Raw genomic sequence first — 142,304 nt, 5'->3', positions numbered from 1 at the left:
ATTCACATAAAGTGGCGACTTTAATTATTGTATATAAAAGGCTGCACAAGATGTGAAAACAGCAAGAATACTTTATTTTTCAGAGTATATGACGTACCTCCCCCCCCCCCAAGAGTGTGAAAATCTGAGTGCGTCTTGTACACTTTTTTGGCTCTGACGCCCTGTCCCCATACATCCCGTTTTTCACAAAAATGGATGTGCAGAGGGTTTTGGAGGCATTTTATGCCCATTTCTGCCCCCCCCTCAACCCAGCAGCATTCTACAAGCCTCCCAAAGCTTATGCATGGCGTATGTGTCTGCAAAATTTAAAGCAGCAGTTTTGTTCATGAAATGCCTCAGTTTCCAAGAAAACAAGATTTACAGAAAAATAACAAGGAGTGAACCCTAAGATGAAGACTTTTTAAATTTCCCAACTAGCTGAAAATTGCAGGCACCAGTTTTAAATTTGCAGCACTAGGAGAATAAAAATCGGGGAGGGAAGGTGCTATATTTTTCGGAGTATAAGACGCACCGGAGTATAAGACGCAACAAGATTTTGAAGAAAGAGGCAAATTTTTAAAAAAGTTTTGGCACTCTGCAAACCTCCCAAAAATGGAAGGAATTAAAAAAAAGGGCATGGATAGCCTTTGGGAGGCTTGCAGAGTGCTCCTGGGGGGTGCCCCCGCAATGAGCAAAAAATGGCCCGTTTTTTTAAAAAAATGGCCTATTTTTGTAAAGAAAACAGAGCATGCATACATAGCCTTTAGGTGGCTTATAGAGTGCTCTTGGGGTGTGGGGGGTGGGGCAAAATTGAGCAAAAAAACAGCCAATTTTTCGCTCATTTCTGCCCTCCACAGCCCCCAGGAGCACTTTGCAAGCCTCCTAAAGGCTATGAACAGGGCGGGGTTTTGGGAGGCAAAAACTGCTGTACTCAGTGTATAAGATGCACTCAGATTTCCAGCCTCATACTCCAAAAATATGGTATATGTAGCAGCTGAATATGTTTCAGCCTAGCTGCTTCTCTGCTCTGCTTCTCCACTGTGGAGCAAACCACATAGCCCTACTTGCTCCCAGCCTGCTCCCAGCCTTGATCTTTCCTCAGTTCTAGCTACTGCGTGGACTCTAGAAAGAGAACAAGGCACAAGGTCAACCGCATGGCATACTCTGCCATACATCAACAACATTTCAGAATGCTGTAGAACGCAGCTTCCGAGATGCCCACTGTTTGCCCAGAGGCTACCGTACAAGGACAAATTATATGTTGTAAAGATTGCTTGGAGGTGGGAGATACTTCTAATGTAATCTACCAGATTCCCTGCATGGATTGCCCCTGTGACTATGTAGGACAGACAGGGAGAAAGCTGAACACCAAATTGTAAGAACACAAGCGAGTGGTCAGACGAGGAGACCCAAAATGATTGGTAGCTTCACCCTGCAATGATCAAGGGCAGAGATTAACTTTTGTCACTACTAAGGTTGTTGGTGAGCAAGCACAAAAACAGCCAGGGAAGTGATTGAAGCCTTTGAGAAAAGGGGTTATTTATCAGTCAACAGGACTGCTGATTTACCATCAGTCTATCAAGTACTTAGAAGGTAAAGGGCTGGGCAGCACAAGCAAAACGACAGCCAACTATTCAAAAACCAGCACAATCAACATCTAAAATGCCTACTTCCACACCAAATGGATTTCCAGAAGCAAAAAAAAAATGCAGAACCAGGAACACAACTCATGTGACTCTTAGGACACAGATAAACCTCCAAGGGCTTCAAGGACCCTCTAAAAGGGTGCAAATCCTTCCATTCCCCATCATCCTGTCAGAGCTAAAGAAGCTTCTTGAATGAGAAACGAAACATCTTCAATAAGAAAAAAAAACCCAAGAAAGTCCAGTTGCCTCCTGAAAAAACAACTTTGGGACAAACATGCCCTGGATGGCTGAGAATCTCTGCAGGCTGGGAAGGAGGATTTTAAGGGGATCGGTGGAGTCGATCCATGCACGGAGCAGAAAACCTTGCAAGCAAAAACCGGGAACTCCGAAGGGGAGAGGGCGCAGCTGGCAAAAGCCCCCCTCTTTGCTCCCTCCCCTGGGGATCCCCACTTCTCCTCCACCTGAGTCCCCCCCTCCCTCGGGGTCCACCTGCCCTCTTGCCAGCGTCTTTGCTCACCTGACGACCCTCCCCGCGGGAGGATCTTCGCAGTCCTGGCGTAGCAAACGGCGGGAGATGGGGGTGGGTGGGGGAAGAAGCGGGAAGGGACAGGAAACTAGGATCCCAACCCCCCTTTGCCCCTTTTGCTGCCTCCTCTCTAGGCGCAAAGAAAAAAAACTCTCTGCGTTTAACCCCTTCGCTGAAGGCCGGGCGGGGAGCGGGCGGGACCGAGCAATCCCAAAATCCCCAGCCCGGGTGAAGGCAGGATCGCCCGCGTCACCCAGAGGGAAAAGCCGAAGGCTCAAAGCAAGCACCGAGACGGAAAGGGGAAGTTGCATCTACTTATCTGCATCTACAGGGGGAAATTAGGAATTCAAAACTATTGAATATAGAATGGGATAAGGATAGAATAGGAATTAGATTAGGAATTGGGAATAGAATGGAATAGGAATTAGAAGGGCAATGAAGAGAAATAGGAATAGAAATAGAGAACTATAAATGAAATAAATAGAGTAGATAGGAATAAGAATAGAATGGAATAGGAATTAGAATAGGAACGAATAGAAATAAGAATAGAACTAGAGAACTAGAAATGAAATCAATAGAATAGAAGAATAGTGTAGAATCGAATAGGAATTACAATAGAATAGGTATGAATAGAAATAGGAATAGAAATAGAAAACTAGAAATGAAATGAATAGAATAGAAAAGCTGAGACTGTCCCACAAATGTGATAGGACTACAACACCCATCACCTCTTGGCCCTGCCATTGCTGACTGGAATGCTGGGATTCACTCAATATCTATACAGTATATCAGGAAGAGTCTGGGAGCAGCTTTTCTGTCTTACAAAGGAGGAAGTGACTGTCCATATATACTAAAAGAAAATGATAAACTTTCCAAAGAAACATTTCATGCGGTTGTAAGAGATATGCACTTGCACACATAATGCCACCATAATTGTTTGACACATTTTTCTTAAAGTAATAAAATGTTTAATGTAGTAAAATGTATGCAAGAGAAGCAAAAAATGGTCAGAAAAACAGAAAAGGAATTGGGAAAAGAAAAAAACCATATAATTTTGCTTTCTGCCCTTCTATCAAATAATTGTCATCACACATTCCTATTTGGGAACCAGAATAAAACATTTCTTGAAAACAGATCCTGGCTTGAAGTTCATTCCTGAGAGAATTCCAGATCGGCATTTCCCTTCTGCTCACTCAAAATAACATCATCTTATTTGCAAGAGTGGAGTCAGTTAGTCTTTGAAGTGTCTGAAGATTTACATACATGTTAACACACTAAAAGATCCCTTTATGGAAAGTGAAAATTATAAACAGCGGAGGGATTCAGAACAATTCTGTGACTGAGGCCAGACATGGAATACTGAAGTGTTAGTACAGCTTTATACAACTTTGGTGAGACCATACTTTGAATACTGTGTCCAGGTTTGGTCACATAATACAAAAAGATGTTGAGACTCTAGAACCGTGATGGTGAACCTATAGTACACGTGCCACACGGAGCTATTTGTTAGGGCACACAAGGCGTTGGCCTGTCAGCTCCAACGCGCATGCGAGCGCTGGCAAGCTGACTTCAGCTTTCATTTTTGTCCATTTTTTGCCTTCAGGAGGCTTCCCTGAAGCCTCTGGAGGAAGAAAAACAGCCCTATAGGAAACCCTGAAGTCCGTTCCTGAACTTCCAGTTTGCCCGTAGGGGTGGTTTTGCTCCCTCTGGAAACTTCTAGAGGGCGGGGGGGGGGAGGCTGCGCCAAAGTGGGGGAGAGGGCGGGGGTCGCACGCACATGTGTGGAGGGAGAGTCGTGCGTGCATGCAAGGGAGTCACACGCATACGATTATGGGTGTGGGCTCGCCCATGCATAACCCCCCTATGCCCCTCCTGCGTTTGGCACACAATGGCAAAAAGGTAAGCCATCGCTGGTCAAGAAAGAGTGCAGAGATGAGCAACAAAATTGATGAGGGCACTGGAAACGAAAACATATTCTGGTGGCCCTCCCCTGAAATTCTGCCCGGGCATTTCTATGATATATGATGATCATCCTAAAAGTCTTCTTTGCAGAATTGAGCTATTTCTCTACCAGTGAATGTCCATTAATTTCTGCTGATAGTGAGCTATGGGAAATTAGTCTTTATTAAATTTTCTTTTCTCCCTCATCTCACAACCATGCAAAGGTGGGTTGTGTGCTACAAGGACCTTTCTTTCTTTATTTCCCTGTCTGCGGTTCCGATTGCAGTTGCTTCGGATTAAAGCACCGTTTCTCATTCCTTGCAAAACTGGGGCAGGGCTGCCTCTCCTTGCAGCACCCTCGGTTGCAAAATATTCCCCTGATTTGGTTTATAAGTTCGCAGCAATGCGATCCAACAAATAGGAAAGTTTTAATACGATTTTCTGACTTTATTTGGTCTCTGCTGTCCCCACCCCCACCCCTCCCAAGGAGAGAGTGGGAAGAAGAGGAAGGAAGGACGGAGGGGGGAAGGAAAAGAAGAAGGGAGGGGGGGAGAAGATGGAAGGAGAAAAGATGGAAGGAAGGAGAAAGAATAGAAGGAGGAAGGAGAAAGATGGAAGAAAGGAAGAAAAAGAAGGGAGGGAGAAAAGAGGGAAGGAGGTAGGAAGAAAAGGGGAAGAGAGGGAAAGAGCAAAAAGACAAAGAGGATGAAGTTGATAGGCAAGAGGAAGGAGGAAGAAAGGAAGAAAGAAAAAGGGAGGGAGAGAGGAAAGAAGAAAAGATGGAACTAGAAGGGAAAGAAGGGGGAGGGAGGAAAGGGGAAGACAGGGAAAGAGCAGAAAGACAGAGAAGGTGAAGGTAGATAGGCAGAAGGAAGGGAAAATAGGAAGGAGGGAAGGTGAAAGGATGGAAGGAGGAAGGAACAGAAGAGGAAGAGAGAAATGGAAAGAGCAGAAAGACAGAGAAGGTAGATAGGCAAAAGAAAGGAAGCTGAAAGAATGGAAGGAGGAAGGAAGAGAAAAGGAGGAAGGGAGTGAGTGAGGAAAGAAGAGGGGATGGAAGGAGAAAGGAAGAGAGGGAAAGAGCAGAAGACGGATAAGGTGAAGGTAGATAAACAAGAGGAATGAAGGAAGTGAGGTGTCTCGAGGGGGAAAACATTTAGTGACCAAAGTTACAATGGCATTGAAAAAAGTGACTGATGACTATTTTTCACTTAGCGACCGTTGCGACCATTTTTCACACTTAGCGACCATTGCAGCATCCTCATGGTCACGTGATCAAAATTTTGTTTGGCAACAGATTCGTATTTATGATGGTTTCAGTGTCCTGGGGTGACCTTTTGACAAAATATAAAATTTTTAATCAAGCCCCCCCCACCCCCACCCCCGTCAATGGTGAACCTCTTTACCAATCTGGTCACCTTATACTAGACATACTCAATTCCAGCAACCGTGTTCTTCATGTTTTAGCCTCCAGCCCCCTAATCATCTTTGATGCTCTACTCTGCACTCTTTCTAGAGTCTCAACATATTTTTTACATCTCGGCAATCAAAATTGGATGCAGTATTCCAAGTGCGGCCTTACCAAGGCTCACTGGAGAAGCACATGCTCTTTTGTTTCTGGGGGCCGAGAGGGAAGGGGGCATTGTATTATAGCTTGAAATGTGTTACGGAAATGAACAAACCTTGAATTCTTTGGTAAACTCAGCATCTTAGCATTGCTATCATCCCTCCCGTCTTCAAACGATAACAAGAGGCACCTCCACACAAAAAAGATCACAGCAAGAGTTGCTAATAAATTTGAACATCCTGTGCTCAAAAGCCACAACCCCTTTTTCTCTAGAATATTATAACAGCTTTTCCATGTCATATTCAACCACCTTTACATAGGAAAATTTTGTGCTCTTCTCACTAGTCCAAACCTCCCTCATGTTCTCCGTTCTGTACGTCACTGTGCTGTGTTTCTGAATTCACTGTTCTCCTTGCACTCAATCTTTGTGCATGTTAGGAAAAGATGGAACTCCTCTCCCATCCCCTCATATTTGAGGAGCCACCATCATCACTAAGTGCTCCTATCTTTTTCCTTTGGAGGGAAAACTAATCAAGCAGAGAACCAGAACTTAGAACTAGGGAGAAGTTTCCTGACACTTGGAGCAATTAACCAGATAATTGAACTTGCCTTCAGAAGTTCTGGGTGCTCCATCAATGGAGATTTTTAAGAAGAGACTGGACAGTTACTTATCTGGAATGGTATAGGGCAGGGGTCCTCAAACTTTTAAAGAGGGAGGCAATTCACGGTCCGTCAGACTGGGGGACCAGCTGGGTGGGAATTGCTAGGTGGTCATCTGGGTAGGCGTGGCCAGGTGGTCATGTGGATGGGTGGGCGTGGCCAATTTAGCAGTCCATTTTGCCTTTGTCCTTGCTGTACTTGCCCTTCCCCTATTCATCCACCAGCCTTGGATCATATGGTTATAAAAAGCATTCTGAAAAGCTGTTTTTAAAGCATTTTTAAAAACTTTTAAAGCACTACTTTACAAGTTGACAGCTGCTTTTCAAACCAGCAGCAGCCCCTCCCCTACTCACCCAGTCTTGGATCACGTGGCTCAGGAGTGGCTTCCTGCCAGTTCTAACCTCTTCTATTGAAGAGGTTCCAGAAATCTACAGTGCCGTTTAGAACCGCTTCCAGCTCCCTTCCCCCCCCCCACGCCCGTCCGCACATCATCAAGTTGAAGAGCGAGAGGAGGAATTCTGGGAGTTGAAGTCCACATGTCTTAAAAGTCCACATGTCTTAAAGCTGTGAAGTTTGAACATCCCTGGGGTTTTTTTTTTCTAAAGGGTTAGGGGTGCAAGGGTCTTGTAACTTGACAGCTTTAAGACTTGCGTGCTTCAAATGCAAGAGTTCCTGAGCCAACATGTTGGTTGCTAAGCAAGAGCATTGTTAAGTGAGTTTCACCACATTTTACAAGTTGGCCACAGCCACCCAGTTTTATGACTTCCAAGCCACTCTCACTCAGTGACATGACCGGCAAGCCACTCGCACTCAGTCATATGGCCAGCAATCCACTGCCATTGGGTCACATGGCTGGCAAGCCACTCCCACAAAGCAGGCCACACCTGCAGAAGAGGTTCTAAAAAAATTTGAAACCCACCACTGACATGGCTGCGCTGGCGAGATCACTCCTCAGCCAGCTGGCCCTCCCCTCCACATTTTTTAAAAAAGACCTTCTGGCTGAAGAATTCTTCAGCTCAAAGGGAGAAAGACACATAGGTAGAAGGCTGAAACACTGCCTGGGCATTTCTATGATGATCAGTATGCAAAAAAACTATCCTAAAAGTCTTTTTTGCAGAATTGTGCTATTTCTCTACCAGTGAAGTTCCATTAATTTCTTCTGATAGTGAGCTATGGGAAATTAGCCTTTATTAAATTTTCTTTTCTCCCTCATCTCTAATACTGAAGCACATTTGAACAAGGCCAGAAATGAAAGAGTTAACTTCTCAGCCATATTTTTATAGGCAGCTCAGAAATGAAATTCAAGCCTTCCCTACAGTCATCACCGTCTGCTTCACGTGGATTTTCTTGTGTGCAGTAAGGGAGGAATTTTGTGTGAAGCACCGTCCACACTCTGGACATTTGAAAGGTTTCTCCCCAATGTGTAAACTTACATGATTGATAAGTTTAGACCTAGCACTAAAACTTTTCCCACAATCCGGACACTCATATGGTTTTTCCCCTGTGTGAATCCTCTGGTGGCAAACCAGATAGGAATTTCGACTGAATTTTTTCCCACAATCCAGACACTCATATGGTTTTTCCCCTGTGTGTGTCCTCTGATGTAGTACCAGATAGGAATTGTGGCTGAAACTTTTCCCACAATCCGGGCATTCATATGGTTTCTCTCCTGTGTGAGTACTCTGGTGTTTCATCAAGCTGGAATCATGACTGAAACTTTTCCCACAATCCGGGCATTCATATGGTTTCTCCCCCGTGTGAGTCCTCTGGTGTCCCACCAGGTGAGAAGTCCGACGGAAACATTTCCCGCAATCCAGGCACTCATACGGTTTCTCTCCTGTGTGAATCCTTTGATGTAGAACCAGCTCAGAATTCCAAGTGAAGTTTTTCCCGCAATCCGGGCACTCATATTTCTCCCGAGTGTGAGTCCGCTGGTGGCTCATCAGATTGGAATTCCTACTGAACCTTTTCCCACAATGCAGACACTCATATGGTTTCTCCCCAGTGTGAGTCCTCTGATGTACCACCAGGTCGGAATTCGAACAGAATTTTTTCCCACAATTAGGACATTCATATGGTTTCTCTCCTGTGTGTGTCCTCTGATGTACCACCAGATCAGAATTGTGACTGAAACTTTTCCCACAATCCGGGCACTCATATGGTTTCTCTCCTGTGTGTGTGTCCTCCGATGTACCACCAGATCGGAATTGTGACTGAAACTTTTCCCACAATCCAGGCACTCATATGGTTTCTCTCCTGTGTGTGTCCTCTGATGTACCACCAGATCGGAATTGTGACTGAAACTTTTCCCACAATCCGGGCACTCATATGGTTTCTCTCCTGTGTGTGTCCTCTGATGTACCACCAGATCGGAATTGTGACTGAAACTATTCCCACAATCGGGGCACTCGTATGGTTTCTCTCCTGTGTGAGTCGGCTGGTGTTTCATTAGGGCGGAATTCGAACAGAATTTTTTACCACAATTAGGACATTCATATGGTTTCTCTCCTGTGTGTGTCCGCTGATGTACCACCAGATCGGAATTGTGACTGAAACTTTTCCCACAATCCGGGCACTCATACGGTTTCTCCCCTATGTGAATCCTATGGTGCCTCACCAGATGGTAACTTTGACGGAATTTTTGCCCACAATGCAGACATTCATATGGTTTCTCTCCTGTATGAGTCCTCTGGTGTATCACCAGATAGTAATTTTGACTGAAACTTTTCCCACAATCTGGGCACTCATACGGTTTCTCCCCAGTGTGAATCCTATGGTGGCTCAACAGATGAGAATTTTGACTGAATCTTTTCCCACAATCCAGACACTCATATGGTTTCTCTCCTGTATGAGTCCTCTGGTGTATCACCAGATGAGAATTGCTACGGTAACTTTTCGCACAATACACACACTCATACGGTTTCTCCTCTGTGTGGGTCCTCTGGTGTATCCTTAGGGTGGCCTGCTTTCTGAAGCTTTTGCCACAGTGATGGCACTGGGCAGACTTTTCTCCAGTTTGGATCATCTCATGCATAATCAGCTTTGATCTAAAATTTTTGCAGGAGTGTTTCCATCACTTACATTTTTGGATTCTCAAGGTCCGAAATATTTGTGATCCCTTCTTCGATGGTGCTTTTATTCAAGCTACTCTTTCTTCCTTCACATGATGAGGCTTGTACGACTGTCTGCCCTATGGGCCTGTCCAAGTGACCTCTTCCATTCCGGATTTCCAGATTATTTGGGATTTGGAAATGATCCTGACCTTGACTTTTTCATGGAGTGTTTCAGAGAGTTTCACAGACTCAATTATTTCCAGCTGAAAATTCCTTTTTAATGGTGCTTCTGATTCTCCCTTGCTCAGGATGGTCTTCTGGACATCCCCTTCATCTAAAAGATTCACATAAAGTGGTGACTTTAATTATTGTATATAAAAGGCTGCACAAGATGTGAAAACAGCAAGAATACTCTATTTTTCAGAGTATATGATGTACCTCCCCCCCCAAGAGTGTGAAAATCTGAGTGCGTCTTATACACTTTTTTGGCTCTGACACCCTGTCCCCGTAAATCCCATTTTTCACAAAAATGGTTGTGCACTGGGTTTTGGAGGCATTTTTTGCCCATTCATGCCCCCACCCCCAGCACTCTACAAGCCTCCCAAAGCTTATGCATGCCCTATGTGTCTGCAAAATTTAAAGCAGCAGTTTTCTTCATGAAATGCCTCAGTTTCCAAGAAAACAAGATGTACAAAAAAATAACAAGGACTGAACCGTAAGATGAAGACTTTTTAAATTTCCCAACCAGCTGAAAATTTCAGGCATCAATTTTAAAATTGCAGCACTAGGAGAATAAAAATTGGGGAGGGAAGGTGCTGTATTTTTCGGAGTATAAGACGCACCAATATTTTGAAGAGGCAAATTAAAAAAAAAGACTTTGCACTTTGCAAACCTCCCAAAAACTGTCCTGTTCCCCCCCCCCCCAAAAGGGCATGGATAGCCTTTAGGAGGCTTGCAGAGTGCTCCTGGGGCCGGCGGAGTGGGGGGGGGGGCAAAAAAAAGGGGCAAAAAAAATGACCCATTTTTTACTCATTTCTGCCTTCCGCAGCCCCCAGGAGTAATTTGCAAGCCTCCTAAAGGTTATGCACAGCCATTTTGGTGAAGGCAGCAGGGTTTTGGGAGGCAGAAAATCCTGTGTTCACTGTATAAGATGCATCAAGATTTTTTGTCTCTTTTTTAAAAAATAAAGTTTTTTGTTTTTTATTCTCAATATATACAAGTGAAACTCGAAAAATTAGAATATCGTGCAAAAGTTCATTTGTAGGATTGTATGTAGAACAATATAGTACGCCTGAAAAGTATAAGCATGCATATGTACTCAGTACTTGGTTTGGGCCCCTTTTGCAGCAATTACTGCCTCAATGCGACGTGGCATGGAAGCTATCAGCCTGTGGCACTGCTGAGGTGTTGTGGAAGACCAGGATGCTTCAATAGCGGCCTTCAGCTCTTCCACACTGTTCGGTCTCATGTCTCTCATTTTTCTTTTGGCAATGCCCCATAGATTCTCTATGGAGTTCAGGTCAGACGAGTTTGCTGGCCAATCAAGCACAGTAATCCCACAGTGATTGAACCAGGTTTTGGTGCTTTTGGCAGTGGGGGCAGCAGGAAAATTAAGTCAGCATCCCCATAAAGCTCGTCTGCAGAAGGAACCAAGAAGTGCTCCAAAATCAGTGGTCCAAAGTCCTCTTTTCTGATGAGAGCAACTTTTGCATCACATTTGGAAACCAAGGACCCAGAGTATGGAGGAAGAATGGAGAGGCCAATCAAGCACAGTAATCCCACGGTCATTGAACCAGATTTTGGTGCTTTTGGCAAAAGTTGCTCTCATCAGAAAAGAGGACTTTGGACCACTGAGCAACAGGACTGTGGACCACTGTGCTTCATGAAGACCAGGGTCAACGCAGCCGTCTACCAGGAGATTTCGGAGCACTTCATGCTTCCTTCCTATGTCTAATAAACAAAAAACTGACCCATTTTTTACTCATTTCTGCCCTCCCCAGCACCCAGGAGCAATTTGCAAGCCTCTTAAAGGCTATGCATGGCCATTTTGGTGAAGGGAAGGGGTTTTGGGAAGCAAAAAATGCTGTATTCAGTGTATTAGATGCACTCAGATTTCCAGCCCCTTTTTTGATGGAAAAAGGTCTGTCTTATACTCCAAAAATATGATATATGTAGCAGCTGAATATGTTTCAGCCTAGCTGCTTCTCTGCTCTGCTTCTCCACTGTGGAGCAAACCACATAGCCCTTCTTGCTCCTAGCCTGCTCCCAGCCTTGGTCTCTGATCTTTCCCCAGTTCTAGCTACTGCGTGGACTCTAGAAAGAGAACAAGGCACGAGGCCAACCGCATGGCACACTCTGCCATACATCAACAACATTTCAGAATGCTGTAGAACGCAGCTTCCGAGGTGCCCACTGTTTGCCCAGAGGCTACCGTATGAGGACAAATTATACGTTGTAAAGATTGCTTGGAGGTGGGAGATACTTCTAATGTAATCTACCAAATCCCCTGCATGGATTGGCCCTGTGACTATGTAGGACAGACAGGGAGGAAGCTGAACATCAAATTGTAAGAACACAAGCGAGTGATCAGATGAGGAGACCCGAACTGATTGGTAGCTTCGCCCTGTAATGATCAAGGGCAGAGATTCACTTTTGTCACTACTAAGGTTGTTGGGTGAGCAGGCACAAAAACAGCCAGGGAAGTGATTGAAGCCTTTGAGAAAAGGGGCCTTTGTCAGTCAACATGAGTACTGATTTACCATCAGCCTATCAAGTACTTAGAAGGTAAAGGGCTGGGCAGCACAAGCAAAACGACAGCCAACTACTCAAAAACCAGCACAATCAGCATCTAAAATGCCAACTTCCACACCAAATGGATTTCCAGAAGCAAAAAAAATGCAGAAGCAGGAACACAACTCAGGTGACTCTTAGGATGCAGATAAACCTCCAAGGGCTTCAAGGACCCTCTAAAAGGGTGCAAATGATCTGCTGTCTGCAAGAAACATAAATCCTTCCATTCCCCATCATCCTGTCAGAGCTAAAGAAGCTTCTTGAATGAGAAACAAAACATCATCAATAAGGAAAAAAAAAACACCAAGAAAGTTCGGTTGACTCCTGAGAAAACCACCTTTGGAACAACCATGCCCTGGATGGCTGAGAATCTCTGCAGGCTGGGAGGGAGGATTTTAAGGGGATCGGTGGAGCCGATCAATGCACGGAGCAGAAAACCTTGCAAGCAAAAACGGGAGACTCCGAAGGGGAGAGGGCGCAGCTGGCAAAAGCCCCCCTCTTTGCTCCCTTCCCCAAGGAATCCCCCCTCCCCTTGCCTCACCTGGGGATTCCCCCTTCACCTGAGCCCCCCTTCCCTCCCTCGGGGTCCAGCTGCCCTCTTGCCAGCGTCTTTGCTCACCTTTGGGACAACTGTTGGAAGAAATGTCCTTCTGGGTTCTATTCCAAGTGGGGAAAAAGACACTGGAAACATGGAGGCTCCTTAGAAAGATGGTTTTAATGGTGGACAGGACCGCATGGCTTGAGGTCCTGGGAAAAATGGGTGATCACATGCTTCCAGGTGTTGGGTGAAGAAGAAGGGTCGAGGAAGGGGCTTGCAGGGCTTTTTATAATCTCTCCGGCCCCACCTATCTGCTTCCTGCTCCTGTGCAAGAAATGTATTCCGATTGGTTGTCAGACTCACATGGGGCCATGCAGGGGCAACTCTTTGGCTGAGTCCAGGTTTGGTTGAATTCTCAGATTCCATGCGGTCAGTTGAGTAAAGGGCCAATATTATCAGGCCTTAATCCCATCCCCCTGGAGCTGAAGCGGGGGAGAACTCTTTATTATGTAAAGGGCTAGAGCAGGCTTTAATGGCTCATGGACAAAGTGGGTGGGGGCAGGAAGCTGCAGGGAGAGTTACTTTATCTTTTTGAAACATGTTCCTTCCTTTTCACATCTAGAGAAATATTCTGCCTTTTCAATATTTCCTAGGTTATTTCATTTTTCTCGGAGTGGGCTTCCTACACAACCATGCCCTGGATGGCTGAGAATCTCTGCAGGCTGGGAGGGAGGATTTTAAGGGGATCGGTGGAGCCGATCCCAGAAGCAGCAACCAAGCAGCAGCACCGTGCACGGAGCAGAAAACCTTGCAAGCAAAAACCGGGGACTCCGAAGGGGAGAGGGCGCTGCTGGCAAAAGCCCCCCTCTTTGCTCCCTCCCCTTCCCTGGGGATCCCCCCGTCTTCTCCACCCGTCCCTCGCTCGGGGTCCAGCTGCCCTCTTGCCAGCGTCTTTGCTCACCTGGCGCCCCTCCCCGCGAGGGGATCTTCGCAGTCCTGGCGTAGCAAACGGCGGGAGACGGGGGTGGGTGGGGGAAGAGGCGGAAGGGGAAGGAAACTGGGATCCCAGCCCTCCTTTCCTGCCTCCTCTCTAGGCGCAAAGGAAAAAAGCTCTCTGCCTTTAACCCCTTCGCTGAAAGCCGGGCGGGGAGGGGGCGGGACCGAGCAATCCCAAAATCCCCAGCCCGGGTGAAGGCAGGATTGCCCGCGTCACCCAGAGGAAAAAGCCGAAGGCTCAAAGCAAGCACCGAGACGGAATGGGAAAATTGCATCTACTTATCTGCATCTACAGGGGGAAATTAGGAATTCAAAGCTATTGAATATAGAATGGGATAAGGATAGAATAGGAATTAGATTAGGAATAGGGAATAGAATGGAATAGGAATTAGAAGGGCAATGAAGAGAAATAGGAAGCTGAATAGAAACAAATCGGGCACTAGAGGCAGCTCCAGAGGATACCTTGAAAGAGCACAGCAATCCAGGGCTGTAAGGGACCTGGAGGTCATCTAGTCTAACCCCCTGCTCCAGCAGGACTTTGTTAAAGTGAGGTTCTGTCTTTTGACAACCCCCCCAGTCACATGACCCCACCACTACCACGAACCGGTAGGAAAAAGGTTTAGATTTCACCACTGGTTCATCCACAACGTGATCTCCTGGAGAGAAAAAAGTAATGGATAAGCTGACAAAATCAAATCAATATTTATTACTGTGAAAGATCAGCATACAGTTAAAAAGTAGAAAAAAGAATAATAGTCTAAAAATGATAATTATTTTTAAAATACATAGAAGAGAGAATACATATATAAAACAGAAGGTTACATGGAACTAAAAGGAAAGCGAGGGTAAGAAGGGGGAGGGCAGTGTTTCTCAACCTTGGCAACTTGGAAAATGGGTGGACTTCAACTCCCAGAATTCCCCAACCAGCATAGAGTATCATGTTGGAGCATTCACAACTTTTGGAGGTAAGCTGATTAATTGTTCTGTTGTGAAATTTCTCCTTAGTTCTAGGTTGCTTACCTCTTTGATTAGTTTCCATCCATTGCTTCTTTTCCTGCCTTCAGGTGCTTTGGAGAACAGCTTGACTCGCTCTTATTTGTGGCAGCCCCTGAGATATTGGAAGACTGCTGTCATGTCTCCCCTGGTCCGTCTTTTCATTGAACTACTAGACATACTCAATTCCAGCAACCGTGTTCTTCATGTTTTAGCCTCCAGCCCCCTAATCATCTTTGATGCTCTTCTCTGCACTCTTTCTAGAGTCTCAACATATTTTTTACATCATAGCAACCAAAACTGACTGCAATATTCCAAGAACTTAGCAATAGCAATAGCAATAGCAGTAGACTTATATACCGCTTCATAGGCCTTTCAGGCCTCTCTAAGCGGTTTACAGAGAGTCAGCATATTGCCCCCAACAATCTGGGTCCTCATTTTACCCACCTTGGAAGGATGGAAGGCTGAGTCAACCCTGAGCTGGTGAGATTTGAACCGCTGAACTGCTGATCTAGCAGTAGCCTGCAGTGCTGCATTTAACCACTGCGCCACCTTGGCTCTAGGACTGGGGAGAAGTTTCCTGACACTTGGAGCAATTAACCAGTGGAATCACTTGCATTCAGAAGTTCTGGGTGCTCCATCAATGGAGGTTTTTAAGAAGAGACTGGACAGTTACTTATCTGGAGTGGTATAGGGCAGGGGTCCTTAAACTTTTAAACAGGGGGCCAATTCAGGGTCCCTCAGACTGGGGGACCAGCTGGGTGGTCATGGGGATGGGTGGGCGTGGCCAATTTAGCAGTCCATTTTGCCTTTCTCCTTGCTGTACTTGCCCTTCCCCTATTCATCCACCAGCCCTGGATCATATGGCTATGAAAAACGTCCTGAAAAACTGTTTTTAAAGCATTTTTAAAGAATTTTAAAGTACTACAAGCTGATAGCTGCTTTTCAAGCCAGCAGCAGCCTCTCCCCTACTCGCCCACCGGCCTTGGATCATGTGGCTGCATTGGCAAGATCACCCCTCAGCCATCTGGCCCTCCCCTGCACTCTTTGGCCTCACTTTCAGCATCAGCGGTGTGATCAGAAGTGCAGCTCAACCGGCGAAAAAACTCACCAGACGTGCAGATGGAGTGGATGCTAGCTGGAAGATAAGGCCAACGAGGGGCGGGGATGAAACCCATCACTCCGCCGGTTGGATACTCTGCATCGGTGGGCCGTATCCTGCCTGCAGGCCGTAGTTTGAGGATCGATGGGACAAAGTCTTCCGTTTGAGCAGGGGGTTGGACTAGAAGATCTCCAAGATCCCTTCCAACATTATTCTGTAATGTACTTTTTCGGATCTCTAGCAGATTTTTGGAGCCTCGGAGAAACATTATGACTTCCACATTTTTTTTAAAAGACCTTCCAGCTGAAGAATTATTGGGCTCAAAGTGAGATAGACACATAGGTAGAAGGCTGAAACTCTGCCTGGGCATTTCTATGATTTACGAAGATCAGTATGCAAAAAAACCCATCCTAAAAGTATTTTTTGCAGAATTGCGCTATTTCTCTACCAGTGAATGTCCATTAATTTCTGCTGATAGTCAGCTATGGGAAATTAGACTTTATTAAATTTTCTTTTCTCCCTCATCTCTAATACTGAAGCACATTTGACTAACTGAACCAAGGACAGAAATTAAAGAGTTAACTTCTCAACCATATTTTTATAGGCAGCTCAGAAATTAAATTCAAGCCTTCCCTACAGTCATCACCGTCTGCTTCACGTGGATTTTCTTGTCTGCAGTAAGGGAGGAATTTTGCGTGAAGCACCGTCCACACTCTGGACATTTGAAAAGTTTCTCTCCTATGTGTAAACTTACATGATTGATAAGTTTAGACCTAGCACTAAAACTTTTCCCACAATCCGGACACTCATATGGTTTCTCCCCTGTGTGAGTCCTCTGATGCATCACTAGAAAGGAATTCTGACTGAATTTTTTCCCACAATTCAGAAATTCATATGGTTATTCTCCTGTGTGAGTCCTCTGGTGTTCCATCAAGCTGGAATCATGACTGAAACTTTTCCCACAATCCGGGCACTAATACGGTTTCTCCCCAGTGTGAATCCTATGGTGGCTCACCAGATGGGAATTGTTACTGAATTTTTCCCCACAATCCAGACACTCATATGGTTTTTCCCGTGTGTGTCCTCTGATGTATCACCAGATAGGAATTGTGACTGAAACTTTTCCCACAATCGGGGCACTCATACGGTTCCTGCCCAGTGTGAGTCCTATGGTGGCTCACCAGATGGTAATTTTGACTGAATTTTTTCCCACAATCCAGACGTTCATATGGTTTCTCTCCTGTGTGAGTCCTCTGGTGTACCACCAAATGGGAATTCTGACTGAATCTTTTCCCACAATCCAGACACTCATATGGTTTCTCCCCTGTGTGAGTCAGCTGGTGATTCATCAGGCCGGAGAATTGACTGAAACTTTTCCCACAATCCGGGCACTCATATGGTTTCTCTCCTGTGTGTGTCCTCTGATGTACCACCAGTTGGGAATTCCGACTGAATCTTTTCCCACAATTAAGACATTCATACGGTTTCTCTCCTGTGTGAGTCCTCTGATGCATCACCAGAGAGGAATTTTGACTGAATTTTTTCCCACACTCCAGACACTCATATGGTTTCTCCCCTGTGTGAGTCGGCTGGTGATTCATCAGGCCGGAGAATTGTCTGAAACTTTTCCCACAATCTGGGCACTCATATGGTTTCTCTCCTGTGTGTGTCCTCTGGTGGTTCACCAGTTGGGAATTCGTACGGAATCTTTTCCCACAATTAGGACATTCATACGGTTTCTCCCCAGTGTGAGTCCTCTGGTGGGTCACCAGATCGGAATTGTGACTGAAACTTTTCCCACAATCCGGGCACTCATATGGTTTCTCCCCAGTGTGAGTCCTCTGATGTACCACCAGGCCGGAATTCGAACAGAAACTTTTCCCACAATTAGGACATTTATACGGTTTCACCAAAGTGTGAGTCCTCTGGTGGCGCAGCAGAGAGGAATTTTGATTGAATTTTTTCCCACACTCCAGACATTCATATGGTTTCTCTCCTGTGTGACTACTCTGGTGGCTCACCAGTTGGGAATTCCTACTGAATCTTTTCCCACAATTAGGACATTCATACGGTTTCTCCCCAGTGTGAGTCCTACGGTGGCGCACCAGAGGGGAATTGTGACTGAATTTTTTCCCACAATCCAGACACTCATACGGTTTCTCCCCAGTGTGAGTCCTACGGTGGCGCACCAGCTCAGAATTCAAACAGAAACTTTTCCCACAATTAGGACATTCATACGGTTTCTCCCCAGTGTGAGTCCTCTGGTGGCGCACCAGAGTGGAATTGTGACTGAATCGTTTCCCACACTCCAGACATTCATATGGTTTCTCCCCAGTGTGAATCCTTTGGTGGCTCACCAGATGGGAATTATGACTGAATCTTTTCCCACAGTCTGGACACTCATATGGTTTCTCCCCTGTGTGAGTCGGCTGGTGATTCATCAGGCCGGAGAAATGACTGAAACTTTTCCCACAATCCGGGCACTCATACGGTTTCTGCCCAGTGTGAGTCCTATGGTGGCTCACCAGTTGGGAATTCGTACGGAATCTTTTCCCACAATTAGGACATTCATACGGTTTCTCTCCTGTGTGTGTCCTCTGGTGTACCACAAGGCTGGAATCATGACTGAAACTTTTCCCACAATCCAGACACTCATATGGTTTCTCCCCAGTGTGAGTCCGCTGGTGGCTCACCAGATTGGAAGTCTGACTGAACCTTTTCCCACAATCCAGACATTCATATGGTTGCTCCCCTGTGTGGGTCCTCAGGTGTATCCTTAGGTTGGCCTGCTTTCTGAAGCTTTTGCCACAGTGATGGCACTGTGCAGACTTTTCCCCAGTTTGGATCCTCTTATGCATAATCAGCTTTGATCTGAAATTTTTGCAGGGTGTTTCCATCCCTTACATTTTTGGATTCTCAAGGTCCGAAATATTTGTGATCCCTTCTTCGATGATGCTTTTATTCAAGCTACTCTTTCTTCCTTCACATGATGAGGCTTGCATGACTGTCCTCCCTATGGGCCTGTCCAAGTGACCTCTTCCATTCCGGATTTCCAGATGATTTGGGATTTGGAAATGATCCTGACCTTGACCTTTTCATGGAGTGTTTCAGTGAGTTTCACAGACTCAATTACCTCCAGGTGAAAATTCTCTTTCTGTTATTCTCTCTTTTGTCTCTGCCCTGTCTTGGGCAGGAGAAGAATTTTGTGGTTTTCCGGAGGAAGTGGGGGGAAAACTTTGATTGCTGGCCGGATTTGTTTTCCTTTTTAATGGTGCTTCTCATTCTCACTTGCTCAGGATGGTCTTCTGGACATCCTCTTCATCTAAAAGATTCACATAAAGTGGTGACTTTAATTATTGTATATGAAAGACCGCACAAGAGGTGAAAACAGCAAGAATACTCTATTTTTCAGAGTATATGACACACCTTCCCCTGCCCCACTCCAAGAGTGTAAAAATTTGGGTGCGCCTTATACACTTTTTTGGTTCTGATACCCTGTCCCCGTAAATCCCGTTTTTCACAAAAATGGTTGTGCAGAGGGTTTTGGAGGCATTTTTTGCCCATTCATGCCCCCCCCCCCCGCAGCATTCTACAAGCCTCCCAAAGCTTATGCATGCCCTATGTGTCTGCAAAATTTAAAGCAGCAGTTTTGTTCATGACATGCCTCAGTTTCCAAGAAAAGAAGATGTACAAAAAATAACAAGGAGTGAACCGTAAGATGAAGACATTTTAAATTTTCCAATCAGCTGAAAATTGCAGGAATCAATTTTAAAATTGCAGCACTAGGAGAATAAAAATTGGGGAGGGAAGGTACTGTATTTTTCGGAGTATAAGACGCACCAATATTTTGAAGAGGCAAATTTAAAAAAAAGACTTTGCACTTTGCAAACCTCCCCAAAACAGTCCCGTTTTTTTCCCTCCAAAAAAGGGCATGGATAGCCTTTAGGAGGCTTGCGGAGTGCTCCTGCGGGGTGCCCCCGCCAATGAGGGAAAAAATGGCCTGTTTTCCAAATAAAGAGCCTGTTTTTGTCAAAAAAAAGGGCATGCATAGCCTTTAGGAGGTTTATAGAGTGCTCCTGGGGCCGGGAGGGGGGGGGCAAATGGAGCAAAAAAATGACCCATATTTTTCTCATTTCTGCCTTCCGCAGCCCCCAGGAGTAATTTGCAAGCCTCCTAAAGGCTATGCACAGCCATTTTGGTGAAGGCAGCAGGGTTTTTTATTCTCAATATATACAGGTGAAACTCGAAAAATTAGAATATCGTGCAAAAGTTCATTTGTAGGATTGTATGTAGAACAATATACTACACCTGAAAAGTATAAGCATGCATATGTACTCAGTACTTGGTTTGGGCCCCTTTTGCAGCAATTACTGCCTCAATGCGACGTGGCATGGAAGCTATCAGCCTGTGGCACTGCTGAGGTGTTGTGGAAGACCAGGATGCTTCAATAGCAGCCTTCAGCTCTTCCACACTGTTCGGTCTCATGTCTCTCATCTTTCTTTTGGCAATGCCCCATAGATTCTCTATGGAGTTCAGGTCAGACGAGTTTGCTGGCCAATCAAGCACAGTAATCCCACAGTGATTGAACCAGGTTTTGGTGCTTTTGGCAGTGTGGGCAGCAGGAAAATTAAGTCAGCATCCCCATAAAGCTCGTCTGCAGAAGGAACCAAGAAGTGCTCCAAAATCAGTGGTCCAAAGTCCTCTTTTCTGATGAGAGCAACTTTTGCATCACATTTGGAAACCAAGGTCCCAGAGTATGGAGGAAGAATGGAGAGGCCAATCAAGCACAGTAATCCCACGGTCATTGAACCAGATTTTGGTGCTTTTGGCAAAAGTTGCTCTCATCAGGAAAGAGGACTTTGGACCACTGAGCAACAGGACTGTAGACCACTGTGCTTCATGAAGACCAGGGTCAACGCAGCCGTCTACCAGGAGATTTCGGAGCACTTCATGCTTCCTTCCTATGTCTAATAAACAAAAAACTGACCCATTTTTTACTCATTTCTGCCCTCTCCAGCACCCAGGAGAAATTTGCAAGCCTCTTAAAGGCTATGCATGGCCATTTTGGTGAAGGGAAGGGGTTTTGGGAAGCAAAAAATGCTGTATTCAGTGTATGAGATGCACTCAGATTTCCAGCCCCTTTTTTGATGGAAAAAGGTCTGTCTTATACTCCAAAAATATGATATATGTAGCAGCTGAATATGTTTCAGCCTAGCTGCTTCTCTGCTCTGCTTCTCCACTGTGGAGCAAACCACATAGCCCTTCTTGCTCCTAGCCTGCTCCCAGCCTTGGTCTCTGATCTTTCCCCAGTTCTAGCTACTGCGTGGACTCTAGAAAGAGAACAAGGCACGAGGCCAACCGCATGGCACACTCTGCCATACATCAACAACATTTCAGAATGCTGTAGAACGCAGCTTCCGAGGTGCCCACTGTTTGCCCAGAGGCTACCGTATGAGGACAAATTATACGTTGTAAAGATTGCTTGGAGGTGGGAGATACTTCTAATGTAATCTACCAGATCCCCTGCATGGATTGGCCCTGTGACTATGTAGGACAGACAGGGAGGAAGCTGAACATCAAATTGTAAGAACGCAAGCGAGTGATCAGATGAGGAGACCCGAACTGATTGGTAGCTTCGCCCTGTAATGATCAAGGGCAGAGATTCACTTTTGTCACTACTAAGGTTGTTGGGTGAGCAGGCACAAAAACAGCCAGGGAAGTGATTGAAGCCTTTGAGAAAAGGGGCCTTTGTCAGTCAACATGAGTACTGATTTACCATCAGTCTATCAAGTACTTAGAAGGTAAAGGGCTGGGCAGCACAAGCAAAACGACAGCCAACTACTCAAAAACCAGCACAATCAGCATCTAAAATGCCTACTTCCACACCAAATGGATTTCCAGAAGCAAAAAAAATGCAGAACCAGGAACACAACTCAGGTGACTCTTAGGATGCAGATAAACCTCCAAGGGCTTCAAGGACCCTCTAAAAGGGTGCAAATGACCTGCTGTCTGCAAGGAATATAAATCCTTCCATTCCCCATCATCCTGTCAGAGCTAAAGAAGCTTCTTGAATGAGAAACAAAACATCATCAATAAGGAAAAAAAACCCCAAGAAAGTGACTCCTGAGAAAACCACCTTTGGAACAACCATGCCCTGGATGGCTGAGAATCTCTGCAGGCTGGGAGGGAGGATTTTAAGGGGATCGGTGGAGCCGATCAATGCACGGAGCAGAAAACCTTGCAAGCAAAAACGGGAGACTCCGAAGGGGAGAGGGCGCAGCTGGCAAAAGCCCCCCTCTTTGCTCCCTTCCCCAAGGAATCCCCCCTCCCCTTCCCTCACCTGGGGATTCCCCCTTCTCCTTCACCTGAGCCCCCCTTCCCTCCCTCGGGGCCCAGCTGCCCTCTTGCCAGCGTCTTTGCTCACCTTTGGGAAAACTGTTGGAAGAAATGTCCTTCTGGGTTCAGTTCCAAGTGTGGAAAAAGATACTGGAAACATGGAGGCTCCTTAGAAAGATGGTTTTAATGGTGGACAGGACCGCATGGCTTGAGGTCCTGGGAAAAATGGGTGATCACATGCTTCCAGGTGTTGGGTGAAGAAGGGTCGAGGAAGGGGCTTGCAGGGCTTTTTATAATCTCTCCGGCCCCACCTATCTGCTTCCTATCCTGTGCAAGAAATGTATTCCGATTGGTTGTCAGACTCACATGGGGCCATGCAGGGGCAACTCTTTGGCTGAGTCCAGGTTTGGTTGAATTCTCAGATTCCATGCGGTCAGTTGAGTAAAGGGCCAATATTATCAGGCCTTAATCCCATCCCCCTGGAGCTGAAGGGGGGGAGAACTCTTTATTATGTAAAGGGCTAGAGCAGGCTTCAATGGCTCATGGACAAAGTGGGTGGGAGCAGGAAGCTGCAGGGAGAGTTACTTTATCTTTTTGAAACATGTTCCTTCCTTTTCACATCTAGAGAAATATTCTGCCTTTTCAATATTTCCTAGGTTATTTCATTTTTCTCGGAGTGGGCTTCCTACACAACCATGCCCTGGATGGCTGAGAATCTCTGCAGGCTGAGAGGGAGGATTTTAAGGGGATCGGTGGAGCCGATCCCAGAAGCAGCAACCAAGCAGCAGCACCGTGCACGGAGCAGAAAACCTTGCCAGCAAAAACCGGGGACTCCGAAGGGGAGAGGGCGCTGCTGGCAAAAGCCCCCCTCTTTGCTCCCTCCCCTTCCCTGGGGATCCCCCCGTCTTCTCCACCCGTCCCTCGCTCGGGGTCCAGCTGCCCTCTTTCCAGCGTCTTTGCTCACCTGGCGCCCCTCCCCGCGAGGGGATCTCCGCAGTCCTGGCGTAGCAAACGGCGGGAGACGGGGGTGGGTGGGGGAAGAGGCGGGAGGGGACAGGAAACTGGGATCCCAGCCCTCCTTTCCTGCCTCCTCTCTAGGCGCAAAGGAAAAAAGCTCTCTGCCTTTAACCCCTTCGCTGAAAGCCGGGCGGGGAGGGGGCGGGACCGAGCAATCCCAAAATCCCCAGCCCGGGTGAAGGCAGGATTGCCCGCGTCACCCAGAGGAAAAAGCCGAAGGCTCAAAGCAGGCACCGAGACGGAATGGGAAAATTGCATCTACTTATCTGCATCTACAGGGGGAAATTAGGAATTCAAAGCTATTGAATATAGAATGGGATAAAGATAGAATAGGAATTAGATTAGGAATTGGGAATAGAATGGAATAGGAATTAGAAGGGCAATGAAGAGAAATAGGAAGCTGAATAGAAACAAATCGGGCACTAGACGCAGCTCCAGAGGATACCTTGAAAGAGCACAGCAATCCAGGGCTGTAAGGGACCTGGAGGTCATCTAGTCTAACCCCTTGCTCCAGCAGGACTTTGTTAAAGTGAGTTTCTGTCTTTTGACAACCCCCCCAGTCACATGACCCCACCACTACCAAGAACCGGTAGGAAAAAGGTTTAGATTTCACCACTGGTTCATCCACAACGTGATCCCCTGGAGAGAAAAAAGTGATGGATAAGCTGACAAAATCAAATCAATATTTATTACTGTGAAAGATCAGCATACAGTTAAAAAGTAGAAAAAAGAATAGTCTAAAAACGATAATTAATTTTAAAATACGTAGAAGAGAGAATACATATATAAAACAGAAGGTTACATGGAACTAAAAGGAAAGCGAGGGTAAGAGGGGGGAGGGCAGTGTTTCTCAACCTTGGCAACTTGGAAAATGGGTGGACTTCAACTCCCAGAATTCCCCAGCCAGCATAGAGTATCATGTTGGAGCATTCACAACTTTTGGAGGTAAGCTGATTAATTGTTCTGTTGTGAAATTTCTCCTTAGTTCTAGGTTGCTTACCTCTTTGATTAGTTTCCATCCATTGCTTCTTTTCCTGCCTTCAGGTGCTTTGGAGAACAGCTTGACTCCCTCTTATTTGTGGCAGCCCCTGAGATATTGGAAGACTGCTGTCATGTCTCCCCTGGTCCGTCTTTTCATTGAACTACTAGACATACTCAATTCCAGCAACCGTGTTCTTCATGTTTTAGCCTCCAGCCCCCTAATCATCTTTGATGCTCTTCTCTGCACTCTTTCTAGAGTCTCAACATATTTTTTACATCATAGCAACCAAAACTGACTGCAATATTCCAAGAACTTAGCAATAGCAATAGCAATAGCAGTAGACTTATATACCGCTTCATAGGCCTTTCAGGCCTCTCTAAGCGGTTTACAGAGAGTCAGCATATTGCCCCCAACAATCTGGGTCCTCATTTTACCCACCTCGGAAGGATGGAAGGCTGAGTCAACCCTGAGCCGGTGAGATTTGAACCGCTGAACTGCTGATCTAGCAGTAGCCTGCAGTGCTGCATTTAACCACTGCGCCACCTTGGCTCTAGGACTGGGGAGAAGTTTCCTGACACTTGGAGCAATTAACCAGTGGAATCACTTGCATTCAGAAGTTCTGGGTGCTCCATCAATGGAGGTTTTTAAGAAGAGACTGGACAGTTACTTATCTGGAGTGGTATAGGGCAGGGGTCCTTAAACTTTTAAACAGGGGGCCAATTCACGGTCCCTCAGACTGGGGGACCAGCTGGGTGGTCATGGGGATGGGTGGGCGTGGCCAATTTAGCAGTCCATTTTGCCTTTGTCCTTGCTGTACTTGCCCTTCCCCTATTCATCCACCAGCCCTGGATTATATGGCTATGAAAAACGTCCTGAAAAACTGTTTTTAAAGCATTGTTAAAGAATTTTAAAGTACTACAAGCTGATAGCTGCTTTTCAAGCCAGCAGCAGCCTCTCCCCTACTCGCCCACCGGCCTTGGATCACGTGTGGCTGCATTGGTGAGATCACCCCTCAGCCATCTGGCCCTCCCCTGCACTCTTTGGCCTCACTTTCAGCATCAGCGGTGTGATCAGAAGTGCAGCTCAACCGGCGAAATAACTCACCAGACGTGCAGATGGAGTGGATGCTAGCTGGAAGATAAGGCCAACGAGGGGCGGGGATGAAACCCATCACTCCGCCGGTTGGATACTCTGAATCGGTGGGCCGTATCCTGCCTGCAGGCCGTAGTTTGAGGATCGCTGGGACAAAGTCTTCCGTTTGAGCAGGGGGTTGGACTAGAAGATCTCCAAGATCCCTTCCAACATTATTCTGTAATGTACTTTTTCGGATCTCTAGCAGATTTTTGGAGCCTCGGAGAAACATTATGACTTCCACATTTTTTTTAAAAGACCTTCTAGCTAAAGAATTATTGGGCTCAAAGTGAGAAAGACACATAGGTAGAAGGCTGAAACTCTGCCTGGGCATTTCTATGATTTACGAAGATCAGTATGCAAAAAAACCCATCCTAAAAGTATTTTTTGCAGAATTGCGCTATTTCTCTACCAGTGAATGTCCATTAATTTTTGCTGATAGTCAGCTATGGGAAATTAGACTTTATTAAATTTTCTTTTCTCCCTCATCTCTAATACTGAAGCACATTTGACTAACTGAACCAAGGACAGAAATTAAAGAGTTAACTTCTCAACCATATTTTTATAGGCAGCTCAGAAATGAAATTCAAGCCTTCCCTACAGTCATCACCGTCTGCTTCACGTGGATTTTCTTGTCTGCAGTAAGGGAGGAATTTTGCGTGAAGCACCGTCCACACTCTGGACATTTGAAAGGTTTCTCTCCTATGTGTAAACTTACATGATTGATAAGTTTAGACCTAGCACTAAAACTTTTCCCACAATCCGGACACTTATGGTTTCTCCCCTGTGTGAGTCCTCTGATGCATCACTAGAAAGGAATTCTGACTGAATTTTTTCCCACAATTCAGAAATTCATATGGTTTTTCTCCTGTGTGAGTCCTCTGGTGTTCCATCAAGCTGGAATCATGACTGAAACTTTTCCCACAATCCGGGCATTAATACGGTTTCTCCCCAGTGTGAATCCTATGGTGGCTCACCAGATGGGAATTGTTACTGAATTTTTCCCCACAATCCAGACACTCATATGGTTTTTCCCGTGTGTGTCCTCTGATGTATCACCAGATAGGAATTGTGACTGAAACTTTTCCCACAATCGGGGCACTCATACGGTTCCTGCCCAGTGTGAGTCCTATGGTGGCTCACCAGATGGTAATTTTGACTGAATTTTTCCCCACAATCCAGACGTTCATATGGTTTCTCTCCTGTGTGAGTCCTCTGGTGTACCACCAAATGGGAATTCTGACTGAATCTTTTCCCACAATCCAGACACTCATATGGTTTCTCCCCTGTGTGAGTCAGCTGGTGATTCATCAGGCCGGAGAATTGACTGAAACTTTTCCCACAATCCGGGCACTCATATGGTTTCTCTCCTGTGTGTGTCCTCTGGTGGTTCACCAGTTGGGAATTCGTACGGAATCTTTTCCCACAATTAAGACATTCATACGGTTTCTCTCCTGTGTGAGTCCTCTGATGCATCACCAGAGAGGAATTTTGACTGAATTTTTTCCCACACTCCAGACACTCATATGGTTTCTCCCCTGTGTGAGTCGGCTGGTGATTCATCAGGCCGGAGAATTGTCTGAAACTTTTCCCATAATCTGGGCACTCATATGGTTTCTCTCCTGTGTGTGTCCTCTGGTGGTTCACCAGTTGGGAATTCGTACGGAATCTTTTCCCACAATTAGGACATTCATACGGTTTCTCCCCAGTGTGAGTCCTCTGGTGGGTCACCAGATCGGAATTGTGACTGAAACTTTTCCCACAATCCGGGCACTCATATGGTTTCTCCCCAGTGTGAGTCCTCTGATGTACCACCAGGCCGGAATTCGAACAGAAACTTTTCCCACAATTAGGACATTCATACGGTTTCACCCCAGTGTGAGTCCTCTGGTGGCGCAGCAGAGAGGAATTTTGATTGAATTTTTTCCCACACTCCAGACATTCATATGGTTTCTCTCCTGTGTGACTACTCTGGTGGCTCACCAGTTGGGAATTCCTACTGAATCTTTTCCCACAATTAGGACATTCATACGGTTTCTCCCCAGTGTGAGTCCTACGGTGGCGCACCAGCTCAGAATTCAAACAGAAACTTTTCCCACAATTAGGACATTCATACGGTTTCTCCCCAGTGTGAGTCCTCTGGTGGCGCACCAGAGTGGAATTGTGACTGAATCGTTTCCCACACTCCAGACATTCATATGGTTTCTCCCCAGTGTGAATCCTTTGGTGGCTCACCAGATGGGAATTATGACTGAATCTTTTCCCACAATCCAGACACTCATATGGTTTCTCCCCTGTGTGAGTCGGCTGGTGATTCATCAGGCCGGAGAAATGACTGAAACTTTTCCCACAATCCGGACACTCATACGGTTTCTGCCCAGTGTGAGTCCTATGGTGGCTCACCAGTTGGGAATTCGTACGGAATCTTTTCCCACAATTAGGACATTCATACGGTTTCTCTCCTGTGTGTGTCCTCTGGTGTACCACCAGGCTGGAATCATGACTGAAACTTTTCCCACAATCCAGACACTCATATGGTTTCTCCCCAGTGTGAGTCCGCTGGTGGCTCACCAGATTGGAAGTCTGACTGAACCTTTTCCCACAATCCAGACATTCATATGGTTGCTCCCCTGTGTGGGTCCTCAGGTGTATCCTTAGGTTGGCCTGCTTTCTGAAGCTTTTGCCACAGTGATGGCACTGTGCAGACTTTTCCCCAGTTTGGATCATCTTCTGCATAATCAGCTTTGATCTGAAATTTTTGCAGGGTGTTTCCATCCCTTACATTTTTGGATTCTCAAGGTCCGAAATATTTGTGATCCCTTCTTCGATGATGCTTTTATTCAAGCTACTCTTTCTTCCTTCACATGATGAGGCTTGCATGACTGTCCTCCCTATGGGCCTGTCCAAGTGACCTCTTCCATTCCAGATTTCCAGATGATTTGGGATTTGGAAATGATCCTGACCTTGACCTTTTCATGGAGTGTTTCAGTGAGTTTCACAGACTCAATTACCTCCAGGTGAAAATTCTCTTTCTGTTATTCTCTCTTTTGTCTCTGCCCTGTCTTGGGCAGGAGAAGAATTTTGTGGTTTTCCGGAGGAAGTGGGGGGAAAACTTTGATTGCTGGCCGGATTTGTTTTCCTTTTTAATGGTGCTTCTCATTCTCACTTGCTCAGGATGGTCTTCTGGACATCCTCTTCATCTAAAAGATTCACATAAAGTGGTGACTTTAATTATTGTATATGAAAGACCGCACAAGAGGTGAAAACAGCAAGAATACTCTATTTTTCAGAGTATATGACACACGTTCCCCTGCCCCACTCCAAGAGTGTAAAAATTTGGGTGCGCCTTATACACTTTTTTGGTTCTGATACCCTGTCCCCGTAAATCCCGTTTTTCACAAAAATGGTTGTGCAGAGGGTTTTGGAGGCATTTTTTTCCCATTCATGCCCCCCCCCCCCCGCAGCATTCTACAAGCCTCCCAAAGCTTATGCATGCCCTATGTGTCTGCAAAATTTAAAGCAGCAGTTTTGTTCATGACATGCCTCAGTTTCCAAGAAAAGAAGATGTACAAAAAATAACAAGGAGTGAACCGTAAGATGAAGACATTTTAAATTTTCCAATCAGCTGAAAATTGCAGGAATCAATTTTAAAATTGCAGCACTAGGAGAATAAAAATTGGGGAGGGAAGGTACTGTATTTTTCGGAGTATAAGACGCACCAATATTTTGAAGAGGCAAATTTAAAAAAAAGACTTTGCACTTTGCAAACCTCCCCAAAACAGTCCCGTTTTTTCCCCTCCAAAAAAGGGCATGGATAGCCTTTAGGAGGCTTGCGGAGTGCTCCTGGGGGGTGCCCCCGCCAATGAGGGAAAAAATGGCCTGTTTTCCAAATAAAGAGCCTGTTTTTGTCAAAAAAAAGGGCATGCATAGCCTTTAGGAGGTTTATAGAGTGCTCCTGGGGCCGGGAGGGGGGGGGCAAATGGAGCAAAAAAATGACCCATATTTTTCTCATTTCTGCCTTCCGCAGCCCCCAGGAGTAATTTGCAAGCCTCCTAAAGGCTATGCACAGCCATTTTGGTGAAGGCAGCAGGGTTTTTTATTCTCAATATATACAGGTGAAACTCGAAAAATTAGAATATCGTGCAAAAGTTCATTTGTAGGATTGTATGTAGAACAATATACTACGCCTGAAAAGTATAAGCATGCATATGTACTCAGTACTTGGTTTGGGCCCCTTTTGCAGCAATTACTGCCTCAATGCGACGTGGCATGGAAGCTATCAGCCTGTGGCACTGCTGAGGTGTTGTGGAAGACCAGGATGCTTCAATAGCGGCCTTCAGCTCTTCCACACTGTTCGGTCTCATGTCTCTCATCTTTCTTTTGGCAATGCCCCATAGATTCTCTATGGAGTTCAGGTCAGACGAGTTTGCTGGCCAATCAAGCACAGTAATCCCACAGTCATTGAACCAGGTTTTGGTGCTTTTGGCAGTGTGGGCAGCAGGAAAATTAAGTCAGCATCCCCATAAAGCTCGTCTGCAGAAGGAACCAAGAAGTGCTCCAAAATCAGTGGTCCAAAGTCCTCTTTTCTGATGAGAGCAACTTTTGCATCACATTTGGAAACCAAGGACCCAGAGTATAGAGGAAGAATGGAGAGGCCAATCAAGCACAGTAATCCCACAGTCATTGAACCAGATTTTGGTGCTTTTGGCAAAAGTTGCTCTCATCAGAAAAGAGGACTTTGGACCACTGAGCAACAGGACTGTGGACCACTGTGCTTCATGAAGACCAGGGTCAACGCAGCCGTCTACCAGGAGATTTCGGAGCACTTCATGCTTCCTTCCTATGTCTAATGAAAAAAAAACTGACCCATTTTTTACTCATTTCTGCCCTCCCCAGCACCCAGGAGCAATTTGCAAGCCTCTTAAAGGCTATGCATGGCCATTTTGGTGAAGGGAAGGGGTTTTGGGAAGCAAAAAATGCTGTATTCAGTGTATGAGATGCACTCAGATTTCCAGCCCCTTTTTTGATGGAAAAAGGTCTGTCTTATACTCCAAAAATATGATATATGTAGCAGCTGAATATGTTTCAGCCTAGCTGCTTCTCTGCTCTGCTTCTCCACTGTGGAGCAAACCACATAGCCCTTCTTGCTCCTAGCCTGCTCCCAGCCTTGGTCTCTGATCTTTCCCCAGTTCTAGCTACTGCGTGGACTCTAGAAAGAGAACAAGGCACGAGGCCAACCGCATGGCACACTCTGCCATACATCAACAACATTTCAGAATGCTGTAGAACGCAGCTTCCGAGGTGCCCACTGTTTGCCCAGAGGCTACCGTATGAGGACAAATTATACGTTGTAAAGATTGCTTGGAGGTGGGAGATACTTCTAATGTAATCTACCAGATCCCCTGCATGGATTGGCCCTGTGACTATGTAGGACAGACAGGGAGGAAGCTGAACATCAAATTGTAAGAACGCAAGCGAGTGATCAGATGAGGAGACCCGAACTGATTGGTAGCTTCGCCCTGTAATGATCAAGGGCAGAGATTCACTTTTGTCACTACTAAGGTTGTTGGGTGAGCAGGCACAAAAACAGCCAGGGAAGTGATTGAAGCCTTTGAGAAAAGGGGCCTTTGTCAGTCAACATGAGTACTGATTTACCATCAGTCTATCAAGTACTTAGAAGGTAAAGGGCTGGGGCAGCACAAGCAAAACGACAGCCAACTACTCAAAAACCAGCACAATCAGCATCTAAAATGCCTACTTCCACACCAAATGGATTTCCAGAAGCAAAAAAAATGCAGAACCAGGAACACAACTCAGGTGACTCTTAGGATGCAGATAAACCTCCAAGGGCTTCAAGGACCCTCTAAAAGGGTGCAAATGATCTGCTGTCTGCAAGAAACATAAATCCTTCCATTCCCCATCATCCTGTCAGAGCTAATGAAGCTTCTTGAATGAGAAACAAAACGTCATCAATAAGGGGGAAAAAAAAACCAAGAAAGTTCGGTTGACTCCTGAAAAAACCACATTTGGAACAACCATGCCCTGGATGGCTGAGAATCTCTGCAGGCTGGGAGGGAGGATTTTAAGGGGATCGGTGGAGCCGATCAATGCACGGAGCAGAAAACCTTGCAAGCAAAAACGGGAGACTCCGAAGGGGAGAGGGCGCAGCTGGCAAAAGCCCCCCTCTTTGCTCCCTTCCCCAAGGAATCCCCCCTCCCCTTCCCTCACCTGGGGATTCCCCCTTCTCCTTCACCTGAGCCCCCCTTCCCTCCCTCGGGGTCCAGCTGCCCTCTTGCCAGCGTCTTTGCTCACCTTTGGGACAACTGTTGGAAGAAATGTCCTTCTGGGTTCGATTCCAAGTGGGGAAAAAGACACTGGAAACATGGAGGCTCCTTAGAAAGATGGTTTTAATGGTGGACAGGACCGCATGGCTTGAGGTCCTGGGAAAAATGGGTGATCACATGCTTCCAGGTGTTGGGTGAAGAAGAAGGGTCGAGGAAGGGGCTTGCAGGGCTTTTTATAATCTCTCCGGCCCCACCTATCTGCTTCCTATCCTGTGCAAGAAATGTATTCCGATTGGTTGTCAGACTCACATGGGGCCATGCAGGGGCAACTCTTTGGCTGAGTCCAGGTTTGGTTGAATTCTCAGATTCCATGCGGTCAGTTGAGTAAAGGGCCAATATTATCAGGCCTTAATCCCATCCCCCTGGAGCTGAAGGGGGGGAGAACTCTTTATTATGTAAAGGGCTAGCTCAGGCTTTAATGGCTCATGGACAAAGTGGGTGGGGGCAGGAAGCTGCAGGGAGAGTTACTTTATCTTTTTGAAACATGTTCCTTCCTTTTCACATCTAGAGAAGTATTCTGCCTTTTCAATATTTCCTAGGTTATTTCATTTTTCTCGGAGTGGGCTTCCTACACAACCATGCCCTGGATGGCTGAGAATCTCTGCAGGCTGGGAGGGAGGATTTTAAGGGGAACGGTGGAGCCGATCCCAGAAGCAGCAACCAAGCAGCAGCACCGTGCACGGAGCAGAAAACCTTGCAAGCAAAAACCGGGGACTCCGAAGGGGAGAGGGCGCTGCTGGCAAAAGGGGGGCTTTTGCTCCCTCCCCTTCCCTGGGGATCCCCCGTCTTCTCCACCCCTCCCTCGCTCGGGGTCCAGCTGCCCTCTTGCCAGCGTCTTTGTTCACCTGGCGCCCCTCCCCGCGAGGGGATCTCCGCAGTCCTGGCGTAGCAAACGGCGGGAGACGGGGGTGGGTGGGGGGAAGAGGCGGGAGGGGACAGGAAACTGGGATCCCAGCCCTCCTTTCCTGCCTCCTCTCTAGGCGCAAAGGAAAAAAGCTCTCTGCCTTTAACCCCTTCGCTGAAAGCCGGGCGGGGAGGGGGCGGGACCGAGCAATCCCAAAATCCCCAGCCCGGGTGAAGGCAGGATTGCCCGCGTCACCCAGAGGAAAAAGCCGAAGGCTCAAAGCAGGCACCGAGACGGAATGGGAAAATTGCATCTACTTATCTGCATCTACAGGGGGAAATTAGGAATTCAAAGCTATTGAATATAGAATGGGATAAGGATAGAATAGGAATTAGATTAGGAATTGGGAATAGAATGGAATAGGAATTAGAAGGGCAATGAAGAGAAATAGGAATAGAAATAGAGAACTAGAAATGAAATGAATAGTAGAGTAGATAGGAATAAGAACAGAATAGGAATTAGAATAGAATAGGATTTAGAATTGAATAGGAATTAGAATGGGAATGAATAGAAATATAGAAATGAATAGAATAGAAAAGATGAAACTGTCCCACAGATGTGATAGGACTACAACACCCATCACCTCTTGGCCCTGCCATTGCTGACTGGAATGCTGGGATTCACTCAATATCTATACAGTATATCAGGAAGAGTCTGGGAGCAGCTTTTCTGTCTTACAAAGGAGGAAGTGACTGTCCATATACACTAAAAGAAAATGATAAACTTTCCAAAGAAACATTTCATGCGGTTGTAAGAGATATGCACTTGCACACATAATGCCAAAAAACAGATTGAAAACAGATCCTGGCTTGAAGTTCATTCCTGAGAGAATTCCAGACCGGCATTTCTCTTCCGCTCACTCATCTTATTTACAAGAATGGAGTCAGTTAGTCTTTGAAGTGTCTGAAGATTTACATACATGTTAACACACTAAAAGATCCCTTTATGGAAAGTGAAAATTATAAACAGCGGAGGCCATAGAACGACGCCCAGGATTTGACCATATATAGACAGAATTTCCCTGAGCAGTAGATTAGCAATTGTAATTTGACAGGCTGTCTTAAATCACATGCTGATTGCTCCTGCTGCCTTTGTCCTATCTCAATAAAAGGGGCTCCCAGACCCCAATCTGGGTCGCCTCATCCCGAGAAAGCTCGTGTCCGTGTCTTTTCTCAACATTGGCCTCATGGGCGAACCACGGGTACATCACACAACTGTGGTGGCCCAAGCACTCTGCCAGCAAAAATGGGCTCCAGAGTTGCTTTTTTTGGCTGTGATGGCTCCTGCAACCCTCGGCCAGCGAAAACAGAGCTCAAGCCGCCCACAGTCCTTCACTGTTTCCAGGGCAGCCCCACGGGCAAGATCTAAACACCCCGCAGGCCAGATCTGGGCCTTGAGTTTGACACCCTTGATCTACAGAGATTCTCAGTCATCCAAGTCATGGTTGTCCCAAAGGTGCTTTTTCAAGAGGCAACTGGACTTTCTTGTCTTTCCTTTGCAGACATTTTGCTTTTCATCCAAGAAGCTTCAGAGATGAAGAAGCTTCTTGAATGAGAACAATTAATCAATGGAACAGTTTGCCTCCAGAAGCTATAGGTGTTCCATCACTTTCTTTTTGAGACACTTAGAGAATTCAGAGAGGAGATAAAGCAACTTATTACAGACTTTTGTGACAAGTTTGACACTAAGATTGCTAATACAAAGGAAGACATGATAGGACTTGTAACTGTATTGACAGAGTATGTTGCTGGAATGGAAGATAAGTTAGAGCTTCTGGAGGAAGCCAATACCAACTTGACATCCAAAATTGAAGTGATGCAACAAAAAGTTGAAAATACAGAAAAAAACAAATCGTTATGATAAATTATAAAAAGATGGAGTTTGCATTAATAATCAGGGGACTGCGTGAAAGGGAACAGGAGAACCTGAAACAGATTTTCTCAGAGGCCTTCGGTCGTCTGGTGGGAAGACCGGGAATCAACTTTGATTGGCAGATTGAAAAAATTTACGGCCATAATTCTTGGACGGCAAAACAGAGACAGCTCCCTCGAGATGTAATCATATATTTTGCTACAAGAGAGTCTAGAAATAGGATACTACAAAAGTCTTATAATACCAAGCTACAAATTGGCGGACAGGATTTGATTGTCTTCAAAGAAATACCACCCCAAATGTTAAGAGCCAGGAGAGATTACGCTTTTCTAGTGGAAGAACTCAGAAACCGTCAGATACAGTATAGATGGGATGTGCCATTTGGTATTATAATTACACTTGGTGAGCAAAAATATCGTCTCAACTCTGTATGGGAAGCCCGAGATTTCTATCATAAGACCCTGAAGGTGGATCATTCTGAATCATCTGGCTCCGGAGAAAGACAACGAGAAGGACAAGATAAACAACAAATTATACAACCACAAGATAGAAAGCATCATCTTTCCTTCCCGGTAGGGCAAGGGATCACAGAACAAGGACCTAGCGGTACGACTACCAGACGAATGGGGAAATAAGGCAGACTGCAACAACTTTAATAGTTATTGGCCATTGATTACATGGTCAATACTTTGTGACTTCTGTCATGCAAAAGAAAAATGACATAGTTGCATACTGAAGAAAAGATATTGACTTGATGGATAATTATGAACTTTTATATAAATTACTGATGATTTATTTTCTGGGGCGAAGAGGACGGAGATTGTGGTGGGGGTTCTTTTGGATCATGGCCCAGTTTGGATGGAGTTGGGAAGGGTAGTGTAGGTAAGAAGATCTTGGAGGTCGAATGGGAGCTATTTTGATATGAAAAGTATATTAATGATTGTAAAAATTGCTATCTGAATATCATGTTCGGAATATGAATAAGGGCATATTTAGGGAATTTCTAGGAGACCCAAGAAAAGCATATATGAGAGGAGTACTAATGAATATAGAAATATATATGTATGTATATATGTATGTGTGTATATATATATATATATATATATATATATATATATATATATATATATATATATATATGTATGTACGTACGTACGTACGTATATATATACATATATATGTGTGTGAAGGTGTGTGTGTGTGTGTGTGTGTGTGTGTGTGTATATATATATATATATATATATATATATATGGATACAAATAAAGGCAAAAAAAAAAAGAGTTGGAAGAGGAAATCAAAAGAAAAATTCAAAATGTATCTAAATTGTGTTATAGAGGAAGGAGGCACAAAGGGAACAAAATTAATGGGTTTGGAAATAGACAGAACAAAGCAAACTGTTTAAATTTGTGTAATGGTGAGAAGCTGAGTTTAATGTATACAAACAATGTAAACTGTTCATTATGGGACTAAGAAACTCCAGATAGTTTATGTTTAACATTAGTAATAACTTAAACTGTTCATAATTTGGGTAACAGTAAGAAGCTGAGCTCAATGTTGAGATATTTTAGACTGTGATTGTTAAAATGCTATACCTTGTACAGGCTCTGGGAAGTCGGGGGGAGGGAAGGGAGGTGGGGTTCTGGGGGAAGGGGGGAAATACAATATGTGTTAAATTCTAAAGTACATGATTGCACTTGTATACTGTGGCTTTTTAATGTTAGTGTTAAAACAGAACAAACCGAATATATTGGAAGGTAATAGAAGTATACCGAAGGGAGGAGCTGAGTGAAAGAAGGAGGGTGGAGAAGGGGAGAGAGAGGAGGAGAAGGAAAGGAGGGAATGGATTAAGAGAGGGAGTGATAGGGTTAGGGTTAGATAGAGGGGGAGGGGAAGTAGGTGTAGAGAGGTATGTGAGAAGGAAGAATGAAAGTTGGAGGGGGTTGAAAGAGGGTGTATGGTGGGTCAAGGTGGTATATTGGGCTTGTATTTTAGGGGGCATTTTCTATATAAGTGAGGGCTGTGTTTATTACTCAATGTTATATGCCCCGGTTATGCACAGTAGACATGTGATTGTATAGAATGAAATGGAAATTTAAAAAAATATTATGTGAAAAAAGTTACAAGACCCTTCCACCCCTAACCCTTTAGAAAAAAAAACCCCAGGGGTGTTCAAACTTGACAGCTTTAAGACTTGTGGACTTCAACTCCCAGAATTCCTCCTCTGGCTCTTCATCTTGATGATGTGCGGATGGGTGGTGGGGAGGGACCTGGAACCGGTTCTAAACGGGACTGTAGATTTGTGGAACCTCTTCAATAGAAGAGGTTAGAACTGGCAGGAACCCACCCCTGCACAGTAACCTCCCCTATCCTATCCGCTTCTCTCCCTCAGGCTCCTCACCAAACTCCCAGCCAGCATGCAGGATGAGTTGCATGCTGGCCACGCCCAAGTGGAAGTTTGAACAGAGATCTTTTCAGGTGGGGAGGGGGGAGTAGAAGTGATTAGCATCATAGCGTGTTAATAATAAAATAAGCAATACTAATGATCTGATGGTCATTTTGAAAAATCCAGCAACCCAGGCCACCAAACTACTATCGGTTCAGCCGAGTCATCCAAACATGTAGGAACCCACTACTGATGCAAGGGCAGCTCTGTAGGCTGTCCGGAGTCCCAAGCTTGGTTGAATCTTGCTAGGTGATGCAATCTCCCCAGGTGCCATGTGGTGAGTTCTGTTGGTAGATGGGTAGAGGGGTTTGTTTTTGCTCCCAGGAGGCTTCCCTGAGGCCTGCTAGGCCAAAAACAGGGGTGAGGCCTGCTAGGCCAAAAACAGGGGTGAGGCGAAAAAAAGAAAGAAAAAGGGAGAGGGAGGGAGAGAAAAAGGAGAAGGAGGAAGGACCACAAATCGGGCACTAGACGCAGCTCCAGAGGATACCTTGAAAGAGCACAGCAATCCAGGGCTGTAAGGGACCTGCAGGTCATCTAGTCCAACCCCCTGCTCCAGCAGGACATTGTTAAAGTGAGTTTCTGTCTTTTGACAACCCCCCCAGTCACATGACCCCACCACTACCAAGAACCGGTAGGAAAAAGGTTTAGATTTCACCACTGGTTCATCCACAACGTGATCTCCTGGAGAGAAAAAAGTAATGGATAAGCTGACAAAATCAAATCAATATTTATTACTGTCAAAGATCAGCATACAGTTAAAAAGTAGAAAAAAGAATAATAGTCTAAAAACGATAATTAATTTTAAAATACATAGAAGAGGGAATACATATATAAAACAGAAGGTTAAATGGAACTAAAAGGAAAGCGAGGGTAAGAAGGGGGAGGGCAGTGTTTCTCAACCTTGGCAACTTGGAAAATGGGTGGACTTCAACTCCCAGAATTCCCCAGCCAGCATAGAGTATCATGTTGGAGCATTCACAACTTTTAGAGGTAAGCTGATTAATTGTTCTGTCATGAAATTTCTCCTTAGTTCTAGGTTGCTTACCTCTTTGATTAGTTTCCATCCATTGCTTCTTTTCCTGCCTTCAGGTGCTTTGGAGAACAGCTTGACTCCCTCTTATTTGTGGCAGCCCCTGAGATATTGGAAGACTGCTGTCATGTCTCCCCTGGTCCGTCTTTTCATTGAACTACTAGACATACTCAATTCCAGCAACCGTGTTCTTCATGTTTTAGCCTCCAGCCCCCTAATCATCTTTGATGCTCTTCTCTGCACTCTTTCTAGAGTCTCAACATATTTTTTACATCATAGCAACCAAAACTGACTGCAATATTCCAAGAACTTAGGACTGGGGAGAAGTTTCCTGACACTTGGAGCAATTAACCAGTGGAATCACTTGCATTCAGAAGTTCTGGGTGCTCCATCAATGGAGGTTTTTAAGAAGAGACTGGACAGTTACTTATCTGGAGTGGTATAGGGCAGGGGTCCTTAAACTTTTAAACAGGGGGCGAAATTCAGGGTCCCTCAGACTGGGGGACCAGCTGGGTGGTCATGGGGATGGGTGGGCGTGGCCAATTTAGCAGTCCGTTTTGCCTTTGTCCTTGCTGTACTTGCCCTTCCCCTATTCATCCACCAGCCCTGGATCATATGGCTATGAAAAACGTCCTGAAAAACTGTTTTTAAAGCATTTTTAAAGAATTTTAAAGTACTACAAGCTGATAGCTGCTTTTCAAGCCAGCAGCAGCCTCTCCCCTACTCACCCACCGGCCTTGGATCACGTGTGGCTGCATTGGTGAGATCACCCCTCAGCCATCTGGCCCTCCCCTGCACTCTTTGGCCTCACTTTCAGCATCAGCGGTGTGATCAGAAGTGCAGCTCAACCGGCGAAATAACTCACCAGACGTGCAGATGGAGTGGATGCTAGCTGGAAGATAAGGCCAACGAGGGGCGGGGATGAAACCCATCACTCCGCAGGCTGGATACTCTGCATCGGTGGGCCGTATCCTGCCTGCAGGCCGTAGTTTGAGGATCGCTGGGACAAAGTCTTCCGATTGAGCAGGGGGTTGGACTAGAAGATCTCCAAGATCCCTTCCAACATTATTCTGTAATGTACTTTTTCGGATCTCTAGCAGATTTTTGGAGCCTCGGAGAAACATTATGACTTCCACATTTTTTTTAAAAGACCTTCTAGCTGAAGAATTATTGGGCTCAAAGTGAGAAAGACACATAGGTAGAAGGCTGAAACTCTGCCTGGGCATTTCTATGATTTACGAAGATCAGTATGCAAAAAAACCCATCCTAAAAGTATTTTTTGCAGAATTGCGCTATTTCTCTACCAGTGAATGTCCATTAATTTCTGCTGATAGTCAGCTATGGGAAATTAGACTTTATTAAATTTTCTTTTCTCCCTCATCTCTAATACTGAAGCACATTTGACTAACTGAACCAAGGACAGAAATTAAAGAGTTAACTTCTCAACCATATTTTTATAGGCAGCTCAGAAATTAAATTCAAGCCTTCCCTACAGTCATCACCGTCTGCTTCACGTGGATTTTCTTGTCTGCAGTAAGGGAGGAATTTTGCGTGAAGCACCGTCCACACTCTGGACATTTGAAAAGTTTCTCTCCTATGTGTAAACTTACATGATTGATAAGTTTAGACCTAGCACTAAAACTTTTCCCACAATCCGGACATTCATATGGTTTCTCCCCTGTGTGAGTCCTCTGATGCATCACTAGAAAGGAATTCTGACTGAATTTTTTCCCACAATTCAGAAATTCATATGGTTTTTCTCCTGTGTGAGTCCTCTGGTGTTCCATCAAGCTGGAATCATGACTGAAACTTTTCCCACAATCCGGGCACTAATACGGTTTCTCCCCAGTGTGAATCCTATGGTGGCTCACCAGATGGGAATTGTTACTGAATTTTTCCCCACAATCCAGACACTCATATGGTTTTTCCCGTGTGTGTCCTCTGATGTATCACCAGATAGGAATTGTGACTGAAACTTTTCCCACAATCGGGGCACTCATACGGTTCCTGCCCAGTGTGAGTCCTATGGTGGCTCACCAGATGGTAATTTTGACTGAATTTTTTCCCACAATCCAGACGTTCATATGGTTTCTCTCCTGTGTGAGTCCTCTGGTGTACCACCAAATGGGAATTCTGACTGAATCTTTTCCCACAATCCAGACACTCATATGGTTTCTCCCCTGTGTGAGTCGGCTGGTGATTCATCAAGCCGGAGAATTGACTGAAACTTTTCCCACAATCCGGGCACTCATATGGTTTCTCTCCTGTGTGTGTCCTCTGATGCATCACCAGAGAGGAATTTTGACTGAATTTTTTCCCACACTCCAGACACTCATATGGTTTCTCCCCTGTGTGAGTCGGCTGGTGATTCATCAGGCCAGAGAATTGACTGAAACTTTTCCCACAATCCGGGCACTCATATGGTTTCTCTCCTGTGTGTGTCCTCTGATGTACCACCAGTTGGGAATTCTGACTGAATCTTTTCCCACAATTAAGACATTCATACGGTTTCTCTCCTGTGTGAGTCCTCTGATGCATCACCAGATAGGAATTTTGACTGAATTTTTTCCCACACTCCAGACACTCATATGGTTTCTCTCCTGTGTGTGTCCTCTGGTGGCACACCAGTTGGGAATTCGTACGGAATCTTTTCCCACAATTAGGACATTCATACGGTTTCTCCCCAGTGTGAGTCCTCTGGTGGCTCACCAGATCGGAATTGTGACTGAAACTTTTCCCACAATCCGGGCACTCATATGGTTTCTCCCCAGTGTGAGTCCTCTGATGTACCACCAGGCCGGAATTCGAACAGAAACTTTTCCCACAATTAGGACATTCATACGGTTTCACCCCAGTGTGAGTCCTCTGGTGGCGCAGCAAATTGGAATTTTGATTGAATTTTTTCCCACACTCCAGACATTCATATGGTTTCTCTCCTGTGTGACTACTCTGGTGGCTCACCAGTTGGGAATTCCTACTGAATCTTTTCCCACAATTAGGACATTCATACGGTTTCTCCCCAGTGTGAGTCCTACGGTGGCGCACCAGAGGAGAATTGTGACTGCATTTTTTCCCACAATCCAGACACTCATACGGTTTCTCCCCAGTGTGAGTCCTACGGTGGCGCACCAGCTCAGAATTCAAACAGAAACTTTTCCCACAATTAGGACACTCATACGGTTTCACCCCAGTGTGAGTCCTCTGGTGGCGCAGCAGAGTGGAATTGTGACTGAATCGTTTCCCACACTCCAGACATTCATATGGTTTCTCTCCTGTGTGACTACTCTGGTGGCTCACCAGTTGGGAATTCCTACTGAATCTTTTCCCACAATTAGGACATTCATACGGTTTCACCCCAGTGTGAGTCCTCTGGTGGCGCAGCAGAGTGGAATTGTGACTGAATCGTTTCCCACACTCCAGACATTCATATGGTTTCTCCCCAGTGTGAATCCTTTGGTGGCTCACCAGATGGAAATTATGACTGAATCTTTTCCCACAATCCAGACACTCATACGGTTTCTGCCCAGTGTGAGTCCTATGGTGGCTCACCAGTTGGGAATTCGTACTGAATCTTTTCCCACAAACAGGACACCCATATGGTTTCTCACCAGTATGTGTTCTTTGGTGTATTACCAGATGGGAATTCCAACTGAAACTTTTCCCACAATCCAGACACTCATATGGTTTCTCCCCAGTGTGAGTCCGCTGGTGGCTCACCAGATTGGAAGTCTGACTGAACCTTTTACGACAATCCAGACATTCATATGGTTGCTCCCCTGTGTGGGTCCTCTGGTGCATCCTTAGGTTGGCCTGCTTTCTGAAGCTTTTGCCACAGTGATGGCACTGTGCAGACTTTTCCCCAGTTTAGATCATCTTCTGCATAATCAGCTTTGATCTGAAATTTTTGCAGGGGTGTTTCCATCCCTTACATTTTTGGATTCTCAAGGTCCGAAATGTTTGTGATCCCTTCTTCGATGATGCTTTTATTCAAGCTACTCTTTCTTCCTTCACATGATGAGGCTTGCATGACTGTCTGCCCTAAAAGATTCACATAAAGTGGTGACTTTAATTATTGTATATAAAAGGCTGCAAAAGAGGTGAAAACAGCAAGAATACTGTATTTTTCAGAGTATATGACACACCTTCCCCTGCCCCACTCCAAGAGTGTGAAAATCTGAGTGTGTCTTATACACTTTTTTGGCTCTGACACCCTGTCCCCGTAAATCCCGTTTTTCACAAAAATGGTTGTGCAGAGGGTTTTGGAGGCATTTTTTGCCCATTCATGCCCCCCCCCCCGCAGCATTCTACAAGCCTCCCAAAGCTTATGCATGCCCTATGTGTCTGCAAAATTTAAAGCAGCAGTTTTGTTCATGACATGCCTCAGTTTCCAAGAAAAGAAGATGTACAAAAAATAACAAGGATTGAACCGTAAGATGAAGACTTTTTAAATTTTCCAATCAGCTGAAAATTGCAGGAATCAATTTTAAAATTGCAGCACTAGGAGAATAAAAATTGGGGAGGGAAGGTACTGTATTTTTCAGAGTATAAGACGCACCAATATTTTGAAGAGGCAAATTTAAAAAAAAGACTTTGCACTTTGCAAACCTCCCCAAAACAGTCCCGTTTTTTTCCCTCCAAAAAAGGGCATGGATAGCCTTTAGGAGGCTTGCGGAGTGCTCCCGGGGGGTGCCCCCGCCAATGAGGGAAAAAATGGCCTGTTTTCCAAATAAAGAGCCTGTTTTTGTCAAAAAAAAGGGCATGCATAGCCTTTAGGAGGTTTATAGAGTGCTCCTGGGGCCGGGGGGGGGGGGGGCAAATGGAGCAAAAAAATGACCCATATTTTTCTCATTTCTGCCTTCCGCAGCCACCAGGAGTAATTTGCAAGCCTCCTAAAGGCTATGCACAGCCATTTTGGTGAAGGCAGCAGGGTTTTTTATTCTCAATATATACAGGTGAAACTCGAAAAATTAGAATATCGTGCAAAAGTTCATTTGTAGGATTGTATGTAGAACAATATAGTACGCCTGAAAAGTATAAGCATGCATATGTACTCAGTACTTGGTTTGGGCCCCTTTTGCAGCAATTACTGCCTCAATGCGACGTGGCATGGAAGCTATCAGCCTGTGGCACTGCTGAGGTGTTGTAGAAGACCAGGATGCTTCAATAGCGGCCTTCAGCTCTTCCACACTGTTCGGTCTCATGTCTCTCATCTTTCTTTTGGCAATGCCCCATAGATTCTCTATGGAGTTCAGGTCAGACGAGTTTGCTGGCCAATCAAGCACAGTAATCCCACAGTGATTGAACCAGGTTTTGGTGCTTTTGGCAGTGTGGGCAGCAGGAAAATTAAGTCAGCATCCCCATAAAGCTCGTCTGCAGAAGGAACCAAGAAGTGCTCCAAAATCAGTGGTCCAAAGTCCTCTTTTCTGATGAGAGCAACTTTTGCATCACATTTGGAAACCAAGGACCCAGAGTATGGAGGAAGAATGGAGAGGCCAATCAAGCACAGTAATCCCACGGTCATTGAACCAGATTTTGGTGCTTTTGGCAAAAGTTGCTCTCATCAGAAAAGAGGACTTTGGACCACTGAGCAACAGGACTGTGGACCACTGTGCTTCATGAAGACCAGGGTCAACGCAGCCGTCTACCAGGAGATTTCGGAGCACTTCATGCTTCCTTCCTATGTCTAATGGAAAAAAAACTGACCCATTTTTTACTCATTTCTGCCCTCCCCAGCACCCAGGAGCAATTTGCAAGCCTCTTAAAGGCTATGCATGGCCATTTTGGTGAAGGGAAGGGGTTTTGGGAAGCAAAAAATGCTGTATTCAGTGTATGAGATGCACTCAGATTTCCAGCCCCTTTTTTGATGGAAAAAGGTCTGTCTTATACTCCAAAAATATGATATATGTAGCAGCTGAATATGTTTCAGCCTAGCTGCTTCTCTGCTCTGCTTCTCCACTGTGGAGCAAACCACATAGCCCTTCTTGCTCCTAGCCTGCTCCCAGCCTTGGTCTCTGATCTTTCCCCAGTTCTAGCTACTGCGTGGACTCTAGAAAGAGAACAAGGCACGAGGCCAACCGCATGGCACACTCTGCCATACATCAACAACATTTCAGAATGCTGTAGAACGCAGCTTCCGAGGTGCCCACTGTTTGCCCAGAGGCTACCGTATGAGGACAAATTATACGTTGTAAAGATTGCTTGGAGGTGGGAGATACTTCTAATGTAATCTACCAGATCCCCTGCATGGATTGGCCCTGTGACTATGTAGGACAGACAGGGAGGAAGCTGAACATCAAATTGTAAGAACGCAAGCGAGTGATCAGATGAGGAGACCCGAACTGATTGGTAGCTTCGCCCTGTAATGATCAAGGGCAGAGATTCACTTTTGTCACTACTAAGGTTGTTGGGTGAGCAGGCACAAAAACAGCCAGGGAAGTGATTGAAGCCTTTGAGAAAAGGGGCCTTTGTCAGTCAACATGAGTACTGATTTACCATCAGTCTATCAAGAACTTAGAAGGTAAAGGGCTGGGCAGCACAAGCAAAACGACAGCCAACTACTCAAAAACCAGCACAATCAGCATCTAAAATGCCTACTTCCACACCAAATGGATTTCCAGAAGCAAAAAAAATGCAGAACCAGGAACACAACTCAGGTGACTCTTAGGATGCAGATAAACCTCCAAGGGCTTCAAGGACCCTCTAAAAGGGTGCAAATGATCTGCTGTCTGCAAGAAACATAAATCCTTCCATTCCCCATCATCCTGTCAGAGCTAATGAAGCTTCTTGAATGAGAAACAAAACGTCATCAATAAGGAAAAAAAAAAAAACCAAGAAAGTTCGGTTGACTCCTGAAAAAAACCACATTTGGAACAACCATGCCCTGGATGGCTGAGAATCTCTGCAGGCTGGGAGGGAGGATTTTAAGGGGATCGGTGGAGCCGATCAATGCACGGAGCAGAAAACCTTGCAAGCAAAAACGGGAGACTCCGAAGGGGAGAGGGCGCAGCTGGCAAAAGCCCCCCACTTTGCTCCCTTCCCCAAGGAATCCCCCTCCCCTTCCCTCATCTGGGGATTCCCCCTTCTCCTTCACCTGAGCCCCCCTTCCCTCCCTCGGGGTCCAGCTGCCCTCTTGCCAGCGTCTTTGCTCACCTTTGGGACAACTGTTGGAAGAAATGTCCTTCTGGGTTCAATTCCAAGTGGGGAAAAAGACACTGGAAACATGGAGGCTCCTTAGAAAGATGGTTTTAATGGTGGACAGGACCGCATGGCTTGAGGTCCTGGGAAAAATGGGTGATCACATGCTTCCAGGTGTTGGGTGAAGAAGAAGGGTCGAGGAAGGGGCTTGCAGGGCTTTTTATAATCTCTCCGGCCCCACCTATCTGCTTCCTGCTCCTGTGCAAGAAATGTATTCCGATTGGTTGTCAGACTCACATGGGGCCATGCAGGGGCAACTCTTTGGCTGAGTCCAGGTTTGGTTGAATTCTCAGATTCCATGCGGTCAGTTGAGTAAAGGGCCAATATTATCAGGCCTTAATCCCATCCCCCTGGAGCTGAAGGGGGGGAGAACTCTTTATTATGTAAAGGGCTAGCTCAGGCTTTAATGGCTCATGGACAAAGTGGGTGGGGGCAGGAAGCTGCAGGGAGAGTTACTTTATCTTTTTGAAACATGTTCCTTCCTTTTCACATCTAGAGAAATATTCTGCCTTTTCAATATTTCCTAGGTTATTTCATTTTTCTCGGAGTGGGCTTCCTACACAACCATGCCCTGGGTGGCTGAGAATCTCTGCAGGCTGGGAGGGAGGATTTTAAGGGGATCGGTGGAGCCGATCCCAGAAGCAGCAACCAAGCAGCAGCACCGTGCACGGAGCAGAAAACCTTGCAAGCAAAAACCGGGGACTCCGAAGGGGAGAGGGCGCTGCTGGCAAAAGCCCCCCTCTTTGCTCCCTCCCCTTCCCTGGGGATCCCCCCGTCTTCTCCACCCCTCCCTCGCTCGGGGTCCAGCTGCCCTCTTGCCAGCGTCTTTGCTCACCTGGCGCCCCTCCCCGCGAGGGGATCTCCGCAGTCCTGGCGTAGCAAACGGCGGGAGACGGGGGTGGGTGGGGGAAGAGGCGGGAGGGGACAGGAAACTGGGATCCCAGCCCTCCTTTCCTGCCTCCTCTCTAGGCGCAAAGGAAAAAAGCTCTCTGCCTTTAACCCCTTCGCTGAAAGCCGGGCAGGGAGCGGGCGGGACCGAGCAATCCCCAAATCCCCAGCCCGGGTGAAGGCAGGATTGCCCGCGTCACCCAGAGGGAAAAGCCGAAGGCTCAAAGCAAGCACCGAGACGGAAAGGGAAAGTTGCATCTACTTATCTGCATCTACAGGGGGAAATTAGGAATTCAAAACTATTTAATATATAATGGGATAAGGATAGAATAGGAATTAGATTAGGAATTGGGAATAGAATGGAATAGGAATTAGAAGGGCAATGAAGAGAAATAGGAATAGAAATAGAGAACTATAAATGAAATAAATAGAGTAGATAGGAATAAGAATAGAATGGAATAGGAATTAGAATAGGAACGAATAGAAATAAGAATAGAACTAGAGAACTAGAAATGAAATCAATAGAATAGAAGAATAGTGTAGAATCGAATAGGAATTACAATAGAATAGGAATGAATAGAAATAGGAATAGAAATAGAAAACTAGAAATGAAATGAATAGAATAGAAAAGCTGAGACTGTCCCACAAATGTGATAGGACTACAACACCCATCACCTCTTGGCCCTGCCATTGCTGACTGGAATGCTGGGATTCATTCAATATCTATACAGTATATCAGGAAGAGTCTGGGAGCAGCTTTTCTGTCTTACAAAGGAGGAAGTGACTGTCCATATACACTAAAAGAAAATGATAAACTTTCCAAAGAAACATTTCATGCGGTTGTAAGAGATATGCACTTGCACACATAATGGCAAAAAACAGATTGAAAACAGATCCTGGCTTGAAGTTCATTCCTGAGAGAATTCCAGACCGGCATTTCTCTTCCGCTCACTCATCTTATTTACAAGAGTGGAGTCAGTTAGTCTTTGAAGTATCTGAAGATTTACATACATGTTAACACACTAAAAGATCCCTTTATGGAAAGTGAAAATTATAAACAGCGGAGGGATTCGGAAAAATTCTGTGACTGAAGCCAGGCATGGAATATTGAAGTGTTAGTACAGCTTTATACAACTTTGGTGAGACCATACTTGGAATAGTGTGTCCAGGTTTGGTCACATAATACAAAAAGATGTTGAGACTCTAGAACCGTGATGGTGAACCTATAGTACACGTGCCACACGGAGCTTTTTTTAATTGCACGCAAGGCGTTGGCCTGTCAGCTCCATACGAGTGCTGGCCAGCTGACTTCAGCTTTCATTTTTGTCTGTTTTTTGCCTTCAGGAGGCTTCCTTGAAGCCTCAGGAGGGAGAAAAACGGCCCTATACGCAACCCAGAAGTCTGTTCCTGAACTTCGTTTGCCCGTAGGGCTGTTTTTCCCCCTCCAGAAGCCTCTAGAGGGCCTGGGGGGGGGGGAGAGAGGCTGCACCAAAGTGGGGGAGGGGGTCGCACACACATGGACGGGGGAGAGTCGTGTGCGGGGGGATTGGGGGCTCACACACTTAGAATTATTGGTGTGGGCAGCCCATGCATGGCCCCCCTATGCCCCCCCTGCTTTTTAGCACACAATGGCAAAAAGGTAAGCCATTGCTGCTCTAGAAAGAGCGCAGATATGAGCAACAAAATTGATGAGGCCACTGGAAACTAAAACATGATGAACGGTCGCAGGAACTGGATATGTCTAATGAAGAAAAGGACTAGGGGTGACATGAGAGCAGCCTTCCAAGAGGCTATCACGAAGAGGGAGTCAAGTTATTCTGAAGGCAGAGCAAGAAGTAATGGATGGAAATATCTATGGCGGGATGTCAAACTTGATTTCATTGAGGCCTGCATCAGGAATGTGTTTGACCTTTTTGGGGGGCATGTCCAGAGTGAGCATGGCCAGCTGAACATCACTCGTGTTGGGGGCAACTGTGTTGTAATATACCTCCTTGTGTAGGTGTGGCGGTCACCCATAGCCCAGTGCATAACAGGGCACGCACACAGCCACGCTGAACCACACAGGAAAAAACAAACTCCTAAAAGACATAACATCCTGATAGTTCACTCTAGATGTGCCTTACCCGACGCCCAGGATTTGACCATATATAGACAGAACTTCCCTGAGCAGTAGATTAGCAATTGTAATTTGACAGGCTGTCTTAAATCACATGCTGATTGCTCCTGCTGCCTTTGTCCTATCTCAATAAAAGGGGCTCCCAGACCCCAATCTGGGTCGCCTCATCCCGAGAAAGCTCGTGTCCGTGTCTTTTCTCAACATTGGCCTCATGGGCGAACCACGGGTACATCACACAACTGTGGTGGCCCAAGCACTCTGCCAGCAAAAACGGGCTCCAGAGTTGCTTTTTTTGGCTGTGATGGCTCCTGCAACCCTCGGCCAGCGAAAACAGAGCTCAAGCCGCCCACAGTCCTTCACTGTTTCCAGGGCAGCCCCACGGGCAAGATCTAAACACCCCGCAGGCCAGATCTGGGCCTTGAGTTTGACACCCTTGATCTACGTAGATTCTCAGTCATCCAAGTCATGGTTGTCCCAAAGGTGCTTTTTCAAGAGGCAACTGGACTTTCTTGTCTTTCCTTTGCAGACATTTTGCTTTTCATCCAAGAAGCTTCAGAGATGAAGAAGCTTCTTGAATGAGAACAATTAATCAATGGAACAGTTTGCCTCCAGAAGCTATAGGTGTTCCATCACTGGAGGTTTTTAAGAGGAGATTGGACAGCTATTTGTCTGGAATGGCATAGACTCGAAGCCTCCCTAGGTGCATTACAACTGTTATTCTGTTAATTTGGAGGAAACTGACAATCAGAAAGGGGGGGGGGAATATAATGCAACACTGAGAAGAAGCAGAATTGCCTGGATAGAAGTCTTAAAGAAAAACCATTCCACACAATATTTTATTCCAATAACTGAAGGGCTGTTTGGAGCGCAACAAACCTGGCTATTGTGCTTTTAAGTCTATGTGTTTATGTATCATTTTCTCCAACCGCATGTGGATTTTACTCCAATATCTTTTAGCTTCAGTACAAGTCCACCACATGTGGTAGTATGAGCCCGGCGTCTGATGACATTTCCAGCATTTTTCCGATTTGTTCTTAGACATTCTTGCTATTCTCGTTGGGGATAAGTGTCACCTGTAAAACATCTCATACAAATTCTCTTTATATGCAGTTGACATTGTCATTTTATAGTTTTGAGACCACAGTTTCTGCCATTTCTCTAGTTCAATCCCATGCCCAACATTTCCCCCCCAAGCTAACGTAGTTTCTTCAACTTGTTCTTCCAGTAGTTTCACCTCTAATAGGTAGCCATGAAGTTTTTTAATTACTTTTTCATCAGTACCTGTTAAAATTTTATCTAATTCGGTCATTTTATCATAAAAACCCTCCATTTTTCGATCTTCGTTGTATGGACTAATGATGATGTAATGAATAATTGATACATACATGAATTGAAATATTCAATAACTACTTGGATTAACCATGGAAAACTATTTCTGGAGTTGTACATTTCACACTATAAGTAATGTATAGTCTATGGATCATTAATATTCATGGTAACCTAAACACATAATGCTCAATGATAGTGATGTATTTAGCTATGTTTGATGGATAACCAGTGATCTTATTTCCAATTGTGAAAAACTGATGCACAAAAGCTTGTAACCAAACGACATGCTTGACGAAATTGAGGAAAGCTTTTTGTATGTGTTGTTTTGTTTTTGTTTGTTTTATAAAAAATTTTTTTTAAAAAACCTGGGTATTGTGCACACGTCTCTGTTCCCCCCAAATGCATTGCATGCAGCTATATTAGACCTTCCAGGTCTGTCACTTGATCTGATTTTTTTTTTTTTTTTTGGTGGTACTATCAGAGGTGATATTCAGCCAGTTTGGACTGGTTCACCCAAACCGGTAGGAGAAATCGCAGGTGGGCCCACCACCCACCCACCCTGGCTTTATGTCGTCCTATTAAGGGACAGTTTTGTGGCCAGAGGCATGCGTGTACAGTGTACACATTTGCACATTTGTGAACCAGTAGGGACGATAAGTGAAAACCACCCCTGGGAACTATCCTTGGTACTATCTGACTTTGGTTGTTTTCTTGCAAATGTTCCATTATCCAACCTGCTAGTACATCAGTGCTACAAGTGAGCATGACTTGCTCTGTATTCAAGCCCCTTAACCTGTCATTGTTGGTGTTAGCCAGTAATAGCAATAGCAATGGACTTATAGACTTATATACCGCTTCACAGTGCTTTTACAGCCCTCTCTAAGCGGTTTACAGAGTCAGCCTATTGCCCCCAACAATCTGGGTCCTCATTTTACCCACCTTGGAAGGATGGAAGGCTGAGTCAACCTTGAGCCACAAGAACCGAATTGCCAAACTGCCGGCAGCCGGTGATCAGTAGTAGCCTGCAGTACTACATTCTAACCACTGCGCCACCCGGTGCTTGGATCAGTAAACAGCAGCCTAATCTAAGAACCACCAAGAACACTCTCACCGCATTAACTTGTGTTATTTTATAGCACAGGTCATCCAACATCTGAGACATTTTAATACCTGGCAACATTGTATGTTGTAGCAGGGTCACTAGCTGAAAGCAACATGGAGGTGAAGAATTGCCCTACGTATTTATGCAACAAGGGTGAGATGAGACTACAGGTAGTACAAACCTCCCTGTAATAAAGGCACTAGAGAAGCATATATTGTGTTGTTTGTGTGTCACTGGGTTATTGCATTATAGTCTGACCTCTGAGCTGCGTTACAGACTTTGAAATCTTAATTTAAGGATCGCATATAAAATGGATGGACAACATGCCGGTTCCAGCGACCCAGGCCACCAAACTACTACCGGCTCAGCCAAGTCGGTCCAAACCGGTAGGAACCCACCACTGATGCAGGGACAGCTCTGTAGGCTGTCCGGAGTCCCAAGCTTGGTTGAATCTTGCTGGGTGATGCAACTATATGATTGGGCTTGATAAATCAACACAGCTTGAAAATTAATGAGTAGTTACAATTGGCCTCTCCTTTCCCCTTCTCTCCCTCAGGGGTGTCCCACAGAACAAGTGGCGGGTTTCAAATTTTTTTAGAATCTCTTCTGTAGGTGTGGCCTGCTTTGTGGGAGTGGCTTGCCAGACATGTGACTGGGTAGGAGTGGCTTGCCAGTCAGGTGACTGGGTGGGCGTAGCCAATTCATAAAATATGGTTATACTCACTTAACACCGCTCTTGCTTAGCAACCAAAATGTTGGCTCGGGAACTTTGGCACTGAAGCGCGCAAGTCTTAAAGCTGTCAAGTTACAAGACCCTTCCACCCCTTAACCCTTTAGAAAAAAAACCCCAGGGGTGTTCAAACTTGACAGCTTTAAGACTTGTGAACTTCAACTCCCAGAATTCCTCCTCTGGCTCTTCATCTTGATGATGTGCGGATGGGTGGTGGGGAGGGAGCTGGAACCGGTTCTAAACGGCACTGTAGATTTGTGGAACCTCTTCAATAGAAGAGGTTAGAACTGGCAGGAACCCACCCCTGCACAGAAACCTCCCCTATCCTATCCGCTTCTCTCCCTCAGGCTCCTCACCAAACTCCCAGCCAGCATGCAGGATGAGTTACATGCTAGCCACGTCCAAGTGGAAGTTTGAACAGAGATCTTTTCAGGTGGGGAGGGGGGAGTAGAAGTGATTAGCATCATAGCGTGTTAATAATAAAATAAGCAATACTAATGAGCTGATGGTCATTTTGAAAAATCCAGCGACCCAGGCCACCAAACTACTACCGGCTCAGCCGAGTCGGTCCAAACCGGTAGGAACCCACCACTGATGCAAGGGCAGCCCTGTAGGCTGTTCGAAGTCCCAAGCTTAGTTGAATCTTGCTAGGTGATGCAATGTCCTCAGGTGCCATGTGGTGAGTTCTGTTGGTAGATGGGTAGAGGGGTTTGTTTTTGCTCCCAGGAGGCTTCCCTGAGGCCTGCTAGGCCAAAAACAGGAGTGAGGGCGAAAAAAAGAAAGAAAAAGGGAGAGGGAGGGAGAGAAAAAGGAGAAGGAGGAAGGACCACAAATCGGGCACTAGACGCAGCTCCAGAGGATACCTTGAAAGAGCACAGCAATCCAGGGCTGTAAGGGACCTGGAGGTCATCTAGTCCAACCCTCTTCTCCAGCAGGACTTTGTTAAAGTGAGTTTCTGTCTTTTGACAACCCCCCCAGTCACATGACCCCACCACTACCAAGAACCGGTAGGAAAAAGGTTTAGATTTCACCACTGGTTCATCCACAACGTGATCTCCTGGAGAGAAAAAAGTAATGGATAAGCTGACAAAATCAAATCAATATTTATTACTGTGAAAGATCAGCATACAGTTAAAAAGTACAGAAAAGTAGAATAGTCTAAAAATGATAATTATTTTTAAAATACATAGAAGAGGGAATACATATATAAAACAGAAGGTTAAATGGAACTAAAAGGAAAGCGAGGGTAAGAAGGGGGAGGGCAGTGTTTCTCAACCTTGGCAACTTGGAAAATGGGTGGACTTCAACTCCCAGAATTCCCCAGCCAGCATAGAGTATCCTGTTGGAGCATTCACAACTTTTAGAGGTAAGCTGATTAATTGTTCTGTCATGAAATTTCTCCTTAGTTCTAGGTTGCTTACCTCTTTGATTAGTTTCCATCCATTGCTTCTTTTCCTGCCTTCAGGTGCTTTGGAGAACAGCTTGACTCGCTCTTCTTTGTGGCAGCCCCTGAGATATTGGAAGGCTGCTGTCATGTCTCCCCTGGTCCCTCTTTTCATTGAACTACTAGACATACTCAATTCCAGCAACTGTGTTCTTCATGTTTTAGCCTCCAGCCCCCTAATCATCCTTGATGCTCTTCTCTCCCGCCTTCAAACGATCATCCCTCCCGCCTTCAAACGATAACAAGAGGCACCTCCACACAAAAAAGATCACAGCAGGAGTTGCTAATAAATTTGAAGATCCTGTGCTCAAAAGCCACAACCCCTTTTTCTCTAGAATATTATAACAGCTTTTCCATGTCATATTCAACCACCTTTACATAGGAAATTTTCGTGCTCTTCTCACCAGTCGAAACCTCCCTCATATGTTCTCCGTTCTGTGTGTCACTGCGCTGTATTTCTGAATTCACTGTTCTCCTTGCACTCAATCTTTGTGCATGTTAGGAAAAGATGGAACTCTGGAATCCCCTTTACCTCTCCTCTCCCATCCCCTCATATTTGAGGAGCCACCATCATCACTAAGTGCTCCTATCTTTTTCCTTTGGAGGGAAAACTAATCAAGCAGAGAACCAGAACTTAGGACTGGGGAGAAGTTTCCTGACACTTGGAGCAATTAACCAGTGGAATCACTTGCATTCAGAAGTTCTGGGTGCTCCATCAATGGAGGCTTTTAAGAAGAGACTGGACAGTTACTTATCTGGAATGGTATAGGGCAGGGGTCCTCAAACTTTTAAACAGGGGGCCAATTGACGGTCCCTCAGACTGGGGGACCAGCTGGGTGGGCATGTGGCTGGGTAAGCATGGCCAATTTAGCAGTCCATTTTGCCTTTGTCCTTGCTGTACTTGCCCTTCCCCTATTCATCCACCAGCCCTGGATCATATGGCTATGAAAAACGTCCTGAAAAACTGTTTTTAAAGCATTTTTAAAGACTTTTAAAGTACTACAAGCTGATAGCTGCTTTTCAAACCAGCAGCAGCCTCTACCCAACTCACCCACCGGCCTTGGATCACCTGTGGCTGCATTGGTGAGATCACCCCTCAGCCAGCTGGCCCTCCCCTGCACCCTTTGGCCTCACTTTCAGCATCAGCGGTGTGATCAGAAGTGCAGCTCAACCGGCGAAATAACTCACCAGACGTGCAGATGGAGTGGATGCTAGCTGGAAGATAAGGCCAACGAGGGGCGGGGCTGAATCTCATCACTCTGCGGGCTGGATACTCTGCATCGGTGGGCCGTATCCTGCCTGCAGGCCGTAGTTTGAGGATCGATGGGACAAAGTCTTCCGTTTGAGCAGGGAGTTGGACTAGAAGATCTCCAAGATCCCTTCCAACATTATTCTGTAATGTACATTTTCGGATCTCTAGCAGATTTTTGGAGCCTCGGAGAAACATTATGACTCCCACATTTTTTTAAAAGACCTTCTGGCTGAAGAATTCTTGGGCTCAAAGTGAGAAAGACACATAGGTAGAAGGCTGAAACTCTGCCTGGGCATTTCTATGATGTACGAATATCAGAATGCAAAAAAAACCATCCTAAAAGTATTTTTTGCAGAATTGAGCTATTTCTCTACCAGTGAAGGTCCATTAATGTCTGCTGATAGTCAGCTATGGGAAATTAGCCTTTATTAAATTTTCTTTTCTCCCTCATTTCTAATACTGAAGCACAGTGGTCCCCAACCCCCGGTCCGCGGACCAATGCCGGGCCGTGGAGTACCTGGCACCGGGCCGCGCAGCGACCGGGGGCCATGATCGCTGCAGCGGCCGGGGGACATGATCGCTGCAGCGCAAAGGCTCCTGGGCCGTGCGCAAAAGCTCCTGGGCCGTGCGCAAAGGCTCCAGGGAAGAGAGCCCCGCGCAGGTACGCACGTGTGGCTCAAAGCTGTCGTCGCGAACAACGCCCCCCCACCCCTGCGCGCGCTCAGCGGGCCACGGTAAAATTATCAAAGGCTGACTGGTCCGCGGCGATAAAAAGGTTGGGGACCACTGCTGAAGCACATTTGACTAACTGAACAAGGCCAGAAATTAAAGAGTTAACTTCTCAGCCATATTGAAATTCAAGCCTTCCCTACAGTCATCACCGTCTGCTTCACGTGGATTTTCTTGTGTGCAGTAAGGGAGGAATTTTCTGTGAAGCACCGTCCACACTCTGGACATTTGAAAGGTTTCTCCCCAATGTGTAAACCTACATGATTGATAAGTTTAGACCTAGTACTAAAACCTTTCCCACAATCTGGACACTCATACGATATCTCCCCAGTGTGAATCCTCTGATGTATCACAAGATTGGAATTTCGACTGAATTTTTCCCCACAATCCAGACACTCATATGGTTTCTCTCCTGTGTGAATCCTATGGTGTAGCACCAGGTTGTAATAACGACTGAATCTTTTCCCACAATTCAGACACTCATATGGTTTTTCCCCCGTGTGAGTCCTCTGGTGTCTCACCAGGTGAGAATTCCGACGGTAACATTTCCTGCAATCCGGGCACTCATATGGTTTTTCCCCTGTGTGAGTCCTCTGGTGTCTCACCAGATGGGAATTGTAACTGTAACTTTTCCCACAATCCGGGCACTCATATGGTTTCTCCCCAGTGTGAGTCCGCTGGTGGCTCACCAGATTGGAATTCCTACTGAATCTTTTCCCACAATCCAGACACTCATATGGTTTCTCCCCTGTGTGAGTCCTCTGATGTACGACCAGGTCGGAATTCGAACAGAAACCTTTCCCACAATTAGGACACTCATACGGTTTCTCCCCTGTGTGGGTCCTCAGGTGTATACTTAGGTTGAACTTCTTTCTGAAGCTTTTGCCACAGTGATGGCACTGTGCAGACTTTTCTCCAGTTTGGATCCTCTCATGCATAATCAGCTTTGATCTGAAATTTTTGCAGGGTGTTTCCATCACTTACATTTTTGGATTCTCAAGGTCCGAAATATTTGTGATCCCTTCTTCGATGGTGTTTTTATTCAAGCTACTCTTTCTTCCTTCACATGATGAGGCTTGCATGACTGTCTGCCCTATGGGCCTATCCAAGTGACCTCTTCCATTCCGGATTTCCAGATGATTTGGGATTTGGAAATGATCCTGACCTTGACCTTTTCATGGAGTGTTTCAGTGAGTTTCACAGACTCAATTACCTCCAGGTGAAAATTCTCTTTCTGTTATTCTCTCTTTTGTCTCTGCCCTGTCTTGGGCAGGAGAAGAATTTTGTGGTTTTCCAGAGGAAGTGGGGGGAAAACTTTGATTGCTGGCCAGATTTGTTTTCCTTTTTAATGGTGCTTCTGATTCTCACTTGCTCAGGATGGTCTTCTGGACATCCTCTTCATCTAAAAGATTCACATAAAGTGGTGACTTTAATTATTGTATATAAAAGGCTGCACAAGAGGTGAAAACAGCAAGAATACTCTATTTTTCAGAGTATATGACACACCTTCCCCTGCCCCACTCCAAGAGTGTGAAAATCTGAGTGCGCCTTATACACTTTTTTGGCTCTGATACCCTGTCCCCGTAAATCCCGTTTTTCACAAAAAAGGATGTGCAGATGGTTTTGGAGGCATTTTTTGCCCATTCATGCCCCCCCAGCACTCTAAAAGCCTCCCAAAGCTTATGCATGCCCTATGTTTCTGCAAAATTTAAAGCAGCAGTTTTGTTCATGACATGCCTCAGTTTCCAAGAAAACAAGATGTACAAAAAATAACAAGGAGTGAACCGTAAGATGAAGACTTTTTAAATTTTCCAACCAGCTGAAAATTGCAGGAATCAATTTTAAAATTGCAGCACTAGGAGAATAAAAATTGGGGAGGGAAGGTGCTGTATTTTTCAGAGTATAAGACGCACCAATATTTTGAAGAGGCAAATTTAAAAAAAAGACTTTGCACTTTGCAAACCTCCCCAAAACAGTCCCGTTTTTTTCCCTCCAAAAAAGGGCATGGATAGCCTTTAGGAGGCTTGCGGAGTGCTCCTGGGGGGTGCCCCCGCCAATGAGGGGAAAAATGGCCTGTTTTCCAAATAAAGAGCCTGTTTTTGTCAAAAAAAGGGCATGCATAGCCTTTAGGAGGTTTATAGAGTGCTCCTGGGGCTGGGGGGGGGGGGGCAAATAGAGCAAAAAAATGACCCATATTTTTCTCATTTCTGCCTTCCGCAGCCCCCAGGAGTAATTTGCAAGCCTCCTAAAGGCTATGCACAGCCATTTTGGTGAAGGCAGCAGGGTTTTTTATTCTCAATATATACAGGTGAAACTCGAAAAATTAGAATATCGTGCAAAAGTTCATTTGTAGGATTGTATGTAGAACAATATAGTACGCCTGAAAAGTATAAGCATGCATATGTACTCAATACTTGGTTTGGGCCCCTTTTGCAGCAATTACTGCCTCAATGCGACGTGGCATGGAAGCTATCAGCCTGTGGCACTGCTGAGGTGTTGTGGAAGACCAGGATGCTTCAATAGCGGCCTTCAGCTCTTCCACACTGTTCGGTCTCATGTCTCTCATCTTTCTTTTTGCAATGCCCCATAGATTCTCTATGGGGTTCAGGTCAGACGAGTTTGCTGGCCAATCAAGCACAGTAATCCCACAGTGATTGAACCAGGTTTTGGTGCTTTTGGCAGTGTGGGCAGCAGGAAAATTAAGTCAGCATCCCCATAAAGCTCGTCTGCAGAAGGAACCAAGAAGTGCTCCAAAATCAGTGGTCCAAAGTCCTCTTTTCTGATGAGAGCAACTTTTGCATCACATTTGGAAACCAAGGACCCAGAGTATGGAGGAAGAATGGAGAGGCCAATCAAGCACAGTAATCCCACGGTCATTGAACCAGATTTTGGTGCTTTTGGCAAAAGTTGCTCTCATCAGAAAAGAGGACTTTGGACCACTGAGCAACAGGACTGTGGACCACTGTGCTTCATGAAGACCAGGGTCAACGCAGCCGTCTACCAGGAGATTTCGGAGCACTTCATGCTTCCTTCCTATGTCTAATGAACAAAAAACTGACCCATTTTTTACTCATTTCTGCCCTCCCCAGCCCCCAGGAGCACTCTCCAAGCCTCTTAAAGGCTATGCATGGCCATTTTGGTGAAGGGAAGGGGTTTTGGGAAGCAAAAAATGTTGTATTCAGTGTATAAGATGCACTCAGATTTCCAGCCTCTTTTTTGTGGGAAAAAGATGTGTCTTATACTCCCAAAATATGATATATGTAGCAGCTGAATATGTTTCAGTCTAGCTGCTTCTCTGCTCTGCTTCTCCACTGTGGAGCAAACCACATAGCCCTTCTTGCTCCTAGCCTGCTCCCAGCCTTGGTCTCTGATCTTTCCCCACTTCTAGCTACTGCGTGGACTCTAGAAAGAGAACAAGTCACGAGGCCAACCGCATGGCACACTCTGCCATACATCAACAACATTTCAGAATGCTGTAGAACGCAGCTTCCGAGATGCCCACTGTTTGCCCAGAGGCTACCGTATGAGGACAAATTATACGTTGTAAAGATTGCTTGGAGGTGGGAGATACTTCTAATGTAATCTATCAGATCCCCTGCATGGATTGGCCCTGTGACTATGTAGGACAGACAGGGAGGAAGCTGAACACCAAATTGTAAGAACAGAAGCGAGTAGTCAGATGAGGAGACCCGAACTGATTGGTAGCTTCGCCCTGCAATGATCAAGGGCAGAGATTCACTTTTGTCACTACTAAGGTTGTTGGGTGAGCAGGCACAAAAACAGCCAGGGAAGTGATTGAAGCCTTTGAGAAAAGGGGCCTTTGTCAGTCAACATGAGTACTGATTTACCATCAGTCTATCAAGTACTTAGAAGGTAAAGGGCTGGGCAGCACAAGCAAAACGACAGCCAACTACTCAAAAACCAGCACAATCAACATCTAAAATCCTACTTCCACACCAAATGGATTTCCAGAAGCAAAAAAAAATGCAGAACCAGGAACACAACTCAGGTGACTCTTAGGGCGCAGATAAACTTCCAAGGGCTTCAAGGACCCTCTAAAAGGGTGCAAATGACCTGCTGTCTGCAAGGAATATAAATCCTTCTAATCCCTATCATTCTGTCAGAGCTAAAGAAGCTTCTTGAATGAGAAGCGAAACGTCTTCAATAAAAAAAACCAAAGAAAGTCCAGTTGCCTCCTGAAAAAACACCTTTGGGACAACCATGCCCTGGATGGCTGAGAATCTCTGCAGGTTGGGAGGGAGGATTTTAAGGGGATCGGTGGAGCCGATCCAGCAGCACCGTGCACGGAGCAGAAAACCTTGCAAGTAAAAACCGGGGACTCCGAAGGGGAGAGGGCGCAGCTGGCAAAAGCCCCCAGTTTGCTCCCTCCCCTTCCCTCACCTGGGGATCCCCCCTTCTCCTCCACTTGAGCCCCTCCTCCCTCGCTCGGGGTCCAGCTGCCCTCTTTCCAGCGTCTTTGCTCACCTGGCGACCCTCCCCGCGAGGGGATCTCCGCAGTCCTGGCGTAGCAAACGGCGGGAGAAGGGGGTGGGTGGGGGAAGAGGCGGGAGGGGACAGGAAACTGGGATCCCAACCCCCCTTTGCCGCTTTCCTGCTTCCACTCTAGGCGCAAAGGAAAAAAAACCTCTCTGCCTTTAACCCCTTCGCTGAAGGCCGGGCGGTGAGAGGGCGGGACCGAGCAATCCCAAAATCCCCAGCCCCGGTGTGTTTTTTGTGTCTGTCCTGAGTCACTGGGATATTGCATTATAGTCTGACCTCTGAGCTGCGTTACAGACTTTGAAATCTTAATTTAAGGATCGCATATAAAATGGATGGACAACATGAAGAGGATCACATGCCTTGGAGATCTTGGGCAAAGAAAAAGGCACATGGCTGAGAGAGAGAGAGAGAGAGAGAGGGAGAGATTTATACCCTCTCTTGTGCTTTGAATTTGAGCTTGTGTTCTGATTGGTTGTCAGACACCCATGGGGCTATGCAAGGCAGGGGTGGTTTGCTGCCAGCATTACTGCTGATTCGGTGGGTGCGCTTTGCTTGCTTGTGCACGCCAGACGCTCTCTGCATGCGTGCACATTGGACCACAAATGCTATCAAAATTGTTCTGCCCATGTGCTGAAGCAAAAAACAAGATGGCACCACCTACTGCGCTGCCAGGAGAACCGGCTCGGGGGCATGGCAGGCCTGGGTCACTGCGGGTGCCAGCGACCCAGGCCACCAAATTACTACCGGTTCAGCCAAGTCGGTCCAAACCGGTAGGAACTCTAGTCTGTCCAGAGTCCCAAGCTTGGTTGAATCTTCCTGGGTGATGTAATCTCCCCAGGTGCCTTGTGGTGAGTTCTGTTGGTAGATGGGTAGAGGGCTAATCCTACCTTTGTTGGATCTTGGGTGAGGGCATTTGCCTATGAATAGACCTAGCTGTCTCTTTATCACTGCTGTGGGCTATTGAGGAGGGTGGGGGTTGAATATCGACATTATTCATAGTAAAAAAATACTTCAGGTTTCCATTCTATTTTAACCGCTGTTATTGCCTGCATCCAATTTTTGATCCTTTTCCCAAAAAGATTTTTTTATTATTATAAGTCTTCGAATCGACATCTACCGGCCACATCGATTGTTCCTCTCCAGGACAATTTATCCTTTTGAGTCACCCTTTGTTCTTGCAGACCCACTCAGTCAGGGCCACTGAAACTAAGCCAGTGGCTTTTGTTTGCAAGAAGCCAGATCTAAACCAAAGGAAAACATCCTCAGATGGCGACAGGTGTGTGTATGTGTAAACAATGTGCAAACAGGCAACGACAAAGTGCTCCTGTGCGGATCGGTGGAGATTCTTCCAGCCAGTCTTGGGGTGCAGGATAACTCCTCAAATCCTACTGAGGGAAACTTGAAGAGTCAAGTTTCTGTGGAGATTCTAAATGATTGCCAACTTCATCCTATTAATAGAAACATGAAAGAAAACCGGAAGTATCCGCTGGCATTGCCTATGAATTGCATCAAGACACAAGGTTGATATGTGGTTCCTATCTATATTATTGAGGGGGCTTGCTAGAAGGCAGAATTACTCTGAGGAGCCTTCTCAGAGGAGTTAGATTTCAGCTTTATCTATTACTAGCTGAATACCCGTGCTCTGCTACGAAACTATATGATTGGGCTTGACAAATCAACACAGCTTGAAAATTAATAAGTAGTTACAATTGGCCTCTCCTTTCCCCTTCTCTCCCTCAGGCGTGTCCCACAGAACAAAGTCGGTGTTGCCTGCTTTGTGGGAGTGGCTTGGCAGTCAGGTGACTGGATGGGCATGGCCAACTTGTAAAATGTGGTGATACTCAAAAAACGCTCTTGCTTAGCAACCAAAATGTTGGCTCGGGAACTCTGGCATTGAAGCGGGCAAGTCTTAAAGCTGTCAATTTACAAGACCCTCCTAACCGTTTAGAAAAAAAACCCCAGGAGTGTTCAAACTTGACAGCTTTAAGACTTGTGGACTTCAACTCCCAGAATTCCTCCTCTCGCTCTTCATCTTGATGATGTGCGGATGGGTGGGGGGGGAGGGAGCTGGAACCAGTTCTAAACGGCACTGTAGATTTGTGGAACCTCTTCAATAGAAGAGGTTAGAACTGGCAGGAACCCACCCCTGCACAGAACCCTCCCCTATCCTATCCGTTTCTCTCCCTCAGGCTTGCCCCACAGAAATCTCTCCTATCTTATCCCCTTTTCTCCCTCAGGCTCCTCACCAAACTCCCAGCCAGCATGCAGGATGAGTTACATGCTGGCCACGCCCAAGTGGAAGTTTGAACAGAGATCTTTTCAGGTGGGGAGGGGGGAGTAGAAGTGATTAGCATCATAGCGTGTTAATAATAAAATAAGCAATACTAATGATCTGATGGTCATTTTGAAAAATCCAGCGACCCAGGCCACCAAACTACTACCGGTTCAGCCGAGTCGTCCAAACCAGTAGGAACCCACTACTGATGCAAGGGCAGCTCTGTAGGCTGTCCGGAGTCCAAAGCTTGGTTGAATCTTGCTAGGTGATGCAATCTCCCCAGGTGCCATGTGGTGATTTCTGTTGATAGATGGGTAGAGGGGTTTGCTTTTGCTCCCAGGAGGCTTCCCTGAGGCCTGCTAGGCCAAAAACAGGGGTGAGGCCTGCTAGGCCAAAAACGGGGTGAGGGCGGAAAAAAGAAAGAAAAAGGGAGAGGGAGGGAGAGAAAAAGGAGAAGGAGGAAGGACCACAAATCGGGCACTAGATGCAGCTCCAGAGGATACCTTGAAAGAGCACAGCAATCCAGGGCTCTAAGGGATCTGGAGGTCATCTAGTCCAACCCCCTTCTCCAGCAGGACGTTGTTAAAGTGAGTTTCTGTCTTTTGACAACCCAGTCACATGACCCCACCACTACCAAGCCACACCCATAGAACCAGTAGGAAAAGGTTTAGATTTCACCACTGGTTCATACACAATGTGATCTGCTGGAGAGTAAAAAGTAATAGATAAGCTGACAAAATCAAATCAATATTTATTACTGTGAAAGATCAGCATACAGTTAAAAAGTACAGAAAAGTAGAATAGTCTAAAAATGATAATTATTTTTAAAATACATAGAAGAGGGAATACATATATAAAACAGAAGGTTAAATGGAACTAAAAGGAAAGCGAGGGTAAGAAGGGGGAGAGCAGTGTTTCTCAACCTTGGCAACTTGGAAAATGGGTGGACTTCAACTCCCAGAATTCCCCAGCCAGCATAGCGTATCATGTTGGAGCATTCACAACTTTTAGAGGTAAGCTGATTAATTGTTCTGTCATGAAATTTCTCCTTAGTTCTAGGTTGCTTACCTCTTTGATTAGTTTCCATCCATTGCTTCTTTTCCTGCCTTCAGGTGCTTTGGAGAACAGCTTGACTCCCTCTTCTTTGTGGCAGCCCCTGAGATATTGGAAGACTGCTGTCATGTCTTCCCTGGTCCTTCTTTTCATTGAACTACTAGACATACTCAATTCCAGCAACCGTGTTCTTCATGTTTTAGCCTCCAGCCCCCTAATCATCCTTGATGCTCTTCTCTGCACTCTTTCTAGAGTCTCAACATATTTTTTACATCTTAGCAACCAAAATTGGATGCAGTATTCCAAGTGCAGCCTTACCAAGGCTCACTGGAGAAGCACATGCTCTTTTGTTTCTGGGGGTCGAGAGGGAAGCACATGCTCCATCAATGGAGGTTTTTAAGAAGAGACTGGACAGTTACTTATCTGGAGTGGTATAGGGCAGGGGTCCTCAAACTTTTAAACAGGGGGCCAATTGACGGTCCCTCAGACTGGGGGACCAGCTGGGTGGGCATGTGGCTGGGTGGGCGTGGCCAATTTAGCAGTCCATTTTGCCTTTGTCCTTGCTGTACTTGCCCTTCCCCTATTCATCCACCAGCCCTGGATCATATGGCTATGAAAAGTGTCTTGAAAAACTGTTTTTAAAGCATTTTAAAGACTTTTAAAGTACTACAAGCTGATAGCTGCTTTTCAAGCCAGCAGCAGCCTCTACCCTACTCACCCACCGGCCTTGGATCATGTGGCTGCATTGGCAAGATCACCCCTCAGCCAGCTGGCCCTCCCCTGCACCCTTTGGCCTCACCTTCAGCATCAGCGGTGTGATCAGAAGTGCAGCTCAACCGGCGAAATAACTCACCAGACGTGCAGATGGAGTGGATGCTAGCTGGAAGATAAGGCCAACGAGGGGCGGGGATGAATCTCATCACTCTGCCGGCTGGATACTCTGCATCGGTGGGCCGTATCCTGCCTGCAGGCCGTAGTTTGAGGATCGCTGGGACAAAGTCTTCCGTTTGAGCAGGGGGTTGGACTAGAAGATCTCGAAGATCCCTTCCAACATTATTCTGTAATGTACATTTTCGGATCTCTAGCAGATTTTTGGAGCCTCGGAGAAACATTATGACTCCCACATTTTTTTAAAAGACCTTCCGGCTGAAGAATTCTTGGCCTCAAAGTGAGAAAGACACATAGGTAGAAGGCTGAAACTCTGCCTGGGCATTTCTATGAGGTACGATCAGTATGCAGAAAACCATCCTAAAAGTCTTCTTTGCAGAATTGAGCTATTTCTCTACCAGTGAAGGTCCATTAATTTCTGCTGATATTGAGCTATGGGAAATTAGACTTTATTAAATTTTCTTTTCTCCCTCATCTCTAATACTGAAGCACATTTGACTAACTGAACAAGGCCAGAAATTAAAGAGTTAACTTCTCAGCCATATTTTTATAGGCAGCTCAGAAATGAAATTCAAGCCTTTCCTACAGTCATTACCGTCTGCTTAATGTGGATTTTCTTGTGTGCAGTAAGGGAGGAATTTTCTGTGAAGCACCGCCCACACTCTGGACATTTGAAAGGTTTCTCCCCAATGTGTAAACCTACATGATTGATAAGTTTAGACCTAGTACTAAAACCTTTCCCACAATCGGGACACTCATATGGTTTCTCCCCTGTATGAGTCCTCTGGTGTATCACCAGATGGGAATTCTGACTGAATCTTTTCCCACAATCCAGACACTCATATGGTTTCTCCCCGGTGTGAATCCTATGGTGGCTCACCAGATGGGAATTTTGACTAAATCTTTTCCCACAATCCAGACACTCATACGGTTTCTCTCCTGTGTGAGTCCTCTGGTGTATCACCAGGTCTGAATTCCGACAGAAATTTTTCCCACAATAAGGACATTCATACGGTTTCTCTCCTGTGTGAATCCTTCGATGTATAACCAACTCAGAATTCCAAGTGAAGTTTTTCCCGCAATCCAGGCACTCATATGGTTTTTCCCCTGCGTGAGACCTCCGGTGTAATACCAGCTTGGAATTCTCACTGAAACTTTTCCCACAGTCTGGACACTTGTATGGTTTCTCCGCAGTGTGAGTCCTCTTGTGTATCACCAGGCTGGAACTGCGACTGAAACCTTTGCCACAGTCTGTACACTCATATGGTTTCTCTCCTGTGTGTGTCCTCTGATGTACCACCAGATCGGAATTGTGACTGAAACTTTTCCCACAATCTGGACATTCATACGGTTTCTCCCCAGTGTGAGTCCTATGGTGGCTCAACAGAAGGGAATTCTGACTAAATCTTTTCCCACAATCCAGACACTCATATGGTTTCTCTCCTGTGTGAGTTCGCTGGTGTTTTATCAGGCCGGAATAATGACTGAAACTTTTCCCACAATCTGGGCATTCATACGGTTTCTGCCCAGTGTGAGTCCTATGGTGGCTCACCAGATTGGAATTCTGACTGAATCTTTTCCCACAATCCAGACACTCATATGGTTTCTCCCCTGTGTGAGTCCTCTGATGTCTCACCAGAACGGAATTGCGACTGAAACTTTTCCCACAATCTGAACACTCATACGGTTTCTCCCCAGTGTGAATCCTACGGTGGGTCACCAAATGGCAATTGTGACTGAATTTTTCCCCACAATCCAGACACTCATATGGTTTCTCCCCTGTGTGGGTCCTCTGGTGTATCCTTAGGGTGGCCTGCTTTCTGCAGCTTTTGCCACAGTGATGGCTCTGGGCAGACTCTTCTCCAGTTTGGATCCTCTTATGCATAATCAGCTTTGATCTGAAATTTTTGCAGGGGTGTTTCCATCCCTTACATTTTTGGATTCTCAAGGTCTGAAATATTTCTGATCCCTTCTTCGATGGTGCTTTTATTCAAGCTACTCTTTCTTCCTTCACATGATGAGGCTTGCATGACTGTCCTCCCTATGGGCCTATCCAAGTGACCTCTTCCATTCCGGATTTCCAGATTTTTTGGGATTTGGAAATTATCCTGACCTTTTCATAGAGTGTTTCAGTGAGTTTCACAGACTCAATTACTTCCAGCTGAAAATTCTCTTTCTGTTATGCTCTCTTTTGTCTCTGCCCTGTCTTGGGGAGGAGAAGAGTTTTGTGGTTTTCCGGAGGGAGTGGGGGGAAAACTTTGATTGCTGGCCGGATTTGTTTTCCTTCTTAATGGTGCTTCTGATTCTCACTTGCTCAGGATGGTCTTCTGGACATCTTCTTCATCTAAAAGATTCACATAAAGTAATGACTCTATAATCAAGCGTTATGTTTAGGGTTAGGGTTAGGGTTAGCTTTTGAATGCTAGTAAAAGCATTTTGTTGAGCACTTCAGAAGGCACGGATTTGCCCTCCGCAGTTATGTCGGCGCGCTAGGGTCGCCTTTTTCCTTAGCGCATCGGACGGCGCGGATTTGCCCTCCGCGGTTATGTCAGCGCGGAAAAGGGCTTTGTGGTTTTGTCAGTGAACCCTATTTTTTAGAGTATAAGATGCACCTTCCCCCCAAGAGTGTGAAAATCTGGGTGCATCTTATACACTTTTTGGGCTCTGATACCCTCTCCCTGCACATCCTGTTTTTCACAAAAATGGACTTGCAGAGGATTTTGGAGGTGTTTTTTGCCCATTTTTGCACCCCCCTCAGCAGCACTCTACAAGCCTCCCAAAGCCTATGCATGCCCTATCCTATGTCTCTGCAACATTTAAAGTAGCAGTTTTGTTCATGAAATGCCTCAGTTTCCAAGAAAACAAGATGTGCAGAAAATATCACAAGGAGTGAACTCCAAGATGAAGACTTTTTAAATTTCCCAACCAGCTGAAAATTGCAGGCACCAATTTTAAATTTGCAGCACTAGGAGAATAAAAATTGGGGAGGGAAGGTGCTGCATTTTTCGTACCAAGATTTTGAACAGGCAAATGAAACCAAAAAGGTTTTTGCACTCTGCAAATCTTCCAAAAATGTCCCCCTTTTTTTTTCAAAAAAGGGCATGGATAGCCTTTAGGAGGCTTGCAGAGTGCTCCTGGGGGTGCGGCCCCAAAATGAGCAAAAATGGCCAGTTTTTCACAAAAATGGGCCTGTTTTTGTCAAAAGAAAGGTCATGCATAGCCTTTAGGATGCTTATAGAGTGCTCCTGGGGGCTGCAGGGGGCAAAATGCAGCAAAAAAAAGACCCATTTTTTACTTATTTCTGCCCTCCCCAGCCCCCAGGAGCACTCTGCAAGCCTCTTAAAGGCTATGCATGGCCATTTTAATGAAGGGGGTGGGGTTTTGGGAGGCAAAAAATGCTGTATTCAGTGTATAAGATGCACTCAGATTTTCAGCCTCTTTTTTGAGGGAAAAAGATGTGTTTTAAACTCCAAAAAATATGGTATATGTAGCAGCTGAATATGTTTCAGCCTAGCTGCTTCTCTGCTCTGCGTCTCCACTGTGGAGCAAACCACATAGCCCTACTTGCTCCCAGCCTGCTCCCAGCCTTGGTCTCTGATCTTTCCTCACTTCTAGCTACTGTGTGGACTCTAGAAAGAGAACAAGGCACAAGGCCAACCACATGGCACACTCTGCCATACATCAACAACATTTCAGAATGCTGTAGAACACAGCTTCCGAGATGCCCACTGTTTGCCCAGAGTCTACCATATGAAGACAAATTATACGTTGTAAAAGATGGCTTGGAGGTGGGAGATACTGCTAATGTAATCTACCAGATCCCCTGCATGGATTGCCCCTGTGACTATGTAGGACAGACAGGGAGGAAGCTGAACACCAAATTGTAAGAACACAAGTGAGTGGTCAGATGAGGAGACCTGAACTGATTGGTAGCTTCGCCCTGCAATGATCAAGGGCAGAGATTCACTTTTGTCACTACTAAGGTTGTTGGATGAGCAGGCACAAAAACAGCCAGGGAAGTGATTGAAGCCTTTGAGAAAAGGGGCCTTTGTCAGTCAACAGGACTGCTGATTTACCATCAGTCTATCAAGTACTTAGAAGGTAAAGGGCTGGGCAGCACAAGCAAAATGACAGCCAACTACTCAAAAACCAGTACAATCAGCATCTAAAATGCCTACTTCCACACCAAATGGATTTCCAGAAGCAAAAAAAATGCAGGACCAGGAACACAACTCAGGTGACTCTTAGGATGCAGATAAACCTCCAAGGGCTTCAAGGACCCTCTAAAAGGGTGCAAATGATCTGCTGTCTGCAAGAAACATAAATCCTTCCATTCCCCATCATCCTGTCAGAGCTAAAGAAGCTTCTTGAATGAGAAACAAAACGTCATCAATAAGGGGAAAAAAAACCAAGAAAGTTCGGTTGACTCCTGAAAAAACCACATTTGGAACAACCATGCCCTGGATGGCTGAGAATCTCTGCAGGCTGGGAGGGAGGGTTTTAAGGGGATCGGTGGAGCTGATCAATGCACGGAGCAGAAAACCTTGCAAGCAAAAACGGGAGACTCCGAAGGGGAGAGGGCGCAGCTGGCAAAAGCCCCCCACTTTGCTCCCTCCCCTTCCCTCCCCTGGGGATCCCCCCTTCTCCTCCACCTGAGTCCCCCCCTCCCTCGCTCGGGGCCCACCTGCCCTCTTGCCACGCCTTTGCTCACCTGGCGACCCTCCCCGCGAGGGGATCTCCGCAGTCCTGGCATAGCAAACGGCGGGAGACGGGGGTGGGTGGGGGAAGAGGCGGAAGGGGAAGGAAACTAGGATCCCAGCCCCCCTTTCCCCTTTCCCTGTCTCCTCTCTAGACGCAAAGGGAAAAAAATCTCTGCCTTTAACCCCTTCGCTATAGACCGGGCGGGGAGCGGGCGGGACCGAGCAATGCCAAAATCCCATCCCGGGTGAATGCGGGATCCCTCGCGTCACCCAGAGTTAAAAGCCGAAGGGTCAAAGCAAGCACCGAGACTGAAGTGGGAAAGTTGGAATAGAATAGACTAGAGTAACAAGAGTTGGAAGGGACCTTGGAGATCTTCTAGTCCAACCTCCTGCTTAGGCAGGAACCCCTACACCGCTTCAGACAAATGGTTCTCCAACATCCACTGATTAATTGCTGTGTCTGGAAATTTCTTCTTAGTTCTAGGTTGCTTCTCTCCTTGATTAGTTTCCATCTATTGCTTCTTGGTCTGCCCTCAGGTGCTTTGGAGAATAGCTTGACCTCCTCTTCTTTCTGGCAGCCCCTGAGATATTGGAACACTGCTATCATGTCTCCCCTAGTCCTTCTTTTCATTAAACTAGACATACCCAGTTCCTGCAACCGTTCTTCATATGTTTTAGCTTCATCTGCTCATCTGCATCTACAGGGGGAAATTAGGAATTCAGCACTGTTGAATATAGACTGGACTAGGACTAGGGCTAGGCAGAATAGATTGGAATAGAATTAAGGATAGGGTAGGATAGGAATAGGAATAGAATAGGAATTAGAGTGCAGCGGAGCACAGAAGATCATGTTTCTCTTGAGCTGTCATTGTTTATGATTAGGGGGAAAAAACCCAGGCCATTTTCAATATAGTTGTGGTTTTATAACACCATCTTTTTGTATCTTCTCTTGTTTAGAGAACATAATGCTGAAAAAGACAGCTTGTCGGATCTTTAATCCTGAGGCGGTTGCCAGATTTTTTTTAATTTATTTTTTATTTTTTAGTAACAAACATGTAAAATACACACACACAAAACTTAGACATATACCACATTTATACAATACAATACGAACAAGAGCTTCCTGTTCTTTCTAATAGCAATTATCAATCGATACTGCTCACCTTGCGTTATTTCCCCTTCTATTGTATTTCATTTGGATTTCACCATTCTTAACCCTCTTATTTCACTCATAACTATTATTTTTTTGAGTTTTGTTATATTTCTTCATTGATTCTTGTTTCTTTCCTCCATCCACTTATACCATTTATCCCATATCTGGTAGAATTCTGATTCTTCTTTTCCCTGGATTTCTTTAGTTAGTTTGTCCATTTCAGCACAATCCATAACCTTTCTTATTATTTCATCTTCGCTTGGAGTTAATTTGTTTTTCCATTTCTGGGCAAAGGCAATCAATCAGAAGGCGCGGATTTGCCCTCCGCGGTTATGTCGGTGCGGAAACCCACAAGTGGTGGTTTTCAAAATTTTTTAGAATCTGTTCTGTAGGTGTGGCCTGCTTTGTGGGAGTGGCTTGCCAGCCATGTGACTGGGTGGGAGTGGCTTGGCAGTCAGGTGACTGGGTGGGCGTGGCCAACTTGTAAAATGTGGTGAAACTCATTTAACAATAGCAATAGCAGTTAGACATATACCGCTTCATAGGGCTTTTAGCCCTCTCTAAGTGGTTTACAGAGTCAGCATATTGCTCCCAACAATCCAGGTCCTCATTTTATCCACCTCGAAAGGATGGAAGGCTGAGTCAACCTTGAGCCAGTGAGATTTGAACAGCGGAACTGCAGAACTGCAGTCAGCTGAAGTAGTCTGCAGTGCTGCACTCTAACCACTGCGCCACCTTGGCTCTCTAACATTTTACATTTAACACCGCTCTTGCTTAGGAATCAAAATGTTGGCTCAGGAACTCTGGCATTGAAGTGTGCAAGTCTTAAAGCTGTCAAGTTACAAGACCCTTGCACCCCTAACCCTTTAGAAAAAAAAACCCCAGGGGTGTTCAAACTTGACAGCTTTAACACATGTGGACTTCAACTCCCAGAATTCCTCCTCTAACTCTTGATCTTGATGTGCGGATGGTTGGGGGGGAGGGAGCTGGAACCGGTTCTAAACGGCACTGTAGATTTGTGGAACCTCAATAGAAGAGGTTAGAACTGGCAGGAACCCACCCCTGTACAGAACCCTCCCCTATCCTATCCGCTTTTCTCCCTCAGGCTTGCCCCACAGAAATCTCTCCTATCTAATCCCCTTTTCTCCCTCAAGCTCCTCACCAAACTCCCAGCCAGCAGGTCGGATGAGTCACATGCTGGCCACGCCCAAGTGGCAGTTTGAACAGAAATCTTTTCAGGTGGGGAGGGGGGAGTAGAACTGCTTAGCATCATAGCGTGTTAATAATAATATAAGCAGTACTAATGATCTGATGGTCATTTTGAAAAATCCTTTCTAAGCGAGCACCGAGAAGCCAAGAGGAACATACATGCCATATTTCAAGTTTGTAGGCTTTATGGTTCTGGAGATTTTGTGATGCAGCATGAGGGTTTTTCACTTTTATATATATATTCTCAAGCAACTTTGAGGAAAAGAAGGAAACTAGTTTGCAGAAAACTGATTCAGATTCCTGTCCTTTCCAGTGATCAAAATCTCTACATATTTAAGCTGTAGAGATTGACAGATTTTCTGTGGCTTCCAAGGGGAACCAGCTTGAGAGCACCAGCAGGCCAGATTCCAAGGGAACCCATTTCACTTGGTTGTGTCCAAGTTCATCCAGTGTCTTGAAGCTGGTGTTCTCAGCAAGCCACCTTTGTTCCTGAAGATTTTAAATCTCCTAGAAAAAGATCATGGAATAACAGAGTCGGTAGGGACCTTGGAGGTCATCGAGTCCAACCCCCTGCTCGAGCAGGAGTTTATAACATTTCAGATAAATGGCTGTCCAGTCTGTTCTTGAAAGCCTCCAGAGATGGGGACACCCACAATGCCAAATGCCATCTTCTTTTGTAAATTCCTTTGGACAAAAGTCTCCTCTAGGTGAAGGTGAGACACATAATAGCAGGGAGTAGAAAAAGAGGGCTTAGAAAGAGGGTGAATATGTTTAAATTTGGTAAAAGAAACAAATACACTTTTCATATAAACATTTTAAATGGTTGTAAAAAAAAAGGTAGTATTACAATTAGGGTTAGTTCTTCCTTTCCATTGCCTTTGCTCTAATATCCCATTTTATTCCCCAAATACATCAGAATACTGTAGTCACTAAGGGTTTGCATTACGGTATGGTCCTCTCAAAGAGAGGTTTTTCAATCATTTCAAGGTTTTTCATCTCCTAAAACTGATGTGATGAGTGTACCCCCCAAAAATGGCACCAAGTGAGAGAAGAGTAGAGAAAATTAAATATAATTTGATTCTTTTAAAACTTTGCACATTTAAATTTGAAGCCACCTGAAGCTTCGAAAAAGCCTCTTGGTTCCTCCTCACCCCTGGCCTGGTCCTGGTTTGTTAAGATATTTTTCTGCAAAGAATTCATATGCAATGTGATCTATTGGAGACAAAAAAGTACTATATAACCTGGTGAAATCAAATGAAATCTTTATTATGCCGAAAGACCAGCATAAGGATTGTATGGTACATTTAATTAAAAAGGAAATAATCTTAATAATTGCTAAAAAACTATTATTATAGAAAATTAAAAGGTATAAAAGAGAAGGCATATATAAATACAGAAGCTTAAATGGAATCTAAAAGGAGGACTAGAAACACGAGATGGGTTTAGGGAACGTTAAGAGTGGCAGATTAAATCTATCACTGCCCATACCTTTGTATGACAAGCTGGATGCTTATTAAACTAATTTATGGCCACAAAATGCAGCTTCAGGACAAACTTCCCAAACCTTCCCTTTCCTTAATGTCCTCCATCCCTCAGAAAGTCACAATTTTGACTGCAGCAATCTAGTCTTTTTAAGCCCTAGCTGGGCTTTACAGGCAGTCTGACAGTTAATTTAAGCTTGCAAAGACACAGCATCCTCTATTTTCTGGCACAACTTTTAGAGATTTGCTGTGGTTTTTTGTTTTTTTTTTAACCTCAGGGGGAAAAGGCTGCAGAAATATTTTCTCTTTGGAGTAATTCTTAGACTCTCCCTAATCCAGGTGCATCATACAAACTGAAGGAATGCCAGTCTTTCAGTTACAGCCCAGGGAAAAAAACCTTTCAGGGTATGTATTCTGTTAGTCATCTTTTCACTGGAAGTAAAAAGTCTCTTCGCTGGCTTCATTCTTCCACTCTTCAGCCTGGAGTCAAAGTAAGGTTTTTTTTAAAAAGGATATTGGTTAGAGGGCAGAGGGAGAATTTAGTTTTAGCACCTAATTGAGGCAGGGTGAAGGAAGATCAACAAGCCCATCCTTCCCAGATTTTTTTTTTTCGGGAGAGAAAGGAGAGGGTGTTAAGGAAGGGAAAGGTTTGGGAAGCTTGTCCTGAAGCTGCCCTTTCAGCAAGGGCCCTCTTCCCAAAGCCTAGAGAGACAGAGGAGCTTCACAGCATCCCCATGGACAGCTAATGGTCAGACAGCTGATTAGTGGAAAAAAAGCCTCCAAAAGCTGAGGAACTGGTCCTTCTTTTGTCCTATAAATGCAGGGCATCTTGGGAGAAAGAAGGGCAGAGGCAGAATTAGAAAATGCAGAGAGATTCCTTCCCCACTGATTCTCGCTGGCAGGACAGCTGTGCCACTGGAGAAGGCCTGAGGAAGGTGGACTGATGCTTCCATTAGGCCTCCCTACATCTCCTGCACTTCTAATGACAGATCAGAAATGAAAGTCAAGACTTTTCCAGACTCATTACTTTCTGCCTCATGTGGATTTTCTTGTGTGCAGTAAGAGAGGAATTTTGTGTGAAGCTACGTCCGCATTCTGGGCATTTGAATGGTTTCTCCCCAATGTGTAAAGCTACATGAACTACAAGTTTGGACTTAGTAGTGAAACCTTTCCCACAATCAGGACACTCATATGGTTTCTCTCCTGTGTGAGTTCTTTGGTGTATCACCAAGTGGGAATTCCGACTGAAAGTTTTCCCACACTCCTGACACTCATATGGTTTCTCCCCTGTGTGAGACCTCTGATGTATCAGCAGGTGAGAATTACGACTAAACGTTTTCCCACATTCCTGGCACTCATACGGCTTCTCACCTGTGTGAATACTCTGGTGCACCACCAGGTGGGAGTTGTTACTGAAACTTTTCCCACAATCTGGACACTCATATGGTTTCTCTCCTGTGTGTCGCCTCTGGTGGTACACCAAAAGGCAATTCTGACTGAAACTTTCCCCACAATCCTGGCACTCGTAAGGTTTCTTCTCCGAGTGAGTCCTCTGATGGACTACCAGGTGGGAATTAAGACGGAAACTTTTCCCACAATCCATACATTTGTACGGTTTCTCCCCTGTGTGAGTCCTTTGGTGTATCACTAAGGAGTAATTCCGAATGAAACTTTTCCCACAATATAGACACTCATATGGTTTCTCCCCTGTGTGAGTTCGCTCATGTATAACCAGGTAACAACTCTGACTGAAAGTTTTCCCACAATCTGGACACTCATACGGTTTCTCCCCAGTGTGAGTCCTCCTGTGTGACACCAAGCTGGAACTCTGACTGAAAGTTTTCCCGCAGTCTGGACATTCATATGGTTTTTCTCCTGTGTGCGTCCTCTGGTGTCTCACCAGTTCAGAACTGTGAATGAAACTTTTCCCACAATCAGGACATTCATACGGTTTCTCCCCAGTGTGAGTCCTGTGGTGTATCACCAGGTAGGAATTCCGACTGAAACTTTTCCCACAATCCGGACACTCATTTGATTTCTCCCCAGTGTGAATTCTTTGGTGTGCTGCCAGATTGGAACTGTAACTGAAACGTTTCCCGCAATATGGACATTCATACGGTTTCTCTCCTGTGTGTGTCCTCTGGTGTACCACCAAATGGGAATTCTGACTGAAACTTTTCCCACAGTCCAAACATTCATATAGATTCTCTCCTGTGTGTGTCCTCTGGTGAATAACTAGTTGGGAATTCCGACTGAAACTTTTCCCACATTCCATACACTGGTGTGGTTTCTCCCCTGTGTGAGTCCTCTTGTGGGCCACCAGGTGTGAATTAGTACGGAACCTTTTCCTGCAATCTGGGCACTCATAAGGTTTCTCCCCCGTGTGAGTCCTCTGGTGTTTCACCAGGTGGGAATTGTAAGTAAAATGTTTTCCACAATCCATACACTCATATGGTTTTCCACCTGTGTGTGTCTTCTGGTGAATCAGTAGGGGTGTGTCCTTGCGAAAACTCTTATCACACTGAGAGCATTGGTATGGATTCCCATCACTGTAGGTCCTTTTATCCTCAAAAGGATGAGAGCTGTAGTAAAATACCTTTCCACACTCTGAGCATTCATTCGGGGTTTCTCCGGTGTGCATCCCTTCAGGTGTAATCAGTTGTTGTCTGCAATCTATGCTTTTCTCATGATATGTAGATCTGCAGGGCTTTTCCACCACTAATATTCCTGGATTTTGAAGGTCAAAAATATTTTGAATCTTTTCTTGCATGGTGCTTTGATTCAAGCTACTCTTTCGTTCTTCACAGGGCAAAGCTTGCATGACTGCCTGCCCTATATGGCTCTCTATGTGACAGCTTTCTCCCCACTGATTTCCAGATATTTCCATCTTTTTTTCTAAATTTGAATATGATTACTTCCTCTTGATCTTTTTGTGAAGACAAAAAAAAAAAGATTGCTGGCTGGATTTTCTTTCCTTTTTAATGCTCTTTGTGATTCTCACTTGTCCAGAATGTTGTTCTTGGAATCTTCTTCATCTAAAACATTTAAAAAGAGGGGTTAGTGTAATGATTATATATAAAATGAAAACCCCAAAGGAAAAAGCATACATTGCAATCAAAAAGCAATCTAGGAATCACTGAATTTGTCCTTTGTACAATCAATACTGGCAAGAAGAGTGTGGAAGTGGTTTTTCTTACTGATTGGTCGACTGAGAGGCAGAGGAATCTCTTTTGTGATGCTGTTGAACAATTAACTTATACTTCCTCATTTCTCCCCCCGTTTTATTTATTTTATATATAAAAAAGATAAAAAATAATTTCCATCAAAAAGTGTGTTATACGATTGTTTTTAGGCAACCATAATCAAAATGCTTACAATGGCATTCATCACAATAACATTAATACTATAATAACAATGCTATTTAACTTATCTACTTTAACAAATCTCCATTTTAACATTTACCCTTTTTATATCCCCACATTTCTAACTTCTGTTTCTGTTGTTCAACCATTGCTAAAATAGGTCCCATATCAAAATATTCAGTTTCTTCTTTGTCCTTAATAGTAAGTGTTAGTCTATCCATTTCTGCACATTCTAATATTTTCTTAGTTACACTCTCATATGTCGGGATCTTATCATTCTTCCATTGCTATGCAAATACAATTCTAGCTGCAGTTAGTACATTAAAAATCAAAATCACTTCCTTCATTTCTTAAACAGTTTTTTTTGGGTATTCGTTATTTAAGAGAAGCTTTCTTTTGATATGAGATTTTTTTTCTTGGAGATCTTAATATTTCTGGACTTGAATTTGCCACAAGGCTGGCTCTGTAAGAAAGCTGATCCTGTAACGGGCTAGACGCCTCTCTAGGAAACTGCAAAAGCAGAACTTTATGTTTGATGCTTCTGAGCACACTAACTCCTGCAAGTCCCTGGGTGGGAAAGCAACGAGAGGCTTGCAAGATACAGCCTGATCTCCCCCTTGCTTGTTGGAGGTTGCAAACTGTATCCAGCGGGATCTCCCCTTGCTGACTGGAGCCTTGCAAACTCCCGATGCTTGATCTCCCCACGATCGATGGGTGGGAAGGAAGATAGAGAATTGCAGGGACCCTAAAGGCAGAGAAGTGGGGTATAGAATGGCTCAGGGGATGGAAGAAGCCTTAGGAGGCTCAGGGCAGGTAAGCCTGGCACTACACTACACATCCCATGCCCGCCCCATCTTAGGCACCTTTAATGATCCCATTATTTTTTAAACGGCTACATCAGAGGGAGGAGTGCTACTGCAATGCGCTCTACATGGGGCAGCCCTTGAAGAGTATTCGGAGACTTCAACTCGTCCAGAACGCGGCTGCGCAAGCGATTGTGGGTGCACCTCGGTACACCCATGTTACACCTATCCTCCGCGAGCTGCACTGGTTACCGATCAGTCTCCGGATACGCTTCAAGGTGCTAGTTGTAACTTATAAAGCCCTTCATGGTATAGGATCTGGGTACTTGAGAGACCGCCTGCTGCCAATTACCTCCCACAGACCCATTAGATCTCACAGGGTTGGCCTCCTCCGGGTGCCATCTACCAGTCAATGCCACCTGGCTATTACCCGGGGGAGGGCCTTCTCTGTGGCAGCTCCGGCCCTCTGGAATGAACTCCCCGCAGGGATTCGGACCCTCACCTCTCTCCAGGCCTTCCGAAAAGCCGTCAAAACCTGGCTTTGCCGGCAGGCCTGGGGGGTGATGAGTTCCCTCCCCTCTCGACATGTATGGTTGTGCGACTGTTGTCTACTTTTATTATTTGCATTTTGTCTTTTTATGTTCCCCCTTTTTTTCCCCTTGAATTGTTCGCTGCCCTGAGTCCTCCCGGAGAAGGGCGGCATACAAATAATAAAATACAATACAGATACAATACAAAAGGAGTGTTAAGAGACACTGCCTCATCATCAGCAATGTCAGAAAAATTGCCAGGGGGAATTTTCTATTCAAGAAAGGAGAGCTGTGACATCCCTAGGAAGAAACCCAAATATCCCCCACCCTCGCCAGCTGATAAAGGAAGATGCACAGTCATCCTGAACGTAGATGACGACAAAGTCAAGGTGAACAATCTTCTGTAGGACACTGCTAAGTATGAGACTCTGAAGAGAGACCCCAGCAGCAGTTACAAGAAAAAGGTCATTGATTTCTTGCAACACCTACTGAAGGACAATGCCACTGACAAGCCACAATATTACTGTCTTTACCCTGCATGCATACATGGACTCCCCAAAATCCACAAAGAGGAACTCCACTCAAACCAATTGTTATCAGCATCAACCCTGCCACCTACAACATTGCAAAACATCTAACCACCTTATTAGCTCCTCTAGTTGGCAGCACCGCCTGTCACATCAACAATTCACAGGACTTCACCAACGTTTGGAAACTAAAACTGGACCCAAATGAGACCATGGTTTCTCTCTTCACCTGCATTCCAACTACCAAAGTTGACATAGTAATGAAAAAAAGACCCTGCTACAAGACAGCACCTTAGGTGACAGAACCGACCTCAGCCCAGACCGCATATGTGTCATGCTGGACCTCTGCCTGACCACTACCTATTTTAAAAACAATGAAGGTTTCTACAGATGAAAACACGACTGTGGCATGGGTTCACCTGTGTGCCCCATTGTGGCCAATCTCTACATAGAAGAGGTAGAAACTAGACTCCTTCCCAGGAATTCCACAGGGCGGGATATGACATCATCTATCTCCAGTCTAGTCCTCTCAACAGTTCCAAGAAGGCTCCACATCATTTGCACTATTCAGGTGATGCTGATAAGAGATAAACCTCCACGTGGCCTTAACAAATCACTAAAAGAATGCAAATGACCAGTTGGCTGCAAGGAGTATAAATCCTTCCATTCCCCACCATCCAGTCAGAGCTGAAGAAGCTTCTTGGATGAGAAGTAAAATGTCTTCAAAGAAAAACCAGAAAGTTGCCTCTTGAAAAAAAACTCCTTTGGGAGAACCATTACCTGGATGACTGAGAATCTTCATAAACAAATGCAGTCTTAGGTAGCATCAATGGAGGAATAGCATGAAGATCACATGAAATGATAGTATGCTTTATAGAGCTTTGATAACACCACACTTAGAATACTGCATCCAGTTTTGGTCACTACATTACAAAAGAATGTTGAGATTCTAGAAAGAGTACAGAGAGAAACAAAGACGATTAGGGGACTGGAGACTAAAATATGACGAACAGTTGTAGGAACTGGGCACACCTAGTCAAATGAACAGAAGGGCTAGGAGTAACATAACTGCTCCAATGTTTGAGAGGCTGCCACAGAGAATAAAGGGTTTTAATCATTCATCAAAGTACCTAAAGGGAGGACAAGAATTAATGGATAGAAAATAACCAAGAAGAGATCTAACCTAGAAATAAGGAGTGATTTCCTGACAGTGAGAACAATTTATCAGTGGACAAGCTTGCCTCCAAAAGCTATGGCTGCTTCATCCCAGGGGTTTTTAAAGAAGACATTGTACAACTATTTGTCTGAAATGGTATAGGGCTTCCTGCCTGAGCAGGAAGCTAGACTAGGAGATTTCTAAGGTCCCTTCCAATCCTATTGTTTTGTTAATGGACAAGGTACATATGGGGCAATGCCATGGGAATTGTGACCCAAAGGATGAAATCTATTATTGGTTTTTATGTTGCACATGAAAGATTACAATGGTATAACAAGCTCGCTTTTAGATAGAGCCATTTATCTAAGAAATCAAGCCTATCCAGGACAATTTCCAAAATCCATCTTTGGACTGATGGGAGAATTTGGCACTGGTAGATTCTTGAAGACACAAAACTAGCTCTGAAAGCAAATATACTGTTTCCAGAAAGGCATAAATCATTTTCAAGAATCAACATCATATGGCTTTCAAAGAACTTAGCTAATACGATAGACAAAATGAATATCATACCAAAGATATTGGTAAGTTTTGATAATAGAAATGTACATTGTTGGAGTTTGACAGATATACATTTTAAAGTTTTTACGTGTTTGTCTAACTTTAAAATAGACAATGTTTTACTATAGAATTTTTATTATATAAGAATGTAGCGATGTTATGTGTATTCTTGAATTGATAATATGATGCATTCGTGGGTTAGCCGCTGTTTTATTTAGATTGAGATTTTATTACTTGATTGTTTGGTATGTACATCTTAATATTTTTAGTTTTGTATTATTTTATCGTGTTATCTAAAGCAAAAGTGTATTTTAAACATTTATATCTTAAAAATATTTAGAAGGAACCATTTTTAATGCTACTTTGGTCTTTTTTCATTATTTACATCTGTTTTAAACTTTTCTTGCTCTTCCCCCTTTTTTGAAATTTAAGGAAATTCTTTAAAAATGCAAATAGTCCAAAAGGCTAGATTAACCTTCAACATTATTTATGATTCATTTGACATATAAATGGCTAGCAAAATCCAAGAAAAAGCACACATTCTTAGCACTGAAATCATTATCAAATATATGTGGAAATGCCAATGATAGTTTATACAGATATATGAACACAAATACAAATCCACCCACTTATAAAGGTACATATGTTAAAATTCTTGTGTTATTTCAGCCTCACAAATGTCCCAGGAGTGGGTATGTTCAATTTTTTTTGTCTCATTTTAGAGATTAGGGGGGGGGGAGTTTTAAGGGAGGAAATGGTGCCCAAAGCATCTGCAAGATTTAAATCACCAGTTTTGCCCACGAAACGCCTCACTTGCAAAGAAAACAACACTCATTAAAAAAAAAAAGCACAAGGAATCAACTCCTAAAGTGAAGGAAACTTTTTAAATCTTCCAACCAGCAGAAAATTGCAGGCAACACTTTTAAAGCGTGCAGCACCAGTGGAATCTGAAGGAGACATTTAAATCAGAAGAAAAAAATGAAGGGGCCCGTTTCAAATCATGCAGGAATTAGTGGAATAAAATTTGAGGAAGGGAAGGAAGGAAGGAATGAATAGCAACAACCCCAAAGTGAATGAGACTTTTTCCAATCTTTTTAAACCTCCCAATTAGCAGAAGGTTAAAAGCACCACTTTTAAAGGCACCCAGGTTTTTTTTTTAAAGCCTGCGGTGCTATTGGAATAAAAATCGAGGAAGGAAAGAATAATATATACAGTGGAGGAAACCAAAGAGCCCGACTTACTCCTCTCTCCTCCGATCTTCCTTCAACTCACCTTCCAGTTCCAGCTGCCGCGACCCTGGGAAAAGAACACGAGAGCCGCTCCCCACGCGACCATCCTCCCCCAGGTGCGCCGGAAGAGGAAGTTCCTCTACCCTCCCTCTCCTGCAGCATCCTCTCTAGCAATCCAGGCACTCGAATGCTCTACCTCACAAAGAGGGCCTGTTTTCAGAGGCGGCTTGAGAGCGCCGTCGAGCGACCTCAGGCTGAAAAAAAAAAACACGCTTGTCCCATTTGAGGTGGTTGCCAGATTTCTCTTTCGAGTGTGATTATTGAGTCTGTCATCTGCACCTTCATAACTGTCTGGTTTGCTTCTGCAACCCAACAAGAGAGACGCAGACTTCAGAGGAGAATCAGAACTGCAGGGGGAAAAAAACAATTACTACCAACCTGCCTTCCATTGAGGACCTGTACACTGTATGAATCAAACAAGGGAGCTGTGAAAATATATACAGACCCCTCACATCCTGGACATAAATTGTTTCAACTCCTACCCTCAAAAACTATATGGCACTGCACACCAAGACAACTAGACTCAAGGACAGTTTTTCCCTGAGCACCATCACTCTGCTAAACAAATAATTCACCATTGTCAAACTATTCACTAAGGCTGCATTACTATTACTGTTAGTCCTCTCATCGTTCCTATCGCCCATCTCCTCCCACTTATGACTGCAGGACTGCAACTTTGTTGCTTGTATCCTTACTATTTATATTGATATTGATTGTTTCCTGATTGCTTATCTGTACCCTATGACTTATCATTAATTGCTGTATGATTCTTGATGAATGTATCTTGTTGAAGGGGAATAGTAATAAGGATACAAACCTGTTGGTCTTAGTAGAAACATTTGTTTTCTGTAAGACATACATATTATGCCTTGTATTTGTTTCCCGCAACTGACTTCCTGTGGCACTATTAGGGTCTGTAAAATATCTGGCAAATGTCAAAAGGTGTGATCCTTGCCATTTGAACTCTTATCAATCTCCTACAATCTATAGGCGTAGAACTATGAAAGGAGCTGTAAAGGTGATACCTTTTGATCTCCCTGAGAAGCTAAGTGATTAATTGAGAGAGATAAGGAAATAGCTGAAGGGGATAATTAAGATACTCTATCCTGTCCAGAGGATAAACAAAGAGCCCAGGATGGGGGATTTTGCTGATGTTTATAACATTTCTAACAGTATAAAAAGGAGTTACACCTTTTCTGAGGTGTAGTTCTTCTTTGCATATCCTTGGGGCATGTTGGGAACAACTGACCATCATGTCTTTAAACTTGGATCAAAGATTAAACACTGATTGTTAGTCAAACCTCCGTTTAAGTCTCATTTTGGGCTCATTGTGACTTGGATGTATTGTCAAACTTCTATGGGTCTAAACATATTCTCGAACCTTACATTGTCTTTTTATGTAGACTGAGAGCATATGCACCAAAGACAAATTCCTTGTGTGTCCAATCACATTTGGCTAATAAAGAATTCTATTCTATTCAAATTGATATTGACCAACCATATCAAGGATCTATCCCTTTGCAAGAAGTGAGAACTAAACCAAGGGAAGATGTCTATGGAGATTCTCAGTCATTCAAGTCATGGTTGTCCCAAAGGTGCTTTCTTCAAAAGGCAACTGGACTTTCTATGTTTTTTGTTGAAGACGTTTGGCTTCTCATCCAAGAAGCTTCTTCAGTTCTTCAGTGGATGAGAAGCCCAAACGTCTTTAAGCAAAAAACATGCAAACATAGAAAATTGATGGCAGGAAAAAAAAAACTAGTGGTCTATTGAGTCTGTCTTTCTATCGGTATTATACAGAAGCCTAAATCTCATTAGAGGGAAAAACTGCTCTGAACACCTTTCCCAATCTCCAGAGGAGTTACATTTCAGCCTTATTACTCCCAAAGTTTGAGTAAAAGAAGTAGTTTGCAGAAAGCTCACCTAAAAAATTATTTCCTTTTGCAGGGCTGGTTCTCAGGAGAAATAAAAAACACTCTATATCCCCAAACTTTTGACTGATTTCCTGTGGCTCTCAAGGATTTGGGACAAGGCAAGACAGAGGCCTCAAAGGAGCCGCCTTCCCTTATACTGACAAGAGATCTCCAAATTGTCTTGAATCTGTTGTTCCCAACAAGCCAGCTTTGTTCGTGAAGATTTTAAATCTGCTAAATGGTACAAGTAAATGCCATCTGCTTGCCCAGAAATCTCCATTACATCAAAGCAAGAAGCACACAACAGGGCCTAGAAAAATTGTGCTTAAAAAGAGCGGGTGACTATATATGGTAGAAGAAACTCCTAAACTATAGACACATTATTTTAAAGGTTTGTAAAATTTGTGCTGCTATGCATTTGAATGCAAAATGTATAAGTCACCATGTTCTTTGTGTGAAGCATTTCTTTTTGATAATCAGGAAAATTTTAATATAATGAAATACACAGTACAAAGAAAAAGATAAACTATAATGTTTAATCCTTCTGTGGTATGTCAGGATTGCTGTCTAACCAATTGTATTAAAATGCATAGCAGACACAGATATATGCCTCTCAATAAAATATGGTAGTCTGAAAGGTGCTATTAGATGCCTTCCAATTTTTGGGTGCCAGAGACTCACATGGCTCTCCTTCCCATTGAATGAGTTTTTAATGAAACTCCCCGCTGTTTGTAATTCTGAGTGTCACAAAGACAAGCCTTGGGAGAAGCACCCCATCCTCAGGACCTCTGGTGAATGTGAATTGCTCACCACTTGGAAAACTACTGTTGCAAAATATGACTTTAAAGGGAAAAAACAACATAAAAAGAGAGGAAAATGTAGAATGGCTCCTAAGCCCTTTAAAGCAGCTTTATTATTATTATTATTATTATTATTATTATTATTATTATTATTATTATTATTATTATTATTATTATTATTATTATTTATTAAATTTATATGCCGCCCAATCCCAAAGGACTCTGGGCAGCTTACAAAGAAAAAGCTTTTTGTTTCTTTAATCACAAGATAGAAACATCATAGAATACAGGGTATATTTTTAATAGAATTGATCTATCTTCAGTTAATAGTACAAATATGGAGACTTCACATCTGATCTTTTAACAGAAAAGTGGTAACTGAAGTATGGAAGTTTACGTAAATGACATGACAACATCCATATCTAAGAGGATTGGTTGAAGTCATTCATTATGTTAGATTTTGTGCGGTCCAATTAATCTATTGAAAGGGGCTATATGTTTGGTATTCCATTACTAGAGTCAGTTTCAATGTTTCTACTTTGTATTTTGCATATTCAAATTCAATTAATTTAAATTTAATATTAATATATCAATAAATTTATAGTGATTTATATTTTTAATCTTAAATTGTTTAGTTTTTAATGTTTTATTATACTTATTAATTTGTAAACTGCTCAGAGGTCCTCTAGGAGGGAGACAGGCGGTTAAGTTTGATACATGAATAAATAAAATAAATAACATCGATGATTAATATTCTGCACTTAAATCTTAAGCAAGTCATACATTGTTATTCCTCCCCACTGCCCCTCTTTTTGGCCATTTGGCATTTTGGTTGTATGTGTAGACACATCCCAAAAGACCTAAAAAAACAAAAACCATTTTCAGAGAATAATAAAAAAACCTCTCTGCAATGAACTCTTGCAGCAGATAGCCACCAATTCTTCCAAGTTCTTCCCTCCGATTCCCTCTTTGCTAATGTCCCTTTTTTATTCCCCAAAGATGTCAGAATACTGTAGTCCAGGGGTGTCAAATGTGCGGCATCATGTCACGTGATTTCCCGCCTTTGCTAAACCTGGGATGGGCGAAGCCAGCACGTGATGCATCCGGCCCCCGGGCCATGACACCCCTGCTGTAGTTACTAACAATTTGCACTATGGTATGGTTCTCTCAAAGATCCAGAGGCTTTTGAAACATTTCAAGCATTTTCAAGTCCTAAGGATAATAAAATCTGATGTGATAACGGTGCCCAAAAGACCAGCATAAGGAACATGGGGTACATTAAGTAAAAAGCATAGAAAATAATTAAAAATCCAAAAATAATAATTCTAAAAAGCTAAAAGATATAAAAGAGAAAGTATATATAAAAATAGAAGTATAAAAGGAAGGCTAGGAACAGGGAGCATAAAAGTTAATATGTGGCAGATGAAGCCTATCCCTCTGCAAAGTCTAATACGACAAGATGGATGTTCAGCAAGACTAATTTATGGCACAGGTCATCCTTTATCTGAAAATTTTAAGTGCTGATCCTCAGAATCAGGTAACTTATATTATAGCAGGGATTCTATCTGAAAGCAGCAGGGAGATGCAGAATTGTTCTGTGTGTCCCAAGTATTTATACAGTAATGGCGAGGTGAGCCTGTTCAAATGCCTCTGTAATACAGTCACTGGAGAAGCATGTGCTCACTTGTCTGTGGAGATTCTCAATCATCCACGACATAGTTGTCTCAAAGGTACTTTTTCAAAAAGCAAATTGGATTGTTTTTTCCCTAAGGAGGAAGAAGACATTTCTGTTCTCATCCAAGAAGCTTCATTGGCTCTGGCCAGAGCCGACTGCGCTTCTTGTATGAGAAGCAAAACGTTTTCTTCCTTAAGGGGAAAAAAAATGTACAGTTCTTTTGAAAAAGCACGTTTGAGATACAGGTTTTGTTGTTTCTGTGTGTCCAGAGTCACAGGGGCATTGTATCTGATCTCTGAATTCTGTCAATGTAATGAACCAATCTTGAATTCTTTGGAGTCTTTTAAACACAGCACAATAAGAGTTCTTCATCTGTATAACTAAAATGCCTCTTAATTGCTCCAAATATTCCTCCTCTTTATTAGTAGGCATTTTTGGAAAAAAATTAAAAACAGCCCAGAGACCGGAGTGAAAGAATTGAATGAATCTCCCATATCTTGAGAAGAGAACTTTGCATTTCTTTGCCCTATGTTCACAGCAATGCCGATATTTCCCCTTTATTTTCCTTGTTGAAAGTTATGGTTCTTATACAATGCATTTTTACAAATGAAACACTTTTTTCCTCAGGTCTCCACCACCAAGGAGTATGCAAAAAAAAAAAAAAGGGCAGCACCATGATATTAATATCACCCACCAGATGTCAAAGGGTACCTCTAAAGAAACAAGATCATAGGAGGGTTTTGCTAATAAACATTCAAAAGCACAATTTTTTTCTCTTCAATATTCTTACAGCAGTTATCATGTTCAACAGTCTTTGCCTGTAAAATTTTACAGTGTGGTTGTTGCTAAATCCTCCTTCATATCTTCTCTATTCTGTGCTTTAGCTAACCGTAATCTAAATAGAATTCTCTTTGACCGAAAATTCTGAAAATGTTAGGAAAAGATGAACTTTAAACCCTCTTTGTCATATTTGAGGAATAACGATATGAGTGCTCCTATTTTTCTTTAATAATGTATTTTTAAGTCTTGCCGCAGATTTTTGGGACCTACCAGAAATGTTTACTATGACTCCAAAATATTTTATTCAATAAGGATGCTGGCTGGGGGATTCTGGGACTGAAAATCGGGAGGACATCTAGGTAGAAGGTTAATACGGGTAGTCCTTGACTTGCAACAGTTCATTGCGATCGTTCAAAGTTACAACAGCACTGAAAAAAGAGACTTGTGACCATTTTTCACACTTAAGACCATTGCAGCTTCCCCATGCTCACATGCTTTACATTCGGATGTTTGACAACTGACTCATATTTATGACCGTTGCAGTGTCCCACGATCATGTGATCCCCTTTTGCGACAAGCAAAGTCAATAGCAAAACCAGATACACTTAACCATGTGACTAATTTAAACAACTGCAGTGATTCACTTAAAAAATGTGGCAAAATAAGTTGTAAAATAGGACAAAACTCACTTAACAAATTCCTCACAAAAAATTTTGGGCTCCATTGTGGTTGTAAATTGAGGAGTACCTGTACTTTATATGTTGCATTTCTATGCCCTATGATCAATATGCAAAAAAAACCACCCCACCCCAAAACACTTTTTGCAGAATTCCACTATATCTGCTAAACTAACTAAACTAACATTTTCCATTTTGTTTCTCTCTTCCCTAATGTCTAATACTAAGACATTTTACTAAAGTAAATCAGCTGCATTTCCAAAGGAGATCAAAAAGGAAACTCAAACCTTCTCTATATTCATCACCTTTTGCCTCATGTGGGTTTTCTTGTGTGCAGTAAGGGAGGAATTTTGAGTAAAACACCGTCCACACTCTGAGCATTTGAAAGGTTTCTCCCCTATGTGTAAACCTACATGATTTACAAGTTTAGATCTAGTACTAAAACCTTTTCCACAATCTGGACACTCATATGGTTTCTCCCCTGTGTGAGTCCTCTGATGCACCACCAGGTGAGAATTCCGACTGAAACTTTTCCCACAATCCAGACACTCGTATGGTTTCTCCCCTGTGTGAATCCGCTGGTGCACCACCAGGTGAGAATTATTACTGAAACCTTTCCCACAATCTGGACACTCATACGGTTTTTCTCCTGTGTGTGCTCTCTGATGGTATACCAGGAGACAATTCTGACTGAAACTTTCCCCACAATCCTGACACTCATATGGTTTCTTCCCAGTGTGAATCCGCTGGTGCACCACTAGGTGGGAACTCAGACGGAAACTTTTCCCACAATCTGAGCACTCATATGGTTTCTCCCCAGTGTGAGTCCTCTGGTGTATCACCAAGGCATAATTCCGAATGAAACTTTTCCCACAATAGAGACACTCATATGGTTTCTCCCCTGTGTGCGTCCTCTCATGTATAATTAGGTAGCAGTTCTGACTAAATGTTTTCCCACAATCCGAACACTCATATGGTTTCTCCCCAGTGTGAGTCCTCTTGTGTATCACCAGGCTGGAATTCTGACTGAAACTTTTCCCACAGTCTGAACACTCATACGGTTTCTCTCCTGTATGTATCCTCTGGTGTCTCACCAGTTCAGAACTGTGACTGAAACTTTTCCCACAATCCAAACACTGATATGGTTTCTCCCCAGTGTGAGTCCTCTGGTGTATCACCAGGTAAGAATTCCGACTGAAACTTTTCCCACAGTATGGACACTCATATGGCTTCTCTCCAGTGTGTATCCTTTGGTGTACCACCAGGTTGGAATTATGACTGAAACGTTTCCTACAATATGGACACTCATATGGTTTCTCTCCTGTGTGTGTCCTCAGGTGTACCATGAGGTCGGAATTGTGAGTGCAACTTTTTCCACACTCTGGACATTCATACAGTTTCTCTCCTGTGTGTGTCCTCTGGTGCACCACCAGTTGGGAATTCTGACTGAAACTTTTCCCACAATCCAGACACTGATATGGTTTCTCCCCTGTGTGAATCCTTTGGTGCGCCACCAGATGGGAATTAACACGGAAACCTTTCCCACAATCTGGACACTCATAAGGTTTCTCTCCTGTGTGAGTTCTCCTGTGTATCACAAGGTGGGAACTATGAGTGAAACCTTTCCCACAATCCAAGCACTCATATGGTTTCTCACCTGTGTGAGATCTTTTGTGTACCACCAGATGGGAATTAAGACGGAAACACTTCCCACAATCTGAACATTCATATGGCTTCTCCCCTGTGTGAGTCCTCTGGTGCATCAAGAGATTGGAATTCTGACTGAAACCTTTCCCACAATCTGGACACTCATACGGTTTCTCCCCTGTATGTGTCCTCTGATGGTTTACAAGGTGGGAATTCTGACTGAAAGCTTTTCCACAGTTCGGACACTCATATGGTTTCTCACCTGTAGGAGTCCTTTGGTGTAAGACTAGAGGAGCGTGTTTGCTAAAATCTCCATACTGGAAGCTTTGGTATGGATTCTCTCCGGTGTAAGTCCTTTTATTTTCAAAAGGGAAGGAGCTGTAGCAAAAAACCTTCTCACATCCGGAACATTCATTCGGTTTTTCTCCAGTATGGAAACTCTCATGCATAATCAGCTGTGATCCACAATCTGTGCTTTTCCCACATTGGTGGGGTGTTTCCACCAATGGATTCTGGAGGTCAAAAATATTTTGGATCCCATCTTGCCTGGCACTTTCATTCAAGCTATTCTTTATTTCTTCACAGGGCAAGGCTCGCACGACTGCCTGCCCTACATAATTATCCAAGTCACCGGGTTCTCCCCACTCACTTCCAGGTATTTCCATCTTTTTTCTGAATTTGGATATGAGTTCCAGAGTCTCGATTTTTTCCCAGCTCAAAACCCAGTTCCTGTTATTCTCTTCTGTCTGTTACTTGACAGGGAAGGAGAGTTTTGTTGTTTTCTGCAGGAAACTGGAAGATTTTGATTGCTGACTGCATTCACTTTCTTCTTTAATTCCTCTTGTGATTTTTACTTATCCAGAATGTCTTCTTGGCATCCTCTTTGTCTAGAAGATTGACATAAGTTTAATTGGTTGTTTATAAAATGGGTGCCCAACAGGTGAAAAACCACAAGTAGAAAGCATACATTACAATGAAAAAGCAAGCATGCCAAAATGCTAGATTAATCCCCAACTTTAATTATGATTCATTTGACACATAGAATATTAATACTAATAGAATACTAATAAGATTCAAACATTCACATAATCGTAAAATTCTCTTGTTGACTTGAGTAAATCACAAATTCTTAGCGCTACAAAGGGTTATCATCAAATATATCTAGAAATGCTGAGGATATATCATACAGACATCCACACAGATATACACTTACAAATATATGTTGGAAAACCATGTCCCAGAAATGGTACACTCAAACCTTTTGGTCTAATTTTAGAGATGTGAACTGAAGAAATGATGCCCAGAGCCTCTGCAAGATTTAATGCAGCAGTTTTGCTCCTTTCTTGCCTAAGAAAGCACCATGCTTATAAAAAGCACGAGCGACTCCTAAACTGAAGGAGACTTTTTTTCAATCCCCCAACCAGAAGAAATTTGATGGCGCCGCTTTTAAATCAAGGGGCACCAGTGGAATTAAAATTCGGGGAGGGAAGAAATATGTAGCAGCTGAGTAAGTTGCAGCTTAGTTGAATCTCTGCTTCTACACAATGGAGAAAACCAAACAGCATTACTTGTTCCCGGCTCCACCCCGACCTCAACTCACCTTTCCAGCTGCTGCTTCGACCCTTGAAAGAGCGAGAGCCCCTGCTTGTTCCACCATCCTCCCATGAATGAGCCGGAAGAGGAAGTTCCCCTCCCGCATCCACTCTAGCAATACCAGATTGTTTCAACGCCTTTCACTCCCAGTCTCTCTGCCTCCCGTTGGATGCCAGTACTCAACAACCACCGATGCCGCTACTGTATTGGCGGCTTTCTAGGCGCTGATCTATGGCGCGCCATCTAGCGACAAAAGCTCGAAAAACACGTTCCTTTTGTCTTCTGAGGTGCTTGCTAGATTTTTGATGAATAGAAAAGAATGGCATACATACAATAACAGAGTTGGATGGGATCTTGGAGGTCTTCTAGTCCAACCCCCTGCTCAGCCATGCCAAATGGCTGTCCAGTCTTTTCTTAAAAACTTCCAGTGTTGGAGCATTTACAACCTCTGAAGGCAAGGTGCTGGACTGATTAATTGTTCTGTCAGGGAATTTCTTCTTAGTTCTAGATTGCTTCTCTCCTTGATTAGTTTCCACCCATTGCTTCTTGTCCTGCTCTCAGAGAACAGGCTGATCCGCTCTTTGTGGCACCCCCTGAGATATTGGAACACTGTTAGCTTGCCACCCCTAGTCCTGTCCTTCTTTTCATTAAACCAGACATGCCCAATTCCAGCAACTGTTCTTTATACGTTTTAGCCTCCAATCATCTCTGCTGCTCTAGTGATTACTCTATGTGCCAGTAAGTGGTTTTCATCATCAACTATCACATTGATAGCTTATCTCTAGGATGAACCTGTTTTTTCTGGCATCCAGAGGGGCACTCATCGCCACTGCAATTGCACTGCAATCAGGGTGTGTGTGAGTTCATTAGTTTTTGTAAGGGAGGGGGTTAATTGTTAGGCACCCAGAATCACCATGAGTGCATTAGGTGGACATATAAATTTTCTTAATAAATGAATCAATCAATCAGAATCAGAAGCTTCGTTCACAGGAAGTGAGAACTAAGGGAAAGCATCCTTTTGTTGTAGTGCGGGGGGGGGGATAGAAATACAAGCAAGCAAACTAAGTGCACCTCTTTTGGGGATCAGTAAATACTGTTGCAGCCAGTTTCTTATCTCGGGGGTGTGGGATAACTCCTCAAAACCTACTTTTGCAACTGAGGGAAGCTTGACCAGCAAAGCTAGATTCAACTTAGCTATAGAAGATTAGCCAGGTGCTGGGTCCTAAAATTTCATTAAGTTCAAGGTGGAAGGAATAGCCAACACTTTATCAGGAGTGTCAAACTGGCGGCTCACAGGCTGGATGCGTCATTCACAGGTCACACCCACCCAGATCCATGAAGGGAAAAAATGTTGCGATACATCATGGGACTGCAACGTGATGTCATGAGTTTGACACCTGTGCTTCAGATGGACTGAAGGTACAGAAGGGTCTTGATAGGCTTGAGCATGGGGCCCTATTCCCCAAAATGCAATTCAGTGATGAGAAGAGTTAAGGTCCTAGACATAGTCAAGAAAAACAATACAATACAATACAATAGCAGAGTTGGAAGGGACCTTGGAGGTCTTCTAGTCCAACCCCCTGCCTAGGCAGGAAACCCTACACCATTTCAGACAAATGGCTATGCAACATCTTCTTAAAGACTTCTAGTGTTGGGGCATTCACAATTTCTGGAGGCAAGCTGTTTCACTGATTAATTGTTCTAACTGTCAGGAAATTCCTCCTCCGTTCTAAGTTGCTTCTCTCCTTGATTAGTTTCCACCCATTGCTTCTTGTCCTGCCCTCAGGTGCCCTGGAGAATAGTTTGACTCCCTCTTCTTTGTGGCAACCCCTGAGATATTGGAACACTGCTATCATATCTCCCCTAGTCATTCTTTTCATTAAACTAGACATTCCCAGTTCCTGCAACTGTTCTTCATATGTTTTAGTCTTCAGTCCCCTAATCATCTTTGTTGCTCTTCTCTGCATTCTGTTCCACATCTTTTCTACATCGTGGTGACCAAAACTGAATGCAGTATTCCAAGTGTGCCCTTACCAAGGCCTTATAAAGTGGTATTAACACTTCACGTGTTAATACAAAAATGTTAATACAAAAACACTTCACCTGTTAAAACAAAATGCACGGTATATAGAACTTGTAGTACTTGGACTCAACAGTAGCAACTAGATGTGTCTAGTTGTGTCACCACTTAAATATGAGCCAGAGTGTGCTGCAGCTGCCAAGAAAATAAAAAGGAAATGTAGTCCTAGGTTACATCAACAGAGGCATAGAACCAAGATGACCTGAAGGGATAAGTTTGAATACTGTATTTATTTCTAGTCATCACAATACAATAAACATGGTAAGACTCTAGAAAGAGGGCAGAGAAGAGCAACAAAGATGATAAGGGCATGGAGGCTAACCGTAGGGTGGAAAGTTGAGGCAATTAGATATAATGTATAATGAAGTATAATGAAGAGAAGGTCTGGGGATGATAGGATAGCCGTCTTCCAGTATTTGAAGAGCTGTCACAGAGAAGAGAGGGTTGGGCCTATTCTCCAAGGCACCTGAGAGCAGGAAAAGAAGGTGGAAGGTAATTAAAGAGAGAGCCAAGCTAAAACTTTAGAGAAATCTCCTGTCAGTGAGAATAATTAATCAATGGGATGCAGGCGTGAATTCCGGCAGGCACTACTGCTGGTTCGCTCATTTGTTCTTTGTGCACGCAAGCGTGCGCAGTACAATTAAAACTGTTCTGTGCATGTCCAGAACCATAAAACAAGATGGCGGTGCCTACGGCGCCACCTGGAGAACCGGTTTGTGGGCGTGGCAGGCCTACGTCACTGCCGATTCCAGTGACCCAGGCCACCAAACCACTACCGGTTCAGCCGAACTGGTCCAAACTGGTAGGAACCCACCACTGGTGGGATGACTTGCCTGTAGAACTTGTGAGTGCTCCATCACTGGAGGTTTTTAGAAGATATGCTGGAAGTTGAGGATTGCCCTGTTAGGATCAGTGAATAAGGCAGCCTCCTTCCCTTCTCCAATAACTGGGCTTCCTCCCCTCCCTCTCTTCCCTTTCTCTGGCTGACTCGGGGTTGGACTAGAACAGTGTTTCTCAACCTTGGCGACTTTAAGTCCTGTGAACTTCAACTCCCAGAATCCCCCAGCCAGCATAGCTGGCTGGGGAATTCTGGGAGTTGAAGTCCACAGGACTTAAAGTCGCCAAGGTTGAGAAACACTGGACTAGAAGACCTCCAAGGTCTTCCCAACTCTGTTATTTTTTTAAAGGGCGACCCACTCCCCTCTTCTCCCTGGGCTTCGTCCCTTCCCTCTCCCCCCCCCCCCGTTTCTCTGGCTGCCTGAGGCAAAGAAGCAATGGATTCGCTGCCCAGCTCACCATCCCAGCCCGGGGGGCGGGGAGGAGCAAGCAGGGGGGAATCCCCGACTGGACGACGCTCTCGGCCCTTTAGAGAATGGGAGGAGCTGGACGGAGAGAGGAGGAGCTATAAGCGTTCCCAGCTTAGGCTCTGGAAACTTTTGGCTGGGATGGTTCCGGGGATCCACGTGAGTGGCCGGGAAGGAAGGAAGCTTAGCCCGCGGGGCTGCGAGGAAAGCGGATCTTTTCCTGCGCGCATCTCTTGGAACGAGGAACAGAGCCGCGCTTCCCTGAGGGCGCCAGGTAAGAAGCTCCCTCCCTCCCTCCTTCCTCACATCTGGGGAAATGCTTGGACAGGAGACCTTCAATGCAGCTTCTTGGGTGCTGCTCAAATCGCTCCGGCAGTCACCAACTTTCTCCTTGGGGAGATTAATAAACAACAACAACAACAACAATGGATGAGCTGTAAGAGCTTGCAGCTTGGGATCTGCCAATTCCTGCCTGGGGTCGTTCCGGGGAGAGAGATCCACGTGCCTGGCCGGGAAGGAAGGAAGCGTGGCTGGCGGCGATCGCGGATGCTTTCCTGTGTGCATCTCTTGGGAAGCGGAATTCGGGCGAGGAAGAGAGCCGTATGTTTCCCATCGTGGGCCAGGTAAAAAGCTCCTCCCTCCCTCCCTTCCTGGGAAATGCTCGGACAGGAGACCCTTCAATGCAGCTCATTGGGGCGCTGCTACGATCGCTCCTGCAGTCCCCATTTTCTCCTTGGGGAGATGATGGTGATGATGATTTATTTTACTGGCCCTTCCTGATCGTTTCCCGTCACTTTTCTCTTGGACTGTTTCAGATCCAGGAGGCTTGGTGTTCAATGGCTGGGAAACCGGCGGGGAGAAAAGGGCGCGATCCCTCCCAGGAGCTGTTGTTTCGGGGAGTTGCTCTGGACGAGCCTCCTCCGGAGAGAGCATCGGGTAAAGGGTCCTTCTGATGCCCTTTAATCTCTTTGCCCTCGTTTCTTTCATCCCTGAATTCGTTTTCATTGTTCAATTCATGGTCGAGAGAGCTGCCTCTGAATCCAATCCTTGGTCCTTCCTCACCTTTCCCTTTTCCCCTCACCCAGGGTGAACTTCTATGTATTGTTGCTGTGGCTGCAAAGGACTCACATAAAGGGGTTCCCTAGTTAGCCTAGAAATAGGCTAAAATCAGCCTTCTGCACTGTATGCTCAAGAAGATCCTTAGGATGGTTGCTAACAAATTATTCCCTTGCTGGTTTTTTTCCATTCCTAGACATTCCCATGGCCTTGTCTTCATCTCCCGGAACCTCAGGTCTTTGTAGTGGAGGATTAACAGCAGTTGAGCTTCCAATGCAGGTGGTAGGATTCTCCCCTCCCCTCCCCAAATGTGCCAATCTCCCAATAACAGGATAACACAATTGGAAGAGTTCTTGGAGATCTTTTAGTCCATCCTCCTGTTTCAAGCAGGAGACCCTATACCATTTCAGAGAAGTGGGTGTCCAGTTTCTTCGTAAAAACCTCCTGCCCACAACTTCTGAAAGCAAACTGCTCCATTAGTTAATTGTTTTCCCTGTCAGGAAGTTTCTCCTTCATTCCAAGTTTCCTTTCTCCATGATTAATAATACAATAGTAGAGTTGGAAGGGACCTTGGACTTTTGGAGGTCTTCTAGTCCAACTCCCTGCCTAGGCAGGAAATCATACACCACTTCAGACAAATGGTTATCCAATATTCTCTTCCAGTGTTGGGGCATTCACAACTTCTGGAGGCAAGATGTTCCACTGATTAATTGTTCTGTCAGGAAATTTATTCTCAGTTCTAAGTTGCTTCTCTCCGTGATTAGTTTCCACTCATTGCTTCTTGTTCTACCCTCAGGTGCCTTGGAGAATAGCTTGACTCCCTCTTCTTTGTGGCAACTCCTGAGATATTGGAACACTGCTATCATGTCTCCCCTAGTCCTTATTTTCATTAAACTAGACATACCCAGTTACTGCAACCGTTCTTCATATGTTTTAGTCTCCAATCCCCTAATCATCTTTATTGCTCTTCTCTGCACTCTTTCTAGAGTCTCCACATCTTTTTTACATCGTGGCAACCAAAACTGAATGTAGTATTCCAAGTGTGGCCTTACCAAGGCATTATAAAGTGGTATTCACGTGATCTTATGGTCTACTTTATCAAATGCCTTGCTGAAGTCCAAGTAAATTAATCGACGGCATTCCTCTGGTCCACTAATTTTGTCACTTTGTCAAAGAATGCAATAAGATTAGTCTGGTATGATCTGTTTTTGACAAACCCATGTTGGCTTTTGGCTATTACTTTGTTTACTTCTAGGTGTTCACTAATTCGTTGCATGATTATCTTTTCCAGAATCTTTCCTGGTATTGGGGTCAGGCTGATAGGTCTGTAGTTTCCTGGATCTATTTTTTTCCTTTTTTGAAGATGGGAACCACTTGCATGTAATTCATTGAAATGTTCATTGTTAGGAATATTCATGGAATATATGGTATTTTTTCCTTCTCCCTGTGTCAGGAATTGGTAGCGCTTGAGGATGTAGCTGTGTTTTTCTCCGTGGAGGAGTGGGCTCTGCTGGATTCAAAGCAAAAAGCCTTATACCAAGAGGTCATGCTGGAAAACAAGAGGAACATGGCCTTCTTAGGTAAGGGATTCTGTTAAGATATTTACATTTAGTAGCCAAAGGTCAAATCTTATATCAACTTAATAACAAGCATAGGGCAATGTTTTGGACAAATGGGAGTTTGGAAGAATATTGATCAGTGATGTGCGGTGAGGTTTATTGCTGGTGAGGCACTGACACAGGGGTTTCAAATTTTTTTAGACTTGTGGACTTCAACTCCCAGAATTCCACAGCCAGGCATGCTCAGTTCCGATTTAAAGCAACAGCATTTGTTTTTCTCCTTTACGAAAAAGTTTTACTTCATTCTTTTTCTTCTCCCTCCCCCTCCTTCCTCCCTCCCTCCCCCCTCTCTCAAACAGACACACGCACACAGAGAAGTTGGATCCCTCTCTCACTCACTCACTCTCAAACAACAAAAACACAGAAGTTGGATTGGATATATTTTCCAATGGCTTGAAAGCAGCTCCTCTGCCCCCACCATTCCCCTGCTACCTTCCGATCCGAGCCTTTGATTGCAGGTGGAGCCATGTTGCCTTTTCAAACTTGTAATCAGTGAAGCTGGGCTTATATACTTTTATCCAGGTGTGTGTGTGTGTGTGTTTGAAAAGGCAACGTGGCTCAGCATGCAATCAAACTTTTTGAATTCCTCCCCCTCCCTCCGACCCACACACGCACCTTTTCCAGCTGTTTCAGAGAGGATTTCAACTCTGCTCTTGCCTGCCATCATGAAAAGAAAAAAAAATGTAAAAGGAAAAAGACAAGAGCTGAGGCCAGGCTGAGCTAGTTGCTGCCAGAGCCTCTAAAAAATCATTCTCTACAGAAGGCAGGAGAATGGCGTGCCTCATTACGTCAGGAATTTTTCGGCTTTTAACTCTTGCTTAGGTTTGCTCGAGTGATCATAAGTCAGACTAGATGAGGCACCTCATTCTCCTGCCACCTCCTGTAGAGGGCACTTTTAATGAAGCTTTTTTAAACAGTTAAGCACTAAGCAGAGTTCCGTGGTGATTCTGGCAGCAACTAGCTCAGCCTTTTTCCTTTTTCCTTTTTTTTTCTTTTCATGATGACAGTGGTGAGGCTCTGCCTCACCTGACTGCACATCCCTGATATTGATAAATATTCAAATACAGCAATGTTGCTTGATCCCCTTTACACCTAAGTTTGTCTTAACCTTTTTCTTTTTTTCTGTTGCAAGCAGGTGATGGATGGGAGATGGAGGATTCTGGCCAAGAGGCAGTAGCAGCTTTCCCAAAAGAGAAAAAGGAAGTTGGAGAAAAGATGGATGGAAAGCAAAGTCGTGAGGAAAACCTGTTAATGGTTGAGCTGGAGAATTGCTCTGGTTCACCTTGTGCAGATACCAATGTCTTATTGAACACAGAGGATTGCCATGAAAAAGAAGTGTGTTCAGGGTGTGGAAAAACACTTCGAGATGAATCTGGATTATGTGACTGTTGTGAAAGCCCTGCTGGAGGGAAACAAGATGAAAGCAGGCAACACTCCAGAAGGAGCCTTCCTTCTCCATTACATGAAATAGTACAAGGAGGAGGGGAAATGTACAAATGTACGGTGTGTGCAGAAAGCTTCAGTACAAGCCGCTCTCTTGCATTGCATAAAAAGATTCACAAAGCAGAGGATCCACACAAATGTCTGGATTGTGGAAGGACCTTCAGGAAGAAAAATCATCTGAGTTCACATAAGAGGGTCCACGAAGAGAGGAAACAGCATCAGTGCATTAATAGGGGAAAGACCTTTGGAAACAGCACCACCCTTACTTCCCACCAAAGCATCCACAGAGAGGAGAAGTTGCATCAACGCAGGGAGGGTAGAACGAGGTTTACTCGGAGCAATGAACCAAATTCCCTGGAAAAAATCCTCACTAGGAATAAACCATGTAAATGCCTGGAATGTGGGAAGAGCTTCCGCTCTGCAAGTGAGCTCACTTACCATAACAGGATCCATACAGGGGAAAAGCCATATCATTGCACAGTGTGCGGAAAGAGCTTTGCACAAAAAGGCAACTTCAATTTACATAAGAGGATCCATACCGGAGAGAAGCCGCATAAATGTACAGAATGTGGGAAATGCTTCAGGACCTCCAGTGCCCTTACGCATCATAAGAGGATTCACACAGGGGAGAAACCCTATGAATGTTTGGAGTGTGGAAAAAGCTTCAACAGACGTGACACTCTAACCTTGCATAATAGGATGCATAAAGGGGAGAAACCTTACAAATGCCTGCACTGTAGAAAAAGCTTCAGTCAAAAAGTTCATCTTAAGTCACATGAGAGGATCCACACAGGGGAAAAACCATTTCAATGCATGGAGTGTGGAAAGAGCTTCCGTTTAGCTGGTCATCTTACTGCCCATCACAGAATCCACACAGGGCAGAAGCCCTTTCAATGCCTGCAGTGTGGAAAATGCTTTGCCAATTCTAGCAGCTTTAATACCCACAAACGGACCCACACAGGGGAGAAACCATACAAATGCCTGGAGTGTGGAAAGAGCTTCCGTAAATCCAGCCACTTAACTTCCCATAGAAATATCCACAGTGGAGAGAAACCGTATCAATGCACCGAGTGTGGGAAGCGCTTCAGTCAAACAAGTCACCTTAATATCCATAAAAGGACCCACACGGGTGAAAAGCCTTATAAGTGCACCGAATGTGACAAATGTTTCACCAGTTTGAGCTCCCTCACTTCCCACAAAAGGCTTCACACCGGGGAGAAACCATATGAATGCCGCATGTGTGGAAAGAGCTTCAATGCAAAAAAAAGCTATATCCTACACAGCAGAACCCACACTGGGGAGAAACCATATCAGTGCCAGCAGTGTGGAAAATGCTTCAGTGATTCTGGAGAACTGACGATCCATAAAAGGATTCACACAGGGGAGAAACCCTTTAAGTGCACAGAATGCAGCATGAGTTTCAGAAGAAGTGGTTACCTTTGTAGCCACAAGAGGATCCACACTGGAGAGAAACCATATACATGTCATGAGTGTGGAAAAAGCTTTAGACACAATAATTCATTCAGGAGCCATAGAAGGCTTCACTCAGGGAAGAAATCCTATAAATGCCTGGAGTGTGGAAAATGTTTTAGTGAGAGTGCCCAGCTTACCTCCCACAATAGGATCCACACAGGAGAGAAGCCGTTTAAATGCGTCGACTGTGGAAAGAGTTTCAAAGACGGGAGAAATCTTACGCTGCATAAAAGAATCCACACAGGGGAGAAGCCATATCAGTGTGTAGAGTGTGGAAAGAAATTCAGAACCGGGAGTGTCTTTAATTACCATAAGAAGACCCACAGCATGAAAAGATGATGTAAGGCGTAAAAATCAAGCTAGGGTGGGGCAGGGGGATGTGCCTCACATGCCCCGCACCCGTTCACCTGAAAAAAGCACCTTTGGGATAAGACATTCAGACAACGTTAGAAAGCAGAAAGCTGGCTTAGACATCGTATAGGGAAGATGGTGAAATATTTCAGGAGGAAACATTGCAACCTAAGTGGTGAGGTGCAGAACTGGTGTTGACAACCATCCATATTTCACTAATGTTGGAAGGAATCAGCAGTGGATCTACAACTACACCCATGTGGAGAAAGTCACACCAGAATAAAGAGAAATAGGATCTTCGGTGAGCACTTTGCTGGGACAAAGTGACGGAAGAGAATGAACTATTGAACCAATACAAGGCTCGAGAGTTTTGTCATTAGTAATAAGTGGAGGGATGGCCCTGTGTCTGCACCACCTAACATTGGTTGTGTATAACTGATTTCTAGTCTGAGATATGATATTGGTTTTTTTTTAATTAATGCCCAAACTTACATGGTAGTTAAAAGGCTACATTTATACAGTTCAGACATAGGCTGTTTTTGGTTAGCAAATTGGACAATTTAGGGAACCAGCTTTAGAATATACAGTCAGCCCTTGACTTATGACCACAATTAAAGCCCAAAATTTCCATTGCTAAACAAGATAGTTGTTAAGTGAGTCTGAAACCCATGTTGGAAAACATAAGAGAAGGAAGTTCATAACATCAAAATCGGTCGGGGCCTAATTTATGGGTCTCCAAACCTGGCAACTTCTGGACTTCAATTCCCAGAATTCCTCTTACCATGCTGGCTAGGGGATTCTGGGAGTGAAGTCTTAAAAAGTTGCCAAGTTTGGAGACTCCTGGCTTAGACGTGTGGAATTATAGTTTGTAGTTGTTTCTAGTGCTTTCCTACTATAAAGGCTTTTGGTGTTCAACACCCTGGAAATGGAGAAAGAATTATGGTGAATAATTCCTTGCTTTAAAATCTCAAAAGGGGGAAGTTGGCGAAGGGGCCTAAGATTCCTTGGAAAAGGCCAGATGCACAATAGATCTTTGACAATTGGGAGGCCAGAGTCTAATCAGGAGCGGTGAATCCTGGCCCTTTTTTGACTTGTGCACTTCAACCCCCAGAATTCCTTAGCTCACCATGCTTAAAAACCAGGTTCCTTTACTTGCTGGAGAATTCTTGAAGTCCACATGTCTTAAAGTTGCCAAGTTTGGTAATCCTTGGCCTAGATTTATGGAATTATGGTCTGTTGTTATTTATAGTGCCTTCCTGCTGCAAAGTCTTTATGTGTCCAATAAACTGAAAAGGGAGAAAGAATTATGGTCAATATTTCCTTGGTCTTCAAGAAAAGGATTATAAGCGTTACGAGACCCCTGAATCTTCTAAATAAAAAGTTAAAAACTCAAAATGTACTATGGGAGAAGGCAAAAGGCACGGATAGGAGAGTTTTGAACACCTCAAAGAAGTAGTAGTATGCTGGAAATAGGAAGTATCATTGAAAGCTATGCTATATTACCACTGAAGTTACATTTATAAAAATTTAGGAAACTGATGAGGTTTCTCTGTGTACACGTTAGGATAAATAGCTTGGCTGAGCTCTGTATTACATAAACTGGTATGCAGGAAGGCTAAGATGTTGGTTCCACCACAAATCCGCAAAGCCCTTATCTGCGGAGACATAAGCGCGAAGAATAATTCGCACCGTTCGAAGCGCTAAGGAAAAATGCGACCCTACCGCGATGACATAATCGCGGAGGGCAAATCCGCGCATTCCCAAGCACTCAGTACCCTAAACCTAACCCTAAACCTAACCCTAAAACAAACTCCTAAACCTAATCCTAAACCTTACCTTAATTTAAATCGGCTTTCTGCCGTGGTGCCGTTTTAAAGCACCCTTCTGTTGCCGCGCTGTTGTCGCGGCGGTGATGACGTCGCGGCTTTAGCGACGCGATTTTATCACTGCTATTTTGATGAGCGCGGTTTTGTCGTGCCACAAAGATGTTAGTGTAAAACAGGCAGGAATTACTCTAAAGCAGTGGTTCCCAAACTTTTTCAGTCCATCGCTACACACTGATCCTCAGTGCCCCCCACCCAATGGTGGAATTCAAATTATTTTACTAATGATTCTGTGGGCGTGGCTTGGTGGGCATGGCTGGGGGATCATGTGACTGGGCGGTTTGCACAACAGAAGGAAGATAGTAACACTAAAATTCAAAACTGTAACAATTAATTGCACATTTATTCAAAATCCAATTTAAAAACCTTTTTAGTTAATGTTAATTCAACAAAATTGTTGAACATGATCCAGTGATACCAGTCTGATAGTCATTTTTCAAGAACCTTAGTAACTAGTAACTTAGTAAACTCAGTAAAATTTAGAAACTACTTCACTGTTCAGTAAATTCTGTGTAATACAGTGCATGCCTGATCATTCACATACACACTGCTGCCTTTTGTTTTTTTCCCCAAAATAACAGGGTAGGGTGGGGGTAGAGAAGGAAGAAGACTTTGTTCTGTGGTATCTGCCATTTCAGAAATGCTCATTAGACTGCCCCACGTGATCAGTCTTTCCGTATTATTTTTATTTATTTATTTATTTAATTTGTTTATTATTTATAGGCCGCCCTTTTCCCTGAGGGGACTCAGGGCGGCTTACAATTTATGGGGAGGGGAATACAAGACAAGACATGAGACAATACATAAGTAAAAATAGAACACACCATTCATTCATCATTCGGGTGGGGACGGATTAGAATCTTTATCCCCAGGCCTGACGGGATAGCCAGGCCTTGAGGGCTGTGCGGAAGGTCTGGATGGTGGTGAGGGTGTGAATCTCCACGGGGAGGTCGTTCCAAAGGGTCGGAGCTACTACTGAAAAGGCTCTCCTCCGCGTAGTTGCCAGTCGACACTGACTGGCGGATGGAACTCGGAGGAGGCCTAATCTGTGTGATCTAATAGGTCGTAGGGAGGTAATTGGCAGGAGGCGGTCTCTCAAGTATTCCTCAATATATTGGTGCCCAGCAGCTGGTCAAAATCCTAGTAGTACTTATGGAGCTGTAGATGATACTATGGCAAAATACAAGTCTTGCAGCTCATGTATACTTTACACAACGTAAGAGTGATGCCATTATCCAGGTTTATCTGTGACAAAGGTCTCACTGTGCATAAATATCAAGATAGGAAGGGCACTTTATTAAAAAAAAACCTGCAGTGTTTTGACTCCATTTGGTTATAAAACATCTTGTTTGGCATACTGGGAACATTTGGACAGCATTTTCTTCTAATATGGGACGTTGTTCTATCATAATTTTGTTTTGCTTTGTTTTTTCCTGTATGTGACAATATCCAACTTTAGACCACTTTTTTATTTACTTTTTTTAAACAGTATGTCGGAAATGCTTATTCCTCTTCCACAATCTCCCCTATATTTCAGCGTTCAATTAGATTACTTTGCAACTCAAAAGTTTGAGAAACCACCCCAAGTGCCCTTCCTCCTGCTCCTCCTCGCTTTTTAAGGCCACCTCTACGAATGGAGCGAGGAGGCAGAGGGGGGCTAGCCTCTCCCCCCCCCCCCCGTTTACCTGTGTTGCATTTCTGGGGTAGAGGCAGGCGAGAGTGGCGCATCCGTGTGGAGTGGGGGCAAGAGGGATTGGTGTGTGTGTGTGTGTGTGTGTGTGTGTTTCCGTTGCACATGCGCACTGCGATGCAATGCAATCCTCGCGGAGGCGGCTCACAGGGCAGTCCCGGGAGTAAGAAGTAAAGCCATTTATAAAAGCGCGCGAGAGGCAGGCGAGCGCTCTTGTGCAGTGACACCGGACTCTGCTGCGTAACGCAGCACCAATTCCCAAACCCTGAAATGCAGGCCCAAGGACAGCCCCGTTCAGTCCCGCATCTCTTCTCCATGCACAGCACACGCAGAGTCATATCAGAGGAAAAATGCAGGCAAAAGGCTCTTCTCTTCTTTCTCTGCCCCCCTTACCCCCCAGCCTGACATGCTTGTATGCCACCTGAGTGAGTGAGCGAGCATAAAATCCTTCCAGTCTTTGGGACATTAGACTGAATTTCACCCCTGCTGGAAGTGCTCAGATGACTGCCAGCCAACAGAGCCCCAGGCAGAATTGCGCCCTGCGAGGGGGCCATCTCCAGCACTCCACTGCCACCTCCTTTGCCTCTTAGCGCCCCTCTGATGCCCCCTTGCCTCTTAGCGCCCCCCTAAGTCATCCCACCGCCTCTCAGGGGGTGGTACCGCCCACTTTGGGAACCACTGCTCTAAAGGGAGATGAGAAAATTCCTTCTGACTCTTGACTTGTAAACTGTGGCAAATGCTGTGTGAAAGCCTCCAAGAGGACGTTGGTGGGGTACAAAGGCTTTGAGAGAGATTTCCTTGTGTTACTTTTTCTACACAATAAAGTTGTTGCTTACAATCTCCACCTCAGTGTGTTCAATCGGAGGCGTGGGCACTTCTGGTAAGGGGGCTGGAGCAGGAAAGGTAAGGAAAATCCAAAAGTGCCTTTGAGTCCAGAAGGATCTCCTTCCTTCTTTCAACCAGATGGCAAGAGCCATCTTGAGGAAGAAATGGGGAATACGCCTGGAACCTGCAGACTTCAAGCATGCTGTTAGGCTTGGAACTGCTTTACTATAGGAAAAATAGTTTGTACAGGTAGTCCTCGACTTACAACAATTGATGCCAAAATTTTTGTTGTTAAGTCAGTCACGTTTAGTGCAATTTGCTCCATTTTGTGACCTTGCCACAGTTGTTAAGTGAATAACCACAGTTGTTAAACTAGCAACAAGGGTGAATCTAGTTCTTCCCGTTGACGTTACTTGTCAGGTCACAAGAGGTGATCACATGACCCCAGCACATTACAACGGTCATAAATGTGAGTCAGTTCCCAAGTGTCTGAATTTTGATCACGTGACCATGGGGATGCTTGAACGGTCGTAAGTGCAAAAACGGTCGTAACTCGCTTTTTGTAAATTGCAGTTGTAACTGAATGGTCACTAAATGAAATGTTGTAAGTCAAGGACTATCTGTACTGCGTAGAAGTAATTCTTCTTCTGAGCTTCATATATGGATACTTTTCAATGGAGGGATTAAATATTTCCCCGCTCAGGCCTTTTAAATGGTTAAATATTAAATATTTCCTAGTTCAGAAGTTTTCTTCTGCTTCAAAGTGGTATGGTTAATGGGGGGGAGCGCTGGTCGCAACACACATGCGTGCTGAGGTCACACGCATAGCATTATGGGTGTGGCCATGCCCATGCATGACCCCCTGCCCTCCCCCCACTTTTGATGCGCAATCCCAAAAACGTTAGCCATCACTGATATATGTCCTTCCCTCCCTCCCCAATATGAGGTTCAGAGATCTTCAGAAGGTAAGAAGAAGGAGGGTGTGAGGTCGGGTGGGGGTGGGACCCTGCAGGAGAAAGTGAAGGGCCAAGGAGACCCAAGGGTTAGGAAACAAAGCAAAAGGATGTCTTGGAGGGTGGGGGAGGCCTAGAGATGCCTACGGCAGGCAGGCCTAGCTCTGTGCTAGGCCTCCAAGGAGTTTTTCCCAGCTCTGAGTAGACAGTGTTCTGCTTAGCGACTCACACATTTGATTAATGGCTGCATCAGGGAGAGCAGGGGGATTCGGGTAGTTAAGGAAAGCAGTTTCACTTAAGAGCCATTGCAAGCTGCAACCTTAATTCAAGGCCCATAATAGTTATATCTTGAGAACTATTTTTATGCGGGCTGTGGAATTCTGGGGGTGAAAATCGGGTGAAATCAAGGTAGAAGACTGAAACTCCACAGGTGGGAATTCCATAATCAACAAACAAAAGCTCCACCCACAATTCCTTTTTGAGGAATTCCTCTACTTTTGGAAAAGGAAATATCCAGAAGTTTTGCTGATAACCAGAAACTAGTAGTTAGCCATTTTCCATTTCACTCCACTTACAAATTTAATCATGAGAAATGTTTGAGCAAAATGAATCAGGCCAAAATTCAAACAATCAATTTCTCACATATACTGGGAGATCACAAATGAAATTCAAGCATTCTCTAAACTCATCTACCTTTCCTCATATGGATTACCTTGTGTGCAATAAGGGATGATTTATGCTTGAAGTAATGACTGCAGACTCGACAATTCAAAGATTTCTCCACGGTGTGAGTCCTCTGGTGTGCCACCAGATTGGAATTTTGACTGAAACCTCTCCCACAATTAAGACATTCAAAGGGTTTCTCTCCTGTGTGAGTCCTCTGGTGTGTCACCAGATTAGAACTATCACTAAAGCTTTTCCCACAGATATGACATTCAAATGGTTTCTCACCTGAGAGAGTCCTCTGGTGTTTCACCAGGCTGGAATGATCACAGAAACCTTTCCTACAGGAAAGACATTCAAAGAGTTTCTCTCCTGTGTGAGTCCTCTGGTGTGTCACCAGATTGGAACTTTTACTAAAGCTTTTCTCACAGACAGGACATTCAAAGGGTTTCTCTCCTATGTGAGTCCTCTGGTGTGTCCATAGGCTGGAACTCAGACTAAAACCTTTCCCACAATCAGGACATTCGAAGAGTTTCTCTCCTGTGTGAGTCCTGGTGTCTCACTAGATTAGAATTATCACTAAAACTTTTCCCACAGATATGACATTCAAATGGTTTTTCTCCTGTATGAGTCCTCTGGTGTTTCACCAGGCTGGAATTATCACTAAAGCTTTTCCCACAATCAGGGCACTCAAAGGGTTTCTCTCCTGTGTGAGTCCTCTGGTGTCTCACCAGAGTGGAATTCTGATTAAAGCTTTTCCCACAGATATGACATTCAAATGGTTTCTCTCCTGTGTGAGTCCTCTGGTGTCTCACCAGATTGGAATTCTGATTAAAGCTTTCCCCACAGATATAACATTCAAATGGTTTCTCACCTGTGTGAGTCCTCTGGTGTTTCACTAAGCTGGAATGATCACAGAAACCTTTCCTACAGGAAAGACATTCAAAGGGTTTCTCTCCTGTGTGAGTCCTCTGGTGTTTCACCAGGCTGGAATGATCATAAAAACCTTTCCTACAGGAAAGACATTCAAAGGGTTTCTCTCCTGTGTGAGTCCTCTGGTGTATCCGTAAGCTGGAACTCAGACTAAAACATTTCCCACAATCAGGACATTTGTAGGGTTTCTCTCCTGTGTGAGTCCTCTGGTGTCTCACCAGATTGTAATTATTACTGAAGCTTTTCCCACAGAAAGGACATTCAAAGGGTTTCTCTCCCGTGTGAGTCCTCTGGTGTGTCACCAGGCAGTAATTATCACTAAAACCTTTCCCACAAATAGGACATTCAAAGGGTTTCTCTCCTGTATGAGCCCTCTGGTGTTTCACCAGGCTGGAATTATAACTAAAGCTTTTCCCACAATCAGGACATTCAAAGGGTTTCTCTCCTGTGTGAGTCCTCTGGTGTCCCACCAGACTGGAATTCTGATTAAAGTTTTTTCCACAGATATGACATTCAAATGTTTTCCCACCTGTGTGAGTCCTCTGGTGTTTCACCTGGCTGGAATGATCACAAAAACCTTTCCTACAGGAAAGACATTCAAAGAGTTTCTCTCCTGTGTGAGTCCTTTGGTGTCTCACCAAATTGGAATTATTACTAAAGCTTTTCTCACAGATAGGACATTCAAAGGGTTTCTCTCCTGTGTGAGTCCTCTGGTGTCTCACTAGATTGGAATTATTCCTAAAGCTTTTCCCACAGATAGGACATTCAAAGGATTTCTCTCCTGTGTGAGTCCTCTGGTGTGTCACCAGGCAGTAATTATCACTAAAACCTTTCCCACAAATAGGACATTCAAAGGGTTTCTCTGCTGTATGAGTCCTCTGGTGTTTCACCAGGCTGGAATGATCACAAAAACCTTTCCTACAGGAAAGACATTCAAAGGGTTTCTCTCCTGTGTGAGTCCTCTGGTGTCTCACCAGATTGGAATTATTACTAAAGCTTTTCCCACAAATAGGACATTCAAAAGGTTTCTCTCCTGTGTGAGTCCTCTGGTGTGTCACCAGATTGGAATTATTACTAAAGCTTTTCTCACAGATAGGACATTCAAAGGGTTTCTCTCCTGTGTGAGTCCTCTGGTGTGTCGCCAGGCTGTAATTATCACTAAAACGTTTCCCACAGATAGGACATTCAAAGGGTTTCTCTCCTGTGTGAGTCATCTGGTGTTTCCGTAAGCTGAAACTCAGACTAAAACCTTTCCCACAATCAGGACATTTGAAGGGCTTCTCTTCTGTGTGAGTCCTCTGGTGTGTCACCAGATTGGAATTATTACTAAAGCTTTTCTCACAGATAGGACATTCAAAGGGTTTCTCTCCTGTGTGAGTCCTCTGGTGTGTCACCAGATTGTAATTATTACTAAAGCTTTTCTCATAGATTGGACATTCAAAGGGTTTCTCTCCTGTATGAGTCCTCTGGCGTCTCAAAAGATTAGAATTCCAATGGAAACTTTTCCACAGTCCGGACATTCAAAGGGTTTCTCTCCTGTGTGAGTCCTCTGGTGTGTCACCAGACTGAAATTTTTGCTAAAGCTTTTCCCACAGATAGTACATTCAAAGGTTTTCTCTCCTGTGTGAGTCTTCTGGTGTTTTTGCTAAAGCTTTTCCCACAGATAGTACATTCAAAGGTTTTCTCTCCTGTGTGAGTCTTCTGGTGTTTCATCAGGCTGGAATTATCACTAAAGCTTTTCCCGCAGTCTGGACATTCAAAGGGTTTCTCTTCTGTGTGTGTGGTCTTATGTCTCAGGAGGTGGGAATTCTAATGAAACTTTTCCCACAATCTCCACACTTATAAGGTTTCTCCATGGAGTGAATCCTTTGATGTATTACCAGATGGGAATTATGAATGAAACTTCTCCCACAGTGAGGACTTTGAATGGGTTTTTCTCCTTTATGGTTCCTCTAGTGTTTCACAAATTGGAATCATAACTGAAAGTTTTCTAACAATCAGGATATTCAAAGCATTTATCTCCTATGTGACACTTCTGGTGTATCACCAGGCTGGAATTGTGATTTTCCCATAATCAGGACATTCAAAGGGTTTTTCTTCTGTGTGTCTGGTGTCTCTTGAGATGGAAGTTTCTAATGATGTTTTCCCCACAATCTGGATACTCATACAGTTTCTCCCTGGAGTCAATCTACTGATGCGTCACCAGACTAAAATTGTGACTAATTTCCCCCCCTCAATCATGACATTCAAAGGGTTTCACTTTTGTGGGAGTCCTTGGGTGCTTCACCAGAGTGGAATTCTCACTGAAACTTTTCCCACAGAAAGGATGTTCAAATGGTTTTATTCCTGTGTGTGCATCCTTTAGTGTCTCAAGACCTGAGAATTTCTAGTGTAACTTTCTCACAATCTGCAGTCATACGTTTTCTCTCTCCTGTGAGTTATCTGATGTAGCACCATGTTGCCATGCTCACTAAAGCATTTACATTGGGAGCACTTCCCTCTTGTGTGGTGATACTTCCATGAACCACAAGGGAACTGTTGTGACCATAGTTTTTGCCACATTCAGGTAATTTGTATGGTTTTTCTCCTTTCTGGCCCCTCTAGGACATAATCAGTTGTGATTTGCAATCTGTGCTTTTCCCATAATAGGCAAATCTATGGAGCTTTTCCACAGTTGATATTCTTGAGGAGGTCAAAATTATGGACAATGTCTTGTTTAGTGGTGCTTTCATTTAAGTCGTCTTCTTCCTCACAGAGAGAGGCCTGCATTACTGTCTGTTTTCCTCCCCACGGACTTCCAGATAATATCCCTCTTTTGCTGAATGATATAAAATCTCCGTTCACCTCTCATTAAATTTATCCTTGAGTTCTGCATAATCTGCTTATTCTTTCTCAATTTTCTCTCTTTTGTCAGCTGCTGGAGGAGGAGCAGATTTGTATGATTTTCTTCAGGAAATGGAAAATATTTTGATTTCTGCCTTGATTTTCTTCCCTTTTCACCACTGATTGTTATTTACAGTTGTCCAGAGTGCTCTTATTGCCCTCCTGGTCGTCTGTAAGATGCAAAGAAAAGTGTAACTTTAATTGTTATTTTATAAACAAAGCAAGCAGAAGATTGAATAGATTCATAACTAACTTAGCTGACAACTTTGTGATCCCAAAGGTAGAGGAGTGAACTAGTGGAAAAACTATACTTGACCTAATTCTTACTAATAGAGAAGCAATAGAAGGAGTTGAAGTTGTTGGAACCTTGGGCGAGTGACCACGTCTTACTGGAATTCAAAATAATGCAAACACAAGCAATAGAATATAACCCAACAAGCGTCTTAAACTTTAGAAGAGCTGATTTTAACAAATTCAGAGCCTAAGCAAAATTTCATGGATAAAAAGGAGAAAACAATGCAAGGACTGTGGGAAACTAGGGGTGACATGATAGCCATCTTCCAATACTTGAGGAGTTGCCATAAAAGAGGGAGGAGTGTCAACCTATTCTCCAAAGCCCCTGGAGGCAGGACAAGGAACTGCATGGACACTCATCAAGGAGAGAAGCAGCCTAGAACTAAGGAGAAATTTCCCGACACTAAGAACAGTGAACCAGTGGAAGGTTTCTCTTCAGAGGTTGTGGATGCTCCATCACTGGTGGCTTTTAAACAGAGACGTTTGTCTGAAATGATATTGGGTCTCCTGCTTGATCAGGGCGTCGGAATAGAATACCTGCAAGGTCCCCCCCGCCCCGCACCTCTGTCACAAACCCTCCAGTGATGGGAGCACCCGCAACCTCTGGAGGGAAGCCATTCCCGAAGAATCCACCTTCACTGCAAGGAGGCTTTTTCAATCTTCCCATCAGAAAGAAAATTGCAGCCACCAGTTTCACAGCGTGCAGCACCAGTGGGCTTAAATTTGGGGAGGGAAGGAACCTGCAGCAGCAGCTGAGATGCTTCAGCCCAGTTGCTTCTTTGCTTCCAGGCCGTGGAGGAAACCAAACAGTCCGACTTACTCCCGGACTCACCTTCCAGCTGCTGCTTCCATCATGAGAAGAGCAAAAAAAAAACCGCTCTGCACACCACTCTCCTCCCATGAGTGATCCGGAAGAGGAAGTTCAGCTGTTCCCAAAGGTGCTTTTTTTCAAAAGGCAACTGGACTTTCTTTCTTCTACGCTTCCCGTCGCTTTCCAACCTTTCTAGCAACACCGTACTCGATGGTTTTAACTCCTTTAAGCTCCACCACAGGTATTATCCGCTTTCTAGGCATAGGTGTTGCCTATTTGAGCACCATCTCCAGATAGGAGGCAGAAAAAAAAATCCTCCAGTTTCTACCTAAGGCGCTTGCAACAGGTTTCCACTGATTAAATGCTATCAAGTCGTTTTTTTACTTCTAGCAACCGACTTTGCAGATGAGCCTAGTGAAAGAAATGATATTAAATTACTCTTTTATAAAATGTTAAAAGGTTGCTTTTGTATTATTTTACAATGTTAAAGCCATGTTAAAGAATATAAGCCATTATATTCTTGTCTAAAATGTGTAAATACATTATTGTGTTTTTACTTAACTACAAAATGTGTTAAGTAAACAGGACAAGATAAAACTTTCTTTTTCCAAGGCTACGTATAGAAAGGCACCAGGAAAAAAACACCAAATAAAAGATAGGGGCCTCTCAAGAAAGTGTCAAGTTGACCCTTTACAATATGGAATGACAAAAGAAACGGTGTAAATGAATGAGCAGGAAAGGGGGGAGTTTCTGAGGAATAGAATGTATTTAAGGCATATTAGACAGCCATTTGTCTGAAATAGTGTAAGATCTCCTGCCAGAAGCAGGGCTTTGAACTAGAAAACATCCAAGGTCCTTTCCAGCCCTGCTATTCTATGTTCTTGTTTGTGTGCTCATTCTCGAAACGATTATGAGCTGGTCAGCTTTATCTGAATAGAACAATGAAATAAGGGACAAACCTGGAAGTGTTCACTGACATTGCCTCTGAACCACAAGTAGATAGAAATAGAATGAATGAGCTCGAAGGGACCTTGGAGATCTTCTAGTTGTCCTCTGCTCAAGCAGGAGAACCTGTAGTATTTCAGATGAGTGGCTTTCTAGTCTCTTCTTATAAACATCCAATGATGGAGCGCCCACGATTTCTGTAGGCAAGCTGTTCCACTGATTAATTGTCCTCACTGTTAGGAAGTTTCTCCTTAGTTCTAGGTTGCTTCTCTCCTTGATTAGTGTCCACCCATTGCTTCTTGCTCTGCCTCCCAGGTGCTTTGGAGAATAGCTTGATTCCCTCTTCTTTGTGGTAGCCCCTCAAATACTGGAATACTGCTATCATGTCACGCCTAGTCCTTCTTTTCTTTAGACTAGCCAAACCCAAATCCAGCAGCTGTTTTTCATGTTTTAGTCTCCAGGCCTTTGATCATCTTAGTTGCTCTTCTCTGAACATTTTCCAGTCTCAACGTCTTTTTTGTAGTATGAACACCAAAATTGGTTGCAGTATTCCAGGTGTGGTCTCGCTAAGATTTTATATACTGGCTAGGAAGTATATATAATTTTCCTCTTTGCATTATAGGGGAGTCTACATCTCATCAGAGGGCAGAATTGCTCTGAGTAGCCTTTCTACTCTCCAGAAATAATGAAGATTTAAGCCTTATTATTCCCAAACAGTTTGGGTAAAACAATTAGAGGAAGCTCGGTTGCTTAAAGCCAATATAAAGAGCCCTGGGCTTTAATAGTTGGCTCTCAAGTCACCCTCCAAACCTCCCTACATTCCAAAGCTTGATTTCCTGTGGCTCCCAAGGATTTAGGGGATGGAAGCACCAGCAGGCCAGAGCCTCCAAGGGAGCCAGTTTCACTCAAGCTAGCCAAGCTGTTTCCAAGTGTAGACCACAGGTAATCCTCAACGTACCACCACAATTGAGCCCAACATGTATGTTGTTAAGTGAGAAATTTGTTAAGCAGTTGCCAAGCGTCTGAATTTTGATTGTGGCCCTGGAGATGCTGCAACTGTTGTAAGTGTGAAAAATGGTCAGAAGTCACTTTTTTTGGTGCTGTGGTAACTTTAGGTGATGAACTACTCTAATTTAGGAGCCGAGATGGCGCAGTGGTTAGGGTGCAGTACTGCAAGCCATTTCAGCTGACTGTGATCTGCAGCTCAGCGGTTCAAATCTCACCGGCTCAAGGTCGACTCAGCGTTCCATCCTTCCGAGGTGGGTGAAATGAGGACCTGGACTGTGGGGGCAAGTTGCTGACTCAATTTGCTAAAAAAATTGTAAACCGCTTAGAGAGGGCTGAAAGCCCTATGAAGTGGTATATAAGTCTAATAAATAAATAAATAAATAAATAAATAAATAAATTGAGCCGAACATTTATGTGGCTAAGTGAAACATTTGCTCAGTGAGTTTGCCCCATTTTACAACTTTCCTTGCTGCAGTTGTTAAGTGAATCCCGGCAGTTAAGTTAGTAGCACGGTTGTTAAGTGTACCTGGCTTCCCCATTGACTTTGTTTGTCAGAACTTTGCAAAAGGGGATCACATCACTCCAGGAGGGCTGCACAGTATGGCCGTACTGGGAGTAGCCGGGAGTAGCACGGAGAATGTACTGGTATGGTGGCTCATTTGGCCCACTTGTCCACCCACGCTCTATAGCTGTTTTTATGGGAAACAGCAACGTGTGCATGTGCGCATAGTATGCGGTGCCTGCACAAGCCCCCAAAAGCAGCTGGTTGTTGCAGGGGCGGTGGATTGCGCATGCATGCACAGCACGTGTGCGTGAACAGATGGCGAAGAGATGGCGCAGGTGCCGCCCCACCACAGACAGCAAAGGCCCGGCCGGAAGGGAGGGGAGAGAGGGGAGGCCGAAGGGCTTCGGCTCCTCTTGGCGGAAATGGTCAAAGCTCGTCGGAGGAGGGGCGGGAAGGGGAACAGGTGCGGTTGCAGCCCAGCCATACCTATAAAGGGACCGTTGGGGCGAAGCTGGAGAGAGGCCCAACTGTTCCGAATATACTATACTCACGAAATGAACACTATGGTAAACGACACAGCTCAATTCCAACGCAATGTCACATGAAATAACTAAATCAAAATGAAAATAAATTGAAATCTATGAAAATTCAATATATCGATGCAATCGGAAACATTGAAATGGAATGTGAAATATTTAGTATAGCATGTGTTGCTTTTACGTCCAACAGATGGCGCTGGTTTTCAAAAAAAACATGTTTCTACCTGTCACAGGTGAGACATCTATATAATATAGGTATCGCGTCTTCGAATGCAATGTTGTGTCAAAATTTCAGAGCAATCGGTGAAGAACTTTCAGAGATTTAAGATTTTGAACAAATGAACATTTACATTTTTATTTATATAGATGGTTAATGTCGTGAAATAAAAAAAAACATACAAATCAAATGTCGAAAATCTTAACGGGAAAGGAATTGCAAAAAGAAAAACCATAGAGTTGTGCTTTCTGCTCCCTCCTTTCTTATTGAGTAGTTGTCATCACGCATTCCTATTTGGGAATTCTCTCTGATGAGCTGACCTGAATAAAACTCTCTTTGGAAACGGAGCCTGGCCTGAAGTCCATTCCTCAAGAGAAATCCAGACCAGCTTTTCCCTTCCATGTTGCTCATCTCCATGCAGAGGAACAGGGAGATTTCCTCTATGCACAGGTGGCAAGCAGGAACCAGATCCTCAAGGAAGTCTTTTGAGTCTTTCTTCTGTACTGTCTCATTGAGTTCCACATGCTTCAAACATGTCAACTCAATACTTCCTCCCAAGGCTGCTGGGCTTATCCATGATCTGATTTGAGGGGGGATGAAGTTAGCATCATTTTTGTTTGAGGCAGTGGTCCCAGATCTTTATGGTGGTGTGGGGGTGGGGGTGGGGAACCAGGCCATGTGAGCGGCAGGCCGATGTGCATGCGCGCACCTTTATTTCTGTGTGCAGGGGGAAGCACACACGTGCATGTGCATGCACCTCAAATGCAAGTAGAGCTGCGTGAACATGCATGTCAGCATACCACTTGTGTGAGTGGAGCTGCATGTGTGCATGCATGCCAGTTTGCCACTCGTGTGGCCCAGTAGTAACAGGACTACTTTTCTCCATTTTTGCCTTCAGAATCGCTTTTTGTATATTATACACTGCTGGGGCAGTGATTCTACTGCAGGCTGACTCTGCCCACTGTCAGGAGTTCAATCCTGACTAGGTCAAGGTTGACTCAGCCTTCCATCCTTCCGAGGTGGGTAAAATGAGGATCCAGATTGTTGGGGCAATAGGCTGACTCTGTAAACTGCTTAGACAGGGCTATAAAGCATTGTGAAGCGGTATATAAGTGCTAATAATAGCTATTGCTATTACACCTGACCAAGGGGTTTAAGCCATATTTTCCACAACTGTCATTGATTTTTTGTTAACAGTGGGAGAAAGTATTGACAAAAGTTAAGATAAGGTAGAATATGGAGCATATACAGTGCAGTGAAAGAAATGGAAAAATCTCCCATGTTGGGAATAGACTTTTGCATTATCTTGCCCCAATGTGCACAGCAACACTGATACTACCCATTGTTTCCCCTTATGAATATCTATTCCTGGGTATGTGTTTTAGACCTGAAACACTTACCGCTCTACAACATTTTTCCTCAAGATTTTGACCTCCAAAGGGGGAGGCAGCAAAAATGTCAGCAAATTGGCATTGTATCATACACCAAAGCCTAACAGGCAAGCACCTCCAAGCAAACTATATTACAGCAGGAGTTGCTAATAAACCTGAAGATCCTATGCTCCAAACCACAACCCCTTTTCTCCACAACTCAATGTACGTACAGCTCTTATCCATCCTATTTAACAGCCATGGCATGTCGAATTTTTCAATGCTTTTGTCATTGCTGGATATTTTCCTCAGATCTTCTATATTCCTCATTTCATCCTACCCAGAGTCTGAACAGGGATTCTCCTTCCTCTGAGTTTCTTTGGATTCACTTTTATCTCTCCTATCCCATTTTGTCATATTTAAGGGTTCATAATCTCTTAAGTAAAGTACTGCCGTCTTTTCTGTAAAGTATTTTTAGCCCAGATTTCAGAGACCACCCAGAAACGCCGACTGTCATTTTAAGTTATTTTATTTGAGAGGTAATCCTGGCTGGATAATTCTGGGGCTTGAAATCTGGAAGACAATGAGGTAGAAAGATGAAACGTTGCATGTGGCATTTCTATGATCTACAGCAGGGGTGCCAAACTCATGCCACGGCAGGGTCATGCGACATATCGGGACTTTTTCCCCCTTCGCTAAACCGGGCGGCGGCATGGCGAGTATGTAACGTGACGCATCCGGCTTGTGGGTCGGGAGTTTGACAGCCCTGATTTATAGAAATGTAAAAAAAAACCCCACACAAAATATTTATTGCAGCAATTGCACTATTTCTTGAAAGCAAATATTTCTTAAAAAAATATTTCTTGAAAAGTAAGTATCTACTGGTAGTAGCATCTATTGATAGCCATATACAGTTAGCTAGTCTTAATCAAACTAATATTTTCCAATTGTTTTCTCTCCTCACTCTTATCTAATACTGAGGCATCTTTTGACTAAAGTGAATCAGGAAAGAAATCAAACAGTTAACTTCTCAGCTGCATTTCCAATAGAAGATCAGAAATGAAATTCAAGCCTTCTCTACATGAATCACCTTTTGTCTCGTGTGAATTTTTTTGTGGGCAGTAAGACAAGAATGATGTGTGAAGCACCGTCCACACTCTGGGCATTTAAAAGGTTTCTCCCCTGTGTGTAAACCTACATGATTTATAAGTTTACACCTAGTAGTGAAACCTTTCCCACAATCCGGACACTCATACGGTTTCTCCCCTGTGTGAGTCCTGTGATGTACCACCAGGTGGGAATTCTGACTGAAACTTTTTCCACAATCTGGACATTCATATGGTTTTTCTCCTGTGTGAGTCCTCTTATGTATCATCAGCTCGGAATTTCGACCAAAAGCCTTTCCACATTCCAGGCACTCGTACGGTTTCTCCCCTGTGTGAGTCCGATGGTGTACCACCAAGTAGGAATTCCGACTGAAACTTTTCCCACAATCCAAACACACATATGGTTTCTCTCCTGTGTGAGTCCTCTTATGTATCACCAGGTCAGAATTCTGAATGAAAGCTTTTCCACAATCAAGACATTCGTATGGTTTCTCTCCTGTGTGAGTCCTCTGGTGTATCACCAAGTGGCAATACTGACTGAAACTTTTCCCACAGTCAGGACACTCATATGGTTTTTCTCCTGTGTGAGTCCTTTGGTGTATCACCAGGTGGGAATTCCGAGTGAAACTTTTCCCACAATCTGGACAAAAATACAGCTTCTCTCCTGCGTGAGTCCTCTGGTTTATCAACAGGCTTGAATTACTGCTGTAACTTTTCTCACAATCCAGACACTCGTACGGCTTGTCTGCCATTTGACTTCTCTTGTGCATCCCTAGAGTAGCGTGCTTGATAAAGCATTTGCCACATTGGGGACACTGGGAGATATTTTCTCCGGTATGGGTCTTCCCATGCATCATCAACTCTGATCTGCAATCTGTCCTTTCCCCACAATATCCGCATCTGAGGTGCTTTTCCACCAATGATATTCCTGGATTCTGGAGGTCGAAAATATTTTGGATCCCTTCTTCGATGCTGTTTTGAATCAAGCTGCTCTTTCTTTCTTCACAGGGCGAGGTGGCTTGCATGATTATTTGGCCTATGTGGCTAAACAAGGGACTCCTTCCACCCCCACTGATTTCTAGAAGTTTCCCTCTTCTTCTGAATTTAGAAACGACCCACTCTGATCTTTTTTGTGAAGAGTCTGAGGTTCACATACTCGATTATTTCCAGCCCAAAATCCGTCTTCTTGTTATTCTCTCTCATCTGTCATCTGTTGTGGAAGCAGAAAGGTTTTCTGGAGGAAATGGGATGCATTTTGATTGCTGGACAGATTTGCTTTGTTTTTTTTAATGCTGCTTGTGATTCTCATTTGTTCAGAATGGACTCCTTGGCATCTTCTTTGCCTGTAATTCACATGAAAGACTTAGTTTAATGGCTGCATATAAAATGGGTGCACAACATATGAAAACAAGAAAAAATATATTACATTGAAAAAAACCAAACATACCAATCTAATCTCTAACATTGTGATTCATTTGACACATAGAAGTCTAAATTCAAATATTCACTCACTCACGAAATTCTCTTTTGGACCTGAGTAAATCACAAACGTTTAGCATTAAAAAATTGTTATGAAATAAACCTGGAATATAGTTATAGTTATACAGCAGTGGTGGGTTGCAGACGGTATGCCCCAGTACAGGCATACCAGAGCCAGCCCAGAACACCAGATACCGTTCCGGTACGGTGCTCCGGAGGGCCCGCCCAAGTCCTTACTGGTCTTTTACGTCTTCTGTGCTTCCGCGTACGGCGCATCCGCTGAACAACTGGAGCGTCACGGAGGCTCGTTGGAACGGGATCCGGAACCCACCACTGTTATACAGATATATTCACACAAGGAGAAATGTAGATAAACCTATGAATGTATGTACAGATGCATGTCAAAACTCTATGTGTATTTCAGTCTAATAAATGTCCCAAATGTGAGTACACTGAAACTTTTTGGTCTGATATGGGCGGGGGGGGGGGATAGGGGGGGTTAATTGATGAAATAGTGCCCAAAGCCTATGAGAGATTTAAAGCCCCAGTTCTACGCATGAAACTCCTCATTTGCCCTGAAAATAACACTGGGGAGACATGATAGCAGTGTTCCACTACCTCTGCCTCTGCTAGCAAAAATGGGGCATGGGCAGGGCACCCCACCCCCGCAACAGCTTTTGGCCTCCGGAGTGGCCCAGGAAGCCTTCCAGGCCCAAAACAGGGCCTCTGGAGTCATCCAGGGCCTCCGGAGTATTGCAGGAAGCCGTCCTTGACTCAGAAGGTTATAAAAGGGAGGAAAAGTAAAATATTTTAGCTCTCAGGCTTGCAGGATTCTGCTACTAGCCTAATAATTTTTAGTTCTAGTCTTCCTATGGAGTCAGTTTCTTGATCTGGTCTCTCTCTCTCATAAGATGATCAAGTAAGTATTAAAAAAACAAAATTACAGAAATGTACGCCTCCCTATTTTTACAAGTTTATAAATCTATGTCTGCGGAGGTGTGGTTCTGTCATGCCCACCATGGCCACCCCCACCCAGCCCTCCAAAGTCAAACCCAATCCTGACGTGGCCCTCAATAAAATTGAGTTTGACACCCCTAGTGTAGAGTCTCCTGCTTGAGCAGGGGGTTGGACTAGATGACCTCCAAAGTCCCTTCTGACTCTGTTATTCTCATTCTGTTAAAACACAAAAAAAGCAGAATGCTTCTGAAGCTCAAATATCTTGGTTACCTAATGAGAAGAGAGGACTCGCTGGAAAAGAGCCTGATGTTAGGGAAAGTTCGGAAGGCAAAAGGAGACGGAGGCAGACAGCAGAGAATGAGATGGTGAGATGATGAGGTAGATAAATAGATGGATGGATGGATGGATGGATGATAGAAATATACAGAAATAGATAGAGTAATAGATGATAGAAAAAAATAGATGATAGAAATAGAAGATAGAAATATATTAGATAGATAGAAATAGAAAATAGATATAAATAGATGATAGAAATAGATGATAGAAAGAAATAGATTAGATGATAGGTGATAGAAATAGATGATTGATAGAAATAGATGATAGAAATAGATGATAGAAATATAGAAATGTTTGTTTAAAAATATTTTTTTACAAAAAAATATATAGAAATATATAGATAGAAATAGATGATAAACAGATGATGGAAATAGAATAGAAATATAGATATAGATAGATAGATATAGATTGATTGATAGATATAGATGATAGATAGAAATATGATAGAAATAAATAAATAGTGAGAGATGATAGAGAGAGAAATATATGATAGAAATATAGATAGATGATACATAGAAATAAATAGATGTGAGATAGCAATAGATGAGAGATAGAAATAGATGATACATAGAAATAAATAGATGAGAGATAGAATAGATGATAGAAATATAGATAGACCGACTGACTAAGATAGGGCTGTAAAGCACTGTGAAGTGGTATAGAAGTACTATTGCTATAGTGTCATACACAATGAACATGAATTTGGGCAGACTCCCGGAGACAGAGGATGTCTCTCTCTCCCTCTGTTTGTGTGTGTGTGTGTGTGTGTGTGTGTGATGCTATGTATGGTCCATTAGGGTTGCGAAGAGTCAGACACGACTTACCAACTGAAGAGCAACCTATTTTAAACCATGCAGCAGCCCTGGGACGAAATTTTGGGAGGGCATGAATAGGTAACAGGGGAGAATGTTTCAGCTACGTTGCTTGCTCTGCTTCTGCACCCTGGACTGGAGCAAACCAAAGAGCCCCCCCGCCGCCCCCCCGTCTTTCCTCCGACCTTCCTTCAACTCACCTGCCAGCTGCTGCTTCGACCCCGGGAAGAGCACAAAAACAGCCGTCCACGACACCATCTTCTTAGGGGAGGGGGGAGCGGAAGAGGAAGTTCCTGTGCCCCTCCCCCGCCCCAAAGCCTTTCTAGCAATCCAATACTTCGACGCTCTTCCTCAGAAGCCGCTGCGACTTCGGTGGTTTTCTAGGCGATGGTGTTGATTTTTACAGCGCCATCTAGCGACACAAGGCTGAAAAACACACTTGTCTCCGATATCCATGGAGATTCTCAGTCATCCAGGTCATGGTTGTCCCGAAGGTGCTTTTTCAAGAGGCAACTGGACTAGAGCTGAAGAAGCTTCTTGGATGAGAAGCAAAATGCCTTCAAAGGAAAACCCAGAAAGGCCAATTGCCTCGTGAAAAAAAAGCAACATTTGAGACACTTGTCTGCTTTTTGGAAGGACATAGTACTGTTAGATACACATCTGTATACTATATATAAACTGTAGCCAGATAGCCACAAACTCTTCCAAGTTCTTCCCTTGCATTCCCTCTGTGCTAATGTCCCATTTTATTCTTCATTTATTCTTTATGATTAGGGGACTCAAGGATAAAACATATAAAGAACGGTTGCTGGAGCTGGGTATGCCTAGTTTAATGAAAAGAAGGACTAGGGGAGAGATGATAGCAGTCTTCCAATATCTCAGGGGATGCCACAAAGAAGAGGGAGTCAAGCTATTCTCCAAACAAAGCACCTGAGGGCAGAACAAAAAGCAATGGATGGAAACTGGCCAAAGAGAGAAGCAACTTAGAACTGAGGAGAAATTTCCTGACAGTTAGAACAATTAATCAGTGGAACAGTTTGCCTCCAGAGGTTGTGAATGCTCCAACACTGGAAGTCTTTAAGAAGATGTTGGAGAACCATTTGTCTGAAGTGGTGGTTTCCTGCCTAAGCAGGGGGTTGGACTAGAAGACCTCCAAGGTCCCTTCCAACTCTGTTATTCTATTCTATTCCTCAAAGATGTTAGAATGCTGTACCCACTAAAACTTTACATTATGGACTTGTATTCTCAAAGACTGAGAGCCTCTGGAATTATTTCAAGTCTTTTCAGCTCCTAAGAACAATAAAATGATAAGATGTATAGTAGTCCTTGACTTATCACAATTCATTTAGTGACCATTTGAAGCTACCATGGCAGTGAAAAAAGTCAATGGAGCATCCAGATCACTTAATAACCATGCTACCAACTTAACAAATACAATGATTCGCTTGTGTGAATCTGTGGCTAGAAAAGTCGTAAAACGGAGCAAACTCAACTTAACAAATTTTGCACTTAGCAAGATAAATTTCGGGGCGCAATTGTGGTCGTAACTTGAGGCTTGCCTGTAGTCTCCACGCTGATGGTTTTCTTTCATATTTGTGCTTATCCGAGGCCACAATCTAGAATAGCAGATTTTCCTGGCACTGATTTGGTGGAAGTATTTGGAAAAGATGAATGTTGAATCCTCCTGATCTCCTCTCATTTTTGTCATAGTGGAGAAGCCACCAACAGTAAGTACCTCTGAGTGTGCAACTGTATTTTTAGGAGCTGTAGCCAGTTATGAGACCTACCACAAAGATTGACTACAACTTCAAGACACTTTATCAACAGATCTGCTGGCTAACGGTTTCTGGGGCTTGAAATCTACAGCACACCTATTGTCAGGGTTCCAAGAATTACATCCCAGTTCAATAAGAACTCCGAGGCAGGTAATTTCCTCAAAGAAAATTTTTATTAGGACATATCAAATTGCCATTTTCCTGGTGGAAAACCGGCTCTAAGTTGGCGCCAGTTTCCCCCCCCCAATTAAAAGTAAAAAATTATCCCATCCCCAATCTCAGTCACATGGTCCAATCAGCATACAGCCCCATTGCTATGTGACCTCAGTCTCCACCCTGCAGACACCTGCAGGAACGTCCTTGATTCCCAGGGGGAGGGGGAATTTATTATAACTACAATACCCCAGCTAATCTCTACAACCCCCCCACCCCCATCACTCCAGACTGTGTCAGCCCTGAAGCAGTGAGAAATGAAACCTCCCTAGAGACTAACAAAAAGAAAATGGCCACAGTTCAGCCAACTTCAGGGTTGTCACCTATGTTGAAGAAATCTGAAATTCCCTATGTAGCATTTCTATGGCTTATGATGATCAGTGTGCAAAAAATGACTCCCAAAGCCTTTTTGTAGAATTGCATGACCTCTGCACAAGGGAATATCCAGTAAGTTTTCTTATATCCAGATACGAAGTGTTACCTTTTACCAAACCAATATTTTTCAAATTCTCTCCTCCATTATGCCTACTACTGAGATACATTTGACTACAGTGAAGGATGCTAGACATTTAATACTTAATTTCTCAATTGCTTTTCCAATGGAAAATTAGAAATTATATTCAAGACTTCTCTACGCTCATCGCTTTCTGCCTCATGTGGATTTTTTTGTGTGCAGCAAGGCAGGAATATTGTGTAAAGCACCGTCCACACTCTAGGCATTTGAAAGGTTTCTCCCCTGTGTGCAAACCTAAATGATTTATAAGGTTAGACCTAGTACTGAAACCTTTCCCACATTCCTGACACTCATATGGTTTCTCTCCTGTGTGAGACCTCTGGTGTATCAACAGGTGGGAACTCTGACTGAATGTTTTCCCACATTCTAGACATTCATATGGTTTCACTCCGGTGTGTGTATTCTGGTGTATCAGCAGGTGGGAATTCCGATTGAAAGTTTTCCCACAAAGAGGACATTTATATGGTTTCTCCCCCGTGTGAGTCCTCTGGTGCATCATCAGATCAGATTTCTGGCTGAAAGTTTTCCCACAAACAGGACACCCATATGGTTTCTCACCAGTATGTGTTCTTTGGTGTATTACCAGATGGGAATTCCAACTGAAACTTTTCCCACATTCCAGACACTCATATGGTTTCTCTCCAGTGTGAATCTTCTGGTGTATCACAAGGTGGGAATTTTGGCTGAAACATTTACCACAATATTGACATTCATATGGTTTCTCTCCTGTGTGAGTCCGCTCGTGTGTCACCAGGTTAGAATTCCGGCTGAAACTTTTCCCACAATCCTGACAGCTATACGGTTTCTCCCCTGTGTGAATTCTCTTATGTATCAACAAGTTGGACTTCCGACTGAAACTTTTCCCGCAATCTGGACACTCATAAGGTTTCTCTCCTGTGTGAGTCCTTTGGTGTATCACCAGGTGGGAATTACGATTGAAAGTTTTCCCACAATCCAGACATACATACTGTTTCTCCTCTGTGTTAGTCCTCCGGTGTATTGGTAGGGTGGCGTCCTTGCAAAAGTTCTTGTCACATTCCGAGCATTGGTACGTATTCCCTTCGGTGAGTGTCATTTTATCCTCAAAACGGCGTGGGCTGTAGCAAAACAATTTCCCACATGTAGAACATATATTTCGCTTTTCTCTAACGTGGATACTTTCATGCACCATCAGTTGCGATTTGCAATCCATACTATCCTCACCACCTGTAGCTCCGTGGGGCTTTTCCACCACTGATATTCTTGGTTTATTGGGGAGGTCAAAAATATGTTGGATCCCTTCTTGGATGATGTTTTCATTCAAGCTACTCTTTCCTTCTTCACAGAGCGAGTCTTGCATGACTGCTTGCCACACCTGGTTATCCAACTGTCCTCTCCATTGATTTCCAGGTACTTCCATCTTTTTCTGAATTTGCAAATAACCTTTTCCCTTGACCTTTTTGTAGAGTGTATCATTGAGTATGAGCTCCACATACTCAATTTTTTTCCAGGTTAATAGTCTCTTCAGCTACTATTTCTCTTATCCATCAGGTGCTGGGGAAGGAGAAGTGTTTTGTTGTTTTCTGGAGGAATTGGAAGGATTTTAATTGCAGGATGGATTCATTTTCCTTTTTAGTTCTGCTTTTGATCTCACTTGGCATCTTCTTGGCATCCTCATTTGTCTATAACAATCACATAAAAGGCTTGGTTTAATGGTTGGCTATAAAATGGGAAAACGACAAGGAGCATAAAAAAAGAAACATGTGAAAATGCTAGATTAACCATAAACATCAATTATGATTTATTTGTCACATAGAAGGCTGGTTAGACCGAAAAAGGAAAAGGAAAAAAAAAACCTAATATTACAGTGCACCTCCACCCACAGAGACTCTGTTTTCCCCCCTTTATATTCAGATGAATATGTCTATGTTTGTATTGTTTGCATTAAAAAAATTTTTTTTTAAAAAAGGCTAGCTAAATCTAATTTTAAATATCCACACAATTGTGACATTCTCTTGAATAACTTCTAAGCCTAACAAATTGTTATTTTCAAATAATATGACACACAGGAAATACATAATATATTGTATATATAATGCATGCATGTAGAAAATACATTTATATTTCAGCCTGAAAAATGTCTTCCAACCAACAGAAAATTGCAGGCTACATTTTTAAAGCGTGCAGCACCAGTGGAATCTGAAGGAGACATTTAAATCAGAAGGAAAATGAAGGGACCCGTTTCAAATCATGCAGGGAGAGTGGAATAAAATTTGAGGAGGGAAGGAATAAATAAATAAATAGCAACAGCCCTAAATTGAATGAGACTTTTAAAATCTTTTTAGATCTCCCAACCAGCAGCAGATCAAAGTCAAATGGAATAAAATTTGGGAAGGAATAAGCAGCAGCCGATGTATTTCAGCCTAGTGGTTGTTTCTCTGCTTTTACACCGTGGAGGAAACCTACTTGCTCTCGGCCTCTCCTCCGACCTGTCCTGAGCTTGCCGTCCAGATGTTGCCGATGCTGCTGCTTGGATCCTAGGAAGAACGTCTGGACAGCCGCCACTATGCCTACACCCCTCCCCATCCGGTGAGCCGGAAGAGGAAGCTACTTCCTCTAACCTTCTCGCCTCCTCTATGTACTCTCTAGCAATTCGATACTCAATGGTTTCACCACCTTTCAATTCAGTCGCTCCCTCTGTTGAACCGCCAGCGACGTCGCTGCTGCGTTGACGGCTTTCTAAGCGCGGGTGTTCCATACATACATACATACATACATACATACATACATACATACATACATACATACATACATACATACATACATACATACATACATAATTATCCATAAATAAATAAATCAAGACCTCCAAGGTCCCTTCCAACTCTGTTATTCTGTTCTGTTAAATCTGAGCTAGAAACTTTGTATGCAAGAAGCGAGAACTGAACCAAGGGAAAGCATTCTTGAGTGGGGGGGAACGTTGTGCAAAAAGGGAACAACAAACCTCACCTCCCTTGGGGAATCAGGGAAGACTGTTCTTGGGGGTGCAGGATAACTCCCCAAAACGTACCTTTGCAAAAGATTAGCCAGCTGCAAAAGATTAGCCAGGTGCTGGGTGCTAAAACGTTTGGTGAAAGTTTTGTTTTTGTACAAAGCTCCTAAACGATGGCCTAAATAACAATTGAGTCCAGGATTATGGTCCTTAAATTGTTTCTGTCATTCAGCAAGGCACTCATGCAATCTCGGCTCTCCCCATTGCAGTCACTATAAGGAGGTGCCAAGGGAGAGGGAAGAGCTGGGTTGCTGAATGAATGAAGTCAAGGATTACCTGTACACTTGCAAGTCTAAAAAGTACAAGCTAGGCCAGGAAAAGGAAATATTTTAAGCCACAAATTTGCCATTTGTGGAATTTTATTTAGAATCAAAGATTCTTGTTGTTCACGTGTTACATGTAAATGGTATCTTTTAATTTGATCATTTACTTTATGATGCATCGCATATGCCAAATAAATGTATCATGTTTCTGCACCCTATAAAAACACACCCTCCCCCACTTAAATGCTTTTGCTTTGCCTGAATTACTTGGTGATTTGTATTTTCAGAAGTCTCTTTGCAAAGGTAAAAGTGTCTCTCTCAAATTCAGGCATCCGTTGTCCACACCAAACTTGGGAGTGCCTGAGGTTTGTCAATGGTGATCGCTGACTGCAGAATTTTATTTATTTATTTTATTGAATTTATATTTCCGCCTATTCACCCATAGCAACTCAAAGATGGATTACAGAATATAAATACATTTAAAACAACAAAAACTAACAAAAGGAATCAAATCAATTAATACAGTACAATATAACAAAATCACCCCCCACCTCCCCATCCAGGCGACAGCAGATTACACGAGCCATTTAATGGGCTCCATCCTGCTCTGGGTTTCCCAGGCCTGCTGGCAGAACCAGGTCTTCAGCGCTTTCCGGAAGAGTGCTAGAATGGGAGCCATTCTAATCTCTGGGTGGGATGATGTTCCAGAGAGAAGGGGCCACCATGGAGAAGGCCCTTCTTCTGGCTCCCACCAGGTGTATCTCCCTAGGAGGGATGGGACCCGGAGCATTTCCTGTCTCCTCCACACCAAGAATGCTGTGACCATTATCATTGTGTGCCAGTTGTTGCACCCAAATCACTGTGGCAATCACACCTTCAAGGACCAGGTAGAAGTCTCCTTTTTTTCAGAGTCCTAAAGTCGTTAAACAAGTGGTAAATGAGGGCTTCCTATACAACTGAACATCTCAAACAATTCTCATTTTTAAAAACAGGTTAAGGGCTAAGCAGAGCCGAATCTGGTTAATGCATGGAGGGGACACCACCAGGAAATCCTATTTGGATGGGGAAACTAAAAAGAATAATAATCCCAAAAGCCAGCAGTGGCAGATCAGTCCCAGATTGTTGCCAAGAAAACAACATGTCAATAAAATAACAAGAAGTCAATTCTACCTTGAAGGAGATTTTTTAAATCTCCCAACCCACAGAAAATTGCAGGCAGCAGTTTTAAAGCCTGCAAAACCAGTGGAATTAAATCTGGGGTGGGAAGGAATAGGTAGCAGCTTCTCTGCTTTTACACCAAGGAGCAAACCAGGCAGCCCGGCTTGGTCCCAGCCCTTTCCTCCTATCTGTCTTCAACTCACCTTCCAGCTGCTGTTGCGACCCTGGGAAGAACAAGAGTCCCACCCTGCATGCCATCATCCTCCCAGGGATGAACAGGAAGAGGAAGTTCCTCTGGTCTTCTCCACGCCGGCATCCTCTCTAGTAATTTAATACTTGATGGTTTCAATGCGTTTTAACTCGTTACCGATGGGCTACTACACGGTATTGACAGCTATCTGGTCGCGTGCGTTGATCATTTGTACAGCGCCATCTAGTGGCTGAAAAACGCGTTCGTCCGATCTCTTTCCCCCAAGGCGTTTGAATTTGAGAGGTATTATTATTATTATACTTTATTCATTAAACATGAAACTCAGTCAACTGAGCATTCAAAAATGCATCATAAATACCATTGACTGGTGCGAATGGTTCATACGGGTTGCTGCCAAAGTCCTAGGTATCAACCAAGTACCTTCTTAAAATATAGGATGTTCCAAGTAGCAGTTTTTTGCAGATCCACTGGTGTTATTGCAAGAAGCTACAATTTGTTGATGTATCTTATAAAATTCTTGGACATGGTACCAAGTGCCCCGATGACAATGGGTATCACTATTACATATTTCATCCGTAATTGGGTAGTTTCAATGGCCAGGTCACGGTATTTTGTGATTTTTTTCCAGTTCTTTTTCTTCGATCCTGACATTTCCTGGTACCGCGATGCCAATAAATTGTATGTTTTGGCCCTCTACAATCATATCTGGCGTGTTGTGTTCCAAATGACCATCCATCTGTATTCAAAAGTCCCACAAGATCTTCACCTTCTCATTTTTATTATTTTATTTTGTATTATTATTATTGGTTAATCTATGGTGAGATTCACAGCCTTTGGGGCTGGTTGGTAGCTCAACAGCTCGAGTCCTAACCAAGGACATAGGAACTTATTATTATCATCATTATTATTATACATATATTATTAAACATGAAACTCAGTCAACTGAATATTCAAAAACACATCACAAATACCATTGACTGGAGCTAATGGTTGATTGAGTTGATGCCAGTGTCCTAGGTATCAACCAAGTACCTTCTTAAAATATACAATGTTCCAAGTAATGCAGTTTTTTGAAGGTCCGCTGGTGTTATTGCAGGAAGCTGCAATTTCTTGATTTGTTTTATAAAATTCTTGGACATGGTGCCAAGTGCCCCAATGACAATGGGTTTTTTTTTTAATTATTATTCATTAAACATGAAACTCAGTCAGCTGAACATTCAAAAATGCATCACAAATACCACTGACTGGTGATCATCATCATCATCATCATTATTATGTGCCAGCCAATTGATTTTGATCCCCACCAATCACATCAATTTTTCTCCAGGACGATCTGCCGTTAAACCTTTTCTAGTTTGATATACGAACCTAACTTAAGAATCGTTTGCTAAAATGGGTGGTGCAGAAATCAAATATATGAATAAAATGAATGAATGAATAAAATAAATAAATAATATATGCAAAGTGCACTGCAAATGTCAAGACAGGTTTTTTTGAATTTGCAGAAGTGCAACTCCCATCACCCACAGCCAGCACCATTTTAGAATTATTGGAATGACCCACAGAACCAATTTTAGTGCAATGGATTTAAAAGAGGTTTAATGAAATTGTCAATGAGAGGGGAAAACTCAACAAACTAAAAATCCGTGTCTTCTATTACTGACCAGCCCACAAAATCTACACAACATTGGGTGTGCCTAAATTACTCTTGGCATCTTGGGAGGTGCCATGTTTTGAGTTATATTTGAAAGAAGATTAGGGTGGAAAGTTAAACACCAAAAGATGTAGTAGTATGTAAGAAAGAAATACAACAGTAAATCTTGATCTTCTTCAAGAGCTGTGACATGGACCCAGGGAAAAAAGGTCTTGGGTCAAGGAGAATTCATTAAACATCTTTATTTTAATTCAAGAAGCCATTGCAAACTATTGACAAGGTTGTTCATCCTCCCTCAAATCCAGTCCCAATTTTCTATCCAGCTCCCTCCTTTCCATTTTTCATACGGTCTAATATAAAAACGTTTTCCTACAGGAGGAGATCCCATTTTTTCCTGGCATATACAGGTAGCCCTCAATTTACAGCAGTTCATTTAATCACCGGTTGAAGTTACAACGGCACTGAAAAAATTTGTGACAATTTTTCTCTTATGCAGTATCCCTATGGTCATCTGATCAAAATTCAGATGCTTGGCAACTGGTTCATATTTATTTATGAGGGTTGCAGTATCCCGGGGGTGGTGGTGGTGGTGTCATGTAATCCCCTTTTGCGACTGTACTACTAATTTAACAATTGCAGTAATTAAGTCGAAAAATGGGGCAAAACTCCCTTAGCAAATTTCTCACTTAGTAACATTCAATCTGAACTCAATTGTGATCATAAGTTAAGGACTACCAGTACTGTAACTATGGGTGGTCCTGAATTTATGACTGGATGCTTAGCAACCAATCAAGTTCGGATGGACCTCCACATGACCATTTATGATCCAGATTCAAAGTTCTAACAAGTCACCCCCCCCCCCCCCGATTAACATGATCCCATTTGGGGCACTTGGTAACCGGCTCACATTTATGACTGTTTGCAGTATTCCAGAGGCCACATGACTACAATTTATATATTTACTAGAGACGAGTTTTTACTTCTGGTTTCCAGCAAGAAAAAAACCCTCACACACATTGCAGACAATGGATTTGCTTTATTACTGCAGCTTTTGTTTTAACGACGGCAGCAAAAAAAGGTTGTAAAGTCAGGTGTGTTTACAGGGTGTCCTGCTTAAAGACCAGGCTGATTTACAACTGTAATTCTGGGCTCAATTACAGTCGTAGGTCAAAGACAGTTTGTACCGCCATTCTAATACGTCATCATCTAAACTTACCAATTCATGCAATTTCCTTTAGGCTACCTTTAATATCTATATAGACATGTGGAAATGGTTTTAAAATCTAATTTTTAGAAAGCAGGAAAACACTGTTACTCGCCTAAAGTGGGACTTGCCTCTCAAAACACAGAGGGTGGAGGAGCCTAGGCAGGAATTGAATTTCAATCAATCAGAATAGAGCTGGAAGGGACCTTGGAGGTCTTCTAGTCCAGCCCCCTGTTCAAACAGGAGACTCTCTACTGTTTCAGGCAGGTGACTGTCCAGTCTTTTTAAAAATCTCCAGGGATGAAGCAGGGAAGCTGTTCCACTGGTTAATTGTCCTCCCTGTTAGGAAGTTCCTCCTCAATTCCAAATTGCGTTTTTCTTTTATTAGTTTCCATCGTTTCTTGTCCTGCCCTCTGGTACTTTGGAAAATAAATTGACCCTCTCTTCTTTGCGGCAGCCTGGAATAATACTGGAATACTTCAATTTAATTTAATGGAAGGAGTTTTCTAATATTAAGAGCTATTCAGCTCTACAATCCCATTATTATCTTGAGTGATCCAACCATTTTCCCTAACAGTTGAGAGTGAGCACCTGTACCGCTCCAGACCCCCGCTGGATTCTAATCCCCATCATCCTTGATATTCACTGCCTGAGGTGAATGATAGTGAAAATACAGCAACAACTGGAGAGGCCAGGTTTCCCCACTTCAGCTCTACGGGAAGAATTTGCAAAGGCGGGAAAAGAGAAAACATCCTTGGCGTGAAATTCTTCCACATGGTTTGGCTTCGGATTGAAAACTTTTAATAGCCTTCTTTTGAACATGAACGAGAGATCAGAAGCCAGGGATTGTATTTAAAAAAAGGGGTATAGAAGAGGGGTGTCAAACTCAAGGCCTGTGGGCTGAATGCGGCACGCAGTGTACTTATATCTGGCCTGTGGGGCTGCCCTGGAGACAGTGAAAAACTGCCCCCCCCCCGGTGTCTCTGCCAGCCAAAAGGGGCTCCTGAGCTCTGTTTTTGGCTGCGACAGCCTCCTGCAACCCTATGTCAGCCAAAATGGAACTCCGGAGGGTTATTGAGCCCCAGCAGAGGGCTGCAGGAGGCCATTGCAGCCTAAAACAGAGCTCAGGAGCTTGTTTTGGCTGGCACACAGGCGCCCCCAACATAAGTGACGTTGATCTGGCCATACCCACCCCAGCCACGCCCACCCTGGCCCCTCAAGGTCAAACACAATCCTGATGTGGCCCTCAACGAAACTGAGTTTGACACCTCTGGTACAGAAGCAGCACCTCAGGGAGACTGCTAATTTAGCTCCCTGACATGCTACTTTTCAGTGAGCATGGAGATTTGGAATTGTTTTATGGAAAAACTCTCCTGCTAGGAACAGTTTTACCACATCTATTATTCCTAAGAGTTAAGGCCACTGTTCCCTTGCCACAGGCATTTGGGCCTAGTGAGAACGGATATTCTACTACTGTGTATTGCCCAATGCACAGCTTTTCCCTGGGATGAGCTCTTTAATACTTCATCCTGCACTGAACCTTCACAAGATTTATTCCTGAGTGGGTTCAGCAGGCAGGATTGTGAGGTTTCCAGGCGGTAACCTCGTGCAAGGAAGGAAGGAGGAAGCCCCCGCACTCTGTGTGTTAATCACCGTTCGCTCCTGCATTGGTTCGCTTGGGTTTAAGAAAACCAGGTCCTGAACTGAGGATTCTTCAACGGTCTGAGAGTACAGGCTCAGTCCGTTGTGGGTCCTGCTGTGTCGAACAAGGTGTGACCTCCGGTTGAAACTTTTCCCACAGTCCGTGCAACAGTATGGCTTTTCTCCCGTGTGAATTCTTTTGTGCCGAGTGAAATGAGACTGCCAGTTGAAGCTCTTTCCACATTCGGAACATTTAAACAGTTTGTCCTCCTTCTGGAAAAGTGAGGGGTCGCTGCAATTTTTCTCGCGGTCCACGCAGGAAATTGATTGGCCTCCCGAAAGGGCCACCTGGTGTGGGTTCATGATGCTTTTAAACAACGGGCTACGAGTGTAGCTGGTCTCTCTGTCCAGACATTGAAACAGGGGCTCCTCTGCCTGAGTGCCTTCTTGTGGATTGACTCCAGTGATTAGGAGTGAACAATGGCCGTAACTGGTCTCGCCGTTGGGCCATTCATGCAGCTGGTCACCTACGTGGGTGGGCCTGCTGGGGTTCAGCCCCGCAATGAAGATTGAACTGTGGCTGTAGTCTTTTTCACTTTCTGAGCCCGAATACGCCTGTCCCTCTGCGTGGGTCTGCTGGTGGGGACTCAGCCCTGCAATAAAGAGTGAGCTGCTGTCGTAGACTCTCCTGATTTGTAGCCCTCCACGTGGCAGGTCAGCTAAGTGGGTTGCTTCGTGAGTGCTGAGGTGTGATTTGCGATTGAAGCACTTCCCGCAGGCCGAGCATTTGTACGGCTTCTCTCCGGTGTGGATCCTTTCGTGCCGCAGGAGTTCGGAGGTCTGGCTGAAACTTTTCCCACAGCCTGAGCAGGAGTAGGGCTTCTCTCCCGTGTGGACCCTTTCATGCCGCATCAGTTTCGCCGCCTGGTTGAAACTTTTCCCGCAGCTCAAACAGTTGTGGGATTTCGCCGCTCGGTGAGCGGTCTCGTGCCGGACCAGGTTGGATCGGAGGCTAAAGATTCTCCCGCACTCCCCACATCCATAGAGTTCCTTCTCCGCGTGGGTCCTCTGATGCCGGTTGAGTTTGGATTTCTCGATGAAGCTTTTCTCGCACTTGCCGCACTTATACGGGCGTTCCCCAGTGTGGGTCCGCTTGTGCGTCACCAGATGCGACTTCCAATTGAAGCTTTCCCCACAAATGGGGCAGATGAACGGCGTCTCTCCGGTGTGCAGCCGTTTGTGCGCCAGAAGGGATGAGCTTTGGGTGAAGCATTTCCCGCAGTCCGCGCAGGAGTAAGGTTTCTCCCCCGTGTGGATGTTCTCATGCCGAATGAGGGTTGAGGCATGGCTGAAGCTTTTCCCACAATCCGAGCATTTGTACGGCCTCTCTCCCGTGTGGGTGATCCCATGTCGGATGAGGTCGGACCTGAAGCTGAAGCTCTTTCCGCAGTCAAGACAATTGTAGGGCTTTTGTCCCGAGTGGGTCCTCTGATGACGGTTGCGATTCGACCTTTCGGTGAAGCTTTTCCCGCAGTGGACGCACTTATAGGGCTTCTCGCCCGTGTGGATCCGCTTATGGGCCAGGAGGTTGGACGCCTGAGCGAACGTCTTCCCACATTCATTACAGGTTCTTGGGATCTTGGATCTGTGCCTTGTCTTTCCAGATGCACCCTGGCCCGGAGGCTGTGGGACCTGGGTGTAAGCCGCAGAGCTATCTCTTCTCTTTGCTAAGTGATATTGCCGCTGCCTCTCTGGGTTGAGATGCTTCACTGTTGGCTCTCCTTCCTCAAAAAACAAGGAAACCACTTTGCCCGCCGCGCCCGGGGATGTTCCAGTTTGTTGATTTTGGTTATAGTTTTGCCCTAACACATCTTCCTTCTTCTCATGGATCTGCCCACCACCTGCTAAATAAAAACAAACAAACAATTGGTATAAGAATATAATCTCAGCAGGCTGGAAAATAAAATCCTTCAAGAGGAATTAATTTTAGCTAACCTGTTTCTACAAATGTTATATTTCAGGATATGTCCTTGGTCCCCAAGGCATTTACCATGTGGGTTAGATTTCTTAGAACAGTCACGCTGATTTTCTAAGATTGGATATTCTAGTTTTTTCACTGAGGGGGGCGGTGGTGCTCTCTTGAGGTTGGTGGTTGTTGTTTTTTTGCACATGTGAAAATAGTTACAGACCCCTCACATCCTGGACATAAATTGTTTCAACTCCTATCCTCCAAACGACGCTATAGAGCACTGCACACCAGAACGACTAGACACAACAGCTTTTTCCCGAATGCCATCACTCTGCTAAACAAATAATTCCCTCAACACTGTCAAACTATTTACTAAGTCTGCATTACTATTAGTCTTCTCATCTTCCTCTCCCCTATCTCCTCCCACTTATGACTGCATGACTGTAACTTTGTTGCTTGTAACCTTACGATTTGTATTGATTGTTTCCTAGTATGATTTGATTGCCTATTTGTACTTTCTGACTATCTTTAAGTGTTGTACCTTATGATTCTTGACGAATGTATCTTGTATTATATGTACACTGAGAGAATATGCACCAAAGACAAATTTCCTGTGTGTCCAATCACACTTGGCCACTAAAGAACTCTATTCTATTCTATTTCTATTCCATCCTACTCATTACTAAAACTACGTAACATTAGTGTTTTTCATTCCACCTTTTATAGGTATTGCCAGTAGTAACTTTCATCCTGTTTTTCAGTTCCCCCAAAATTTGGCATGTTGGTCCCATAATAGATCTGTCAAAAATTTAAATAAGGAGCAGATAATGAGCAATTCGGTAGTTCAATGTTTCTCAAGTTCTGCTATGTTAAGATATGTGGACTTCAATTCCCAGAATTCTCCAGCCAGCATGAGCTAGCTGGGGAATTCTGGGAACTGAGGTCCACGCATCTTAAAGTGGCCACGGCTGAAAAAGACTGTTCTAAAGTATTTCTAGTTAGTACCACCTACCATTCTCCTGCATGCCACTTTCGTAGAGACTCCTTTGATTTATATCCGACATCAGGTCTTGATCCTCTGGAAAATACATAGCAACTTCTTTGAAATTCACTGGCATCTGAAAGACAAATCAAGTCCATTCAATGTTTGCACCATGTCTCATGTTAAGATCCACCTGCCTCTAAAAGATTACGGCCATGGTTACAGAAGCATGAAATTTCAGAAGCTGTAGTTGCTTCATAAGTCTTTGAAAAACCTGAATCTGTTCTCAGGTCTGGCATTCAACTGTATTTTGGATTTTGCAAATCACCAACGTTTCTTGAAGAGGAGCAGATGAAAACCAGTGATTCCCAAACTTTGCCTCCATTCCCCAAAATCTTTTATCTGTCTTATCAAATTTTGAGGGCTATTTATAAGATCCTTCCTTCAGCACCGCCATAACTTTCAGTGGTCATTGAACGAATGGTCATCACTCAAGAACTACCTGTGTAATAAAAAAGGTATCATTGGATGATCTTTATGTCATTTCAATAGATTACCACGTTTGGGAAAAGCACCTTAGAGATTACCCCTGGCAATTCCATGGATGTTCATCCCAATAGGAATATTCCGGGAAATTTTTGAATGTTGTTTATAGCAGTTAGACTTATATACCGCTTCATAGGGCTTTCAGCCCTCTCTAAGCGGTTTACAGAGTCAGCATATTGCCCCCAACAACAATCCGGGTCCTCATTTTACCCACCTCAGAAGGATGGAAGGCTGAGTCAACCCTGAGCCGGTGAGATTTGAACAGCCGAACTGCAGAACTGCAGTCAGCTGAAATAGCCTGCAGTGCTGCATTTAACCACTGCGCCACCTCGGCTCTTTAATGTCAGGGTTCCAAGTAACACCCACAACGAAAGAAAACTCCAAGGCTTGAGGTTCCTCAAAGTTCCACTTTTATTAGAGATGTCATATTGGCACATCTGGGAAAACCCGAATCTGAAAGCTTCCAGGTTTTCCCCACCCAAAGGAAAGTCCAAGCCCCTGCCCAGCACCCACATGTCCATCACATGGTCCAATCAATCAGTCATGCCACTCCAGGTGCAGGGCAAGATGTCCTTCACTCTCTGAGGAAGGAATGTTACTATGACTATATCTATCCCACTCCATATATTCCCCCAGCATTAAATGTGGCAGGTGTGAATGTAAAAGATGGCTTCCATTTACTACACTTTAAGTCAATTTCAATATCCCTATCATGATGGGGAAATGGTTTGAGTCATTACCCAAGAAGAAAAACCACATTTACCTTATTTTGAGTAATTTACTCACATGTGGGAAGCACTGCTAATCACTAGTGAGCCAGAAGTCAGGAGATTGTGAATTCAGGTCCCGCCTTAGTCATTAAGGCAGGCTGGGTTTGGGCCAACCACTAGGAGACAGTGAATTCTAGTGCCGTGTTTGCCACCTTCAGTTATTTATAAAAATAATAAAGGTGAAATGTGAATAAATAATCATCGTCATCATCACTCACAGAAGTACCCTAGCAACTCCACTGTACATTTTTTCTTCTAATTATTTTAGTGAAATGTAGTCAATTGAAATAACAATACAGTAATCATAATACAATAAAATGTAACTACAGTAAAAAGTTATTAAAAGGAATGTAAAAGGAAAACCCCTATGTATTTCTAATAGAGAACGAACACAAAATTTTAATCTATTAAATGTAGCTCACACTGTTGCGTTTTTTCTCATCCCTCTGATTTTTGTTTTTTTCAGAACTCAGTGATGCTCCTTTGTGTATGCAGATGATGTCATTTTGAATGCATAAATATCTACATTTAGAGCTTGAATGAGCAATGCAACAGTCCTGGTATTTGGGATTAGTGCTATCAGTGTTTTTCAACCTTTTTTGTGCAAAGGCACACTTTTTTCATGAAAAAAATCACGAGGCACACCACCATTAGAAAATGTTTAAAAAATTTAACTCTGTGCCTATATTGACTATATATAAAGTGTTTTTCCCACAGCACACCTTACACTATGTCACAGCATACTAGTGTGCCGTGGCACAGTGGTTGAAAAACACTGCTATAGATAACAATCTACCAAAATAAACAAAAATAAGAGAAGGAAACCTCCTATTTCAGCAAGGATGACATCTCTGTAGCTACACTGTAAACATTCCATCTTCATTCATTTAAAGTCTGTGTGCAATTGTGTCAGTTCCCAAAATAGCTATGGAATACAGGCAGTCCTTGACTTACGGCAGTTCACTTAGTGACCGTCTATGGAGATTCTCAGTCATCCAGGTCATAGATGTCCCAAAGGTGCTTTTTTTCAAGAGGCAAGTGGACTTCCTTGTTTTTTTTTCTTTGAAGGCGTTTCACTTCTTATCCAAGCAGCTTCTTCAGCTCTGACTGAAGGTAGGGCTGAATGAAAAGCGAAACTTCTTCAAAGAAAACAAGGAAGTCCAGTTGCCTCTTGAAAAAGTACTTTTGCATCATTTAGCGACCGCTCGAAGTTACAACAGCTCTGAAAAAAATGACTTATGACCATTTTTTTTTACATTTACAGCAGTTGCAGCATTCCCGTGGTTACATGATCAAAATTCAGACATTTGGCAACTAGCTCATATTTATGACGATTTCAGTGTCCTGGGGTCACGTGGGATCCCCTTTGGCGACCTTCTGGCAAGCAAAGTCAATGAGGGAAACCTGATTCACTCACCAACTATGTTTATAGTGATTCACTTAACATCTGGGGCAATCAAAGTTGTAAAAAACAAGGCAAAACTCACTTCACAACTGTTTTAACAACAGAAATGTTGGTCTTAATTGTGGTTGTAAGTCAAGGGCCACCTGTATTTAGTATTTCACCTGCTCAGAAGTTTACCGAGAAAAAAATCGAACATATGAGGGAGGTTTCTGACCATTTGCCTAAAAATGAGGCCTGGTAACACACTTTGACTGACAAAAATCACACTTCCTTGTACTATAGTCTTTCAAAACTACAAAACAAATCTCGCACTCACACTTACGACCATTGTAATACCCCCCGCTGTTCATGTGTGATCACAATTCAAGCTTTTGGCATCAAAGCTTGCATTTATGACTTGCTGCAACCTGCTGCGGTCCAGATATCGCAATTTGCAACTTTCTAGCTATTGTCACCCAAAACTGGATTCACTTAACGACCAAATAAATTGCCTAACCGCAGCGATCCACTTTACAACCATGGTAAAAATAGTCATAAAGTCAGATCCACCAGTCATGGGATACTCAGCTTACGATCATCTTAAGTTATGATGGAAATTCTGGTTCAGATTTGTCCATGGAGATTCTCAGTCATCCAGGTCACAGTTGCCACAAAAGTGCTTTTTTAAAGAGGCAACTTTAAGAGTTTTTAAAGAGTGCTTTTTTAAAGAGGCAACTAGAAAGCCCAGTTGTTTCTTGAAAAAAAAACAATCATATTTGGGTCTGGTTCAGATTGTAGTTGTAAATTGTTAACACTACCTGCATTTTTTGCATGAGAAAATTAGGCCCATGTTTTTTTTTTGGGGGGGGGGAGGGAAATTTCTATAAATAAAAGCAGCTGCCACCAACTGGGGGTTCCTGGACCACTGGTGAGAAAATTTTAGTAGTCTGCAAAAAAATTATTTGCATTTTTTAATTGCACTAAATACTATTTATCATTTTAAAAAATTCATATTAATGGTCTGCAGGATTTAAAATTATGAATTTAATGGTCCCTGAGGCCTGAAAGGTTGGTGACCCCTGAATAAGAGCAGCCCACAGCAAACCATGCAACTACTACCCTAATTAATTCGGCATCAAAGATTAATCTACCCAACTGGCCAACATCTGGATGATTTATAATGCCGCGTCGTTGCAGACATGCAGCCATCCTGGGATTTCACAAGAGGCTGCCAAATTCCAGAACAAAGCTGACACGGGTCTTTGCTATTAAAAAAAAACTTTAATAAAAGCGAATTTGCGCTTCTGAATCCAAATCCTCAAGAGGGCAAAGGAGGCGGAGAAGGCATTGCAAGCGAAGGAGGGGGCTGATGGGCTATAAAGTCCTGTCCTCGTTTTAGAACCAAGACACCTGCCCAGAGACTACAATGCCCGTTCTCCAAAAGGGCTGCAGAGGATAGGGGAGGAAAAAGGAGGAGAAAGCGCCCTGCCAGGGGTGAATATTCGGGGGGTGGGAGGGTTGGCTTTGTTTCCCCTGGCCCAAATCCACGCGGGGAACAGGATCGAATCCCGGGACACAACAACAACCAAACCCAGAACCAAACCCCGATTCGCCATCGTTCGCCTAGGAACGCGAGCTACTTTTTTTGCAAAATCGGCTTGTTGCATTACAATTTTTAAAATTGGAAGGGGGGGGGATTGACTCTCTTATCCCCCCCCCCCCATGAAGGCGCAGGGGCTTCGTGCGGAGGACACCCCTCCCCCGCTTCGCTTCCAGGCATTCCAACCTCTTGCAAAGTGACTTTTTTTTTGAGGGGGGGGGAGAGTGGAAAGGGTGAAAGTCCATACCTCGCACGCGGGGATTCGCACTTCGCAGCGCTCCGCCAGGCGATTCGGCGGCAGGAGACGGGCCCGGGCAGGGCTGGGCGAATAAACAGAGCGGGGGAAGAAGAAGAAGAAAGGGAAGCGGAGGGGGAGGGCATAAAGGAGGGGGAAGCTCTTATTATGATAGGGCGGGCGGGCGCCGCCTCTTCGGCCCCGGGCATGCTCGCGCGCCGCCGCCGAAGCTCGCGCGCTTTTTCTTTGCCCACAGTTGGCCCTTTGGTGTTGTTTTGATCACGTGTTTTCCTCCCCCTCCCCCGCCTCCTCTTCCCGGGTCGTTTCCCCCCCCCCCGCCAGTGTATTTGCATTCGCGGGAGGGGAGGGGAGCGGGAGGGAGAATGAATGGGAAACAAATACATCCTTCCATCGCGCGTTCCTTTTAGGATCATTCTTACTACGGATAACTCCTTCGTTGCTTTTACCTAGTGTGTTTTCTTTTAACAGGTTACCCAATGCTTGAATCTCTCTCTCCATCCATTATCCATCCATCCATTTCCCCTCTCCCCATCCATCCATCCGTTATCTCTCCACTGAAGGAAGTTAGCAAGCACCCCTTTACTAGAAAAATGAAATATCCTAGAAAATATTTAAAAAGGCAGAATGTTATATTTCCCTGGATGAGAAATGGTTTTAGGCAGGACTCGCTCTTAGTAGCCCCACCACCATTACCATCTTTGTCAATGGACCATTAAGGCCTGAGTCAGCCTATTCTACATAACAAAGATCTACCCCCTTCAGGCAGAGCCATTTCATTGCCCTTCATTGCACCACCAACCACGTTTTAACCTAATTTAGCACACAGACAACCTACAAAGCTAGCCATGACCTCTGAAGGCAACCAGCCAGCATACCACAGGAAGTTCAAAGTCCAGAGAAGGCATAAAACCCAGGGACTCTCAGCATCTTTTCCCTTTTTTACCCAGGCATGTGATCCTGTCCACCATTAAAGCATCTTTCCAAACAGCCTCCATGTCTCTAGTATCCTTCTCCCAAACTTGAAACTGAACCCAGATGGGCATTTCTTCCAACACCATCCATCCATCCATCCATCCATCCATCCATCCATCCATCCATCCATCCATCCATCCACCCACCCACCCACCCACCCACCCACCCATCCATCCATCCATCCATCCATCCATCCATCCATCCATCCATCCATCTATCTATCTATCTATCTATCTATCTATCTATCTATCTATTTTAGGAACACCCCTCTCACCAAAAGAATGAAATATTTTGGGAAATTTTAAAAAGGCAGGATAGAAATTTTTCTCTAAATGAGGAATGGAAAAAAAAAAACTTAAGGGAGACAGAAACCAGCCTCAGTCTCTCTTCCGCAAGCAGAAACGGAGGAGGGCAGCTTTTAGAAATGCAGATTTGATAATCCATTCAGAAAGACTGAGCCAATCTATTCACAAACACCTTCAGGAATTAAGATGGGATTAAGAAAGGACAGGACAGGATCTTGACTCCATTAAGAAAAGTGGGAACAATACTGGTCCATTAAGAAAGGCAGGCTAGAGGCAAAATAGATAAGAGGGTAAAATCCATTAGAGATGCCTTACGAGATTAGGACTAAGGAAGTATCTCGAGCCATTGCCAAACAAGTAAAACCAATGAAATAATAAAAACACACAAAGCAAGATAGCAAACAAATTCAGTAAATAAATTTCCACCGAATTGAGCTTCACCACTGGCAGCTTTCAAGAAGAGACTGAACTGCCATCTGTATTTTTTTGAAAATATGGGTTTTCTGATGGACTTAGGTGACCCCTGTGAAAGGGTCGTTTGATCCCCCCAAAGGGGTCTCGACCCACATGTTGAGAACCACTGCCATATATCAAGAGCAGTGGTGAGTTACCACCAGTACGCCCTGGTGAGGGTGTACCGGTGCCTGTCAGGAGCACCAGGTACCGTTCCGGTACGGTGCTCCGGAGTGCCCACCCACCGGCCCTCCTTACCAGTATAAGATTTTTGGGGTTTCTGCGCTCACGCAGAGCATACAGCAACTGTGCAACGCTCCGCCGAGCAGCTGGAGCATTGCAGGCGGTAAGTACGCATGCACTTGCTGCGTGCGTTCATGTGGTAGACGCCCGGCCCCGTTGCACCGTACCGATTGCACCAGGATCCGGAACCCACCGCTGATCAAGAGTGACTTTTGTCTGGAGGGCAGAACCCAGAACTCAATTCTGAATAATCCAGGTACTAATCATTTATTCGTGACAATTTCAGTGTTCAGGGGGGTTAATGTGATGTGATCACCATTTGTATCCTTCCCAGCCAGCTTCTGACAAGCAAAGTTAAAGGGGCGGAGGTGGGGAAGCAAAAAAGTCATAAGATTACGGGCTCAATTGTGGTCCTAAATCAAGGACTCCCTGAATTTTGATGGCTGAGAAGGAACGTTAACTAAAAAACCCTTCTCCCCAACACATGCACACAAATATGTGTTAAACGACTTCTCTGCTCAACCACCCCTGGAACTCAAATGAGTGATTGTTTACTGGGGTCTGTGTGACCTACATGAATAGCAATGGGAGGCCAAGGTCACGGATTGCCTGTCTCTCTCTGTCTGTCTGTCTCTGTCTCACTCTCACACACAAACAACACACATTTTGTGCCCACTTCCAGCTGCTGCTGCCATCACAGCCAATGCAAGTTTGGGCTGATTATCAACGGAGCTATTTTATCAAGAGCTCCTGTCTGCAATGCACCTGGTCTCAAAACACCTGTGAAACATCATGTTGTGTTCTGGTCTGCACAACACAACAATGGCAGGAGAATGTAACACAGGTAATCTTTGACATACAAGTTCATTTAGTGACCGTTCAGTTACGACGGCACTGGAAAAAAAAGACTTATAACCGTTTTTCAGTTTGTAGCAGCTCCCTAATCATGTGATCCAAATTCAGCTGCTTGGTAACTGGTTCATACCTATGACCATTGCCACGTCCCGGGGTCATGTGACCACCGTTTGACAAATAAAATCAATGGGGTAGCCAGATTCACTTAATAAACCATGGGACAAACTTATCAAACGCAGTGATTCACTTAAAGGCAGCCAGGTCATAAAATGAGGCAAACCTCACTTAACAAATGTTTCACTTAACAACAGAAATTTGGAGCTCCGTTGGTGTCATATGTTGAGGACTAGTTGCAGTCACTCTGAATTTCCTTTTTCTTAATTTCAGCTCATTCTCTTGGTCCATGCTCAACTTGATTCTCCACCCATGCCTTTTAGATATGGATAAGTCCTCGACTTACAACCCTATGTTTAGCAACCATACTTACAATGGCATTGAGGGAAGTCCTCACGTTTACGACCACTGCAGTATCCTCATGGTTACATGATCAAAATTCAGAAGGCTGGTAACTGGCACACATTTACAAGGGTTGCAATGTCCTGGGGTCATGTGACCACCACTTACCCAGCAAAATCATCGGAGAAAGCTGAATTCGCTTCACGACTGTGTGACTCGCTTAACAACAGCAGTGATTCGCTTAACAACAATGGCAAAAGGGTCGTAAAATCAGGCACCCCTCATTAACAATCACTTTGCTTAGCAATGGTAATTCTGATCCTAATTGTAGTGTAAGACAAGCATTATCTATGTCTGTTGACCAGGGTGTCAAACCAAGGGTGAAATCCGGTTCGGTAGCAATGTGAGAGCGCGCAGAACCTTCCGCGCATGCGCAGAGTGTCAAAAACAGACGTGATGACATCTGGGTGGGTAGGCGCAGCCTGCTACCAAACACCCCTGCAAAGGTAAGCAAATAGCAAGGAGGGGGGAAATCCGTTGTGCCACGCGATTTAGATTAGCTAGAAAGCAGGAAATCCTGCTTTCTAGCTAATATAAATCATGTTGCCACAGCTAATCAAAAAAACGGGTTCGCCCGAAAAATAGGATTTTTTTTACTACCAGTTTGGGTGAACCAGTAACATTTTTACTACCGGTTTGGGCGAACCGGTCCAAACTGGTAGCATTTCACCCCTGTGTCATACTCAAGGCCCAGGGGCCGAATCTAGCACCCCAGGTGCTTACATCTGGCCCACGGGACTGCCCTGGAAACAGCCAAGGACCGCCCCGCGGTGCCTCTGCCCATGAAAACAGAGCTTGGGAGGGCCGCGGCTGGCTGTCCCGAGCTCCATTTTTGCTGGAAGAGGGTTGCAGGATGCCGTCGCAGCCGAAAACAGAGCTTGGGAGCCCATTTTCACTGGCAGAGTACTCAGGCTACCACAGGTGCTCCCGGCACGAGTGATGTCGAACTGGCCATGCCCTCTGTCCCCCCCCCCCAAGGTCAAACACAACCCTGATGCAGCTCTCAATGAAATCGATTTTGATAGCCCTGCGTAGACTGTTACCATATTTCCC

The 142,304-nt window shown here is 44.2% G+C and overlaps 9 protein-coding genes and 1 pseudogene across 12 annotated transcripts in view; 1 reads left to right on the top strand and 9 right to left on the bottom strand.

Moving 5' to 3' along the window:
- The window catches only part of LOC148047694 (uncharacterized), a 15,653-nt gene extending 1,999 nt beyond the window's left edge, over positions 1 to 13,654 (bottom strand). For both annotated transcript variants that reach the window (XM_087711674.1, XM_087711676.1), the window contains exon 1: positions 12,782 to 13,654. The gene's annotated coding sequence lies outside the window, so the exon portion shown is untranslated. The remainder of the gene's footprint in view (positions 1 to 12,781) is intronic.
- LOC148047693 (uncharacterized) lies at positions 7,582 to 23,382 on the bottom strand (annotated as a pseudogene). The gene is made up of 3 exons (XR_015696166.1): positions 23,092 to 23,382; positions 16,450 to 19,113; positions 7,582 to 9,344 (listed from the first exon to the last, which is right to left on the bottom strand). The product of XR_015696166.1 is annotated as an uncharacterized LOC148047693 (transcript).
- Positions 23,383 to 26,265: 2,883 nt separating this feature from the next.
- LOC148047692 (uncharacterized) lies at positions 26,266 to 32,314 on the bottom strand. Its single transcript, XM_087711651.1, has 2 exons — positions 31,570 to 32,314; positions 26,266 to 28,457 (listed from the first exon to the last, which is right to left on the bottom strand). The coding sequence occupies exon 2, from the start codon at positions 28,030 to 28,032 to the stop codon at positions 26,278 to 26,280; it is 1,755 nt and encodes a 584-aa protein (XP_087567777.1). The 5' UTR covers positions 28,033 to 28,457; positions 31,570 to 32,314; the 3' UTR covers positions 26,266 to 26,277.
- A 7,451-nt stretch (positions 32,315 to 39,765) lies between these two features.
- Positions 39,766 to 45,874, bottom strand: LOC148047691 (uncharacterized). The gene is made up of 2 exons (XM_087711645.1): positions 45,001 to 45,874; positions 39,766 to 41,889 (listed from the first exon to the last, which is right to left on the bottom strand). The coding sequence occupies exon 2, from the start codon at positions 41,647 to 41,649 to the stop codon at positions 39,766 to 39,768; it is 1,884 nt and encodes a 627-aa protein (XP_087567771.1). The 5' UTR covers positions 41,650 to 41,889; positions 45,001 to 45,874.
- A 7,960-nt stretch (positions 45,875 to 53,834) lies between these two features.
- On the bottom strand, positions 53,835 to 59,243 carry LOC148047690 (uncharacterized). The gene is made up of 2 exons (XM_087711728.1): positions 59,121 to 59,243; positions 53,835 to 56,037 (listed from the first exon to the last, which is right to left on the bottom strand). The coding sequence occupies exon 2, from the start codon at positions 55,610 to 55,612 to the stop codon at positions 54,764 to 54,766; it is 849 nt and encodes a 282-aa protein (XP_087567854.1). The 5' UTR covers positions 55,613 to 56,037; positions 59,121 to 59,243; the 3' UTR covers positions 53,835 to 54,763.
- A 3,602-nt stretch (positions 59,244 to 62,845) lies between these two features.
- Positions 62,846 to 80,577, bottom strand: LOC106545845 (uncharacterized). The gene is given in 4 exon segments (XM_014062517.2): positions 62,846 to 63,933; positions 63,935 to 65,167; positions 73,030 to 74,929; positions 80,072 to 80,577. Coding segments are annotated over 3 exon segments (3,048 nt in total). The 5' UTR covers positions 74,782 to 74,929; positions 80,072 to 80,577; the 3' UTR covers positions 62,846 to 63,870.
- A 4,468-nt stretch (positions 80,578 to 85,045) lies between these two features.
- Positions 85,046 to 107,108, bottom strand: LOC148047688 (uncharacterized). The gene is given in 5 exon segments (XM_087708106.1): positions 85,046 to 88,358; positions 98,141 to 98,165; positions 98,314 to 98,398; positions 104,591 to 104,674; positions 105,063 to 107,108. Coding segments are annotated over 5 exon segments (4,287 nt in total). The 5' UTR covers positions 106,995 to 107,108; the 3' UTR covers positions 85,046 to 86,197.
- LOC148047689 (uncharacterized) lies at positions 92,634 to 99,226 on the top strand. Its single transcript, XM_087711746.1, has 4 exons — positions 92,634 to 93,521; positions 93,838 to 93,920; positions 95,095 to 95,221; positions 96,396 to 99,226. The coding sequence occupies exons 1-4, from the start codon at positions 93,188 to 93,190 to the stop codon at positions 98,513 to 98,515; spliced, it is 2,664 nt and encodes an 887-aa protein (XP_087567872.1). The 5' UTR covers positions 92,634 to 93,187; the 3' UTR covers positions 98,516 to 99,226.
- Positions 107,109 to 114,557: 7,449 nt separating the features above from the next.
- LOC148047687 (uncharacterized) lies at positions 114,558 to 123,946 on the bottom strand. The gene is made up of 3 exons (XM_087708105.1): positions 123,684 to 123,946; positions 121,352 to 122,899; positions 114,558 to 116,301 (listed from the first exon to the last, which is right to left on the bottom strand). The coding sequence occupies exons 2-3, from the start codon at positions 122,635 to 122,637 to the stop codon at positions 115,113 to 115,115; spliced, it is 2,475 nt and encodes an 824-aa protein (XP_087564231.1). The 5' UTR covers positions 122,638 to 122,899; positions 123,684 to 123,946; the 3' UTR covers positions 114,558 to 115,112.
- A 4,625-nt stretch (positions 123,947 to 128,571) lies between these two features.
- LOC106553357 (uncharacterized) lies at positions 128,572 to 138,010 on the bottom strand. Of its 2 annotated transcripts, none has more exons than XM_087711625.1 (3): positions 137,899 to 138,010; positions 133,382 to 133,487; positions 128,572 to 132,301 (listed from the first exon to the last, which is right to left on the bottom strand). In XM_087711625.1, exons 2-3 carry the CDS (start codon positions 133,485 to 133,487, stop codon positions 130,311 to 130,313), a joined length of 2,097 nt encoding a protein of 698 aa, XP_087567751.1. In that variant the 5' UTR covers positions 137,899 to 138,010; the 3' UTR covers positions 128,572 to 130,310. The 2 variants fall into 2 exon arrangements, with proteins under 2 accessions (XP_087567751.1, XP_087567752.1); XM_087711626.1 differs by having other exon boundaries at positions 128,572 to 132,304; positions 137,899 to 138,003.
- Between the last annotated feature and the right edge of the window lie 4,294 nt (positions 138,011 to 142,304).

This window comes from Thamnophis sirtalis, unplaced genomic scaffold (genome assembly GCF_051295495.1).
Source record: "Thamnophis sirtalis isolate CommonGarterSnake01/CBP01778 unplaced genomic scaffold, rThaSir2_p1.2 scaffold_3, whole genome shotgun sequence".
Lineage (NCBI taxonomy): Eukaryota > Metazoa > Chordata > Lepidosauria > Squamata > Natricidae > Thamnophis > Thamnophis sirtalis.
This window is presented reverse-complemented; position numbering and strand designations above follow the sequence as displayed.

Excerpts from the sequence above, each read along its gene's own strand:
- LOC148047687 (XM_087708105.1), bottom strand. The coding sequence starts at position 122,637 with ATGGAAGTACCTGGAAATCAATGGAGAGGACAGTTGGATAACCAGGTG. Across the intron at positions 116,302-121,351 it reads AAAGCGATGAGCGTAGAGAA|AACCTCAGACTCTTCACAAA; the intron begins GTCTTGAATATA and ends ATCGAGTATGTG.
- LOC148047689 (XM_087711746.1), top strand. The coding sequence starts at position 93,188 with ATGTTTCCCATCGTGGGCCAGGTAAAAAGCTCCTCCCTCCCTCCCTTC. Across the intron at positions 93,522-93,837 it reads TCCTCCGGAGAGAGCATCGG|ACATTCCCATGGCCTTGTCT; the intron begins GTAAAGGGTCCT and ends TTCCATTCCTAG. Across the intron at positions 95,222-96,395 it reads GAGGAACATGGCCTTCTTAG|GTGATGGATGGGAGATGGAG; the intron begins GTAAGGGATTCT and ends TGTTGCAAGCAG.
- LOC106553357 (XM_087711626.1), bottom strand. The coding sequence starts at position 133,487 with ATGCCAGTGAATTTCAAAGAAGTTGCTATGTATTTTCCAGAGGATCAA. Across the intron at positions 132,305-133,381 it reads AAGTGGCATGCAGGAGAATG|CAGGTGGTGGGCAGATCCAT; the intron begins GTAGGTGGTACT and ends GTTTTTATTTAG.
- LOC148047690 (XM_087711728.1), bottom strand. The coding sequence starts at position 55,612 with ATGGAAACACCCTGCAAAAATTTCAGATCAAAGCTGATTATGCATGAG.
- LOC148047692 (XM_087711651.1), bottom strand. The coding sequence starts at position 28,032 with ATGGAAACACCCTGCAAAAATTTCAGATCAAAGCTGATTATGCAGAAG.
- LOC148047691 (XM_087711645.1), bottom strand. The coding sequence starts at position 41,649 with ATGCACCAGAGGACCCACACAGGGGAGCAACCATATGAATGTCTGGAT.